This window comes from Leucopleurus acutus (assembly GCF_964270905.1).
Source record: "Leucopleurus acutus genome assembly, chromosome: 3".
In the NCBI taxonomy this organism is placed as follows: Eukaryota; Metazoa; Chordata; class Mammalia; order Artiodactyla; family Delphinidae; genus Leucopleurus; species Leucopleurus acutus.
The window spans coordinates 92388298-92532476 of NC_139145.1; the positions used below are offsets into that span (position 1 = coordinate 92388298).

Here is a 144179-nt window from a genome sequence, read left to right on the forward strand (position 1 = left end):
GGTCCCACCTCAGAATCCAAATCTATAAAGAGGCCCCAAATCAACATTTTTAGCAAGTTGCTCAGCAATTCTTAAGCACTGTTAAGTTTGAGGATTCTTGTGGTAAACTATAAACTCCTTGAAGTTTACATTATATTTACATTTTTACATTAAGTCCAGCTCAGAACCTTGAGCCCATAGCACAGAGTGCCAAATTCTTCAGTCTACCTCTGTGGGAAGTACACTAAGTTTTCCCACTTGTAATCCATCTCCTTTTGCCAGAATCATTCTGTATGGAAGTGAGAGAGGGAGGAGAGAGTTCCTGAAGCATGTCAAGAAGAGCCTCTGCATTTAACATAGTACAGCAATAAAAATCTTTCAAAAATCTCAAGTAAAAAAAGTCTTCACTTTCAGTCTTGCCCTGGTGAAAAAGAAGAGAAGCAGCATCTCAACACTATGTTTCCTTGGGCAATTCACTGCATCTCTCCATTTCCTCTAGGGAGAAACGAGGAAGTTGAGTAGATGATCTCACACCTATTTAACCTCAGTCAAAGGGCAGACACTTTTGAAAGTGTAGGGGATTTTCATTTTTAGTTCATCCTTCCCTTCCTTTACTGGCATTACTTAATGTAGCAAGCTTTATTAAATACTGAGCTCAATTTCCTTTGGTTCACTAATATAAATTTTTCTTTACCCAGTTTTTAAAACATTAATAGTAACAATAATAAATTACACACTTGACAATGAATGCTCTTTTCTATCTGCAGTTCATTTCTTCAGAGATTCTGATTTAACTTATAGAGTTAACTTATAGATTCTGATTTAACTGTATAGAGTGAGCTTCTCATTCTCCAAGGATTACCCTCATCCACTAAGTTATGTTTGATCAATTACGGGTCAAATAGGGTGATGGCATTCCAACAAACTTATGTTTGAAGATAATTATTTTAATATTGAGGTTTTTTAATACCTATTCTTCTGAGCTCAAGACCTTAACAGATTTATGCTCCAATGATCACCAAGAGTCTCTTTTGCAGATAGAGCTTCAACAACCTACTCAATGTATGGTGTTTGGGGAAAGAAAAAGTCAGTTTCATTGGATGTGAGATTTGGATGTTTCTATTTTAAAAATTTAACCTAATAGGTTCTAATATTTTATCCATGTTAATATATATAAATATAGATATAAATACATTTACTCATCAATGCTTTGGGCAGTGAGAAGGAAGTAAAGGTGTGAAGAGCAACTATTACTCAGTAATAGCACCGGGACACACCCTTAAATGATTTTAACTAAAGCTGTTTAGTTTCAGGATACCAGGAAACTTACATTATTTATTAAGAATAACTGCCCAGCAACCAAGTTTGTAAAGCTTCATTCTTACAGACCCACAGAAGTTGAGTGCAAGTCTGAATTGACATATGGACATTACTGAAACAGCTGATTTCCAGTATAACTCTTCTTATGCTCATACATAATTTTTAAAAATTTAAGGACAAAAGAATATAGTTTAAAATTCAGGCTATTCAAAATCAGAAATGACAGTAGAAGACAAGTTTGTGTACTTTCAACATACTTTCAAATGTAAATGGAAGTTTTAAAACTTTTTTTCTTTAAATATTTTAACTTGAACTTTTCATAATTTGTTTTACATATATAAATTTCCTTTAAACATTTAGTACAGAGAACATAGGCTTTGTGTTAAAATCAAGAAAATGAAGTTATAAGAAATACACTAAGATTTCTTTCAAATTCTACAGGAAACGGGAGCCAATGGGCTTTAAAAAGAGTACTTGATAATATGCTACACTGGAAGTTAAGCATTTAACCTTCTGAATTTATTTCATAGTCTCCTTCTAGAATTTTAATAGCTATCATTATATACCTTTTTATGAATCGTTCTCTTACTATTGGCAATAGAACATTCCTTTTGAATGTTACAAGGAAAACGTTTCAGCTTTAGCAACACAATAGAGAATTTTTAAGTAATTTGTCAAAAAAGTGGCACCAGTAAAATTTTCTAACAATACCTTTAAAAAAAACTTTACCATCTAGCAATATTCTGAGAATAATGGTGTTACTTTGTAATTCTGCAGTAGAAAGATATTGTTTTTATTTCCTGTTTACATTTTTCCTCATTCTTCTGTGAATTATAGGAATGAGTCAAAGCCCAGTTTAAAAAAAATCTATAAAACCCAATATAAAGGTCTCAAATATGATACGGTTTGGCTGATATATAAAAGCAATCATGGTAACTTTCCTGAGCTTTATTGCCAATTTTGCACAGAAGAAATAAACATTTATGAAAAATATAAATCCAGGAAATCTGTAGTGGAGTGGATACCTTAAAGTAAATATCAAGGTCTCGTGGTGATATATTTTACTTGTGGATAAAATTATACTTCATGCATATGTGTAAAAAACTAAAGTGCTTAGAATTTTTTCAAAGTCCAATAAGAGGCCATTAGAGTGTATTAAACAGGGGAGATGACATGATTTAATTCATATATTTTAAAATCTGGCTACTATGTAAATTCAAAGAACATAAATACAGAAGGAAGAAAATCAGTTAGAAAGCTATTGCAGTTGTCCAGATTTTTAAAATATATATTTTATATATACTCATAATATATATTATATACACTTTAAATCTGGACTATATATATATACACACACATATATATATATAATAGAATATATCAATAATAGAAACCTTATTAACTATCAACAAATTAATACAGAGTAAAAGGAAAGAATACATTTAGAAATAAAGGAGGGTACATTATTAAAAACATAATTAGGTACCGATTGGGGATTCCATCTAATTCATTTCTTCTTGCATATTTATTAGGTACCCATTATGTGTCAGGCACTGTGCTAGATAGTAGGCACATATCCAACAGTTTTTTCACTTTCCTTAAACAAAGTTGTATTATTTCGGAGCTAAAATGCAAACTGATTATAAAATGTGCTCTACATATATATACAATGGAATATTACTCAGCCATAAAAAGAAATGAAATTGAGTTATTTGTAGTGAGGTGGATGGACCTAGAGTCTGTCATACAGAGTGAAGTAATTCAGAAAGAGAAAAACAAATATTGTATGCTAACACATATATATATGGAATCTAAAAAAAAAAGGTTCTGAAGAACCTAGGGGTAGGACAGGAATAAAGATGCAGACGTAGAGAATGGACTTGAGGACACAGGGAAAGGGAAGGGTAAGCTGGGATGAAGTGAGAGTGGCATGGACTTATATGTACTACCAAATGTAAAATAGATAGCTAGTGGTAAGCAGCCGCATAGCACAGGGAGATCAGCTCGGTGCTGTGTGACCACCTAGAGGGGTGGGATAGGGAGGGTGGGAGGGAGATGCAAGAGGGAGGAGATATGGGAACATATGTATATGTATAGCTGATTCAGTTTGTTACAAAGCAGAAACTAACATACCATTGTAAAGCAATTATACTCCAATAAATATGTTTTTAAAAAATAAATAAAATATGCTCTATAGACCAGAAATAATTTCAGGGCATCTATACTGTGTGTTGCTCAAAGAGTTGCCAAATTCCTAACAGCCTGGGTTCTAGTCCTGAATTTGCCACTATTATTGCAATGCAGGAAGCAAGGACTCTCTGGGTATGTTTTCTCCTATAAAAGTAGAACTTAGTAAGATAATCTTGAAAACTTCTAGATCTTCCAGTTCTAAAAGAGTTTATGGTTTGGTCAGCTTTGTCTAAGCACTCATTTACAGCTCTGGTGTGATGGATCTTCTCCCAATGTCAGGCACTGTTCAACTCTAATTATGTGTGTATTCTAATAGTCGTGTATTTATATTCTAATAATAGATGCCATTTACTGGAAACATTTATAACATATTTTCAGTTGTGTTTCTTCAAAACAACTCTGCAAGGTGAAATTTGTTATCATTTTCAATTTAGGGGTGAAGGAAACTTGGCCTCACAGAGATTATATGACCTGCTGAGTAAGGAGCAGAGTCAGACCACAGCCCAGATCTTCCACTAAACAAAATGCAGCAGACTACATTTTGCTGTTCAAACTAATGGGGTCCTAGAGAAATAATCAATAACCTAGTCAATGCTTTTGAAGCTTTTTTTTAAATTAGAAAATCCAATATGTGTAAGACAGGGGTTAAAAAAAGATTTTAATTATGTGTTTGTAATCCTCTCCCCAACCCCACCCCATATTGGCCTTCTAAGAAGAAAGGATTATTGCTTGCTTAGTCAGCAATAGGAACTTAATTGTGTCTATTGGGGAGAGAATAGAAAGGATAATTGGAAGACACCAAATGAGTGTTCATTGCTCTATATAAGAAAGGCAGCCTAAGGAAAAAGAATTTTCATAAAGTTATGAAACTTTGAGATTTTATGGAAGAAAAAGGATTTGAAATCAACACATACTATGATGTAAGGGATTTTGAGGAGAGAAATTCGTTAAGAAGAATTTAAATAAATTTTTGCCAAAACTGGCCACAAAACAGCCCCATTTAATTTGAGTTACAGGTAAAACAAATAAAAGATAAGCTTCTCAGCTGAGATGTCCAAAGGCACAGCCCGCCCAGAAACATTCATAACAAACTGCTTCAGTGAGAAATAGCTATTTCTGTTTGCATCTTTGCAGACAATTTAATCCTCTAAAAGTAAAGCAATTGAAATGGGTTTAGCTCTAAGCACAGGCAGGTACTCACCTGGTTAGTTAGCAGGCTGCCTTCCCCTAGATATCTCCCCAATGCTTTCTATTATTTAAGACATCAGCAGGGAAAATAATCCTTTATTTCACAATAAAGATAAAGAATTAATTTGATCTTCTACAAACAGTTGATCTTTCTACAAAGAATATATAGTACATACTAAACCTTATAATATTTACATACAGTGTATATGATGATCATGTAATGAAGGCAAACCACCTCTCTACCCCACTTAATTTAGGGCTAGAAATTTGATGATACTGAATTAAGGCCAACTTCACAAAAAAAAATTAGATATTTCTATTAGGCTAAGAAAATTGGAATATAAAAATGATCAATTAAACAGAATATGACTTTATAACTTGCATCCTAAATGTCTACACATATGAAAAGAATATATGTTAGAGTGTTCACATAGTATATTAATAATGCACTAAATAGTTGGGGTGGAATTAAACAGGAAAGGAGAATATAATTATGATAATAAAATGATTCAAAGAATGATATTATGCTATCAAGTTGGCAAATGAGTTGTTAGTAATTTTACTAAACCTATATTCTGAGTGGAAAATAATTTCAAATCTGATGCTTTCAAAGGACAGTGAAAGCTGAAGACCCCCAGCTCCCCAACATGAGGAAGAAAAGAAGAAAAGCCTATAAAAAATGGAAAATCTTGAATCCCACAGTATGTAAGTCCAATTCATTGGTTTTATAAGTACATATAAAATGAACTACCTAGCTTATGTATTTTGTTCTTTGTCACAGGAATATCTATAAAAGTAGGAAGATAAATGCATATAGATATTATAAAATGATTTAGAAATCTGGTCAATTGTCATTATGTATATACTTCTGCATTAATAGTTACATGAATTACGAGTGATAAAAACTTAAATATAAATATTTACATATTCAAACAAAGGCTATTAAAACCCCTATTCTTAGAATCTGTTATCAGTGTATTATGTAACTGTCTCAAATCTATCTTCCTACTTGTAGACATTGTAGTATAGTCCATTGAAGGAGGTTATAAGCTGTAAAATTATAAAATTGAAAGTGGCTGTAAACTGAACTGTTCTTGGCAGAAAGGTGTTATCTTAAGAATAAATTGTAATCTACAATTCTGGAAGGCAGGCTGTCAGTCTATCAACCACTGTAAATGGGCTTTAGAGAGCCATGTCTCCACATCTCTTCTCCCACAACTTCCACATGACAGTTCTCAGACTGTAACCAGGCCCACTGGAAACCGTTTCAGGACTTGTTGTAAGAAAAGCCATTTCCTCAGACTAGAAGAGAGACAAATGGGAATGGTTAGACTCTCCAAGGCACTTCAGTATGCTTGAGAGCCTATAGGTCAAACCAGAGGTCTGTATATCTCTCAAGTTGGAAAGTAATAATTCCTAAACGTATGAATCTTTATTTGGTTCTGAAACAGCAGTTACTTTTCTGCACCCCTCACTTCCATGCCACCTCTAGCTAAATTTTGATAGGATGTTTTCCATTTTCTGATTGAAGAGAATTTATTTATTTACTCTTTATATAAGTATTTTTATTAAAAATATGCTATATAAAAATCATATTTAAGTTAAGGATATTTAAAATAATTGTAAGTAATACTTTTCCAATTTTTAGCTTAATCAAGTTATTAAAAGTATCCTTGTGGACCCTTGGTTGGTAGATTTCCATGACATCATTATTTATTTGTGGCTCATTCTTCTTTCTTTTCCTTTTGAAATTCTCTCTTTCAGATGTTGTTTAAAACATAATTTGAGATCTTCGTATTTTGTCTACTGTTTTTTACACAAGATCTAGTACCTCATGCTCAGGTTCACAAATTTCTCAAGCAAAATATTCTCACATTATAAAGCCGAGGAGTAAGAGTCACAAGGTGGCAGTTCTTGGGCCAAATACCTGACCATGGCAACTTCCTCTTTACGAAGAAGTCTCTTAAAATTTATTTGCATAAATTTGCTCTGAAATTTTTATTTCACCTGTCTTAGAAGTCTCTGTTTTAGAGTAAAACTTAATTAGATTCTTACTTCCTAAAACAATTAGGTGATATTCTGCATTCTAAGATTATTGATTTAAAATGAGATATTAGAAATGAATTTTTGTAGAAAATACCTTGACATACTAGAAATAAATGAAAAATGTTACTCAAAAAAAAGTACAAAGGATATGCATTGAATTTCATCCTAGAATTTGGAACATCTGCTTTCTAAATGGACACAGAAAACTTTTTTTTTTGCTTCTTCTTTAGGTGAACCTCAGCCTGCTAATCAAGCATGCCAAAAAAATATAAAAGGTCTTGAAAAGGAAGTCAAAGGAGACACCTCGGAAGCTTTGCTTCATCAGACTGGGACATTAGGGAAATCTAAGGAAAATGAAGATGTGCATATATCCGTTTCTATGAATAGAAAGCAGAAGTCCCCTTTTCTCCCTAAAGATAAGAAACAACCTCCATCTGACAGCAGAATAATTAGAGAGAAGGAAAATGATGATCCTCCTTCATCCATTTCTTATCAACTAGAGAAAGTCTTACCAGTGGTCATGTTTAATGACTGTGAAGAATCATTATCAGGAAAAATTACACTGCAGAATTTCCCAAACACATTAGTAGCCTTTAAACCAGCAAAAGGCAAAATTATTACAGAAGTGAAATGTGGGGCTATCAACGTACAAGTAGAAATCAAGAATAGATTTTTCTGTAAAACAGGAATACGGTTTCCAACAAAAAAGAGATGTTCGAAATGTCACCAGCATTATTCTGTCAGATACTTTCAGAGATGCTATACTTCTAGAAGCTGCCATTCTAAATTCAAGAATACATCAATAGAACTGAAACCTGAGGCACCATCTAAATCTGAAGGAAAAATTGCCAGAACTGAGAGCCCCTCACTGAAAGTAAGCATTGTAGGAAAAGGAATTAAAGTTAAATACATGAGTAAGAAACAGAATATATTAATAAATATAACTCATCCTAAAAGAAGTAGAAAAACAGCTAAATACAGAAACATTTCCTCCAATCACAAAACTAAAGAATGTTCCAAGTCTCCTGCACAGTCCAATATTAGGCACCCTGAAAAGTGGCAGCTTGAAAACAAGCATCAGATTTCAGACTGTTTTCATGTCTCTCCTCCTGTTGTGTTTGCTGTCCAGAAAGAGGAGAATTTTGGTACAATTGTGGTTTCTCTGTGCTCAAGCCCTGAGAAGAAGAAGAATAAGCCTGACACACCACCTTCAGTCTTAGATGACTGTGAGGTAGAATCTGCCATCTTTCAGCAGAAGAACTTTATAATTAGTAAGAATACCCCCAAAAAGAAACATTTTTCCGAGGCTGAGACGCTTCTCAAAAACTGTCTTCCTACTTCACGTGATACCCTAAAGACCACAAGTTTAAGTAATACAGGTTTAAGTAAAATGCCTTTTGAGGACCCCAAAGACGTGAATAGAGAGAGAAAAATCATCTTTGATAAACCAGAAAATATCACATCAGACTCATATATACAGCGCAGTACAGAAGGAATAAATTATTTGCCAGGTACCATTACTGACATCTTTCCAGTTCAAGATGGCAAAGACTCTGAATTTTGTTCTTCATCTTCTCTGAGTGTGCAGCTTGTAGGAGAAAAGGCATCCAACATTTATTGCAAACGCAGCAAAATTCCACCTGCAGATTGCTATGAGAACCCAAATTCTTTATCTTTCCCTTCTATTCAAAATGCTCTGAAGTCTTCCACTTCTTTCAGGCCATCACACTGGGCCACCGGATACTCAGAACCTAAAGAAACCCCTGGGGATACATTTTCCTTTAATCACTGTGCTGAATTTTTGAAAGACTATGAGGAAGGGCTTACTGATATAACTGACAGAGACTTTAACAAAACCACTTTACATAGTGACTCTCATACAAAAGTACAGCAACTACTGGAAATGAAGAGTACACAGTGTGCAACTCTCAGCCCTGCATTCTCTGGCAGCCTCTCTGCGGGCAGCCCACTCAACAGTAGTAGCCACAGCACCGCAGAATGGGGTCAGACGGAGTCCCAGGCAAGTCATCCAGACACAGAAGTCCTCAGCAAAACAAAAGCACCAGTTATGACCTTAATAACTGATGAGTTAGACCAGAGATTAATTATTCAAAGTGATAAAGAAGGCGTGGTTTATTCTAATTATCCCATGGGAATGAAAAAGCCTAAAGAGTCACCCAGCTCTCCGGAAAACGTTGAAAAAGACAAATTCCAGATAATTATGCCTGTGGTAAAGAATGCATGCTACAGAGATGTTGAAGACCTATCAAACAAGACTCGTGATGAAGTTTGTTTGCAAAAGAATTTTCCAGACAGTGCTGAGTTCAACTGTGCAGTGTGTGCTACAGATAATCTGTTTCTTACTGAGAAAAAACTGACCAGTGATGCAGACCAATATGGTAATCAAGATGAAAAAAGCCTTGGACTAACCAGTTTTAAACAGGAGCCAGCAGAGTGCCAAAGGATTGCATCGACAAAGCCAAATTCTGAAGAAAATAAAAATGACCCAAAGGAAACTTACTATCACCAAGTAGACATGTTGTTCTCCCCTCAGAAGCAGAAAGCTTTGAAAGGTACAATGGACTATACAGAATCTTTAACTTTCATTATTTTTACATGTTTGAGCTTTGGGAAGTCTTTTTTATTGCTTGGGGTTTTTTCCTTATTGCTGAAGATATATTGAGTATTTTAGAGTTAGATGAATACGGGCAAGCATATATCAGCCTGCTTCTTTCCATTATCACCTACCCCACCCATAAATAGTGCATAACAAAATCACCAAGGCTACAGTGTAATGTAAAGTAAAAAAAAAAAAAAAATCAATTTCTCTTTAAAAGGTTGATGTATTGCCAAATCAATTTTGTAGGAAACGTTAGCCTTTTGCCACTCTTAAATAATCTGCCATTTCTTTCCTTCTTGCAAACTAAGCATGTTCAGAAGAATAGGAAGAGTATGTCTGTGAAAAAGTGTGTTTTTAAACCTTGCTGTGTTGTTGCAGAAGCATGGCATACACGTTTCAGGAGGCCATGTGGAATAGTAATTAAAGCAAAGGACAAAAAACAGAAACAGCCATGGCTAATCCTGATTGATCCGTCCATGGGGACTCTGACCTCAAGCAGAACTCTGACCTCCCTTGTGGATTTGTTGGCCCTTCTCAAACCATTGATAGAACCCAGAAGCTCTCCAGACCTGGAGAGGGCTAGGATAGAAGCTCCTTCCTAAGTACATAATACTGCCTGTCTGCTTTCAATCTAGAATCCACATTATATCATTTGGGGCATTTCGTAGAAGGCCCTTCTTGTTTTTCTTCAATAAGCCCCAAATATTTTATATTTAAGGTTAGCATTATTCTACATTGTATATTAAAATACACCTTGAACAAGTAAAAACTTCCTTCCAAACTGCCAGTAACATTCCTAATGGGTGCACAGATGATATCTGGAATGATGAAATTTAGTCAAGAAGCTACCTTTTCTTTGTTGTTATTCTATCCCTAATTTTTTAATAGAATAAAATTTAGAAGTAGAAATAAAACACAGAAGCACAGAAGTATTGGCATGAAATATGAAATTTACTTTGTAGAGAATTAAATGCCCTAAAACAACACAAAACCTATGCAGTCACCTGCTTAATATGAACACCCTAAGGCAAAGATCCATCAGTCACAGTGACTTCTTCCCAGCTCCAACACACCCCTAGATACCACGATCAATGGCAGGAATCCTTACATTTGCTTCAGTCCATAATTATTTCAGTCTGCAAGAGGCAGACCTGCAATAAGAGCACTGTGTCTTCCAGAGCAGGTGTGTGCTCACCTGGATGAATATCCCTCCCAGGCTGACTCTTCCCCCGTGGACATGCTCCCCGCCGGACTGCCTCTCCCAGCAAGGCATAGTTCCTTAAGAAAATCAATAATTCAAGTCAGAATCTTCCCAAAGCTCATATTATACTTCATTAGACTCTGAAACTGTCCCATTTGGTGAACAATTCCAGTGACCGATTCCCTGTTACTGTGTTTCATCAAATGGCTCTTCCTACAACTCTCTCCCTTGCCCCTTTAGTTCTCTTCCCCCAGATCACTCTGTTCCTACCACATTGACTTCCTTGAGTTGCTGGAACCTGCCAAGCAAGAGCCCACATCAGTCCTTTGCTTGGGCTACTTCCACTACCTGGACTGCTCTTCCCACAAATGTCCACATGGTTCACACTCCGCCTTCAGATTTTTGCTCACGTGGTACCATTTCAGTGAGGCCTTCTCAGGCCACTCAATTTAAAATTGCAAACTGAGCTCTGTCCATTCCAGCCTAGGCATACTATGTTCCTTTTCCATGAATTACTTTTACACATAACGTCTTCACCTGCTAATGTGCTGTATATTTTACTAGTTTATTTATTCTGTCTTCTCCCACTAGAATGTAGTCGTCAGGGCATGTATTTTTTCTGTTTTAATCACTGCTGTATTCAGAGCACCTGAACAGTGCCTGCCTGTAGAGTAGGCACTCCATGAATATTTGTTGAATGAAAGAATGAGTTCAGGGAAGTTATATCAGGTTTCTTTGTGGAAAACTCTATGTTCACAAACAAAAACAAAAGAACAGGAAAACAGTTCAGAAATCAAAATGTTTATATTAGAAGATATTTGAATCTATAAATATTTGCATGGATTTTACTCTCCTAGAGCTATGAGTTTTTTTATACTTTATTCAATACCATTGTTATTATACTATTGATACCTGAGGCTAGGATTTTGTCATTTTTCAGGGTACAGATTGCTTTGAAGAGCTTGGGCATCTTTGTACTGTTTCTCCAGAAATTTTATATTGAATATAGGCACAAAAGTATGCCTCTATTTGCAGAGGGATCCTCCAAGTTCTCAAAGTCTCTCCACGTACCTCAGATTAAGAATCCATGACATGAGTGCTGTACTTATGTAGTTCCTTCCTTTTAGGAATTAACTAGATTAGAGGTCACAGTCTAGAGGGGCCAGGCAGGTAATATAAATGAGTAAAGCAGGCTGCATGTGAGAAATAATGGAGTGTTGGTGGACTAGAGGGAACGCTGTCCTGAGGGAATGAGAATTCAGGCCCTGCCTGTATAGACAGGCCTTCTAGTTTTTCAAGCGTGCTGGAGATGTGGCAGTTTTATCTGTATGAATGTCTAGATTATATGACATTTAAGACACAGTACAGGCTAAACAATCTACCACCTCTGAACTAGATAAACCAGAGGTGGTAGGGATTGGCATGTGACAAGAGTCAAAGAGCCAGTGGTATAAAGGAAAGCATACCAGTCTGAACCTCTTAAGACTAAATTCTGGGTTCTGGTCTGCACATTCTTAGGTAAAGAGGTTTATCAGGGCCTCAGTTCTTCCGCTGTAAATTGCCTGAAATGTATCTTTAAGATCTCTGCCAAAGGACCAGAAATTCTCTGTGGTAAAGCATTTTAATGAGGAAATCAAACCTAGGCTACTCTGAGAGAATGACAGATAATGAGAAGGATTAAATGATACTTTACATGGCAGAGAAATATTTATAATTAAACAGCCCTGTATATGTAACATGATGCAAAACTTACATGTAATGTGTGAGATATTTTATTTCCCTGTGCCCCTAAGGAAGGAGTGATTCTGAAAACCTACACCAAGGCAAAAGGTGTACAGGATTGTAGCTCTGACAAAGTTCGTAGTCCTAAGATCTACACCAAACACTAGGGATAAAAAGATACATAAAACAGTTATTCTTTCTCTTATAGAAGAATACAACTCTTGGGATAATTTCCAACAAGCTGACTTCTTACGAAATTGGAAACTTTCCACACTTACAGCCATTTCAGTGTTTCTCAGTAGATGAGCAAGTCCAGGGTCCAGGGTCCAGCTGCAATGCCCCAGCTTTCTTCCAGCAGGGCTCCACCCAGATCTGCATCTTCCTCTCCTTGGTCTATAACTCATTTCCCAGGCCTCCTTCTGGCTTTCATGGTGGTAGCTTTCTACTTTCATACTCACGTTTGATAAAACGTTAGTGTGTTTTTTGATGTATTAACAGAGTATGTTAAAGAACCCTATATACATCTATATATACATCTATATATATATATGTATGTATATACAAACATACATCTATGTTTGATGTATTTTAACAGAGTCCTTCAAGATCCTTGAGTGTCTTCATTTCAGCACCAAGCAAATTGTCACATTCCTAGAAAGGCTCAATAAACCTCTATTGGGTCGTCATGGAATGAGGGAGAGGCTTACATGTGAACAAAGGTTACCGAGACATAGGTTAAATTCACCATGTAAAAACTCTCTATCAGCTTGAAGTATTCAAGGATTATGCTGATTCAGGTAGTAAATTTGAGTCTGGGAAGTGTTCGAGCTTAGATTGAATGACTCCTTGGTAGAAATCCTGTAGAACTGTTTTAAGCATATAGAGGGTGGTTGGACAAAATTACCTTGTATATTTTTGCAAACCTGAGATTCTACAAATACCAAGCAGGACAATGGGAGTGATGCTTTGCTCTCAGTGCACATTACAGTGGTTCTCAAATCACACTTTAAAACATACTGTAGGGCACATATTCTCCTCATTTCAGTATTTAATATTCTAAAGGAAAACTTTTCTCACAATGTCACAGAATCATATTTCCATTACACACACTTTCCTAGATTCATAAGACTTCTTTTTTTCCCCAGCAATTTCAGAAAAGAATTGCTTTAAATGTAAAAATTTGACATTAGAAAATTCTCCTTCTCATGGGTGCCTTCAGAGTCAGCCTGGACTCCCAATCTCAACAAATAGTGTAACTAGAGTGAGTATTGAAGAAAATGGTTAGAGGCCAGCTCTGTAGCATTTTTAAAAGTTTCACCACTCTGTAAAATTCCAGAGGGCAAAAAAGTGATCTTGTTCATAGCTGTAGTCCTAGTAACCAGCACAGTAGAAATTAGTTTATATATACATATACATATATATATATATATATATACACACACACACACACACACACACACACACACACACACACATACCTACCTACATATTAGTATAGAAAGGAACAGTAAATATTATAGAATGAATGTCATTTTTCTGTCACCTCTTAAGCCCTAGAGAGGAGGTAGGAGTCAACATCAAAATTATGGAAAATAAGAGGAATTGAATAATGATTCCTCCCTTCCCATGTCTTTGGCCCTGCCAAGTGAAGTTTAAATTGTTAGGTAAATGGATTAGTAATAACTATCTATAAAAATAAAGAAGATAATTGATTCATGGATATATCCCATTTATTATTTAAATAGTTCTGAGAACAAATTTTGACACTGATAAATTCGTTTTTAATTTACAAAGACCAAATTTTAAAAATTCATTTGCTCTTGGGAATAGAATAAAAATAAAGGTTAAAATCTGGTTTCTTTTTAATTGATGTTGCTTCCCTTTTGTATAGTATCAAAAAGTGAAAGCAAGAAAACTCCTAACCAATTCTAGCCTATTAAATTATTTTCTAGGTATTACGTACTCTGCTATTTGAGGTTTTATTTTTTTCACTTTGACAATTATTTTCTTAAAGTTCGCTTGTATTGCAATTAGTTTATCTGAAATTTTCTTACTTCTAATATACAGCCTCATAGCTTGTGATGACAGAAACCAGCAGTTTGGAAGTATATAAAGTATTTCAAGTTGTTATTTATTCAAATATAAAATTATCAAAGCCTTCATGTAATTTGGCTTTCTTTTTTTCCTTTTCTTCATTTTGAGCCAACACATGCAGCAAGAAAAGTATCATGAAATTTGTAGTCTTGTGATGATTAGAGGTCAAACCATAAAGGACTTGAGTTCAATAGTAAACTTGTTCTCAAAGACTGTAATTTAACTAATTCAGGTAATCGTATCTTGTCTTATTGAACTTTCAGTGGACATAACTAACAATTTATCTGCACTGTGATCCTCCAGAACAACTAATAGACTAATACAATGTATCAGGCATACTTCTGGTGCCCAAGGAATATCTACTGAATTGAATCCAACTGAGGAAATGCATGGTGATTCCCCCCCTTTCCTATATGTCTATTTTCAATCTATACAGCTCTTTCTTCTTCTTCTCCCCCTCCCCCTCCCTCTCCCCCTCCTCCTCCTCCTTCTCCTTCTTCCTCTTCTTCTCCTTCTTCTTTTTCTTCTTCTTTTTGAGTAATACAAATTTAGAAAGTGAATCATGAAGGAGTTGAATGAAATCATTCTAGTTCTAGTGTTCTGTGATTCTGTTTCAAAGACTGGAATATTTGAAGTTCTATCTTGAAATGCTGTCTCACTTTCATACTTAATGTGGTTTAATCTAGATTGGAATTTGGAAATAAACAGCCACCAAAAGTTATCCCAGGAAATGGCACCAAAAGGTACAAGGGCCAGTGATGGTTCACAGGAAGAAGCAGTAGACCAGTGGGCCAGGAGGAGGGAGCAATTCAGAGATGGTAAAAGATGCAGCTCAGCTGGAAGAAGTTCGTTTGCCAGCAACATCACTGAAGGATCCAGTGAGTAGACGAATGCCTTCTTTTCCAAAACTAGAGCAAAGGCAACAACCTACTGAAGCTTAACCAGATCCCCTCCCTCTTATCTTCAGAATATAAACCCTGTTGCTTGACCATGGCAATGTGGTAATTATGTGCTTTCATATGAAAGATATTTTTAGAATAATCAACTCTTCATTACACACTAAGGAATCCAAACTTGGTAAATTACCTCCTTCAAAACACACAACTGCCTACTAAGACTACTGTTCTCTTCAGAAACTGAAATAACTAAATATAGGTTTCTTTACTGAATGAAATGTGTGTCCTATTTCAAAGAATTTGAGTTGGCTTACAAAAATACCTGTAGTGCAAAAAGATTAATATGTTTGATAAGAAACAATTTTTTTTCTTGTTTTAACATTTCTGAAATGAGAAAGTGGCTTTAAGTAGATGTGTACTTTAGTGAGATAGCGCTTTTTCTCTTGCTATTGAAAAGATGTTATTAAATCAGCATCATACTTCTGTCAAGGAGGAAAAAGACCTTCCTCAACCCTTCTATGTTCTTTTGGCTGGCGTAAGAATTAAATTGACATGAGACAAATTAACAGGAGAAAATCAAACTTAATTTCATAGGTGTGGGAACCCCACGTACATGAGAGGGTCAGAGACCACACATACTTGGGGGTCAGAGATGTCTTTGAATCTCTTTGAGAGATTCAAAGACAGAAATGTAAGGGACTTCCCTGGTGGTCCAGTGGTTAAGACTCCACCCTTCCAATGTAGGGGGTGTGGGTTTGATCCCTGGTCAGGGAACTAAGAACCGCATGCCTCTCAGTGCGGCCAAAAAACTTTAAAAAAAAAGGTGGAAATATAAAATGAGGTATATATGTCATCCTGAGCTAAGAAATGGGATAGGTGCCTGGGGCTCTCAAGGACAGGAGGGTCATTCATGGGACGATAAGAAGAGCAGAGGTTTGGTAATTAGATGTTTGCCCTGCCATAAAGAGGGGGCCACTTAGATAAAACTTATCTCTGGCAATAGCTTTTTCTCTGGGAAAAATCCCCAGTTTAATTTCTTCTAGGTAGTTAAGGGAGGGGCAGTATTCTCTTGAGCTCAGAGGGTTCCACTGCCTTTAGCTGAAAGAAATCCACATGCCGAACTGGCGCATCTTGGGGAGGCCTCTTCTGAATCCCTACATCTCAGTCCCACAATCAATGGCAAACTAAGAAAGGAAAGTAAATAAGTCATCAATGAGGAAATTTAACTGAAGGAAATATGGGTTTAAAAATTGGAGGGGGGCCACTAATGAATACCACATTAAAAAAATTTTCTTTTTAATTTATTTTGGCCACACTGCATGGCATGTGGGATCTTAGTTCCCCAACCAGGGATCCAGCCTCTAGGTAACCCAGGGTGGGGCTGGTTGCCAAGGGAACCAACCACATGATTAGAGGGTTGGAATTTTTAGCCTCACCCCCATCTTCCCAGCCCCAATCTGGAGAGGGAGAGGGCCTGGATGTTGAAACAATTGCCAACGGCTAAAGATTTAATCAATCATGCCTATGTAATGAAGCCTCTGCAAAAATCTTGAAAGGATGGGTTTCAGAGAGCTCCTGGGTTGGTAAACTTGTGGAGATTTGGGGGAGTGGCACAACCGGAGAGGGCATGGAACTCCATACCATTTCCTTTCCATACCATACTTTGCCCTATGCATGTCATCCATCTGGCTCTTCCTGAGTTGAGTATCCTTTAATAATAAACTGGTGATCTAGTAAGTAAAATGCTTCTCGGAGTTATGTGAGCTGCTCTAAAATATTAATTAACATGGAGGTCGTTGGAACCCAGCTGGTGGGTCAGAAGTACAGGTAACAAGCTGGATTTGAGACTGGCAGCTAAAGTGGGGGGTGGAGGGGTGGGGGCGGTAGTCTTTTAAGACTGAACGCTTAACCTTTGTATTTGGTAGGTAGTGTCAGAATTGAGTTGAACTGTAGTACACCCATGCGGTTTCTAAGAATTGCTTCTTGCTGATGTGGGGAAACCACCACCCCCCCCACGCACACACATATGTTGGAATTAGGTCCAGGAACCCAAAAGAGTTGTGACGCAGAGAACGGTGTCTCCATGATAGAGACAATAGTGAGCGTGTGAGTGTCCTAGGTTATGTCCTATGGACAAGCTCCCGGAATGACCCAAGTACAGTTCAGGAAGACAGTGGTATAACTTACCCAGAGTGAGTTAGACAGCTGGCACAGCTTAGAGATTGAATGTAGCTATAAATGTGTGGCAAGATTATAAGTAATTTAAATAATTAAACACTACTGTATCATCCCACCACGGTGTTCTTACATTCATGTGAACAGTGAAGAATACAATGTAAATGTTCCATTTTGTCCTGAGAGTTTTGTTCTTGTCTCTTGATCAGTGTCTAATCCCTCTAGTTGGTAGGATAGATGTTGTTTAAGTGTACAAACTTGCAAAGAGTAGTAAATAAATCTTAGAGGTAAAATGCACAGTATAGTGAATATAGATAATAATATTGCATTATAATCATCAAATTTGCTCGGAGACTAGAACTTAATTATTCCAACCACTAAAAAGAAAGGATCATTATGTTAATGTGCTAGAGGTGCTGTCACTACAATGGCAATCATAATGTATAAATGTATCAAATTAATATGTGTACACCTGAAATTTACACAGTGTTATATGTCAAATATATTTCAACAGGAAAACAAAAAAACCCACAAAAACAACACCTCTCACATATATCCTCTGCTGTGATTTCATTCCATGGCTTATAGTTTGATTCTGGATTTCAGTTTTTTCCCAGTTATTAGCTAGTACTGAGAATTCCCTTCTTTCTTCCAAACATATCTATAGATCTTAAAACAGTTACTATACTATAGGCACACACACATTCTCTATTTCCTTCCTAATCTTCCTGTGGACTTTGAAATACCTCTCTCCATTATGCAGAAAACTTCAGCTGCAACCCCTGTTTCTACATAAGTGCAATTGAATTTATCATACTGTTCATAAAATAAAAGACCTTGTGGGAATTAGGACCTATCCAAAAACATGTTTTCTAGCATTCCTATCAAAATGGGATACATACAGGGTCTGTGCTTACTCCACTATCTTGAATCCATGTCTGCGAATAGCTTCCATTTGCCCCTCTAGCTTCCTTTGGCACCCTTCTCCACCTTACTGTCGGCCCCAGGAGTCTCACCACTATGGACTATATCAAGGAGTGTATTTGCCCCCTGGCTTCCTATGGGTTTGGCCAATAGGGAAGATCAGAAGAAGCCTGGAGGGAGAGTGAGATTCTGGTATTATTGCCCCAGATCTCTCCCTGTGGTGTACCAAACGCTGCTTGTGTCCTTAAAGTCACACTCCTATAAAGCAGTCCTCTCCACACTGCCTCCTATGGCTCTGGGGTCTGGTAACTGGTACCTGCTTCCCCCCTTACTGTTTTAGTCTTAGATGGACTGGTCTATCACACCTGATTTCCTTAAGTTCTGTCCACAGTTTGTAGATAGTGTTTTTATTAAACTTTCCTCAAATTACTCATTTGAGTGTGTCACCTATTTCATGCCACAACCTTATGACATACCAGTGCTCTGTTCTCACATTATAGCAATGATCAAATATCACCTACATTACATATTGATAAGAGAGAGCTGTCCATTGCTTACAGAGATAAGGGAGGAGGTTTGGTAGTGCCTCAGAGGGGGAAAGGCAAAGTCCGATTTTACAGAGAATTAGAAGTTTGATTTAAGGCAGGTCTTTCAATGTGAGAGCTTGATTGGAAACGGGTAAGGATCGTGATTTAAAAGATTAGGACTTAGGGAAATGGCAAGGTGAGGATTTTGAGTGTTTCAAAGAGACTAAGGAAATAAACTATCTATTGGTGCATTCTGTTGAAGACTGGATGGTGCGGACAGAAGTTCCTGTAATGAACGATAAAGGTATTTGCCTGGTCAAGAGTCTTCTGGAGTGTAAAATGTGTTGATAATGTGAAATAAGGTCATGTAATTTAGACAGTAAGATGTGTGGGAGTAGGTGGTTTTGGTCCTCAGTGTCTAAGCTGTAATAAAGAATAGAGGTTTTAGGGCTTCCCTGGTGGCGCAGTGGTTGAGAGTCCGCCTGCCGATTCAGGGGACACGGGTTAGTGCCCCGGTCCGGGAAGATCCCACATGCCGCGGAGCGGCTGGGCCCGTGAGCCATGGCCGCTGAGCCTGCGTGTCCGGAGCCTGTGCTCCGCAATGGGAGAGGCCACAACAGTGAGAGGCCCACGTAACGCAAAAAAAAAAAAAAAAAAGAGGTTTGGTTCTCAGTGTACTCGAATCTCCCCTAGTCTTAAGGTAAATACACAGACAAAATTTCACTAAGGTGGATTCCCCCAAACTGGATTTCCTAGACAGCAATATTCTTGAACTGTCATTCATGTTTTCCTTGGTCTTTTGTTTGATTAACTTGCAGTCTTTGAAAATTTTCTTCCTTTTCACCTAAGAATATAAATCTTGTGTTATGCATGTAAATCAGATACAATTGCCATTGGCCCTACTCTTCCAGGTCCCCCAAAGAATATACCCACACAAAAGCAGTATAATTGGCCCTTTGAATCCACAAGGGATTGTTTCCAGGACCCCACCCCTGTGGATAACAAAGCCCTGGATGCTCAAGTCCCTTACATAAAAGGGCTTCTATTTCATACTCCACAGCAAACAACTTGAAATCCTTTGTTTTATGGACAAATTCTCTACTACAAATGCTCTTTCATGTTCATGTCTGCTCTGCAGAAAAAGGAACAACTACAGGTGTGTTGGAATCAACTCACAGTGGTTCACGATAGCCAACTGTGCACTTTTTTTTCCCTTAACACTGCAATTCAGTAACATCAGTTTGGTAGCTTGAAATTGGCCATGATGGGAGTATCTGTTCAATGGAAACTGGCAAACACTACAAATCAGGGCTTGTTTTTTATCTCTTTTGGAGAGTCACTTGTTAAACATTTACCAGTACCCACTTGAAACAACATAGGAATCAGCTGTATAACTTATACAAATTCAAATTCAAGCCAAAATAACATAGTCATTTTAATTAAAACAATGATTGTTTCCTTTGGGGTGAATTCTGTTTTGAATGAAAACTTATACTAACAATTTGTTTCAGATATAGACATGAGGGAATTGAACTGCCATTTTATTTTTCAGTTTATCCAAGGCAAAGACACTCAGAAGGCGTATTGTATTTCCTCAGAAACTTTTCAGTAGAGACTGCAATTCACTAAGAGCTGCTGGAACTAGTATTGTTTAATGTATGGTTTAAATTTTATCTCATTTATAGAGTCAGGATATGCTACTAATCCATGAATTCAAATCTGACAGCTTTATCGAGCATCATTACAGCTGGTGTTTCTCAGTCTGTTAATCTCACTCAACTCTGACTTCCTCCATAATAACTGGAAAAGACATTAGGAATGACATATTTATGTCTGTGGACACAGTTGATCAATCCATCTAGGCTGTGGGGAATGCTGACTAAGGCACACCAGGTAAATAACTTGAAGGCTGTAAACGGAAGTCAGAAGGGTCCGCAAAATGGAGCTCTGATATTTATAATCTTGAATGGTTCCTGTATTACAAACAGATGTGGCAAGAATTTGGGTCTAATTGTGTGAGGATACTTGATAGCATTTCCCTTATTTCATTCAGCAATAAGAATTTTTATGGAACTGTATTTACACAATAAAAGAACATCCATTTCTAATAATAAGAGCTAACAATTACATTGTGCTTGCTATGTCAGTCTTTACAATATAAATTAGTTAAGTGCTGTACTTTCATCCTGACTTTACCAAGTGGGGAATCTGCATCATGGAGAGAATAAGTGACTTGCCCAATGTCACTTTGCTATAAATAGTGGTGGAGCTGGGTTTCAAACCAGACCTTCTGACCAGGAATCCACCCTCTTGAACAATACAACTCACTGCCTCTGGTTGGATCATTCATATCTGACCTGGTCTCTCTCTGGAAATGTCCAAACAGGGTCTCACTTCATTAGATACCACTTTTTTCTTACCGTCAAGTAATACAGTAGAATGAAAGAGATATGAGAACGTCTAAAGACACCTGAAAGGGAGATGAGTATTTTATCTTTTTGATTCTCAAGTCCCCAAAAGGAAGTATTTAAAGTTTTCAAGAGCAAAGAAGTGCACATGCAATTTCTGTCATACTGAGCCTGTTTAAGAGCTCATTCTGTACATGTCATGAACACACTGCTATATTTAAAAGAAATAACCAACAAGGACCTACTGTAAAAATTTTTTTTTAATTTTAAAAAAGAGCTCATTCTGTTTTAAAGTTTCATTTATTAAAAGGTTCATCTAGCAAGCCAAATTTAGATGACCAAATTTCGGTGACAGAAACATTTGGGCTTGTTTTCTCTTTGGCTCCAAGTTCCAAAAGGGCAGTTGAGAAATCTAGCAGCTCAAAGCTGCAGCAGGTGTGTGGTGTGCTGCTTCACTGGATTTTAACACAAATTTTATGTTTCAGTTTATGTAAGAATATGTTGATTAGCTCTGTCCTGGTAACTGAATGAACAGAGAACTGCTCATCCATATAATCAAATCTGTTTGTAAGTAAGTGAGATGTTTTAACAGTCTCACGCAGGCTGACAAAAACAAAGATGATTATAATTTAAAGGCCCACCTCAGAACTTTACATGATAGGGGGATGATTACCTGTCCAACATGGACAGCTCCTGCTCAGAAAAAAAAAAAAAAGATAAATCCTTGCCCAGGAAACTACATATGTTATATTCATAAATATTAAAATATAACTGAATATTTAAGGCCAAGGATACAGGAAATAAATCAAATAATGGATGACACTTTAAAAGCCTTTAGGGCTTCTGTAACTGTAGCAAGTATGTAGGAAGCAGCTTTGATTTAGGCTTAAAGCTCAGAAAGATAGGTCATCGAATTATTATAATTTTTTGGTTTACTCTTCCTACCATTTAAAGTCAAATGTCACACTCAGATTTATTCAATAAATGAGTGCAAACATACTTAAGGAATTTTGAAATATGATATGAGGAAGGTGTTCTATATCCTGAGTTAAAGTATTCTATTAGAAAGTTATCACTTTTATTTCAATAAACAAGATGTCCCATAACATTCTCATATCATTTACATTTCAACTTCATCATTACATAATATTACTATATAACATCCCCTTTATTTTCACACACCAAAATTATATTTATTCAATCAACATGGTCTATCTTTCCACTACCTACTTCCCTACTGTGGGTCACCTGTCCATATCCTGTTTATCTACCAATCCATAACCCCATCATCCTGTAGAAATTTTGCCCACTCCTCCTTCCTTTAATCCTTCCCTTCCCTACAGCCACAATTACTCTCCTTACTCTGAATTCCTGAGTCCTATATCTTACTCATCTTTCTATCCCCATTATGCCTAAAATTGTACCTTGCTCATGACAGAGGAACAATTATTTTAAATTAACTCAACTCAATACGTGAGTAATAAATGAATAAATATATCTAAAACTATTTAAGTGATTAATGAACTTGTATTTGGTATATAAAATAAAAACTATAAGAAAAAGCATTGGGCTTCCCTGGTGGCGCAGTGGTTGAGAGTCCGCCTGCCAATGCAGGAGACGCGGGTTCGTGCCCCGGTCCGCGAGGATCCCACGTGCCGCGGAGCGGCTGGGCTTGTGAGCCATGGCCGCTGAGCCTGCGTGTCTGGAGCCTGTGCTCCGTTCGCAACGGGAGGGGCCACAACGGTGAGAGGCCCGCGTACCGCAAAAAAAAAAAAGAACAAGCATTAAAAACATTTGTTTTTTTTTTTATTTTATTTATTTATTTTTGGCTGTGTTGGGTCTTTGTTGCTGCACGCGGGTTTTCTCTAGTTGCGGCGAGTGGGGCTACTCTTCATTGCGGTGCGCAGGCTTCTCATTACGGTGGCTTCTCTTGTTGAGGAGCACAGGCTCTAGGAGCACAGGCTTCAGTAGTTGTGGCTCGTGGGCTTAGTAGTTGTGGCTCGTGGTCTCTAGAGCGCAGGCTCAGTAGTTGTGGCTCACAGGCTTAGCTGCTCCGCGGCATGTGGGATCTTCCCAGGCCAGGGATCGAACTCATGTCCCCTGCATTGGCAGGTGGATCCTTAACCACTGCGCTACCAGGGAAGTCCTGGGGTTTGCTCTTGACTGTCTGCAAGAGACCATGCTGTAGCATGCTTTGTCAGTATGCCACCCCTGACCATTTCCACACAAGTTAAACAAATATTTGAGCTAGAAACTTACTGTTGCATTTATCTATGTATCAGGACAACTAACATTTACACCCTTCAGTCCAGTACTAGGAGAGCAGAGGTGGAAATGTAGGGCCAAGGGCAAGAACCATTAGGAATGAGTCTCCAGAGAAAATCAGTGACAGCAAAAGAACCTTTCTTTCTGGGGTTTATATAACTGACCTTCAGCAAAAGTCCAGCTGACTACTGCTGGACATGGTGAGGGGAGTAAGTAAAAGGTTTTACCTATAATTTTTAAGATAAACACATGGGAGCAACTATAGTATGTGAGAAGACATTACAAGAGAAGTGTTTTGTTGTTGCTGAATCATTCTGTGATCTTCAAACCCTACTCCCTTCATGATCATTAAGAAATGTAAGTAAAGGACCTGTGTTTTTCTTGAAAGTATGTTTTGGTTATAAAATAGTGCTTCTCAATTTTGTATCCTTGAAAGACTGAAAGGCTTGGGGCATGACTTTATTCAGGTTTCAAACAGGACCACAAAGAAATACTTGGAAGATAAAATAGAAATGCACTCTCATTTCCTTAACTGGCATAGCCTTCTATACAATCCAAGAAACTCCCAAATACACAGAAAACTGTAAACTGCTATGACTGAAACTGTCAGATGAAACTTTACTTGCCTCCGTATATGCTTCATTCTACATGTAGGAGCACAAAGAGTTTTCTAGGAATGTATGTTTTTGCAGCACCTTCTTTGAAGCACAGAGAAGCAATAGTGATTTTTTTTTCCCCTGTGCCTGGAATTTTGAAAAGGATTCTAAAGCTAATTCTCAGTCTTATGTGGCTTCCTCTTGACCCCTAGATACTTAGTATTAAGTATCTAAGTATTAGTATCTAAGTATTAACATAAGTCTCAAAAACATACTTCTCAGCAAAAGGATTTGTAGTGCTGTCTTTAGTACACTGACTCCCAAAGAATAGGCCCTCAAGCAATGCCTACTTTATTTATGATATTTTAGGACTATACAAGTTCTTCCCAAGGAATTGTCTAAAACCCTGAGCTACTTGTTTTCCAGGATGGCACTGCCTTTAGTACAGACTTCACCCCTGCACACATTTGGGAGCTTTCTTACCTTGGCCATCAGCATGTGCACACCTTTCTTCCCAGACCATAATTCATGTTATCACCTTTTCTGCTCCTCAGTCACCTCAGAAGATGGCTGTTCTGTGGATTTTGGCTTTCGAGTTGGTATTGAAGCAAAAGGATTCTACACAGAGAATTTCCACTCAGCAGCATGGGTTTTCCAAGGGGATGATGGGAATCCTGATGACAGCCCCAGATGTCTTAGTAAAAAACCTCGACCAGTAGCTGGTAAGGACCTTACAATTATGCTAAAATGAATATGTCCTAGAGAACCTGTAACCAGGCAAGTCTCTGAAGTCGGCAAACTTGCATACTGGGTGGAGCATTTGGAGAGAAGTATGGGTATGTGTGTATGTATATGTGTATGTGTGTGTGTGTATATATATATAGAGCTTCTTAATATTGTGAAAGAATCTGAAGCTATTAAAATACAAACTGTCTTAAGCACTCACTCAAAAATAGAATAATAATTCCAAAGTTGGAGTTAAAGATTAATGTAAGAAGAGTCAAGAGTCTTTTTCATTCTATGAGTAAAAAATGCTTACTATTTTTATTATTTTTAACCATGATTTAAGATTTATTTATTTTTTTAACATCTTTATTAAAGTATAATTGCTTTACAATGGTGTGTTAGTTTCTGCTGCATAAAAGGGAATCAGCTATACATAGACATATATCCTCATATTCCCTCCCTCTTGTATCTCCCTCCGACCCTCCCTATCCCACCCCTCTAGGTGGTCACAAACCACCGAGCTGATCTCCCTGTGCTATGGGGCTGCTTCCCACTAGCTATCTATTTTACGTTTGGTAGTGTCTATATGTCCATGCCACTCTCTCACTTTGTCTCAGCTTACCCTTCCTCCTCCCCGTGTCCTCAAGTCCATTCTCTACATCTGTGTCTTTATTCCTGTCCTGTCCCTAGGTTCTTCAGAACCATTAAAAAAATGCTTACTATTTTTTAAAAAATGTACTGGAAAGTATAAACAAGTAACAAACCATTTATTGTTCCAGCACTGGAATATGACCATTTTATTGTTTCTGCATTCTTTTTATTATACATAGGTCTAGTCCTGTTTTTAAATGCATATGAAATATGCATTTCATATTATCATGTATATAGTTTGATATATAAGAAAAAACCCCTACCAGTAGCTGGTAAGGACCCTACAATTATTAAATTAAATTATATAGCCTGATTTATATTTTAATAATATAATTATATAATAATTATACCTTCATTTAATAACATATTTTCATGTGTTTTTGCAGATGTCATTATATTCTAATAGCTTCATGATGTTTTCTAAGAGATTAAAATTTAGTTTACTAAAACTATTGATATTTCCCTAATGCAATAACAGCATAATGATTTTTTTAAAAACTTATACCTGAATAACAACTTTCAGCGTGTGAAATTATTACTTCAGTCCAATCTTTGCTGCAAAATTTAAGCTGTAGAGCTTTTATAAACTTCTGTTTTATTGGTATAAATAAATGACTTTGATAAATAGTAAACAATTTAACTCAAGGAAGCAAAGATTCAGATTAAAAATAATGTTTTAAATTAATTATACAATCATTGGCATTCAACAAATACCATGCCTACTATGGTCCAGGCACTGGGGGAAGTTGCTAAAGATACACAGAAGTGACAGGTATAAGTATGATAGATTCCATTGCATAAAGAGGTACTTAAATTTTCAGTACAGGCATCTAAATGTGCTTAGTTTTATCTTAATCCCATTTATGGAGACAAGATTAATTGTTGTTACATATAAGATCATCATTTGTTTTACGTGTAGAGTAAAATAGAGCCTTTCTTAATTTTTTCTTATAAATATGAAATTCAGCATTGGAGAATTTTAATGAGGAAAAGTTGTAAATCTGAGTTCCTGTGCACATGCATAAGACAATGCAAGGTTTGTATATTGCACATTTAGAATATTTATTTATACTCATTTCATAATATGAATTAATTGAGATTAACCATTCATTGAAAAGCAAGCATGAGACTTTGATTCTAAAACTTAAGGAATTTAGAGTGGAATTTTTGAAAATTAAATTAGAAGCTGATGAACTGCATGCAAATCAATGAAGTTAGAACACTTCCTCATACCATACACAAAAATAAACTCAAAATGGCTAAAGACTTGACTATAAGACATGACACCATAAAACTCCTAGAAGAGAACATTGACAAAACATTCTCTGACATAAATTGTAGCCATGTTTTCTTAGGTCAGTCAGTCTCCAAAGGCAAAAGAAATAAAAGCAAAAACAAATAAATGGGACCTAATCAAACTTATAAGCTTTTGCACAACAAAGGAAACCATAAACTAAATGAAAAGACAACTTATAGACTTGGAGACAATATTTGCGACTGATGCAACTGGCAAGGGATTAATTTCCAAAATATACAAACAGCTTATACAGCTCAATAACAACAACAACAAAAAAAAAAGCCAATCAAAATATAGGCAGAAGACCTAAATAGACATTTCTCCAAAGAAGACATGCAGATGGCCAACAGCCACATGAAAAGATGCTCAACATCACTAATTATTAGAGATATGCAAATCAAAACTACAATGAGGCATTATATCATACCAGTCAGAATGGCCATCATCAAAAAGACTACAAATAATGAATGCTGCAGAGGGTATGGAGAAAAGGGAACCCTCCCAACTGTTGGTGGGAATGTAAATTGGTGCAGCCACTATGCAGAACAGTATAGAGGTTCCTTAAAGAACTAAAAATAGACTTGTCATATGATCCAGCAATCCCACTCCTAGGCATATACCCAGAGAAAACTCTAATTTGAAAAACTACATGCACCCCAATGTTCACTGCAGCATTGTTTACAATAGCCAAGACATGGACGCAACGTAAATGTCCATTGACAGATGAATGGATAAAGGAGATGTGGTACATGAATACAATGGACTATTACTCAGCCATAAAAAAGAATCACATAATGCCATTTGCAGCAACATGGATGGACCTAGAGATTATCATACTAAGTGAAGTTAGCCAGACAGAGAAAGACAAGTATCATGTGATATTGCTTATATGTGGAGTCTAAAAAAATAATACAAATGAACTTATTTACAAACCAGAAACAGACTCACAGACATAGAAAACAAACTTATGGTTAACAAAGGGGAAGTGGTGGGAGAGATAAATTAGGAGTTTGGGATTATCAGACACAAATTACTATATATAAAATAGATGAACAACAAAATCCTACCGGGAATTATATTCAATATCTTGTAATGAACTATAATGGAAAAGAATCTGAAAAAGAATATATATTGTATATATAGGTATGTATTTATATATATGTGTGTATATATATATCTGTGTGTGTGTGGTGTGTGTGTGTGTAACTGAATCACTTTGCTGTATGCTAGAAACTAATACAACACTGTAAATCAACTATAAAAAAAATAGATGCTGAGAATCAGCAATAAACTTTGTAAAAAAAGAAATAAAATTTTCTATAGTTAACTTTTATTTGAGTATTGGATGGCATAGGAAAAAAACACCAGGCTGAAAATAGGATTTTCAGGGTTAGGATCTCTATTTGTTCATTGATGTATTCTAAGCACCAAGGACTGTGTCTGCTTTATTATAGGAAGCCAATTTATATTTGTTGAATGAATGAATAAAAAGTAATTTACCAGCTATGTGACCTTAGAAAAGTAACTTATTTACTGTTATTATCTCTCTGCCTATCATACAGTGTTATAAAAATATAAAGTGAGTATAAAGTGAGACTATATATGTGAAAATTATAATGCACTTTTTTTTTTTTGGCGGTACGCGGGCCTCTCACCGTTGTGGCCTCTCCCATTGCGGAGCACGGGCTCCGGATGCGCAGGCTCAGCGGCCATGGCTCACGGGCCCAGCCGCTTGGCGGCATGTGGGATCTTCCCGGACCGGGGCACGAACCCGTGTCTCCTGCATCAGCAGGCGGACTCTCAACCACTGCGCCACCAGGGAAGCCCTATAATGCACTATTTTTATCTATCTTGACTATTTCTATCTGCTATCCTTATTTTTCTTAATTTTTATGAGAGTTTTAACTAAATATTAAATACATATTCACGTCTGTGTATATTTATATATATTTTATATAAATTGTAAACAACTGCTATTTCATAATATACTAACTAAATTGATCAATATGTATTGACTGTTTGTGGCAGGGAGCTGAAAAACTAAGTTGGGTAAAATACAATTCCTCCCTCACAGTATCTTGGCCAACACCTGATGTAAGAAAGTACAATTATCACCATTTCTACAACTGTTTGTGGTCATCAATGAACAAGCATTTGGTTGAGTCACCGTTATTTGCTTTAGCTAAAAAAGAAAAGAAAATTTGTTTAATTTTGCCAAAAAATTCATGTGTGTGTGTGTGTATACACACACACACACACACATATGCACACACACACATACACACAACTAAAGAAAATGTTTAAATGTGGTGAGTTTTATACTATTTATTGGACTGAACCTCAGTTCAAGAATGTGCTAGTTTTGCTTTCTTACTGTTACTAAGACATATACCAGATACATGTTTTTAACCATGTGATTTTGAGACATCAATAGAAGAAGATGGAGATTGGGAGGAAACGTGAGTTGGTGGCAAATGAATAGCTTTAAGACTGAAAGATATCTTTATTAGACTAATGGCATTTTTAAAATATTGTAATACTAATTTATATATACCAGTATGTATTTTGTGAAAATAAATTTTACACTTAAAAAAATTCAATCTTGAATCTTCTAGAAAGTGTCCTTCTATAATTTGGAGAAATAGATAAACAAAGGTTTGCATCATTACAAAAGTATATTGCTGGAGCTAAAAGAAAAGTTAGGGTATTTTCAATATATGAGTCGTATTTATGGAAATATGTACCCTTCATTTGAACTTTTACATCTAACAAGATGATTCCAAGGAAGTGTTATTTGGGGGGATAAATTACTTGACGATGTGCCCACACAGTCTCTGAAAAGACAATGACATTCATCTGTGGCTTTTCAGCAGCTGTGCACTCATAGACTATTCACCAGAGAGTAGCAAGGGAATCCAGGACTATAAATCTTAAAATATGAGAGAATTGTCTTCAGAATGGGAGGGGAACATGTTGCAAAACATCTTGATTGTATCTTCTCCCACAGGAGAGCACTACAATTGAGCTTACCATTTAAAGACTTTATTGAATTGTTTATACTGTCACACATTGTTGACATTCGATTTGCCTGACTGAACAAAACCACCACCACCACTACAGCCTTGAAAGCAATAGCTATCTTACAGTCTCATGGAATACGAAAACAAACAAGAAAACATGATTTGATTTGAATCAACACAGTAAAAATACACCATTAAACAAATATCTATTGGGTAATCAATCTGTCAAAAGCAGAAGATAGTATCAAGACGGTAACCTATAGGGAGCAAGAAGTTTTGACAAGTAGGGTAGTTAGAAATGATTTCTACCGAGGTCAGAAATAGGATTTCTGATTTTCTTTTTGCCTTGATTAGCTACCAGCTTGTTGCAGACTGCTAAAATATTCATTTCTGTGTCCTTGAATTTCCCAGTTCTGTCCCTTAAATTATGCTGAGATCCAGTAAGTGGCAGTCCAAACAGTCATGTAAAATAATTGCCAAAAGGGATTCATATTAACAAATGATAAGAGATCTTCCCAGGAGCATAGAATAAAGCAGAACACAGCATTTTAGGGCTGGAATACACTAATGCCTGCACAGCAGCTTTGGTTTCCTTTTCCAGTAGAAAAACAGTGTATTTTGTTCAGACATTTTGTAATAACAAACCTTCCTTTGGGAATCCATATGAAGAGAATTTATTCTTTCTCTCTTTGAACGTTTGCCAATTTTGGTAGCCAGTGTCTAGGATGTAAACTCCGTGAGAAAAAGTCTCTTCTCTGTATTCACCACTACAGTCCTAATACATAGGAAAACAACTGGGCACAAAGTAGATACTTAGTAAATGTTTGTGAATGAATTACTTCTGATATTAGGCTACAGTGGATTATTAGAGACAAAGATGCTTGTTTCCTTGTTTTTATCAGATCTTTTTGTTCCCTAGCTGACCAAGGAGATGATCACATCCAAGAACATTTGGGGAGATTACCTAACCTTTTACTATCTTTGTCACTTTTTAATAAGAAACTTAAATTTTTTAAAATAGATTTACCTCAGAATATCTGGAAGGAAATTTAATAAAATAATGGCAAACCTTTTTACAAACTCTGCAAAATATAAGGTACATTTATAATAATAATCTCTCTCCAAAGATCAGGGACTCACCCACCCAGACCATCTGTCCGCGATGGCAAAGAAAGAGATTCCTCATCAAAGGGGAAGTGGACTAAGGTCCTTTCCCACTCAAAATACAGTTGTTAAGAGTTCCTTTGAACGCTTGATTGTTTCTAATTTTATCCAAATTTTGCCTGCACTAGACATTTTTTTTAGTATGAACCTTTGAATATGAATCTAGAGGATGCAACCCTTCAAAGAAGAAATGTCCTTGATCTCCAAACTGGAGGAATATCTAAATATTTCTGAGCAATGAGAAGTGAAATATGGAAATATAAAAATACAAAAGAATGGTTGAAAAGAAGCTACAAAATATATTACCCATAAATTTTAATGTATTCCCTTTTTTTTTTTTTTTTTTTTTGCGGTACGCAGGCCTCTCACTGTTGTGGCCTCTCCCATTGCGGAGCACAGGCTCTGGACGTGCAGGCTCAGTGGCCATGGCTCACAGGCCCAGCCGCTCTGCGGCAGGTGGGATCCTCCTGGACCAGAGCACAAACCCGTGTCCCCTGCATCGGCAGACGGACTCTCAACCACTGCGCCACCAGGGAAGCCCTGTATTGCCATTTATTAATGGAAGGGAATTCTATTAAATTACAATTTTAAGGTGTGAATTTGCCTTACCCTTATTAATAGATGAGCATTCTTATTTTATAATTAATTACCTTTTTCCCAGAGACCTAATAATACCTTTTCCCCAGAGGCCTATTACTAATAATTCACTTCTGCAGCTCAGGAAGTTTACCATTATACTTTATTATGATTTATTCTTTATCATTTTAAGATATTCATTAACAAATAGGAAAAACTTGACTAATAAAATATGCCAATCTAATCGTTGGGGGCAGATTAATTCTCCCAGTATTGCATTAATACTTCTCTCTGATGAAGTTTTCCTTAAATACAACCAAATACTCAATATTTTGAAGACTTTTGTTGTAATTCTTCATTGGATAACATTGTCAGCATTTAAAATAGGATTCTTCTGAGATCACATAAGCCCTTCAAATGTTTTATTTCAGTTTTGTACTCTAGCATGATTCAGGTATGATTTTTTTTTTCTAAATAAAAAACAAGGTGTAAATATACTGTAAAAGACAAAACACCTACCATGGCCACATCTCCCTTTATGGAAATTGCCCTTGCACAAAAGGAACAGTCTTGCAGAGACATGTTTTCTGCCTTGGAACCCTGCTCTTTCCTCATCTCTGAAGAGCAATAGCTCAAAGAGTTATGAGTTTCATCCTGTGAGATTCTCTCTTTCAGGAATTCAGCCTGGGAAAATGCTCTTGGAAAGTCTTGAGGTGGAGAAAAGTCAAGAGGGCTCAGGAGTTCGTCGAAGTTATGAACTTGTCAGCAAGCAGAAGCTTTGAGGAAGAAATACACGTACACACACACACACACACACATATACACACACACACACACACACATACACGTACAGAAAAGACGGCATAAAGGTAGCAGAAGGAAAAGGGAGAAGACACATGGAAAAGCAGACTGAGAAACAGCTGGGCCACATTAATTAAAGATTATTAGACTAACGTAAAAATTCTTGAATTTTTACTGTGAAGTCTCTGGAACTCTCCACTTTCAATGCAGCATAACCTTACAGTTACAATTTCGGCAAGGCCCAGCTGTTCCCATTGTTTCTGAGAAGCTCAGTTGTTCAGGATTTCCTGGGATCCTGTAAGAGCTAAATGTATGGCTGAGAATTCTGTTTTCTTGTTTCCATGTGTATTATAACCTTGTAATAAATGTTCCACTGTTTATGGATCTGAGTGCCTCAGATCTGTAAGGCTCGGCTGCCTTTTGGGAGTTGTGCTGCCTCCAAGTAGTAAGCACTGCCCCTTACTCATTATGTGACTCAGATGAGCTGTTAACCATTTTGTGCCTCAGTTTCCTTCTCTCCAAAAAAGGAATATTAATTACAGGCCGATGTTAAGATTAAATTAGACGATACTTGTAAAGTACTGAGAATGTTTTTATTACCCCTGGCATGTAATAAATAAGCAATAAATACTAGCTGCATTTACAATCATATCTGTAGTATCTAAAGAATAACTCAAAAGAATGCCCTTTTTGTTTCCTCTTTAGTTCGTGAGCGAACCGTGAAACTGGTCAAAGGAACTGGCGATTATCCCTGGGGATTCCGAATTCAATTCTCCAAACCAATTGTGGTAACTGAAGTGGATGCTAGTAAGTTATCTCACTACAGCAACTTTAATTCAGACAGGAACAACTATCACAAGCCTCGCGCAATATACTATACTAAATAGCCTCCAATATTATAGCTTTGTAAAACACATATAAGCAATAGAAGCAATTTCTAACTCTCAGTCTATAAAAACTCATGATGATTGGCAAGTGCCCACATCATGATCAATTATTTTTTAAAAGACCATGTTTTCCTGACGGAACGGACACCTCTGGTATACACAAGGCCACCCCACTAAAGAAGAGTCCTACCTGTACCTACGGAAACAGGGCTCAAGCTCTGGAGATAGAAGGGTCTTATGAGTAGGCAGCTGCCTATTTACTAGTATTTAATAGTTTCCAGGAGCAGTTCAATTCCCCCTAAATTATTTCCTTTCTGGCTTCTCAGATTATTTCCTAACAAGCAAATTAGGAATTAGTAGATGCCTAATGAAAGATAGATCCTTTGCTCCCTGATCTGTTAGATATAAAGATAAGATAAATATACCCATACCCAGCACGGTGCATTAGGGGAGGCCTAATGAGGTTATCACAGAGGGATGCCCAAGGCCACTAGGGGTTTCACAGTCCCCATCTGGACTGTGAGTTTTCCAAGGTCAGAAACTGTATCCTATCCATTATTTTAATCCTCAATACTTTGTGCAGTGTCCCAAAGGCAACAAAGCAGATGCCCCCCAAAATGCTTGTGGAGTGACTATGAGAGCCCTAGGTACCTGAAGGCTGGGGCAGTGTGGATAGAGGGGAAGGGAGGCATACTGTCCAGGAAGATTACAACACTCTGGCTTGCCCTGGTACCCAGGTGCCATTATCACCCAGGGTCACATTTTGTTTTTCTTTGCTCATCAGCATTCGGATGTTTCCTCTGTGTACTCTCTGTGATTCCTTTGAGAATATGTTCTCCTATCTGTAAAGAAGTAGATGACTACTCAACTCTGGGAAAGGCCAGAGGGGTGACAGCTGCAGCAGATGAAATTGTTGCCTTCACGCCCAGCCTTTCACAGTCATAGGTGACATCCGTGGGTAGGAAGCAGTGTGCACAGACAACCACCTATTTTTCATATGAATGGAGTATCTAGATAGAATGTGAGATGTTCTTGGTGCAGCATGGAAGTCAAGTTTTACAGTTTTAGGACCCATCTTAAGGAAACAACTTCTCACAGGTTATCACTTATGCCAGGTGATCAATGGCACAGAGTCTGTATAATGTAGAGGCTTAGTCTCCTTTAAATGAAGCATGGGGGAATGCCTAAGTACTTAGCAACCTAGATATCTGTCACACTCACTGATGTTTGTAAGGAAAGAAATTTACTTACTTATTTATAATATCAAAGTAAAAATTAAATTTACTTTAAATATAAAAGCCATGTGATGTTGCAGAGAGGAAAGACACTCACGTTCACTGGACACCTAGTATGAGCAGGGCATTTTACATATGTACTTCCATATAATCTATACAACAGAACTTGAAACTTGGTATTATTACTTCCATTTAACAGATGCATATATTAAGGCTCAAACTGGTTGAACAACTCAGCTCAGGTTATATAACTTTATCATGGCCACTCCAGGATTCATACCTCAGAATTTCTACCCTCAGAACCAGAGTTTTTGCCCTATGACTTATATCAGTTAGGACTCTCTGTCTCAACTAGTAAGAAATTTGACTCAAAATAGAAGGGGACTGATTGACTCAAAAAACTTGGAGGTGCTGAGATAGCACAGGTGTTAGGTTTGTTTCATGGTTCAGTTATTTAATCAAAGGCATAACTTCTTTCAGCCCCTTGATCCAGACTTCCTTAGTGTTACAAGCCTCTCATCTGGATTCAAAACAATCTTAGCAGTTCTAGTTTTCCCATCGCACATCAGAGTCATAAAGAGAGAGGGGACTCAGCTTGGTGCTCTGTGGTGACCTAGATGGATGAGATGGAGGGGGTAAGGGAGGTCCAAGGGGAGGAGATATATGTATACATATAGCTGATTCATTTCATTGTACAACAGAAAGTAACACAACATTGTAAAGCAACTATACCCCAATTAAAAAAAAAGAGATAGAGAGAGAGGGGACTGGCTTCAATCCTCAAATATTCTCTTATTTCCATGTCCCTGGGGACCACTGTGAGCTGTTTCACTTAAGCCAAATGCAAGGGGAATGTCGTTGTCCTGGGTGAGTTTCTAGCAAACCAGGGTCCACCCTGGATCTACAGGTGGAACAATGCTTCTTCACATTCCCCAAAGTACCAATAATAATGGAAAATAGATGGAGAAGATATGAGAAGACCTCAAGGAACTCTACCGCCTCTCAGCCTCAAATCATACTGACACGGTGACTGACACTGTGCACCCAATGAGTGATAAACAAAGGAAACATCACCTAGTGTACACAAAGGTGGTGTTTTGTCTCTTCCTGATGTAATATTACTTCCATCTTATCCCGTTTTTTAAAAATCCTATTATTCTTATCAAAGAATTGCCTTTGAATTTTTCATGACTTGAGTTAACCTACTTTATTCTCAGCTGTTAAGAAAAATATTCAATACATTAAAAATCACACTAACTCTTCTTAGCTATACAGTTGAACTGACATTGCCCCAAATATCTGACCATTTATGAGCAGGATTCAGTCAGTGCACTACATAAAATAACTTTTTCTTAATACTCTCCATTAAGCCTACCTTGCAGACCTATTCTTTCCTGCTCTGGGTGAGTTCTGGGATGGATTCTAATTTTTTGTAGTCTCAGACAATAAGAACATAATTGTTTTGTAATTAAAAGTTCAGTGTAGTCTAATAATCATAGAACTACAGGTAAGTCTAATGTAATAATCAAAATTTCTGAATTCTTTTCTAATCTTGAGTTTCCTCTCCCAGCTTGAGCCTCAGGCTTGCAAGAATGGATTATCTTCTTTCCTAGTTCTCGCCTCTATTTTCTGTTCATTAGAAATCCCACCTCTATACCTTATAATGCACCTGAATTTTTACCTTTTTCTCCTTTCCTCCTTCTCCAATTGAAAGCCAATACTTCTATCTTCTCGTGACTTATAAAAATACTAGAAAATTAGGAACAGATGTAAATTTCTTTAAGGTAATAAAAGAAATTCCTTTTTCTCCATTTCTGTACTCTGAGAAATAGACACCAATGCAAAAGCAGATGTGCAAAAGATTGGAGGAAATCACTATGACAGACAAAAGAGAGCATAAGTAGGCAGAAGAGCCTGTAGACAACAATGCAGGTCTGGCCCCTGTGAAAGGAGAGGGAGAAGGAAGCAGGATTGTGTAGGAAGAACCTCAAACTGCACTGTAGCTCTGAGAAATTCTGAGACAGCCCCAGAGTAAAAAGTGCCCATTAGACAAGTCCCACATTGGCCAGAAACGCCCTTGCTCCAGTACCCCCTGCAAATTCAGTCACTGGCTGGAAGTAGTGACTTAGTGGGAGGAATGTAGCCTTCGTGTGAGGCAGGATGACCAGAAAGTATAGCAGTTGAAGGCTTTCACTCAATCATAATCCTCACAGTAGTTTCTCTTGAAGGTATATCTAGGCAGTGTAGACCTAAGAACTCTATGTAGAGTATGGGATATAAAACCTTCAGGAAGGAAAAAAAAAAAAGGCAAATTGAAAGAAATAATTCCCATAAAGGTGTGCCAAATATTACTTTGAAAAAAAATACAGAAAGAAATTTAAAAACACTTAAATTAACGGCAGGAAAAGTGTGTATGGTTTGTAAATCTTAATGTTTAAAGACGTCAGTTCTTCCTTAAATTGACCTATAGATATAATCCCAATTAAAATTCTAGTAGAGTGGCTGTTTTTGTTTCCGCTTTTGTTTTTCTTGGTAAAAAATATTCAATTAGATTCTAAAATATTTATAGAAAAGCAAAGGGCCAAGTTATTAACTCTGATGTGAATGAATTTCAATTAAAGTTTAATCAGCTAATCAAATATATATGTGACTATTAAGCAGATAATTCTCTTAATGATTGGGGAAGGGGGGTTTACCCTAATGTTGGTGGGACTTGGGGGTGGTAAGGGTGAACCCCAGACGAATGAGGAGAGAGTAGAAGAGGAACATGGCAATAGAACTCAGGCGAAAAAACATAAACATTACAAATTTTGTCCAGGGTCAACCTTACTCTGTCTCTTAGTGCCCTTCAAATTAACAAGAACAAAAACCAATTATGGCTTTAATTATTTCTATACAGACAAAAACAGTCAACTTTTTATCATCAAGTGGTTTCTGATTTCTTACAATGTTTTAAAGGACATCTGGCTTTAAGAAAATAAATGTTCATTCATGGGGAATGTGTTCACGATGTTCCTCAGCTTTCCACTCCACTTAACTCCTCTCCCCCTTCCTCCTCGTTCCATTTTCTCTCTCTTCTGTCCTCTTTCCCTTCTCCCTACTCTCCTCTTTATACCTCTGACTTTGCAAGATTAGCCTTAAACAAAGAAATAAAATAATTCATAAGAAAAATAAAAATGACTACCCTTTCCAATTCAAACATAAGTTTAGCAAATTTTTGCAAAATATCAAAAACCTTGACATACTTTTCATGCCTGCCTTCTAGACAAAATAACTAAATGCAGTTTAATAAAATGTTATGATTTCTTTAATGTCTGATACTGTCCAACTGAGACAGTTAACTGCATCTCATTCATTCAGATGTGAAACAAATCAAAATATATGCATTGTAAATGATGTTGTATTTAGGAGGCCCTGAGGTTTTGTAATAGGAAAAGCTGAAGCATCTCTACTGTAGCAAAAAAGGTACAATACACAGTTAACCTAGGATTTTATTCAACATCAGAAAGTGCTGCCTTGGCAGGGATTCATGTATGCTGAGTCTACTTCTCTTTTTTTAAAACGTATTCCTCAATGCTGAAAAGCAACCCCTGAAATCCACTGTCTAGTCAAATCTACTAAATGAAGGGTTGAGGGACTTTAAAATTACATGTATTTTAGCATTTCTTAGAATCTCATTCACACCACAAAACACTGTTCTGGATGCACCAGAGAGGCTTAATTACACACTGACGATAAAAAGATAAAGCAGGAAGACCTGTAGGTGCGATAGAATTATTATCCTTAAGTATACAGAGAAGGAGCTTGCTCATAGCTTACATAACTAATTGTCCACACCCAGCTGTCATCTGCATGAACATCTTCTATGAAAGCCTAAATGCTTGTGAGATCTGGCATAAACAAAAGAAACAGATGTTCCAACTTTGATACAAAGCAAACTTGAAAAGAAAACTATACATTTAGGGATGGGCAGACCATAGAGGAAATTATGGACAGGGCCATCTTTCTGGAAGCTCTAGAACTTAAAATGCTACTGTTATAGTAAAATTTTTTTAAATGAAAAGGACAAGCCTGCTTTTTAATTTTAAGGTTTTCAGATTCTGCACTATATGTAAATATGCATGAAAGGACGAAGTAGCTCGGCATTTAACTCTTTATAATAAATACAGAAATATGTAGTCAGGTATCCTACTGGGGAAACAAACTTAGAAAAGCATGGTTTTGTTTTCTTACCACCTTGATCATTCCTTTGCAATGTAGGATGTATACTTCCATCTGCTCCCAAGAGCAGCCTCAAGTAGGGCAACTGTCTATGTGGTATATTACAGAGTCACCTTGAAATACCTCCCTCCCCTAAGAAATCCTAATGCCACAAACTGTCACCAAAATTAGTAGATAAAGGGACAATTTGTAAGTTGCATTCAGATTAGAGGAACACAGTCAATACCCTCTATAATTAAAGCTAAAAGCAATCAAATAAACTATCAAGAAGCATTACACCACAGAAGTAATTCCTAGACAAACAAGAATAATTTTCACTCATAACTCAATAATACAAAGATAAATAACACAGTTTTTAAATGAGCAAAGGATTTGAATAGACGTTTCTCCAAAGAAGATAAACAAATAGCCAATAAGCACATAAAAAATGATTCCACATCAGTAGTCATCAAGGAAAGCAAACGAAAACCACTCCATACCCACTAGGATGGCTATAATCAAAAAGTCAAAAATAACAAATATTGGCAAGAAAGTGGAGAAATTCAGAACACTTATACAATGGTGATGAGAATGTAAAACGGTATAGCCACTTTGGAAAACAGTCTGACCATTCCTCAAAACGTTAAAGAAACATAGAGTTACCATTTGACCTGACAATTTCACTCCTAGGTATATACCTAAGACAAATGAAAACATAAGTCCACAAGAAAATTTGTACACAAATTTTCATAGCAGTATTAGTCATCAAAAAAGGAAAACAATACAAATTATCATCTACTGATGAATGGATAAACAAAATGTGCTATATCTTTACAATAAAATATTCATTCAGCAATTGAAAAGAATGCAGTGCATACTACAATATGGATGACTCAAAAATATTTTGCTGAGTGAATGACACTGAACACAAAAGACCACATATTATATTATTTCACTTATACAAAATGTCCACAATAAGCAAGTCCATAGAGACATAAAATAGATTAGTGGTTGCCTAAAGCTGAGAGGTTGGGGGAAAGAGAGAGTGACTACTCTTGGTTACTTAGTTTTTTTCTGGGGTAACAAAAATGTTCTAAAATTATATTGTGATGATGGTTGCAGAACTCTGTGAATATACTAAAAAACATTTAATTATACATTTTAAATGGGTGAAATTATATGGTATGTTAGCTTTGACGCAATAAAGGTGTTAAAAAAACAAATTATTTCCATATTGCTGGATCCTTTAAGTCATAAATTGTTGTTTAAAGCAAAGTTTACTTGGGAGAGGAGATCTGTTATCAAACACTCGTACTTTGATTATATAGTAGTTTATGACTTCTAATCATCTATTCAATCATTTAGCATATACAGATCAGCACAAATAGCTCAGAAGTTTGTCTTTCACTTCCATCGTACTCCTTAAAATTCTTTAGTTATCATTTACTTTTCTTACTCCAGATTTAATCACTTTCCCTCCATCTTTGTTCTTCTTGACTTTGTGAATAGAAAAGGATTTAGAATACCATTATTATGGTTACTTCTGTGGTATCACTGTAGAGCTGTTGACCATTTTCTCCATCTTGAAATTCTTCCTTTGCCTTCACTGATCTTATACTTTTGCTTCCATGCTCTCTAGGACCTATCTGCTCCTTTATGTTCCTCTTTGGCTACCCATTTCCTCTCTGTTCTTAAAGGAATTATGATTATTCTTCAAGCTTTTGTCCTCAGTGCTCTGTACTTCTCTCCTTATGTTTGTCCCTTTGGTTATAAATTCTGAACCCACTTCTCAGGCCAACTTCATATCCTAGGTTTCAAAGATATTTTTATACCTGGCCCAATGAACATTTTCAGTTTTTCTCTTCCATGGTTATCTCAGTATATTTAGCCAACCTTTTTAATACCCCTACCATGTGCCAGAGATTATACTAGCCACGGGAAATACCTAAATAAATAAATAAGAAATTTTACTTGCTCATGAGATGCTTATAGTCTATTAGGAGTAGAAAGGCATCTGCCCCTACTCATGCAAATGAGTGCAATGAGGTATTTTAGGTCCTATGACACCATTTTATACCTTCTATTCATTTCTAGTTCCTGTTTCCAGAGCCTGTATTGCAGGCCTGTATTGATTCTGATAATAATATCTTTTGCTGAGATGCTTAACTTAATCTCTCCCTATTCTAAATTAATCTTCTGAAAACCACTGTATATCTATTTTCTGCTCACAAACTTTTTTTTTTTTTTTTTTTGCGGTACGTGGGCCTCTCACTGTTGTGGCCTCTCCCGTTGCGGAGCACAGGCTCCGGACGCGCAGGCTCGGCGGCCATGGCTCACGGGCCCAGCCGCTCCGTGGCATGTGGGATCTTCCCGGACCGGGGCATGAACCCGTGTCCGCTGCATCGGCAGGCGGACTCTCAACCACTGCGCCACCAGGGAAGCCCTGCTCACAAACTTTTAATGGCTCTCTATTACTGAAGGATCAAGTACAAATTCATCATCTTCACGTCCAAGACCCTTTACACACTGGCTGTCTTTCAAACCTTATCCTCCAGGCTCACTGTATCCAACCACAACCTCTGCTCCAATTGATCTGAGTCACTAGCTTTTGGCATGTCTTTAGAACATTCTGCTTGTGCACCTTTGCTCAGAAGATTTTTTTTCTTGGCTTGCTTGCTGATTGCTTGAGGTTATGCTAACTTTGGTAACAAAATATACATTAATGGTTTAAGATAGTAAAAGCTCATTAGTCGCTCATGCTGATAGTCCCATGTGGATGTTCTTGGTTGGAAGATGGCTGCTTCCCACATAATTGTTTGAGATCCAGGTTTATTTTTTCTTTAGTGTGTCATGGCATAGGATCTTGAAGTCATCTGCATCTGGCAGGCAGATGGGTAAAGAATAGGAAGAGTGGTCCATGGGATGTTTTTATGTGCCAGGCCTGAATGTGGTATACATCACTTCTATCCCATTCCAACGGCTAGAACTCAATCATGTTGCCAAACTGCAAGAGAGTCGGAGAAAAGCTATCCAAATGTGAGCCCAGAGAGAGGAGGAATTTGGTTTGTGAACACCCAGCAGTCTTTCTCACCCTGCCTTCCTCATTACTCCCCACTATGGAGAATCCACTTATTCATCAAGGTCAAACCAAATTCCACTTCTCCGGAAAGCATTTCTTAGCCACTCCAAATGGGAGTGAGAATTCCCTTTTCTGAAGTTTCACAATACCTATTATCTTTGTGTTTTTACACTTGCTGCTCGGAGTATTGCACTATTTTTTTCTGACTATGCATGTCTTTTCTTCTCCAACAGAATTCTAATCTCCTTGAAGATATAATTTTTAGGTCGTTCATTCGTTCAACGTGTATTCATTGGAAGACTACTGTATAAAGATATAATATTTAGTAGCATATGGAATACAAAAATTGATAAGTTGTTTCTGGATCTATATCATCATTTTGGAATTTGATTCAGAAAGCATTGCCACAATCAAGGTCTTTAAAGCAATGGAGGAAATGTTTTCAAATGATCAGCCATACCATGAGACTTTAATTCACCACAAGGATGATATTATGCAAATGAATGGATATATCGCATATTACTCTTCACTTAACCTTCCTACATTGATTGACCATTTCCTATCCAAGCAGAGATCTTCCCTACTATTATAAACAGACTTAGACAAACTATAGTCATTACTAAAAATATTCAAAGTCATGTTGCCTCACCAAATGAGTCATGCTTTCAGATTAAAAGTATTTGAGGAGGTTTATGACATTCTAGACAATGACAGCCTAATATTGCTGCGTAATTACTCTGCAAGCCCATAAACACTCAGCCAGCACTAATATCTAAGAAAGAGGAAATGGGTTTAAACTGAAGTGAAAAAGAAAAAATAGATTTAAACTGTTGCAGAAAGAATCTTGTTCAAATAGATGGGACACCTTATTTAAAATGAATTAACCTTGAAATGATTTATTATATCCTTTTTCACCCCTAGAGAATATTAGGTATGTTACAGTAAATGCAGATGCCCCAAAACCGAGGGATAAAATAAATAGCCTCTGGAGAGGTCCTCCCCACGTTCCAGAACTTAAATCTTAAGGCCTAAGGCTATTTTGGGTTTCCTTTCTGAGATGGCTTAGAAGGGAGCCTATACAATGAAAAGTAAAAGCAGCTCTTTATTTCTTTTTTCTCTGACTACTCCGAGATCTGTTTTTGCCAAAACTTCTTAAGTTTTTCAATTACTTGTTCCCTCAACAATACTGCTGAGAAGCTCTGCCCCCCACCTCCCTTTTTATAGATGAAGATATTGAGGTTAAGTGATTTTCTCAGGGTTACAAAGAGACCTAGCAGCAATGAAGGAATGAGAACTACCAGTTCAACCTTCTGGTAGATGAATAGATTGAGTTTCTGAGCAGCCTTGCTATTATATTGCAAAGAGGCCATGCAGATGCCTGGATGAATGTGCAAAGAAACCATGTCCTGGAAATGAAAGGAGGCTGCAAGGACAGTATTTTCCTTCTTATTAATGACATCGGCAATTGTCTAAAGTTTGAAAGAAAGGCTCTTTACAGAAAGAGGCTTTTTAAAAGGGGACAAACAGCAGGGCAATCAATTTGGGACCCCTCCTCAATGAGACCCTTGTTGTCTGTCTACTTACAGACAGTGCTGCTGAGGAAGCTGGGCTCCAGATTGGAGATGTGGTGCTGGCTGTCAATGGCACTGAGGTCACCAGTGTGAAGCATGCAGAAGCTGTGCACCTTGCAAGGAAAGGTAGGTGGTCTACAGAGTCCAGGGTTGATCTGAAGAAGCAGAGAGCTGAAATACAGTAGGGAATGCGAACATGAGGAGGAGGCAACCACAGAATGGGTATAACTTCACTTCTCTCCTGAGGCTACCATTACTGCCTTGTCATCAACATGATTTCTCATAGGAATTAAATCACATTTCTGCCCCTTGTTCCTTCTGTATTGATGGCCAGCCGCAAAAGTGAAACCAGAAAGTGGCAGTAAGCAAAATGTGCTCTATTTATTACCAATATATTTCCTTAAACTCCTTGCCATGAAAGTAGCATTACAAGAATCCATTTAGTATGTCTCTTTTCCCCTTCCTCCCTTCCTTTGCCTCTCCCTCTCATTCTTGCATCCTCTTTCCTTCCTCCCTTCCTTTCTTCCTTCCTTTATTCTTTTCTATCTTCCCATCAGTTTTTAGAATTAACAGCCTCAGGGTTTTAATGTTATAAAAGAGAGAGAAGGACAAAAAGAAATCACAAACCTAAATCTTCTACAGCTTCTCCTAGGGCCACTTGAGGCCTGCCCTTCTAGCAATTGACACAGGTGGGACCACCAAGAGAACAAGGATAACACATGCCCTGTACCCTTGTATCCACTCACATTAAAATATTGGAAAGGTTAATACCACAGTCCTCTCTGCAAAACAAAGTTACTTTCTTTGGCATCATGTTACAAATCCTCATCTCCCCAGAGACCTAAAAATAAACAGCTGGTAATTGCTGTGTTCCATCATGGAATTATTTGGTGAGGTGTCCTATTCCTGGCTTCCCAAAGGCTGCATGCATACCTCTGTGGCCCTGAAATATATTATCAGGCAATGAGGGATTAAAATGTGTGCATTTGGGATAGGCCACATGTGCCATAAGTATAACCTGCTGAACAGTATGTAGCTCGCTATTTCTCAGGATGCCATCATGCTTGTGGGTTAACTTCTCGAGTGCAGACCAGCACAAGAAAATCACTAACAAATGTTGTGTCCTGATAAGCTTTCTGGAGCTTTTGAGGTAGAATTTAGCTTAGTATTTGGCTGCTTGTCATGTACTTGGTGCACCAGGAATCCAAGGACACTGTCAGCAGGTGCAGCAACTACTTATAAGTCCTACATAAATATTTATCCTTATGCAGGACAGATTAAAAATCGAGATAATATGGTAATGATTATACTAATGAATTGGTAGTATCCCATTCAATGAGGGAATACTACCCCTAGCTACTGGATCTAGCTGTTCCTAGGTTCTTTCTCGCAAATTAATTTTCCAATTTTTGAGTTAAATAAAATCTAATTTTAGTAATATTTCCACGCTTAGTACTTCTTTTATTTTTCCCCAAGAAGCTTAATGTTCTTTATAGCATTGAAGCATTCAGCCTCAGTTAATGGAAGATAGAAAACAGCTCTAAAACTTGAATGGAGGGTTTTTGGATTTCTAAAAGATGATGAACTAACACTGATACTGGGAGAGGAGCTAAATTCAGCACCCTAGCTTGTGCTGTCCCTGGCAGTTATCTGTAGGATGGTTTTATATGCTGTTATTATCTGAGTTCCGCCACTCCTTGTTTGCCAGCGTGGACTTCCTATCCCAAGACCCTGACCCTCAGGGAACCTCCCCATGTCTTTCTCAATCCTTCTCAAACCCAACAGTAGAGATGCCTCAGAAGCAGAAAGGTGAATTATAGATCTGAGATGTTAAAGTAAGGACAGTAAGAGACTTTTAGGGAAACAAGGCCATTTGGTACCTGTGTATGTTTGGAGGGGTGGGAACTACAGCCAATAGCTAAAGAGAGCTGAACATCTCATATACGGAATGGCTGAGGGGCTGTTTCTTTCTCTTTTTTTTATTTTTATAAATTATTTATTTATTTTTGGCTGTGTTGGGTCTTCGTTTCTGTGCGAGGGCTCTCTCCACTTGCAGAGAGCAGGGGCCACTCTTCATCGTGGTGCGTGGGCCTCTCACTGTCACGGCCTCTCCCATTGCGGAGCACAGGCTCCAGACACGCAGGCTCAGTAGTTGTGACTCATGGGCTTAGTCGCTCCGCGGCCTGTGGGATCTTCCCAGACCAGGGCTCGAACCCATGTCCCCTGCATTGGCAGGCGGACTCTCAACCACTGCGCCACCAGGGAAGCCCCTGAGGGACTGTTTCTTAGTGTTTTTCTCCCCCTTATAGCCCTGGGGGCCAATTCCCCACCACACGCCACTGAAAGCCGGAAAGATGGCACCACCTGTTATGGACAGTCAGCGAGAAACATCAGAGTAGCCCTTGAAACACAGCTGGATTAGGGAGTTGATCATTCCTTCCTCAGGCTTAATCTTCTGCACATTTCTAAGGCTACCAGCTTTTAACTGAGAAATAACAAAAATTTAAAAGATGCAAATAAAATGGAGAGTAAAAAAAGGAAATAATAAAAAAGGAATAACGAAGTTTTAAAAATAATAAAGCACTATTTGAACACTGCATAACAATAAATTTGAAAATTAGATAAATAAGGGGGCTTCCCTGGTGGTGCAGTGGTTGAGAGTCCGCCTGCCGATGCAGGGGACACGGGTTCGTGCCCCGGTCCGGGAGGATCCCACATGCCGCGGAGCGGCTGGGCCCATGAGCCATGGTCGCTGAGCCTGCGCGTCCGGAGTCTGTGCACCGCAACGGGAGAGGCCACAACAGTGAAAGACCCGCGTACCGCAAAAAAAAAAAAAAAAAAAATTAGATAAATAAGAACATTTTCCACAAGCATTTAAAGAGCCAAAATTAGTGCAAGAATAGTTAGAAAATTTGTATAGACTATAATAAAATATTTATAGAATAAACAAAGAGACCACCTTGCCTCTCCTCCATTTCCATCCCCCGCCATTCCTCACTCAAAAGCCCAGGATACAGTCACTTTTATAGATAAAACGTATCCAACTTTCATAGAACAAATAATCCCTATTCCATAGAGTTTTTTCAGAAAATAACAAAGAGTGAATACTTCTCAGCTCATTTTATAAATCTACTGTAACTTTGATTTCAGAACCAGGTTAGTATAGTATGAAAAACTAAATCATATGTTAATTTTACTTACGAGTGTATAGATGCACAAATTCTAAGAAAAAATAGTAAATACCTGAAGCAAACTGTTTATTAAAATTACACATAATACATCATAATCAAGTAGAGTTTATTCCTAAATAAAGACAGCTTATAAGAAAATATTGTAACACAATTCATCACATTAATGAATTAAAGAAAAAATATCACATGACTATATAAAGAAGAAAAAATCATGTATCAAGTTATATATATATATACACACATATGTATAATATATATACATATAATTCTCTAAATAGTAGGAATAGAAGTTTCTTTTCATAACTTGATAAAGTCTATCTACCAAAATTCTAACCATGAAAAGAGAAAAATAAATAAAAGTGTATACACAACAACAATAAAACATTTAATAGAGAAACTTTTGGACGCATTCTTTTGAGATTGAGAAGAATAATGCCAATTTTAACAACCTCTGTTTATATAACATCAAAGGTCCTGACTTGTCCAATACACAAGAAAGACAAATAAAGGTATATGGTCTGTAAGAAAAGAGACAAAACCATTATTATTTCTAGATTATACGATTATTACAAAATCAATAGACTGATGCTTAGAAGTAGTTAGAGAAAGATTGACCAAACTAAGATCTCCTTATAAAAATCAGGAGTGTTCTCCTACACCTGGAATAACCAAAAAGAGAATAAAAGGAAACTAATATATGATTAACAATAGAAACAAAACTACAAGGTAGAAAAGAATTAATCTAACAAAGAATGTACAAGGACTTCATGAAAAAATGTTTACAACTTGACCAAAGTACATAAAAGGATACCTAAATATAATTGGAGATACACAGAATCCTTATGGGTGGAAAAGCTTTGTAAAGATCTTAATTTTACCAAAATTAATCTAAAAATTCAATAAATTTTCAATAAAATTGTATTTTAAATGTTTGAGTAGCTTGTCAAACTTATCCTCAAATATATGTAAAGAATAAATGTCCACAAATAGCTACATCATTTATGAATAGGGCAAACAATGGCAGAGGATCTTTTCATATCAGATATTAATATATATTATGAAACCATAATAATAATAAATTAAAAATGTAGTACTGTCACAGAAATAGACCAGTGGAATGGAATGGGTTAGAAAGTTCATAAATGGACTTAAAAAATTATTAAAGCTTGACATACGATAAACGCCCCACAAAACACTGGGAAAAGGACAAACATTTTAGTACATTATTTTTATGGAGAATTATAATTTGGATGGATTCATACCTTCATGTATTATGCCTTATTCTTTATACCATATACCAAGGTTGACCTCAGATGTATTAATGACCTCAATTTTTAAGTTAACAGCATAATGTTAATAAAAGAAATTATAGTAGAATAACTTTGTTAGTGATCAGAGAAATGCAAATTAATAAGGTGACATTTTAGATCCACCAGGTTAGGGGAAAAAAGTGGAAATTAGATTATAGCCAGCTTTGGTAAGGATATGAGGAAGTGAGAATCTTCATGCAGTCTTGCTGGGCTCTAGGCATCTCAGAGAGCACTGGCAATATCTAGTGAAGTACCTATAGATCCTTTGTCCTACCAATTGCACTTCTGGGCATTTAAGCCCAAAGAAGCTGCTGAGAAGACAAATACAAGGACGTTTATTGCAGTGTTCTGTGTGGTGGGGAGTAGTTAGAGGCAGTCTGGGTGACTGTCACTAGAGGAATGGATAAGCAGACCAATAATGGATGCATACTCTGGACTTCTATGCCTTCTTTGAAATAATATACGAAATGCACATTTAGCCAGCACCATGGACAGATCCTTAAAAACATGGTTTTGAGTTAAGAAAAAGATAGAAATAGAATGAGATGTTAGCAAAATACCATTTATGTAAAATAAAAAGACATGCACAAAAGAGTGTATTCACAGTCCTATATCAAACATGTTTTGTGAGTGCCTATTGTGGGGAGCAGAATGTTTGAGGAGAATCAGGAATGGCAGGAAAAAATAAAGTAAAACAAAAAACAAAAGGGGGCTGTACTCTAAACACAATTGCGTGCAATGACCTCAGTGTTATGATGGGCTCAGTTGTCTATAGTTGAGTTCAAGAGCAACAGACAAATGCCTCCTGAATGGGGACCCACCCATACACAATTTTAGCTCCACCCAAGTTCTAAAATGTATAGGTGGTAGTCGTGAAGGAAGGCAAAACAAACAAACAAACAAAAAGCACAGCACTACTGAGAGGCAGTGGGTCTATGAGAAGAATATACATGACCGTGAAACTAAAAAAAGAAGAGGAGAAAGGGGAAGAAATAATAGGAATAATTTGATTTTTATGTAATGCTTTACATGTTCGATTTTGTTAGCAAGCCTATACATTGGTCAAGGTATTTCTGGAGTATATAGAATCTGAAACAAGATTTTGGAGGTTCTCTTTGGGAGAGGAAGTCACCAACTTGTCTGAAGAAAGTAAAAATTGTGAAACAAATGATAGAGCTTTTTGTTAAATTCATATGAAACACAGAGGTCTTGAAATATATATTTACCAGGTACCTATTAAGAGCGTGTTTAAAAATCTGAATGTTTCCACCTGACTCTTGGGTCTGTTTGCATAAACTTCTTAAAAGTCCATCTGATTGACTGCTATATATGTCTGCACAATTTCACTCCCATGCATGTGAAACTTTGGTAAAATCCTATTATATTACTGATTGCTACGCTGCTAGTTTAGATATATAAACATCAAGTGACTTTTCTCAAAACATTAAATCTTAAATCTAACTGTATGCCAGAATCACCTGAGAAACTCTTAAATACAGAATTCATGGTGGGTGGTGGCCTGCACATTTGTAATTTTAATCAAGTCTCCCTGGTGGTTCTTTCAGAGCCTGCCTAGCATCAGTACACAGACCAGCATCTCAGAGGCATGGCCAAAAGCTTACAGGCATAAGATTAAAACTCAATTTTGTTAGCTTCCAGTGCAGGTGTTATCATATCTTCCTAGACCAGCATTAGAAAGGGGAATTATTATTGAAATAATAATTCCATTCAATAATAATAGAATAACATGTTAGTATATGTTATATATTATATAATAGGAAATAATATAAAATAAAACATAATCAAATAACAATTCTGTTCAAAAATACTAACCACATACACCTAGACAAATTACCTCAATTTTGCTGATGGAAATACCAAAACAGATTTAAGAAAGCGTTCAGTATCACACTGGGAATTACAATAGCTCCATGTGAATTTTTATTTAATTAGGTCCCTCATACTTTCTGGTTTGAGCTATTATAGGGCTTGGTTACTTGCAGAGTCAAAGAGAAGATTTAATCATTAAGGAAAAGTGCTGAAAAGAAAGAGAGGAAAGGGAAACAATGAAGCTTAATCAACCTGGAAGTCCTTTGGATTCATTAGGGCTCCTTTGTTTCCCTAACAGCAGGCTACTAAAAACAAGCACAGAGGTGCCTCTGGAGCCTAGGACCTCGCAGCTGAACGCAGTGCCAGCCCACTGCGCCAGCCCTCGGGGACTGCACTCATCTTGCACGTTGCTCATCCACGCCTGCGAGGGTGGTGGAGTTTGTCTGACAGCAGAAGTGCGACTCTGACACAGTTTAAGATTGGTGGCATAATAAAAGACAGTGATCCAAGGAGAAAGTGTGAATTAGAAAAAGAAATCATTTTTCTCTCTCCTGTAGCTGTAAATAACCTCACCCACAACTCCTTACTTCCAAAACTGTAGGCCAAAGCGCTAGGGAAGAAGAGTTTGCTGGAGAGCTTTTCTTTTTAAGGACGTCGTCACCAAAGAGCTGTATTTGCTAAAGACATGGATTTTCAAACTCTTTCATCTCATGAAACAAACAGTTCTCTTAACTCTTTCACATCAGGCCATGCATCCTACCTCATCCTTCCTCCCACTCACACCCAAAAAGCAGGAAAGATTTCTGGGGTGTCCAGTAGAGGAAGGCAATGATTATGTGTCCCATTTCTCCAGGGTGGGGAGATATCTAGAGAAAGAAGTAATGGTGGCACTGGGATAGGTCGTGGAACTAATGATTTTGTTGTTGCAAAATATTGGGGATGAAAATGAAAGCATACAGGGGAGACTAAATCAGAGCCAAGGAAAGAAAGCAGCATGGTGGTTGGTGACAAAGACCGTGCTCATGAGCAGAGCCTCTCAGCAACTGACAGTTGCCTGGGGACTTGCCACTTAAATTGTGGTCCAACATTACCTGAAAGCTCCTTACAAATAAGGAATCTCAGGCCTCATCCCAGACCTACGGAGTGAGGATTTGCCTTTAACAAACCCACTAGGTGATTTGCATCTACATTTAGTTTGAGAAGCACTGAGCTAGGACATTGGCATATTTTTAGGCTCCCAGTAAATTAACAGATAAATAATAACAGAACCAGACGGTTTAATTGTTTGTACTTAACATTTAGTTCTTTTAAAACACACACACACACACACTACAATGAGTATATAAATAATCTAATGTGGAGATAACATCAAAAGTCTAAAGTCTCTGTAAATGTCAGGCCCAGGTCCTCCTGGCCCCGGATAGGACCTGCAAAGAATATAAAACCACCACCACCCAACAGCTGTTTGGAACTCAGCAACTCCTCATGCATCAGGATCATGTCCTAACTGTGACCATGAAGAACCTTCCTTTCAATATGAATGCACCAACTTTCCTTTCAATATGAATATAGGACCATCTGTATCCTTGTCCCAGAGAGAATTTTTTGGTGTACCAAGTTATGTTTACGGCCGGCTGAAACTCAAGTTTAGCTTGATCAGTATCAGAGAAACCCATATGCAGTCTTTGTAAGCGAGAGAAAAATGACCTCCAGGGGCGGCCCACTGCAGCAGTACATAAATAAGTTGGCAGATGTGTCAACTATGCATATTAGTTCAGGAGTGCAGTTCTTTGGGGACTGAAGTCCAAAGACAAAGACATTTGTGGGTTGCCGGTCAATCTGGAGCATTTCTTCTAATTATTCTGGATGTGTTTTTGACAGGAGCTCAAGGGCAGTTCAATAAATTAAAATGTATTTACATGGCAATGAAGAATCATCTCAACACGCAGAGTTATTTAATTACCAAGGTGCTTTGCGTGCTGCTAAAGTTAAGACTGTGTCAGCCTTTCTGGGACAAATCTTTATTTTCAGGGCCATGTGGCTCAGCCAGAAATGATCCCCTGGGTTGGAACTTGTCACTTATATAAGAGGAGTCTCCTCACTGACCCCCGTTTCCATGGACAGCTCTAAACAGATTGGTAATCTCAATGTCAGACATCATGATGAAGTCAGTGCTGCCAAGGCCAAATGTCCCCCTTCAGGGATGTGGCCTCCATCTCAGAGGAATTGTAAATGTAGTCGCAGCCCATTTGCAGTTTTCAACGCATGTCAGGGTTGCTGTCTGTCTGAATGACATTCAGAGAATTTTCTTGAGGCATCAAGAGGTAGGTATATGATGAAAGTCTACGTTCATGCTGGCAGCATCAAAGCACAATTGGTAAACAGTGACCTCATATTATCAGGGACAGGGACAATTTTTCTCAAGCTCTTCACCACACTGATTCTACAGGAAAGGGGGCACCACTGAAGTCCAGGCACTCCAGAAGGAGAAGATAGGCACTTGGAAGCTCAGGGTCAAATCCTCAGCAATGAGTTGGGTAGGCAAAAAAAAAAAAAAAGATAAAAAACATTTGTACCTAAAGTCTCCTAAAATTTCTGTCTACTTCAAGTTCCAAGGTTAGTAATTGATTTTGATCAGAGACAATATTGGCAACATATACTAGCAGTGGTTTAGATCCTCCCTTTAGCTAACACAGGTCAAGGAAACTAATTATCTTGAATAAAAGTGAGATAGAAAAGCCAAACATCACCTATCTTCCTTCTTTGGATGTACATCAAAATATGTTAAATGTTTAGCTTGCTGTTACTACAGACAGAATGAGCAGACCTGAGTCCTCCATAATCAGACCGAACTAGGCCATGTGGTTGAATAGAAAGAGTTCTGTCTTAGAATCAGGAAACCTGGGTCTCACATTTGATTCAACCCCTTATGAGCTATGGGTCCTCAAAGAAGTCCCTTTACCTCCCCAGTTTTCATTTTCCTCTTCGACACGAGGGGCTGAATTACTAAAGAACTCTCTGATTCATTCCAGTTGTAGAATTCTATTTCACTGATTCCATTTGTGGTAACTAAACCTCTTTTTCATCCATTCCTTCTGAAAAGCAACAATCCTTCCAGTTGATTGTAAGAGTTTCAGCCACTGAACTATCTCAAATTCATCCCTCTAGGTCCAGACATCTTGACTCTGGTGGTGGGATCTGACATCAGCTGCTGTCCCAATACGCCTTGGCCTACCTGCCGCGGCTACCTATATAAGAGGACTCAGTCCGGGTTCATGAACGGTTGGAGGAAACGGTGGTTCGTGCTGAAGCATGATGGCTGCATCCACTACTACAGACATAAGAAGGTAAACTAAGGGGAAGGGAAAGGGTTGGAGTGGGTAAGAACAAGAAACCCTGGGAAGTACAGGAAGTCCATTACCAAAGTATTGTCTTGTAATGTACCATGTATGTGGTAGGATTCTAGAAACAGTGTTCTCTCCAGTGACTTTTAAAGAACTTTTCCTTCTTCAGAAGTTCAGAGAACTGTAATTTATTTTCTCTGCTGCTGCATAAGGCTGGCATACATTTCTATCTGATTTATTCCTACTTTCAGATCCTCTGTGAAAACTTTCTTATCAAAGCCAATAAAATAGGAACCAAACTATATACCTAGTACCCTAGAGAAATCAAAGTGGGCTAAGGCAAAGCACAGCTAACATCTTACTAGACCGCTGTGCCTGGGCACTGTTCCTTAGGTTACAGAGACTGATGTCAGTAAGGCTTCTGAAGCACAGCACCTACTAAGCCACCTGAAATACTTTGTTTCATTTCCCAGATTTCCTTAGAGCAGTGATTTCTAACCATAGGTGAGGGTTGAAATCTTCTAGGGAATGTTCTCAAAATATGAGATCCAGTCCTCAACCCAGTTGTTTCTCATTCAGCAAGTCTGGGATGAGGTCTGGGCTTGTGGGTGTGGGGAAAGCACCTCAGGTGATGCTGGCCTGCCGTTCAAACAACCAACCAGCAGGTCAGGTCTTATCAGCAGAATTGTTCTCTTTGCCCTATGCAATACGATGTTTAATTTTTTTAATCAAAAGCAAGCATCATAAATTTTAGAGATTTCACACAGAAATTCCAATTTCCAATTTCTCTTGAAAAATTCTCTAGTCACAGTTGGTGGGAACTGTATAGTGACTTCCTCCTCTAGGGAGGGTGAGAGCTGCCCAGTTCAATAGAGGGCCCACTGCTTCCTATGTCCTCTGCCCGGCTGGCTTCACTCTGAACCACCTGTGTGACCCGCTGCTAATAAGCGTGAAAAACAGGAGCTTGGGTTATTTACCTTATCCGTGACACAATTTTATTTTTTCTGCCTTTATTTTATATTGCCCTAGTTTCTTGATTTTAAGCTTTTTTTGTATTTTATATATTTTTTAAATGACCTTAATTCCCTTCTGGAACAAGGAGTATCTTATCTGTCTGTCTATCTATCTGTCTATCTATCTATCTATCTATGTATCTATCTATCTATAAAGAAATCAGTACATTTGAAAAAATGAGTAGCAACTTTTCATATTGAATCATTGTGAAGACTCCTCATTCCTAGACTGTGAATCATTTATTTGTGACATAGACCAGGAGGTGTCTGCCTTTCGTGGCAATGCGAGCCGTACAGCTACTTTGCAAAAACTTTGTCTCCCTCCAGTGCAGGAAAATAGGATTCTCTGTAAGCAGGATGAGAAATGATGGTCTAGCCTTGTTTTCTGTATTCTGAGTATTAAAGTGGAACAGGCCAGAAGGTTCCAACCTGGATATGCTTCAGAAGCCCCTGAAGAGTTTTCCAGAGTACACATGCAAACTGTCTCCTTCCCCCTTCCCTCCTGAGTGGGGCCCTGGAAACTGTATATTCTTTTGTAAGCTTTCAAGGCCATTCTGAAGGAACTGATTTGTAGCCTGGATAAGTCCCACAGCAAAGTTTATTCCCATCTACAGTCAGAAGACAAAAATAAAACAATAATGCAAGCTTGCCAATTTTTCTTTCATGGAATAGATGGTTCTTTATCCTGAGATTGTGTCCTTTCTACCTCTCGGTGATGATAATTTTTGTTTCCTCTTGTGAAACGGTGACAATAGTAGATGCTAGCTTTTCTTTAATGGCTTCTTCAGCAAAACAAACACATAAAGCAACCCTATGTCGAGGATCCCATAGTTTAAGATTCCTGGTTCTTGAGATTAAGAATGATTCCTGGAGCAGTGTCTGGGCTTGCCAGGGGGCAATCATGGGGCTAGTGGTGCCTGCAGATGTTATATTTGGCTTGCACAAAGTTTTCATAAATTTTTTAATGAAATGCATTCAGGTGAAGCAGGTACTATCCAATATGCCATAATCCCTACTACTCCTCATTTCCTTACACTGAGCCCAGTCATTTAAATTACTAACTAGGCCCTGCAGAGATTTGAGTGTATGAGTCCTGAGGTAGAATTTATGTGAAAAATTAAAAGTGTGGTGGTAGAGAGGTTAGAATTAAAATAGATTTTTTTAAAAAACTGCTTCTAGTCCTCTTTGGAAAAGACATGTACATCTTATAGTAAGTTTGGACACAGCTAAGAAAAAAACATCTTGAGTAACTGCCGTTGTGAGCATCACCACCACAATAGGTCTAACATGGAGATGGTAGAATATAAAAATACAGCTTTATTTTGTTTATAAAGAGCCAAAATCAGATCTCTTGTAATGCTACAAATTCCAGAATACATTATGTCTAATCTTTAGAGTAGACAGCAATGACTGAGAAGAGTTAAGGGGGAATAATAAGAACACAAAAGATTAAATTAGCAGAAAGTGAACTCAGCTATACAGTATTCATTCATGCAACAAATATTTAAGAGCCAGGCATTATGCTAAGCACTGGGAAAAAGAAAAACAAAAACACACACACAATCAAGTGGGGTTTATTCCAGGAATGCAAGGATTCTTCAATATACGCAAATCTATCAATGTGATAAACCATATTAACAAATTGAAGGAGAAAAACCATATGATCATCTCAATAGATGCAGAGAAAGCTTTTGACAAAATTCAACACCGTTTATGATAAAAACCCTGCAGAAAGTAGGCATAGAGGGAACTTTCCTCAACATAATAAAGGCCATATATGACAAGCCCACAGCAAACATCATCCTCAATGGTGAAAAACTGAAAGCATTTCCACTAAGATCAGGAACAAGACAAGGTTGCCCACTCTCACCACTCTTATTCAACATAGTTTTGGAAGTTTTAGCCACAGCAATCAGAGAAGAAAAGGAAATAAAAGGAATCCAAATCGGAAAAGAAGAAGTAAAGCTGTCACTGTTTGCAGATGACATGATCCTATACATAGAGAATCCTAAAGATGCTACCAGAAAACTACTAGAGCTAATCAATGAATCTGGTAAAGTGGCAGGATACAAAATTAATGCACAGAAATCTCTGGCATTCCTATATACTAATGATGAAAAATCTGAAAGTGAAATCAAGAAAACACTCCCATTTACCATTGCAACAAAAAGAATAAAATATCTAGGAATAAACCTACCTAAGGAGACAAAAGACCTGTATGCAGAAAACTATAAGACACTGATGAAAGAAATTAAAGATGATACAAATAGATGGAGAGATATACCATGTTCTTGGATTGGAAGAATCAACATTGTGAAAATGACTCTACTACCCAAAGCAATCTATAGATTCAATGCAACCCCTATCAAACTACCACTGGCATTTTTCACAGAACTAGAACAAAAAATTTTGCAACTTGTATGGAAACACAAAAGACCCTGAATAGCCAAAGCAATCTTGAGAACGAAAAAAGGAACTGGAGGAATCAGGCTCCCTGACTTCAGACTATACTACAAAGCTACAGTTATCAAGACGGTATGGTATTGGCACAAAAACAGAAAGATAGATCAATAGAACAGGATAGAAAGCCCAGAGATAAACCCACGCACATATGGACACCTTATCTTTGATAAAGGTGGCAGGAATGTACAGTGGAGAAAGGACAGCCTCTTCAATAAGTGGTGCTGGGAAAACTGGACAGGTACATGTAAAAGTATGAGATTAGATCACTCCCTAACACCATACACAAAAATAAGCTCAAAATGGATTAAAGACCTAAATGTAAGGCCAGAAACTATCAAACTCTTAGAGGAAAACATAGGCAGAACACTCTATGACATAAATCACAGCAAGATCCTTTCTGACCCACCTCCTAGAGTAATGGAAATAAAAACAAAAATAAACAAACGGGACCTAACGAAACTTCAAAGCTTTTGCACAGCAAAGGAAACCATAAACAAGACCAAAAGACAACACTCAGAATGGGAGAAAATATTTGCAAATGAAGCAACCGACAAAAGATTAATCTCCAAAATTTACAAGCAGCTCATGCAGCTCAATAACAAAAAAACAAACAACCCAATCCAAAGATGGGCAGAAGACCTAAATAGACATTTATCCAGAGAAGATATACAGACTGCCAACAAATACATGAAAGAATGCTCAACATCATTAATCATTAGAGAAATGCAAATCGAAACTACAATGAGATATCATCTCACACCAGTCAGAATGGCCATCATCAAAAAATCTAGAAACAATAAATGCTGGAGAGGGTGTGGAGAAAAGGGAACACTCTTGCACTGCTGGTGGGAATGTGAATTGGTTCAGCCACTATGGAGAACAGTATGGAGGTTCCTTAAAAAACTACAAATAGAACTACCATATGATCCAGCAATCCCTCTACTAGGCATATACCCTGAGAAAACCAAAATTCAAAAAGAGTCATGTACCAAAATGTTCATTGCAGCTCTATGTACAATAGCCCGGAGATGGAAACAACCTAAGTGCCCATCATCGGATGAATGGATAAAGAAGATGTGGCACATATATACAATAGAATATTATCAGCCATAAAAAGAAACGGAATTGAGCTATTTGTAATGAGGTGGATAGACCTAGAGTCTGTCATACAGAGTGAAGTAAGTCAGAAAGAAAAAGACAAATACCGTATGCTAACACATATATATGGAATTTAAGAAAAAAAAATGTCATGAAGAACCTAGGGGTAAGGCAGGAATAAAGCCACAGACCTCCTAGAGAACGGACTTGAGGTTATGGGGAAGGGGAAGGGTGAGCTGTGACAGGGCGAGAGAGAGTCATGGACATATACACACTAACAAACGTAGTAAGGTAGATAGCTAGTGGGAAGCAGCCGCATGGCACAGGGATATCAGCTCGGTGCTTTGTGACAGCCTGGAGGCATGGGATAGGGAGGGTGGGAGGGAGGGAGACACAAGAGGGAAGACATATGGGAACATATGTTTATGTATGACTGATTCACTTTGTTATAAAGCAGAAACTAACACACCATTGTAAAGCAATTATACCCCAATAAAGATGTTAAAAAAAAAAAACCACACAAAACAAACAACAAAAAAAAACAGACATGGTGCCTGCCCTGTTTGTACTTATAGTTCCATAGAAGAGACTGATATTAAGAAATAGACTTACGAATAAATATGCAATTGTGATTGGTACAATAAGAAAAATTATGGGATGGGAGAACAGAATTGTAGCAGTCTGAATCCAAACAAGAGATACAATCACACAGTGATTTAAACAAGTTTAATATAAATAATTATTAAACTATGATAAAAGAATCACTATAGGCTATAAGAAAAATCTATATGCTACCAAGGGAAAGTACACAAGGAAGGACAAACTTAGAAAGGGTACCCCTCTCCAAGGCTGGGGATTCAGATCTCCTTGGGAAATGTAGTTGAATCCACTGGATATCAGAGCCGCTCACTAGTTCGCTGAGACAGAGGTAGTTATTCAGCAGTCAGAGGGCAAACAAGAAGCAACCCTTTGGAGCACAGATGGGGCAGGTAAACTGAAGCTGGTAGCTGGTGCATGGGAGCATAAGAGGAATTGGGGATGCCACTGTGGCAGGAAGCCTGAAGCATGAGATATCCCTGTTGCGATGAATGTCTGGAGCGAGATAGTGCAGGGAGAACTGCAGGAGACAAACCTATAGGAGAGGGGAAGTGAGCAGAGCGAATCAGGGCACCAGGGTAGGCAGGAGATGTCCATATGGAGAGGGTCACAGAAAGGTTATCATCAGGTCACACTAGGGCTGCAAGGTTTCCAGGGACAGTGTGTTCTGGGTGAATAGCTAAGATAGAGCACCCCCAGATGTCCACACACTCACACTGCATACCCACCCTAAGCCGCTGAAAGAGCCGGAGGGCCCCTTCCTCTTGCAATGTTCCTCTAGCGCCCTCTACTGAGAAGACAATGTGCTTACTATTAAAAAACAAACAAACAAACAAACAAACTATGGAAAGGAATTCCATCCATTATTGCAGAGCATAGATTGAGGAGTGAATTTGGAGCTAAGAAGCAATAAGTTTGTAACTGGCACAACAGTGAAATGGAGGGTTTAGTATAGATTAGAAGACATGGGAGTATGTAACGAATTCCTTCTTGAGGATGTAATATTTTAGCTTAGGCCTGAGGACTGCAATAAAGCTAGCCGGACAGATGGTTGGGATGAGGGTTCTCTAGGCAGGAAAAACAACATGTATGATGTCCCTGAGCTGGAAAAAAAGCTTGGCAAGTTTGAGGAATTCTGAGAAATCCCAGTGCGGCTACACCAGCGTGCAAGGAAGAGGACAGGGAAGGCAGGAGGTCCAGCTAAAGGGTTAGGCAGGAGGCTGTCAACTCAGGGTCCTGAGTCAATGACAAGGATTTCTGAATGTTCTTCTAACTACAATAGAAAGCCACCAAAATTCTCTTGGGCAAGGCAATTTCAAAAGATCATTTTGACTGTTATGTGGAGAATAAATTGGAGGGGGATAAGAGTGGAATGGAAATAACAGTTAGAATGCTAGTACCGTAGTCTAGGCAAGAGGAGAGCCTAGGTAAGTAGTCTTGACCAGAGTGGGAATAAGGAAGCTAAGTGCACAGATCTCTAGAAATATATAAAAGCCAAAATCAAAAGGATTTGGTGATAGATTAAATGTAGTAGAGAAAGGGGAAATAAAGGACAGCCAAGGATGACTCTGAAGTTTCTGATCAAAGTAACTGGTTGGATAAGATATCTTTTACTGAAAAAGGAGCAGGTTACAAGGGTATAGGGTAAGGTGAGATCAATAGTTCAATTTGAATTACATTTAGAGTATTATATATACTGTATAGTTATAGTATAGCAAATATATATATAAATATATATGTAGTATTTAAAGCCATGGAAATTGATGAGATTGCTAAGGGAGAGAATATAAAGTGAGATGAAAAGAGAACTCTCAAACCCTGAGAGTGGACAAAGTAGGAGGAAATAGGAAGGGTGATTGAGAGGGGTGGCCAGAGAGATAGAAACAAAACCCAGGAAAACATGTGTCACGGAGCCAAGATTAAAAAAAAAAACAGTTTCAAGAAGGAAGGTGATAGTGTTTCCTGGCATTGCTGAAGGGTCATACTGTGAAGAGTATTAGGAAGCATCTGCTGGGTTTGGCATTATGCAAAGTCCTTGGAAACTTTGGCAAGAAAAGTCTGGGTTATATAGAGTGAGTTGAGAAAGAAACAATTTATTATATGAATTGGAAAAGTATAAACAGCATTTGCAGAGCAGTCTTTTGAAAATCTTGCCTATGAAAGAGACTAGAGAAATAGTGTGAGAACTGAAGAGTATTTAGTCCATTTACAGTTAATTTAATTACTGATATAATTGGGTTTACATCTACTATAGTTATTTTTGCTTTCAATTTGTCTCTCTATTCTGTTTCTATTCCTCACCTTTCTTGCTTCCTTTCAATTAAGTTAATAGTTTTATGATCCCATTTAACTTGTAGTTATTAGGTCTTTTAATGTTCTTTCACTGATTACCAAAAATATTACACCATGCATTTAGATTACTAGTGTCAAACATAAATTAGTACTTATACTATTTTATGGACATCACAGCATCTAATTTAGCCATGCCTTAAGTAATATGTTTGTGTTGTCATATATTTAAATTCTATACAGATTGCAAATCCTCTGAGATATTATTATTTTATACAATCAATATTCTTTTGTATTTACCCATATCTACCTTTTGCATTGGTATTCATCTGTTCCTGCATCTTTAAACAGTTAACCTGCAACATTTTCCATCTTCCAAAAGAATGGTATTTAGTTGGAGGTCTGCTGGGGGTGAATTATTCGGCTATCTTGGGCAAATATCTTTATTCCCCCCTTAATACTTTAAGAATACTTTTACTGGATATAGAATTCTAGATTGGGTAGTTGTTTTCTTTCAGATCATTGAATATGTCTTTTCACTTTCTTTTGGCTTTCACTGTAACAATAAGACTATTAGATAACTTCTCAGTATAAGTTGTTTCTTTGTGCTTTATTCTGCATATATTCTTCTGAAATTCTTCTGTCTAGTTTAATAGCAAATAAACTCCAGTAAGTTCTTAATTTCAGCAATTATATTTTCAGTTCCAGAGTCCATTTGATTATTTGTTTATATTCTCCTGTTTATGCTGAAATGCTTGAACTTGTCTTTTATTTTTTGATCATATTAATCATAGTCATGCTAAAGTCCATTCTTTATCAGGATCCTCTATAGGTGCCTGTTTCTTTCATCTGCCATTTCTGCAATTTTGTTTGTGTTAGAAAGGTAAGGGCACTAATCCTAGGTCATCTTAATCTATTCAGTACTAAAATAATTGTAAGACAACCTTCACGCATTGTGAAGGTTGGTCTTTTTGTCATTCATTCTAATTCCCAAGGTTATTCTTCAAGATTCTAATTCAGAGCATGATTTATAAGGACCTCCTCCTTGATGGGGTCTGAACTCCATGAGTATGTTGAAATCTCTGCTCAACTTCTTAGCCCCTTCAGGTGGAAGTGACCCCAATGTTGGGCTCATCTTCTGCTGGATTTCAGCCCCATTATTCTTCACTGTCTTATAGGCTCTCTGATGTATTCAAAGAGGCATTTATATATACTTCAGCTCTTCTAGTTTTCTCAGTAATAGCGTTGATACTAATGACTAGTCTGCCATTACCAAAAGGACAATTCCAAGCTGTCAAGCTTCCTTGACAGCTGAAAAGGAAGGATATATGAGGGCAGAGTTGTTTTTGTTATTATTTTTAAGGTGTAAGATACCAGTTTAAGTGTGAATGCTGCTGAGAGTAGAGTCAGGAGAAAAAAGGAGAAAAAAGCTGAAGATACAGAAAAAGAGGAATTACTGGTGGATACACTCACCTAACAATCCACCTATCCTAAAATTGGGTATACCTAGCTTATAGGTACCAACAGAGAAACTGAACTTTATTAAGGATAAGACTGAATGTTCAACCAGGTTTTTCAGAAAAAGGAAGCATTCTCTGTACATTGTAGCAGAACAAGCCAGTTTTTTGTACTGTTCTGGGGATCTATGTATGCAAGAACCCAAACGTGGGTGTATGTGGGGGAAAAAGGACTGAGAGACACTTCACACACTGGGCTTTACAGATCTCAAAGAAGAAAGCAGGGTTATGCTTTAAATACTTGTCTCTATTTCAGGAATTGTGATTGTCACAGCGTATTTACTTTGCTATGTTGGAGGAGGAGTCCAAGGGACTGAGTAGCACACAATAGCGTGAGAGACTTCATTTTGAACAAAGAGTAAAATTTGGGGCATGAAATAAGATTAAATATTTGTGTCATGTGTCTTGAATTTCTTTTGTAAATGAGACCTGTTAATCTTTGATTTCCTTTTACGAAAGGAGAGTGAATGATATTCCCTTCCAAAATTGCCACGATGTTAACAATGCACTTTTAAAGGCGGTTAAGCTCTAAAGCCAGAGGCGGGGTGAAGAAGAATAGAGTACGGGCCTTGAAGGTCAGTCTGGCTCTACAGCCCACAATCTCAGAATAATTTTATACTATGACTTTTCGTAAAGTAAGAGTTATCGGAAAAGGGATTTGCCCTAGAATTGACCTAAGAAGCGGAGGAAAACCAGGCCCACAGAATGGGCTCGAACAGACAGTAGAAGGAAACAATACAGTTGATTCCTGATGGCACCTTATGGTCTTGCTTATTACCAAAATGGTTCTTTGCCTGCAGCTATCCAGGAGACCTTATGGAAGAGACGGAATGGTGGAGCTCTGAGGAGAGATCTGTCAAGAGATTCAGCTATGTTATAAAATCATTTGCATATGGAGTTGGCACTATATGTCATGAAGTCGCATAGGAAGAATGTAGATTACAAGAGAAGAGAGCTGAGGTCAAAGACATTGGGATGAGGACAGAGCCAGTCAGAAGTCTGGCATGGGGAGGATGATCCAGCATTAGAGGCTGAATAGGAACAGCCAATGAGGCAAAAAGAAAACCAAAAGGAGTTTTATGTTTCCAGAGCCCAGACATGAATGTGTTTCAAAAGGGTAGGCGCAGTCAGTGGAGTTAAATGCTGCTGTGAAGCAACTGCCTGCCAGATACAAGCCTCTAAGTGGGAGAGTGGACCTGCTTTGCTATGACTGGCCTTCTCTGGCCTGGCCTTGCCTCTATCTTTGAATTCACTTTTTCCCAATCTAAAGGCATATTTGTCTATTGTATCCTGAGGGAGGGGAGAGAAAACCCTCCTGAAGACACATTTATTGTGACTAACTTTGTATCTCTCATCACCTTTTCTAAGGCAAATTCTTGGGAAGAGTTGTCTAACCCTACCTTCCTTCATTTTCTTCCCTAACCCACTGCAATCAGGTGTCTGTTTCTGCTATACATGTGGACATTGAAATTATGATCATATCTAGATTATCCAGGAAGAGAGTACAGGATGAGAAAAGCAGTGGGCCACCAACATTTAATGGGACATGATAAGGTCTACCTGATAAAGCTCTTATGTGGATTAAATTAAGTATCATATATAAATCAATAATTACAGGGCCTGGCACATAGTTTCAACTACTAGATTCCATCCCCTCGACCCATTTTACCTTAATCTAAGTAATTTGCCTGTGGTCATGTAGCTCATACGTGAGTACAGATTCAAACTCGTGTCTTCTTGGCTAAAAAGCATATTTCTCTCTTTCCACTACTCCAAACTTCCTTCCCAGGGCTTCAGTCCCCAGTTTTGTGCCTAACTGCAAACTACCTGCCCCCTGGAAACCACAGTCCCTGATGCATTTTCCAGGTTCACACCTCAAACCTCATCCAGCTAATCTAAAAGAGAGGTGAACATAAGAACTATTAAGATTCGTGAGCGTCGTTTGCTGATTTCACAGGAATGGAACAAATAAATACCTCATCAGTGGAAGAATGCTTGTGGCATTCAGAAAGCAGGGAATGAGTCAATATATGTGGTCAATATAACAGAGGGTTTCCAAGTTTCCTATAAAATCTTGAGTAAGTTCAGCTCCAAATTTCAATACCTCATTGGAACCTTACTTTGTAATTTAAGTGATTCCCAGTAGGTGGCGTAGCTTGCTCACAAATGGTTTCTCAGAGCCCACCTGGGGGAGCAATTTGAATCATAAAATTCTTGTTAATGCAGGAAGAGACGAATAATTTAGACCAACTGCCTCCTTTTCCAAAATATGAAAACGAGGATTAAAGATTATATAATTTATAAGAGAAGACCCAGCATTTAAACCAGGTCGTTGATATTCACCTGGAATCCTCCTATTTATACTAGTTACCAGTCTCAAACTTTGGGTAACGTCCCCTAGGAAGGCCATGCAATGGCAGTAAGCAATATGACCACAGTCTTAGGATGATAACCTGTTGGGCCTATTTATCCAGTATTAAGAAATCTCAATACGAAAGGACATTTAAAATGGGAAGAAATCCACCCCTTCCCTTTCACCTTCCTGATCTTCTCCTACCACCTTCTGCTCTTCCTCCTACAGCAAAATCCCACTTGCCAGGTATATGTTCAGATTATAAATTAGAAGAAAGCCAGCTTCCCAAAGCGGCTTCCTTCCCAGGCTGCCCGAGTATCTGGAATTCCCAGGGACACAGACAAGGCCATCATGCCATGTCCACTTCTAAAAGATATTCCTGGGGGCAGTTCATATCCATTCTGTTATTGGCAAAATAGTTATTGAAAACTTACTGTATGTCAGAGACAGAGCTGTAAAACTAATAAACCAGGCCAACAGCTCTCACGGAGTTTTGCTTTACTGTGTGAAGAGACAGAAAGTAAACAAGATAATTTCAGGAACTAATAAGTATCTGGATTTGAGAGTGGCTGGGAGGAGGGGTAGGGTTGGGAGGCTATTTTTAAGTAATCATCAAGGATGCTTGTCTGGGAAGATGACATTTAAGATAAAACAAAGTTCTGGGGGAATGATTTCAGTAGAGGAAACAGCTAGTTACAAAGGACCTGAGGGGGGAGCATCAAGCTGTTTTCAATCATTATAATCTCAATAAGCATTAGGTAGTTTATCCCGTGGGTTCTTAAGTGCTTGCTACCTGGTATAAAGAAAAATACTGAAGGCACTGAGGTTTAAATGAGGGAAAGGAGAGGGATCATCCTGGAACATGTCAGGCGTATCTCCTTTCCCTAGTGTGGAGGTCGTGGGGACAGCTGAGTCCAGCAGTGTGGCCCTGGTCTGTGGGGAAGTGCCAGGACAGGAGGCGGGCATCACAAGGAGAAGAGACTCACTAAAGGGATAAACGGAGGGCACCAAATCCAAACTGCAAGTACTTAAAAGAGATTTTAAAATAGCCTGCTTATCTCCACCTCAGTGTTTCCCAAAATGTGGTCTGGGAACCACAAGTTAGAATCACTCACACACTTATCAGATACCCCTGGGCATCATACCTGGTCTTCCAAATCTGAATTTATGGGATAGGGCTCAGGAATATGGCTTATAATAAGTACACACACACACACACACACACACACACACACACACACACACACACACACACACACACACACACACACACACACACACACACACAGTAAATGTTACATACACTAAAGTTGAGAACTGATGCTCTAGAGAATTTGCATTTTCCCAGTGCTTCAGCTCTTCAAATAGTATGGCCTTCAACTTTCTCCTAGCACAGGCTCAGTTCTTCAAAGTAGGAAGAGACTAAAACACCTCTGAGACAAAAAGGGAAGATTAATGCATGGCCCAGAACCCTGTGAAACATTAGGGAGTTTTAAAGAGACCTTTAATATTTCCCTTTATTAACAAGACATAGGTCTTTGATAATTCATGATTTTTTAAATCTATAATATACAAAGGAGCACTTTTCTTTATGGATTTGAGTAAACAAAAGCTTTCTTCAAGGGTTTAGTATTAGTTTTCCTGTGGATGGTGTAATTTTGTGGGCAATAATGTGCTCTCTGTAAACCTCAAGAGAATTGAACTCTCACCTCATCCTGTTCTCAGGGACACAGTGGGAAGAAAGTTCCTTTAGTCAAACTGTGGGCTGGAAGGATGTGATTTCAACTCCTGCAGCACACAACAATGAGGACACAGCAAGTGCATTTGGAATGGTGAAGAAATGGATATGTTCCTCATGTCCACTGGTATCTTTGTATTCAATTTACAAAACTATGGCCAAAAAAGCAAGAGTAAATCTGGACTTCTTACCCACTCACCTCCCATCTGCCATTAGGTATTGAGGTTTTTTGTTTGTTTGTTCATTTGTTTGTTTTTACTAATCCTTCCACTGACCTAACCCCAATAAACAAGCAAAAAGCAAGATTATCTGGTTGCCTGATTCAGCCCAATACATTTAATGCTTGATTTCTTTTTTATTTTTCATCATCAAAAATTTGAAGAGAAAGCACATGACTTCTCTCTTCCACAGATTTTTCTAGCAGGCCATAATGCCTAACATTAGCAGCAGCAGCAGTAGTTGTAGCAGCGGGGCCTTTGGGAAGATCTTTCAGAAGCCCAACAACCTTTGCTTAAAGACAGTTCAACCACTATTCACACTCTTCAAATGTTTTAACCAAAATGTCAGAGGCTTCATCAGGGTGGAAATTATTTGATGGCTCCATAATACATTATTTTTCCTTGACATACACTTAATCTCCTTATTCCAGTAAAATGTGCTAAATTGGCAAAAGGAGAATCAGTCAAATTTGGTGTTTTTGTTCTTCACAAGGAATTTTGGGGGTATAAGAATAGACAATTAAGACAAATTATTCATGAAGTACATATGCCATTTGTATTTTTCCCTTTGGGGTACATTTGTCATCATCATTTACATGGAAGGTATTTGCTTACAGATCTGCCCTTTCACCTCAGAACTAAGGTAATGTTTCCATTTAAACTGCGTCATGCTTGTCCTAAATATTGCATAGTGGCACAGACCTGCCATCTCCTGTTTCCTTGGGCCAAACACGATGACAAAGCAAACTAGACTATGGTCCCCAAATCTCTTTGTACTCACTGCCATTTTGAGTGGTGATCAGAAGTATTTGTTACATTGCAAGGAATTGTAACAGTGAATCAGTTGCGTAGAATTCTACCCAAGGAATTCTAAAATAAAAAGCTTGCATGTGAATGCCTGCTCTAGCTAGAAAAATGTGTTCTGAAAGCACAGAAGGAACATTTGCAACTTGAAACTTTTCATCAGAAATTGAGAGAACTCAAGGTCAGTTTAATATTAATACTCTCCCAGCTCTTTCATCTAACAGATATCAAGTTGCATTTGAATCTGGTAAAGAGATATGAATTTAGGTCAGTTTAGCCTTCAAAGGACAAATTTCTTGAGAAATATTCTGTATCCATCTATTTAGTTTTGAGTATCATTATGTTATTTTAAGGTGAAAATGACCAAAACTTGCCTTTTTTATAGAATGGGAAATTCATTTCTGGTAAGCTGAAATTGCTTTTGAATAATTTATAGGGAACAGAGAATTCATCAGATCTGATATCAGCAGCCATGAGATTGCCTTGTTCTGTAATGGGTGCTAGGGGAGCTGGAAAGCTGGAGTTGGTTAGCATGAGAATTCCTATCCAGAATCTCATACAGGTTAAAGGCAGGCGAAATTTAAGAAATGGAAAGCTGCGGTCAAAACTATGTAAGAAGGAACCTTTAAAAAAATAGCCTGTAAAGGATACTGTCTAGACCTCCCACCCCAATGCTGATATTCATTCTACCATAGTTGCCAGTCAGTAAGCAGGACCTCATCTCATAGCACCATCCTCTCCTCTTTTTCACTGGTGGGGAGATGATGATAACAGAAACAAGATGAAGTACTAAAGCCCAATAAAATGAAAACAGATTAATCCAAATAACGTGAGATAAAACCTTCAATTGATAACTGATCAATTCCCTATTTCTTACACTCAGATATTAGAATTTTTTCTCCCACTCTTTTAGACCGGCTCCTGAATCACTCTACCTCGAATCCCATCCGAAATTTAAAAATCTATTATCTTGGACTTCCCCAATATCCCACGTTTAGTCTCCTGTCCTTTAATTTTAAATGCTCTTATTAATCATCTTTTTGTATGAAAGGGATATAGCTAATCATTAGTCTAGAAACCAAGTTGAATAAGACAAAGTTCCTACTCTTATAATGGTTGGTGATTGAACTTAAGCTTTTAGCATGGGTAATATTTCTGCACATATAATGTGGGAAAGAAAATTCGAGGTGGAAGCAACAGCCTGAGGAAAAGCTGTATAGGAATATGTTGAGATCAAACTAAGGAGCCATAGTGGATCAATTTGATGGCATCATGGGGTATATGGACAAGACTAGTGTAGACTGAGACTGTAAAGATAGACCAAAGCCATATACTAACAAACCTTAAATTCACAGTAAAGAGCTGTCCCCTATGCGGGTGGCAATGAAGAACCACTGAGTGATTCTGAACCCCAGAAGCATAACTGAAAGATAAATGAAGCTATTCCTTAGCACTGTGGGGAGGTGCTGGGAAGTTGGGTTGTAGGGTGAGCTAGGAAGCCTTGCATTAATTAAGGCAAGAGATAGGAGGCTGAATTTGGCTGACGGCACTAAGAACCAGGGAAAGAAAATGGATTTCAAAAATATCTTAGATATTCGACTGCTATTCCAAATTTTTCCTGTTACCCTACACTGTTTTCACCAGTCTTATATCCTCTATCCCACTATACACCCTCCTTTACTGTTCTTTGACCAGCCTCTCCAACCCCTAGCTATGGAAGTTCTTAACATGGAGTTCAAGGACACCCAAGAATATAATATTAAAAGGTTCTTGGACTTGGATGGGAAAAGAGTTACATCTTTATTTTCACTAACTTCTAACTGAAACTTAAAATTTTCCTCAATTATAAAATAGGAAACAAACCACCATAAAATTGACTGTTCTGTCAATGTTTTTAATGATAGAAGTTACAGGTATTTTGTGTCATATTATAGTTATTGTTCATATATTAAAATATAGTTTGTATTCATCACTATTTCAAAATTAAGGTAGCAATTAGTCCCATTACCAGATTCTATTGTTTAACATGTTATTTAAAAAGCAGGTGCTACCATATCACACATTTTTCTTTAATATTTTGATAATGGTATTTCAGTATACTTGGTTTTCTTTGTAATCCTAAGTATTTTGATTTATGCATGTAAAAATGTTATTCTAAAAAAAGATACACAAGCTTCTCTGGACTGCCAAACATCAAGAAGCTTTGTAGAGATCTGGGTCATCATTTGAGGTCGTGGCCTGACATAATTTTCTGACCATCTCCAAGGTCTAGCTCTATACCCTTGAGAGGAAATATTCCATCTCTCAGTCCTTTAAAAGGCAGCCTTGTCTCTGCTCATCACCTACAGACAAGGGAAGGAAAGATGTTCCCTCACTTGTCACCTCATTGCTGGTTTCACCTCTTCCCCCCCATTTTGTTTTCACTTTTTCTTCTATTTTATGAGCCTTCTTTGTACACCTTCAGAATGCCAGTGCTTTTGTAACCAAGCGTAATTTCAATCTCCATTTTGTCCTTTTTGTCCTGGAGAATTCTTTCTATACTAAATAAAAATGCTGTTCTCTGCTGGATCTAGTCAGTTTGTTGTTGCTGCATACCAGAAGCCAACAACTTTTAAAGGTGAATGCCAAGTCTCCATTGATTCACTTCCTTATAAGAGAGAGCAGGAGGTGAGAGACGAATTTCCTGCTGGGAAGTTAATGCTGTGTGTGAGGCACCTCAACAAGCCTGTGGACCATACAGTGATGTGGGGAGAGAGGACAGGAAGGAAACTGTTGACTAACGAATGGAGAGAGGGTATTTTTAAGGGACAGGGAGTGCACCAAACATGAATTTCATCCAGGGTTGACCCTGACTGCTCCCACTGAATGACCTTGTGTGTTGAGAGTCTTGGCACATGTGAGTAAGTTGATAACCTCTGTTATGTAACATCTCAAAGGGCACACGCTTAGGCCACACACTAAAAATGAAAGCATGATAAATATTTTCTTTGTTGACATTGTGACTAATCTAGAATAATTTTAACAGATTTTGTTTTCATGAAACTTTCAATTTACCTCATTTCCTATGACTAAGAGATGGCACTGGTGATAGAAGACACTATGCGTTTTGTAGAACTTTGTGGGTATTTTAGTACGATTTTGTTTTGTTGGGTCTCTTTTTCTTTTAACATACACATCAAATGACTAATGAAAAAATAATTAGTTGGAAAATTATACACAGAATTTTCATTTAATATTTTCTCCCAGTATTGGAAGTAAATAATGAGGTTTCAGGGGTTGTTTCTGAAAATCTGTAACTTGACATTTGCAATAAAAATCAAGAAAACAGGAATAGAAAGTTTGATCAATAAAATTGGAGCCACAGATACAAGGATGTCTAGTATCACAAAACGTAAGCTTAGAATTCAAATGACTTTTATAATTTGAAGAAGTAGTTGGTGGGTAGGGACAAATATATACTGAGGGAAGAGGAGCCAAATGTACGTTTCTGTGACACTAAAAATGTCACAGGGTTAGAGTGGGCTATAATCATCCAGAAATCAAAACTAGAATGGAAAATGCAAAAATGCTCACTCCCTGGCCACTGTGAAGTCACTGTTTTAGTAAGGACAGCCCAAGGGGTGACAGGAAGACATGAAGAAGGAGGATAACTGTCCCAGGAAAGGTCAAAATTCATAGAGTATGAAAAAAAAAAAGAATTTAGAAAAAGTACAAGGGAGATGACGTATTACATTTGGAAAAAAGAAAATTGTGAGAATTAGTGTGTTTGGGTGTGCAGACCAGTACTGCTCCATGGTGGTATTCAGAGCCCACAGGAAAAAAAAAAAAAAATTTTTTTTTTTGGTTGCATCAGGCCACTTGTGGGATCTCAGTTCCCCAGCCAGGATTGAACCCAGGCCATGGCAGTGAGAGCCTGGAATCCTAACCACTAGGCCACCAGGGAACTCCCTTAAAGGACAATGTATTAAGTTGTTCATAAGTAAATTTTTTTCCAATTTAATGGTTTATCCTTTCTTCTGCAAGTACATACCTCCTAATTTTCTAGTATCAAATTGTCTTTTTTTTTTTAATACAAATAATAGATGTTAGATTTTTCTTAAACACTCCTCTTTGGGAAAATTTTTTTAAAAAAGAGGTGAAAAGTATATCCAATCTCTCTAATTTATTTTCATTTTCTACTCTTTGAATAGTTAGTTCAGACTAGTGATCCTGAACTTGTTTATTACATAAATCTTTCAGAAAAATTTTAACACACATCCTTAGTGTATGGGATTATTTTATAAATCACATTCCTATGCTGCTCTGATAATATATTGATATTATTAAACTTACACAAAATATAAATTTAAAAGGATGAGATGAAAAATAAACATTAAAATTTATTTTACTTGTTAAAGATTCAAATGACCCATTATGTTTTCTCTCATCTTAAATATATTATTGAGACCACCTTATTTCATATACCTCATTGTTTTAAAATCTTGGTTTAACATTTTGTGAGACAGGAATTTGAAGGCCTAGCTCAGAATTCTGTTTATTTTCATTCATAGTTTTAGTGACTGTCATAACTTAAATGTACACTTTACAAAGATAGAAGAGATCTAAATGGAAGAAGTGCCTTATTGGCTATACTTCCTAAATCATGGGGCTCATTTTTCAATCCCACCCACCAATTATGCAAAAATTTTTCCTTTAAATTTGGCCAGTAAATTTCCATCTTCCCTGATATCAGTGATTCATCCATGCAAACTAACTGGGTAGTGTTGCTGTTTACTATTTTTAACAAGTGGACTCAGAAGATCTTATTTGGAAGATTTTAAAATTCCAAGTTCCTTAAATGTGGAGATATGAGTTTTTATAGGTGAAACACACTGTTTATGACAACTAAATCATTAATGAGAGAAACATTCCCGAAATGCTTTTTTCATAACATGAGTTTCTTTCCAAAGCATTTCCTTTCTCATCCATTATTAAAAAGTGACCTTTACCTTGAAGGAGCAAATCAAGTTTGCTTATTTTTTCAAATATCTGCTAGATAACACACTACTGGTAGCTACTTGTCATCACAAAAAAAGGTCAGCAAACCTGGCAAGTGAGGGGTTTTGGGGTTTTTTCTTTTAATAAAGAAAACAATGTATAATTAATCTTAAATTTGACATGTTAACTTTCTGTAACATAACCAGCAAACCTCTGTGTTATGCAAAAGATTTTCAAGTTCACTGCTCCACATCATTAGAAAGTATTGCAAGAACTTTTAAAATAGAAGGTAATATAATTTCTGAACCCCCTTACTCACATACTAACTTAACACTGCAGCATCCTGAAAGTGAACACACAGCTGCGATGTGCAGCCAGTTCCTCTGAGTGTGGAACTCACACTCTTGCCCTGGGGAGGTGGAGCCTTGGGTAGAGGTTCCTAACCTGTAACCACCTGAAATACAGTCTATATGACGATGCCAGGGACAAGCTATGTATTCAATATTCATAAAGCTTAATTTATTATATTTTTAGCTAAAAGTCTAAAAATAGAAGTTCTAGTACTTTCTTCTTGCATCTCAGTCTCTGAGCTGTACATACCATGGATACTAAGGTCTTAATTGATTTGAATAATGTGTTTTTTATTTTTCTAATTGACTGTGAAAGGCCAATAGTTTAAATGGCAAAGTTTATTACTTAACATTTCGATTGTCTTTATGAACATAGTGGGCTATTATATAGAGTGTGGTGTCCACAAATTCTTTAAATTTTCCAAGAACAATTAAAAGTAAAAGAACATAAAGCCTAGGAAATAACTAAGGATAAATTAAAATAAAAAATTTATTTTCAAGGAACTGTTAAAATAAAAACAAATTCTGAAAACAAAAAAAACTTTTCTCTACAGATCTTTTCTAAAATATTAAACTACCTGAGATGAAAGGCAATCTGTATTACAACATGGTATTGGAGCCAGACTTCCTGCTGATCTATGAACACACAGCCCTTGGACTTTCATGTCTGAGTTTTCACAAGAAGAACCTAGGCACAGCCTTTCCTGGTTCACTAAGAATGTCATTCTCCCTGCAATTAAAAGATGCATTTGATTTCTATTAATACCACAATGATCATGTTGTCTTGTGATCATTACTCAAAAAGCTCAACCAATTGAAATTAAATACAAACAAAAATGTAATTGAAGACTACTGAGACTTATAAATAGTCTGAAATGAGCATCTAAGAAATAAAATACTGAAAACACTAGTTTTTGACATTTTGTTTTAGTTGATTTTTCACAAAATTGTTATATAAAATTAGAAGACTATAACAAAGGGCTATAAAAGCAAAAGCAAATGAAATTACTACAATTGGGCCATATGAAACTACCAAGAAATAACAAGTTGCCAGAAATTTTAAACAATTTTTATATGTTTGCAAGGATACATATTCTTACAGTTTGTGCTTACTGATTAAACAACTAACACATCACCTATTATATTCATTGTTATAAGGACAAATTTCAAAAATACAGTCAATTCTTATTAGTCTCAGTAGTTATGTTCTATGAATTCACTGCAAACATTGAATTAGAGAACACTGAACCATTGCTCCTAGGGAAACACAGGGCTAGGTTCCTGCAGGCCTCTAGTCACAACATTTTCATCAGTCATTCAATACATAACCTTGTTTTATGTGGGTTTCTGTTTAAATATATCTCATTTAACATATATATAGGTGATTCATTAACATTCAATTCATGGCCTACAGCCCTATAACTTATGCTTGAAAGAAACTTAACTGACACAGATACAGGCATGCCTCACAGATACTGTGGATTCAGTTCCAAACTACTGCAATAAAGTGAATATCCCAATAAAGAGAGTCACATGAATTTTTTGGTTTCCCAGGGCCTATAAAAGTTATGTTTACACTATCCTGTAGTCTATTAAGTGCGCAATAGCATTATGTCTAAAAATATGTACATACTTTAATTAAAAAATACTTTACTGCTAAAAATTGCTAAACATCATCTGAGCCTTTAGTGAGTCATAATCTGCTGCTGAAGGGTTTTGCCTATATGTTGACGGCTGCTGACTGATCAGGGTGGTGGTTGCTGAGGTTGAGTGGCTGTGGCAGTTTCCTAAAATAAGACAACAATGAAGTTTGCTCCATCAATTGACTGCTTCTTTAATGAATGATTTCTCTAGCATGCAGTGCTGTTTGATAGCATTCTACCCACAGTAGAACTTCTTTCAAAATTGGAATCAGTCATCTCAAACTCCACCACTACTTTATCGACTAAGTTTATGTAATATTCTACATCCTTTGTTATGTTAACAATCTTCACAGCACCTTCACCAGGAGTAGATTCCACTTCAAGAAACCACTTTCTTAGCTCATTCATAAGAAGCAACTCCTCATCAGTGTAAGTTTTATTGTGATATTGCAGCAATGCAGTCACATCTTCAAGCTCCACTTCTAAGTCTAGTGTTCTTGCTGTTTCCACCACATCTGCAGTTACTTCCTCTACTAAAGTCTTGAACCCCTCAGGTCATCTGTGAGGGTTGGAATCAACTTTTTTCCAAACTCTTGTTAATGTTGATATTTTGACCTTTTCCCATGAATCGCAAAAGTTCTTAATGGTATTTAGAATGGAGAATCCTTTCCAGAAGGTTTTCAATGTACTTTGCCCAGATCCATCAGAGAAATTACTATCTATGCTAGTTATAGCCTTATGAAATGTATTTCTTAAATAATAAGACTTGAAAGTCTAAATTACTCTTTGATTCACGGGCTGCAGAATGGATGTTGTGTTAGCAGGCATGAAAACAACATCAGCCTCATTGTACACCTCCATCAGCACTCCTGGGTAACCAGGTGCATTGTCAATGAACAGTAAATATTTTGAAAGGAATCTTTCTTTCTGAGCAGTAGGTCTCAACAGTGGGCTTAAAATATTCAGTAAACCATGTTGTCAACAGATATGCTGTCATCCAGGCCTTGTTATTCTATTTATAGAGCACAGGCTGAGTAGATTTAGCATAATTCTTAAGGGCCCTAGAATTTTCACAATGGTAAATGAGCACTGACTTCAAGTCACCAGCTTTACTAGCCCCCAACAAGAGAGTCAGCTTGTCCTTTGAAGCTGGAAGCCAGACATTGAGTTCTCCTCTCTAGCTATGAAAGCCCTAGATGACATCTTCTTCCAAAAGCTGGCTGTTTCATCTATATTGAAAATCTATTGTTTAATGTAGCCACCATCATTAATGATATTAGGTAGATCTTCTGGATAACTTGTTGCACCTTCTACAACAGCACTTGCTACTTCACCTTGCACTTCTATGTTATAGAGATGGCTTCTTTCCTTCAACCTCATGAACCCAACCTCATGAACTGACCTCTGCTAGCTCCAGACTTTTCTTCTGTAGCTTCTTCACTTCTCTCAGCCTTCACAGAATAAAAGAAAGGTAGGGCCCTGCTCTGGATTAGGCTTTGGCTTAAGGGAATATTGTGTCTGGTTTGATCTTCTATTCAGACCACTAAAACTTTCTCCCTATCAGCATAAGGCTGTTTCACTTTCTCTTCATTCATGTATTCACTGCAGTAGCACTTTTGATTTCCTTCAAGAACTTTTCCTTTGCATTCACAATTTGGCTAACTTTTTGGCACAAGAGGCCTAGCTTTTGGCCTATCTTGGCTTTCAGCATGCCTTCCTCATTAAGCTTAATCATTTCTAGCTTTTGATTTAAAGCGGGAGATGTGTGACTCTTCCTTTCACTTGAACACTTAGAAGCCATTGTAGGATTGTTAATTGCCCTAATTTCAATATTATTGTGTCTCAGGGAACAGGGAGACCCAAGGAGAGGGAGAGAGATGGTGGAATGGGGAGAACAGCTGATGGTGAAGCAGTCAGAACACACACAATATTTATCCAGTAAGTTTGCCGTCTTATATGGACACAGTTCACGGAGTCCCAAAATAATGACAGTAGTAATAGCAAAGATCCCTGATCACAGATCACCACAACAAACATAGTAATAATGAAAAAGTTTGAAATATCATGAGAATTAACAAAATGTGACACAGAGACAGGAAGTGAGCAAATGCTGTTGGAAAATGGCGCTGATAGACTTAGCAACTCAATGCAGGGTTGCCACAAACCTTCAACTTGTAAGAAATGCAGTATCTGCAAGACACAATAAAGTGAAATGCAATAAAATGAGATAATGCAAATATTTTCTCCATGGGGCCCATCACCCCCATCACCTCCATGGCGCACATCTTGAATGCCTTCCTGCATTTAAGAACACTAGCCAGAAATTCAACACTGCCATTGGAGGCCATTTAAAGAACAAAATCACCAACAAAAAAAACCCATAAAAATGTAAAAACATGACACTAAATAGACCATGAAAAGGATACTTGTTTACAGAATAAGAGCTGAAACAAGAAGATAGAGCATTGCTTTGTTCAGCCTCAGCTGGGGACATGGCCTAGACAACTCAAATTTTTTGCAACTTTAAGCACATCCATGAATGATTGTGAAAGTGCTATGAGTATTGATTTGGGTCTTAATGAATCAATTTTAGCAAGTAGGTGAATTTTCACATATGGAATGTATGAACAATGAGAATCAGCTATTGCTTGTAAAACTTAAAATACTAAATTAAGAGAATAAGAAAGTGAAAGATGATTCTTTTTCTGTTGACAAGTTTTATTAAAAATGGGAAGTATTCCAGTAAAAATGGCAGATATTTATTAAGAATTTATTATGAACAAAATGGGATTTTGTTAAGCACTTAGCAGGGTTTTCATTTCAATAACCCACTGAGGTGGTTTATATTATTATGCCCATATAAAGATGAGAAAACTGAGGTTTAGAAGAGAAATCATATTTTCCAAGCTCATTCAGCTGCTAATTGGCTGAGCTAGAACTCAGTGTACACTCAAAAGATCAGAGCGCTCCTGCAACTCCATGAAATATGACCTTCCTAAATTTAATCCTAGTCACTAATTTTGAAATAGATTGATAAATTTACCATAATGTCACTTTTTCGGCCAGAACTCAGCTGCATTTTTCAAACAGTTTTTCCTTTGTTCAGGTTCTTGTAAACTTTTCATCTAAATTATTAATCTTAACCATGCACAAATATTCTGTTGACATTCTTATAAACTCTGGAATATAAAAGAACATCATGTAGCCCTTCAGATAACACAGTCCTTTGTTCTTATATTTGTGCGGGAACACACTCTTGAGTTTACAGTAATTTCTCAAAAAGAAATTAGGAAACGTGTTCTTCCAGGAACACAGATGGTATATAAACACTTGTTGCAGCTTAAACATGCAGCTAACTCTTCTTTATATTTTATTATAAGTAATGGGAGATTTTGTCACTTCTCTGTTCAAAAAGTTTCAACAATTCCTTATTATCCATAGAGCAAGGTCACACTCCTCAGCCTGGTATTAAGAGTCTCTACAATAGGAATCCAACTTCCAGACTTACCCCCCATAGACCATAGTATTCCTCAATGCTTACTCGGCACTATTCAGCCCCTTCCACTTGCTGCTACCCCAGAACACCCTTTCCCTCCAACTCCTAGACCACTTCTCACACCATTTCTTCTGCTTGCCTCTCTTACCCTCCAGTGTCTACAGATGTCAAAATATAGCTTCCTTCATAAGACCCTCTCAGTATCTCCAGGTCATAATTAATTTATTCCATCTCCATATACTCCTATATGTCCTTGTCTTTAAGAAACTGCCTACACATTGTAGGTGCCCTACAAATGTTAGTTAACTGAAATGAAAGGAAAGAGTCATAAATATCTGGGACTTAGACATATCTCTTAGGACATCTTCTAAACAGGAAAGCTGAGATATCATTGCTGACTCTTGTTGAAAAATGGAGACAGACTAGCTATTTGGTAATCAATCAGTAACTTGACACTTAAAATACAGGTTTTGAAGCTCTTTGTTTTTGCTGGCACTCTCTACACAATCCTAGCTGCCTGTAGAGATATTTACTACCCATAGATTTGGTAAATCTAAATCTTGGGCTGATGAGATCTAAACCACGTTAGGAACTATCTTCTGATCTGTAAAGTATGCAGATTTCATTTATGGTGCTCTTATGAACAAAAACATGCCTATGTCCTTGCACTTAACTCCCAGTATGAGAGTGAAGGGTGACTAACAGCACCTTCTCCATGAAGTGGAGGGTGTATTGAGGCAGTAGTAAATGGAATGGGGAATAGTGCCAAGAAATGGAGCTTTCAAAGGTAGGTTGGGATGAGATGGTACAGAGACTTATTGAACAGTGAAAGATGTTTGGGCTTCATTCCGAAAGGACTCATTGGAGGCTTTAAGCAAGGATATGACATACTCATGTTAACATTTTTTTAAAACAGATTTGTCTTTTAAACATGGCAACATGAAGCACTACCTGGAAAAGAAATTATTAGCAGGAGAGCTTAAGTTATATACTTTATTAACCCTCCTGGTGGGATAGGAGAAGTGTAGCTTTCCAAAAATATTCCACTAGGGAGGCAATCTTAGGAGGAAGGAAAGCTGCTGGGTCTCAGGACATTTTCTCTAACCCACCTGGAAGATTGTTTCATTCTTCAGCTTCCAATGTCCTAAATGAGCTATTGCCCCAAAGAACAGCATTTCACCACTGATAAATTTTTACTCTTTCCTGAAGATTTTGAGTGAGTCACAAACTATTCATTATTGATGGGGAAACCTGTTTCGGTGAATTTGCGCTTGAGGACGTTTATGAGAGGAAGAAGTGATGATGAAAATATAGCTATTGACCAGGAGCATTTCTTCCAGGTTTCTTACTCAAGCTTCTTTTAAACTAGAGGGAAACAAAGAAGAAAAACTGCTTCTAAGAAGAATTTAGAGTCGAAGATTTCTAATAATACTATTTTAGATCTCCCACGTGTTAAGCATTTACTTTCCTTATAGGTATTGGTGCTAGATACTTGGCATACCTTATTTCATTTACTCTTACAACAATGATATGAGATACTAATGCAATGCCTATACAGCTTCTGCATGGAAAATGGTTTGCAGGGGATCAAGCGTAGGACTGGGAGGCCAGTTGAGGTGCTACTACAGCAATTCAGACAAAGTAGATCTGTACAAAAGTAATGGAGGCTGCATAGACCTGAGATAAGGAAACATACTAGAGGTAAATTTTGAAGGTAGGGCTGATAGGACTTGCCAAATGCCCTTAGCTCCTAAACCATTCTTTGTTTTGGCAGGAGCTGGAACCCCTGGGTACTACTGGCACACTAGAGTCATCAGTCTTAGAAAGCAAGTGCTGCTTTCCTGGGTGACTGATTTGACAAATAAATAATTTATTTACTAACCAGAAACATCTAGCCAATGGAAGAAGAAACAACTCAGAGCCCAGACTGAACAAGTCAAAAAGCACACTCTGGTTCTATACTGTCATAAAGAATGGAAAAGCAAGGTCAAAGATAGGAGCAGGCACCAAAGTGGATGCCTTTGAGGGGATGAGTGTACCTGTGGTCTAATTTCAGGATCCGCAGAATTTCCTCCTTCCAAGAAGTAAGAAGAATGATTTTCTCCATAGTGGAAAAGAGAAGGAATGAAATAGCTTTTTCACCCCAGCACCATTTGTCAGACCTGTCTGAGTACCGTCCTCCACTCCTTCATACAGCCTGCAGGCCAGGGTCCCGCTTGGCTGGTTACAGTGAGGCATTCCTATACAGTAGACAAGACTTCAGGCTGTGGCCTCTGCCCACAGCCCTCTCACTGCAGAGTTGTCTAAAATGCCAACTTGGGGACTGAAGACCCAGAGAAGGGGAAAATCCCACAGGAGACCAACAATGCTGCCCTGTCACACAAGAGGCATTTCCTTCCCAGGGAGAAGACTAGAATAAGCCTTCGCTCCACCAAGCCCTCCAGGACCTTGCCTGCAGGATTTCCCTAAAATCACCTCCCCAACCCCAGCTCCACCACCCCACATAGTTACACCTTTCTCCCTCAGTACCAAGAGCCAATCTCAGCTTCCTCAGGAGGGATCTGACCCCAGCACACAGGTCTTGGGGCTACAGCACGATTCCCATTTATCCCACAGTTGGCATAGTTATGTTTTTCTTTGTGTGCCACACACTACCCCTCCCCTCTAAGAAACCCTCTGTGAATTCCTAATTCTCCCCAGGAATGAAACCACATGTCCTCTCATCACAGAGGCTCCGCATCACAGGGGTTCTGCACAGTTGAGGGAGGCCATCCTCACTTTACCATTAGCAGTGGGAGTGCCCATGCGGAGCTCTGAGGCTCAGCATTTACCAGCGAGAATCTCTTCTGAGGGGTAAGGGAAGAGGAAGTTGTATAAATGAGTTTTAGAACATTGCACATCTTCTCTTTCTGCCTGGCCTCCACATCCCTTGGCCTTGTGCATAATTGCTCTGTTCTCCAGTGCCTGGTGGTCTTCTGCAGCTCCAGGCTTTTCTCACAGAGCTTAAGAAGCCTCATCTCAACCTAGCTGAGCTGGTCAGCAGGACTCATGTCCTCCTTGCCCAGAACAATCAGAACAGATCACTCTTCTGCTTTTTTATGTACACCATTTTGACTTAATGGTCCCATTTCTGCCCCAAACCTGTCACTCTCTAGATTAATGCTGCATCTTACCTTCTTCACACCCCCTAGATCCCCCAAATAATTTGTGGGTGAGCACCTCCATTTTTATTGACAATGGAAAACAAAGTCCTTTGCTAAAAGAATAGCACAGAGTCCGGATGCTGGTAAAGAAGGTGCCCTCTAGCTCTGAGTCCCTCCCATCACAGCTAGACCTCACCCCTGGTCTCTATTCTGGGAAGCTTTTCATCCCAAAGGCCACAGAGGCAACCAATTGCCTGAAGAGAATGGCACTATGATGAACATAGAGGTCACTCTGGATACTGTGTGCTGTTAGTTGATTACACACTTTCCCAAGGCTGTCCTTGGTACATATGCAGTGAACGCTAAATGGCATGTACTCCTTGTTCCAGCAATTAGTTTTGATCACTCTGGCTTAATGCTGTGTCCAGTGGTTCCGTAAGAGAAAGGAAACACTCTGCCTCTGCACCATTTATTTTTATATATGCATTCAATGAAGACTTACTGAAGCCTAGGTCTCTCCTAGGCATTGTGAGGGATAAGAATGGATCATTCCCTACCCTCAAGAAGCTAACAGCATAGAAAAGGAGAGAAAACATGTAAGCAAAGTACAATGTACAGTATGTTGCAGTGCTTGGAAGAGGGAGAAGAACCCTTCCTTTATTCAACAAATATATGCTAAGCAAGGTTTAAGGCATGAAGATACAGAGTGAAAAAGGCAAAAGAGGTACCCACTCTTGTGGGGAGAGATGATCATTACACTAGTAAAAAATTAAATATACAAAGTTAAATTTAAAAGTGGTCAATGCAATTAACAGAACAGGAATAGGATGGGGCGAAGGTTAACTTAGAGCAGGTATTCAGGTAGACCCCTCTAGAGAAGTGACTTCTCTGAATGATAAGATGGCTGTAACTGTACAAGACCTAGAGAAAGAACAATATGGGCAGAGGAAACAAGTGCAAAGGCTGTGAGGTAGACACAGGATGGGAGCTTTAGGAGACAGTGTGATAGTTCAACTTCAAAGACTGAGGAAAATGACATTTCTGAAAAATAAAATGGCATAAGAAAAGGCACTGAACTGGGAAAGCATGAACTGCATTGAGTTGGAAGCAAGCATGAATTTGAGTCAAGGTCTAGTAAAACCTGAAATTCAAAAGATAAGATGAGGTAGATTATTGACGGAGAGCCCAGGACCGGGCTGTGGCTGTGGATTGTATCCTATGAGCACGGAGCACTACAGGTTTTAGAGCAGTCTCTGACTTGATAAGAATGTGCTTTAGGAAGATTTCTCTGGCATGAGCGGGAACCATTTTTGCCTTTGACAAGCAAATAGTCCTCTGTGCTTTAGTCAAAGCTTCCTATTTCCTGATACATATTCATGCCTTGGTTTTTTGTAAGAGGCTGGGCTATAAAATAGTTTTAAGTAGGGCTAGCAATATAATTTGTGGGGCCCTGTGCAAAATGAAAATGTCAGGCCCTTCGTTCAAAATGAATTTTAAAAGCTTTTTCCTTTCTCCAGCTGTCTCTGTCGTGACTTGTCATGGTGCTTTGTATTTGTTATTTAGTACAAAATAACTCCTAAAGCACAAGGATACTTGCCAGACAAGTACAGACCCTCACAGGTACCAGATGTCTTCCCCCGAGCCAACACCCCGGCACCCACGCCCAGCACCCCGCAGTGGGGAAGGCAGCAGTGGTCTCTGGGTGGGAGCAAAAGAGGAGGAGGCCAAAACCCCATCCCACAGAGACAGGGAGGTGGACTCACACATGAGCCAAGGCTCCAAGCCCCTGGTGCATGCTCCGTTGTTTCTTCAACTTCACTTAAAAAACATAAATTCAAAGATAAAATCATTAAGGATGTCAAGATGCTGATTGCATCCTTCTGCCGTGGGGCTTTGTGCAAAGGCACAGGTGGGACACCCATGAAACCTGCTCTGGCTGAGACCTGAGAAGAAGGCCTCAATATAGAGTCTTTCCTCGGAACTTAAACTCACTGAGCTACTGTCCTTCCAAACCACATGTGCTACTACTGTTTTATAAGACGTTACCATTGGGGGGAACTGAGGAAAGGGTACATAGGGCCTATCTTTATTATTTTTTTCAACTTCCTATGAATCTACAATTATTTGAGAATAAAAGGTTATATACCAAAAACCCTCACGCATATGCTACTTTTCTGAAGAAAGGAAGGGGTGGAGGGTGCCGGGAAGGAAACCAAGAGCAAGATTGGGAGGATGAAATTAAAGTCACTTAGTGGTATTCACCTGGACATCACAAGTTATCTTGCAACCTCAGCTGGAAATGGAAAAGGAGCGTGGTCAGGCTCACATTCCAAAGGTGAAGGACAGATCTGCTTGTTTCTGACCACACTCCCCTGTTCAAATCCACTACATGATCATTTTCTGATTGCTCCCTATATATAAGGAATGCACTGCATTGCCCTATGCTCTCTGAGATTATAAGTGCATTTTATGCAAGGAATGCATTCCCAAGAGTTGATGGAATCCAAGACAAATCTTGACAAAGAACTTCTAGTTGCCAGCTAAAGCAGTACTACCTCATGGCAATAGAGTGAACAGAGTTTTCTTGGCCCATGTGTGTTGAAAGTCTCTATTTTTTATATAATTTGAGAGTATTCACCTTATTTCTGACTTTGTGCCTGATGTTTACATAATACTATTCCAAATTTGCACAGTTCAGATTGGCATAAAAAGATCTACACAGATTTTAAAGGGATATTGCTGGAAGTAAATAAACGAACACATACAACCCATCTAGCATAATCCTTGGAACAAAACAGGCAGAAAATTAAAGGTAGGCACTCTTATTGCTATTATATTCAGTAATATTTCCAATAGACCACAGTCTTCGATCCCAAAGAAAAGGATCTCCAAACTACAAAGCTGGGAGAGTTCCATTTTTCTAAAAAAAAAAAAAATCAGTGTGAACAGAATAAAAGTAGAGCTCACAGAGTTTCTACGAAAATACCATTTAGCATTGAAGTTCCAATTGTTTTTCCAATGAAGGGAAAATTAATACCCAGTCAATTCTACTGCTTCTGTGCAAATGTGGAACAGAGCAACAAATTAAAACTACACACCATCCCAAAGCTTTGTTCTAGTCAGTGATTAGAATACCTCTTCTCTTATGTTATTTTTCTTTGCTCACATCATGGGGGAAGGACTAGTAATCAGTGAGGTTTCTGAATTAAAAGCAAACACTGTAGAGGCACTCTGCATGATCATTCCCTGAATGGACGTAAGTAGCCTATCATGTTCTTCCACTCCTGGGTAACAGCTCGTGGAAGAAGGACGTTTAAGCAACAGAGCAGGACCAGGGCACCAGCGTTCAGAGCACCCAGCACCATCTTCATACAGTCTAAAGACAAGCTTCCCTTTGGATCTGGCCATTGTCATCATCGTCATCTGTCCTGAATAGCATGTCCTCCAGAGCCAGGCTTATACTGTGGTGGGGCCTCAAGAGCTGAAAGAAGGCCAAAGCTGCCTGACAAGTGCACACATTCCAGGGAGAGGGAAATTTTTCTGAAAACAGAAGTAGGAAGACTTGTCTCTGGAGAGGTTATGTCATAGCGGTGAAGAAACAACAGAACACCAGAAACTTATTGCAGAAGAAACTATAGATAGTGCTGGATACCAGGACCACGGGCTCCTTAACAGTTGTCCACCGGATCATTTGGTATTTAGTTGAGAACTTCCTCTGGCTGCAGCACTGTCTTACCTACTATCTGTGAAAAACACACACTGTCTGCTCACATGGAACTGGTATCTACCTTGGTCCATAACACCCAAGTGAAACAGTTCATCTCACGACAGATGAAGAGCACCAGCTTTGGATTCAGGCCTCAATGCTGCTAACTTTCTGCCTGAGTGGAACTGGGCAATTCGGTGAGCTTTTCCAAGCCTTAGTCCTGAACTATAAAATGGGGATAATAACATCCCTGTTCTCCCAAGGTGAACGTGAACACGGCAGGTAGGAAATCTGGCCTTCACGAAATACATCTCGTTTCATGGAGACAGTCCCATGTTGTGGTTATGTAAACCATGGTTCACATCCTGGCTTTACCACCTATTAGCTGCATTTCCTTGGTCAAATTACTTAACCTCACTTGCCCCCATTTCCTTGTTTGTAGAATGCAGATAATATAGCCATCATAGTGGGATGGTTTTACAACCTTGCCCAACTCAACAAAGAGTGTTAAGACAAATCTTTCTAGATGTGAAGAGTCAGGGTCAATTTGCCACCATTTAATTTTCACTCCAGGCAAGACCTAATGGCATTCAGAAATCACATACACTATTTTTTCAGCAATATGCTCGAAATTTCTTTTCCCTTTCTCAAAGGTCTAAGCCATCCAGAAGATTTCTTGAGGTTGAACAGAAAGGGGCTTGCTAGAAACTCTCAGTCAACTCTGTGGATATAACAGAGCAACTACTGAAAAGAGCAGGTGGTATTCTGACCCTTTTTATTACCTCCCTGGGGTTTCACAGTGGATCATAGGATAGGTTATCTCACTGGAGGTAGGTTCAATGGGAAGGCTCCTGTCTATTATTTACTAGGTATACTAAACCAGCAGGCCACCATAATTTCCAGATGCATAGAGAGAATTCTCACAGGAATGTGGCACATGTTACATGTTCTCTCCCCCTGTTTATAAACTTGTTGTTTATCTTCTGAAAAGGGGGACCTTATTCTGACCTCATGACATCTTACTTAAGAACAATAGACCATAGTCCTAATTTGTTAATTTCACTTGGTTCCCCAGAGAAAGAAGAAAAATTTTAAATTATATCGTGACTCTTAGGGGAGCACATCGGCCCATACATAGAGTATCTGATGGAGAATCTTCAAGATGAGATGATCAAATGACTAAACGTGCACAGCACAGTTCCTGGTGTGTGATAAAAACTCAATCTCAATAAATATTTGCCAAAAACAAAAGAACCACAAGAGGCACTACATGACTCCTCACTCAATTATATGGCACAGGCATGCTTTGTAAGAAGAGAAAGAATGGTGATGGCTATAAGAAGAAAAACATGACTTCACAAAGGAAGAGGAATTTGAGCTAGGCCTTGAAGGACGGCTAGAATATGAATGAGAGGAAAAGAGATGGGAGGGCATGAATGGTGAGGGAAAGTTGAGTGCAGACAGAGAAAGAATGAGTGGTATGTTCCTGGGACACAGGACTACTAACAAAATTAGATAGAATTGGTGGGGCCTGTTTATAGAGGGGATTGGGAATCAGCAGGAGAACCCTGATTGGATATTTTGATATGTTCATGAGTCTATCAATCTGGGTCCACTCAGGAGATAGAAATCACAGAGTCAGGGTACTGCTCCCTGGTGTCTGCACTGGAATATCCACAGAAACAAATGTCCATACTGTTGGTGAGCGGAAGCTGGCGCTTGGGCACACAGAGGGACCTGGGTACACAGATAGTGCTGGGGTGCTACCGTGTGTGCTACTGGAACTGGGGTCTGGAGAGGCCTTCCTGTGTAAGAACCTAAGGTACTTTGGGGTACCTCAGGCCAAGGGGTCCAGAGTTCCCTACATGTCCAGCCCCATAGGGCTGAGGAGAAGGTGTGCAGGCAGAAACTTGGGCTAAAGCACAGGTTTCATTGTCTGGGGCTCCCCACTATGCCACTACTGTCCAAACTGGGTGCGGAGGACCCCTGGGGAAGTTGCATCCTGCAAGCTCTCAGCACCGGCAGAAACCTCGAGGGCTGAGTAGTGGAGAAAAAGAAAGCACTGTCTAGTTCCTTTGGAAGTATCCACAGGAACCAGGAAGAAGAACCCTTCTTCCTGTGGTATCTCTCCAGTGCTCTGTACCGGCGGAGTTGAACTTCATGCCAGCTGGCACAGGAAGATATTTAAAGGTTCAGGATCCATTTTCAGGAGTCAGGCAGTGAAGGACACGTTAGGAGCTAAGAGGCAATAAATTGGCAACTGTCACTATGGGCAGTGCAATGGAAGCAGACCTTCGGGGTGATTTCAGGCAGTTTGGATTACACTGTCAAGATTGTACTGGCGACAGAGAAGCTCAGCCAGGAGGCTGCTGTAGTGACACAGGCATGAGATACCAAGGCCGTGGACCAAAGTGATGTCAGCAGGAAGGAAATAGAGGGGTTGGGTAAGATACTTTGAAGGCAAAGGATCATGAGTAATAATGGACAAGCTGGGTTTGGAAAATTCCAGAGTCTAAGAACATGGCCAGAAAGGGGCTAAGGGATTGTCAAGAATGAGAAAGGCTGAAGACTAGGAAATCCACCTAAGGTTAAAGCCCATGTAGGTCCTTAGTGCCTAGCACAACGTCCGGCAGAAGGTACAGACACACTCAGTGAACACTGGTGGAAGGGAGGGAGGGAGCGTGGGTGGTAAAGAGAGAGAAATCCTTTAAAAGGTAGAATCTTAATCCAGGAGGAGCAGGGTTTGGCAAAGGTCCCCAGAGCAGCCTCTCAGGATGTGATCCCAGAGGGAAGAAGGGCCAGGAGGAAGGGCCTGGCTCTTGGCAGCAGTCAGCCTCTACCTGTGGGCTATGGGAGATCCCCAGTCCAAGTGTAACCAGAAGCAGGGACTGAGTCCTCCAAATCCCTGAGAACATTTAATGAACTTTGTCACCTAAATGACAAGAATCCAGGCACAGGAGCCAACCACTCAGATCATCACAACTCTCTTCCAAGATATGACAGTGAAGTCGCCCAGGCTCTCTCCCTCTCCGCTCCCTCCTCCCAGTAATACCACCAGTGGTTCTGGAGCGGGGGCTTTTCCTTTATCCCTAGGCTTTTGAGTCCTAGGGATATAACAGTGATGCTTCATTTGTAAACTGAAAGTGGATCCCAGATGTGGGAAAGAATGAACCTTCACTGAACAGCTGTTATGCACCTCACAGAGAAAGGTACTCCTACCCCCATTTTACAGACGAGGACACAGATTCTGAGAGACTAAGTCTTTCCCCTTGTTCATGCAGTATGTCATTCTTGGAGGAAAGAAAAGACATATATAGGAACTTACTTTAAATAAAGTTCCCCTGTCATCCGTTTCAAAGCTTCTTGGTTGACTAATTTTTTAGGTTCTTACTCTTCACTTTCATCAAATTCTACATAATAATGAAAGCTAACATGTACAGCTCACTTACAAAGTGCCTGGCAGTGTTCTGAACACTACATATATATTAACACAATCCTTATAACAACCCTATTTTTTACAGATGAGGAAACTGGGGCACAGAGAGATTAAGTAACTTGACCAAGGTCACATAAGTGACCTAATGAGTGGTACAGTGAGGAGTCAAACCCAGCTGGTCTGGCTCTAGAATCCATCCACAAAACAGCACAGAGTTCAGAGAGAAACCTCGTAGGACAAACAATCCATTGCAGAGCGTAAGATGCAGAAGGTCTTGATTTTACAGTTAACCTGGTAACTTTTAGACAATTTTGAACAGGGTCATGACTACTTAGATTCACTACTTCATAGTTTTTCTGTTGTAATAAAACTACGGAGCTGTAGTTGTTATATTCTAAGTTGTTATATTCTATGTTATATTTTGAACAGGGTCATGACTACTTAGATTCACTACTTCATAGTTTTTCTGTTGTAATAAAACTACGGAGCTGTAGTTGTTATATTCTAAGGGACAGTTTAGGAGCCAAGTAAAATGTTGACAAATGAGACATGTGATTGAGACCAGAAGTGTATTCAAATCTGTCAAGCCCAGGTAGCCAGGACCCCAACATCATTAGCATCCCTCCACTTGGCTAGCTTTCCAGCAGGAAGCCTGGGTGCAGCATAATGCGTTGGTGGAGATGAACTCCCTCAGCCCCCGAAGCCGCCCATGTTTCCTGGAGCCCAGTCTCCCTAGTGCCAGGAAACAACACGGTGTTGCCAGCCTGTATTTATCACTCCGAAAACATGGTTCACCACTCCAGGCAAACTGAAAAGAAAAGCACAAAATTCTGAGTTTGGAGCCAGTTACCTCTGCTGATGTCACAGATAAGCTAGGCTGCATTATAAAAGCAGGGAAAGAACAGTAACCATACTTTTATTCAGACTAGCGAGTTGCTGCGACTGTGGGGTGCAATGAAATTGTCATCATCTCAAGGTCTTGATAAAAGCAAAAAGAGAAATAGTAAATTCACAAAGCTTTGACAAGGCACCCAGTACCGCTTACAAACAAGGGCCTGACCTACATGCTTGCTTTACTTTCTGCTCTGTTCTTCATCCATCCTTCCTTGCCTGCCCAGAGGGAAAGAGGAAAGCATAAATAAATAAACAAATACACACATGCATATATGTATGTATATAATAATCTTGAGTTGTGTAGCGAGGGTCTTGAGCCTTTAAATAGAGTCAAGACTTCTATTTAATCCCAGGACAAAGATAGCAAAGATCGCTACAGTGAAAGCACTCTTACATCTTTCCTTCTTGCCTTTGCAGGGTTTGCTGCTATCAGGTAGCACGTGAACAGAGGCCATCATCTCATAGCTACCAAGGAGTGATGGTTTTCCATTACCAGTGGGCAGGGCATGCCTCCAAACTGCTGCCTAGAGATAAAGGGTTCTCAGAATCATTAATAAGACTCTGAGAGACTCTCCATCTTCAATTTTGCTTCAATCTGCTAGCTTTAAATACAGCACTTGAGATGTGTATTTCATGCACCCTTTCATGTGGTGCATTGCTTTAGGACATGCTTTCTTTCCCTCTAAATTTATCTTGGCTCTGTTTTCCCGACCAAGAATCAGCTCTTTTTCATGGCTAAAGATGCCTTTTTCCTCCTCCTTAGTTTGTGGATTTTCATGGCTGTGCCTTCAGATGAAATGAACCATGTTGGTATCATGTCCCAATCTTTTCTCTTCCCTTAGACAAAGAGGCCTAGCAACAACAATAAAAAATTTCTAACATGTTCAAACCAAAATTCTGACCAACACAAATAACCCAGAGATATCTGCAGGTAATTTTATTTCACCAGATAGCCCAAGCTGCAGACAGACACAAATGCCCTTGTCTGTATTTTTCTTTATAGAAATAATTGAATTTAGAAGTGAATTCACTCTGGGTTGGGTTTTTGTCATTATTATTATTTACTATTTCCCTCTTCTGAGCACTCTGACCTTTGGGATTATTGCTGTAGAAATCTTATTTCCATGATTGACAATGTCAACATCATCTAAGGCCATATGGCATAAACAGCCCAAGTTCTTTTATTCTCAGTCAAAAGCTTCTGGACCTCACTAAACAATTCCTTGGTAAATCCCTTCAGCATCCCTGCTATTTTAATCAATCCTGCACACATGAAGCAGCTGGATCTCTGCTTCATGATTTGTCTCAGGAATAGAAAAATGGAGCTAGAGCCTTCTTATGCCTTGGGAAGAAGAATATAAAGTTGCGGGGAAGCCAAAGTCTTAAAGGAATTTTCATTGTTTCTAGTTCTGACTTGAGTGAGACTTTTGGCAGAGCTAGAGGGAAGGAATCAGACAGAACCTATTTATGAATTATTGCCAAACTGAAGGATTGAGTTTTGCTTAAGGGATGAGTTAAAGACCCCAGGCCATGGCAATAAGATAGAAAAGAGATTTGTTTTCCTTTATCTTTAGAAAACATTTGATTGGGGAATATAGAACGACAGTCCAAGCAGCATTAGGATTAGACTGAATGGAGAACCTTTTCCAACCCTTGTACCTCCACGACGGTGGAGCTTAAAGGTGCTTGGGCTGGTGAAACCAAGAAAAAAAAGTAAGATGAGTAAGCACAGCTGCAAGAGCACCTGCACCTGCTACACAGGCTCTGTGTCCATGGTTTTATTGCAGCTGCTCCCAGGGCCACAGTGGGCTCGTAATCACGGGCAATGAGGCAGCAGCTTAGATTAGTAAAAATGGAATATGGGCCATGATGGAGACCATGTAAGAAATAGTAGCCCTCATTTTTAATCTACTCCATTCGCCATTCATTCTCCTCACACAGATGAAACTTGAGCAGAGGCAAAGAGACTCATAAGTGACTTCAGATACTATTCTTGGTTGTGTGTCATATGTCATAGGAGTGTATTCCTTTGCACTGTCCCACAGCAAAGGATGAAGGAGAATACTGGTAGTTTCAGAATTACCTAATAGTGCTGATACAGAGAGACAACCATATTATAGCATCTTATCTGCCTAATGGGTCCAAAGGATAGCAGACCCACTGAGTATTTGCTCTTAGCAAATGAGCACATCTGTCACTTAATAGAATAAAATCTCCAGGCTTTATGTTTCCCCATTTCTTTTTGCAGTTTAAGATGCTCCTGAAAGATAGCTACTCTTTATAGGCATGCAAACTCTTTATCCCTATTAAAGCAAATGAAAATATATTCTTCTGGTTTCTAATGTCATAATTATTGGCCATAGACAATTATTATAAGATGCGCTGCCTTCTTTATATTTACTAAAACAGAGCAAAATTTTAGATCTCTGTCTATATTCCAGGAAAGCTCATGGCTTCAGGAAATATTCTGTCTCCTAAAACGTAAATACTACAGCTTTCAACTGCCCAAGAAACCAGACATGTGAGAGATGTAGTGTGGAAGACAGAGCTAGAAAACCAGTGCTTAAGTTCTGTTTCTGTCTATGTAACCTTGGGGCATCTTATTGAAACTCAGTTTCTTCTTCTAGAAAACGGGGAGAACATTAGCTTCCTGCTTTATAGAGTAGTTGTGAAAAGTAAAAAAGACAGGGTCCATGAAAATGTTTTATGAACTGAAGTGTCATACAACTATGAGATCTTACTTTTAGTGGAGCATGTATTTGTATACATCCACCTGTGGGTTGCAAGAAATTTTTTGTATATGTGTATAAATTCACACATACACATTTATGTATTTTGGCGGGGGGATGTCCATAGTTTTCATCAGCATCTCAAAGGAAGTCATCACCTAAAATTGATTAAGAACCTCTGGGCTAGTTGGTGTTCCGCATCAACACTCATTAGAAATATGCAACTTAAAACCACTAGGAGATACCACTGTACACCCAGTAGGATGGCTATTACCAAAAAGGCAAGCAATACAGAGTATTGGTGAGGGTGTGGAAAATCTGGAACATTTATACACTGCTGGTGGAAATGTAACCTGTTACAGCCACTTTGGAAAACAGTTTGGCAGTTTCTTACAAAGTTACACTTACCATACGGCCCAGCAATTTCACTCTTAGTAATCTACCAAAGAGAATGAAACCATATGTCCACACAAAGACCTGTACACAAACTTTCATAGCAGCATTATTTGAAAGAGCCCAAAACTGGAAAGAAAACTCTCCATCAACTTGTGAATGGATTAACTAAATGAGGCATATGCATATAGCAGAATATAGCTCAGCAATAAAAAGGAATGACATACTAATAAGAACTACAACATGGAGGAAACTTGAGAACATTACACTAAGTGAAAGAAGACCCTATAGTGTATGATTCTACTTATACAAAATGTCTAGAAATGGCAACTTTATAGGGACAGAAAATAGATCTGTGATTGCCTGTAACTGGAGGGGCAAGGGTGGCAACTGATTGCAAACAGACTCAAAGGAAATTTGGAGGTTGATGGAAGAGTTCTAAAACTAGATTGCAGCAATGGTTTCACAGCTCCGTAAATGCACTAAAGGTCACTAAGTTGTACACGTACAATAAGTGACTTTATGATATGTAAATTTTATTCCAGTACAGCTGTTTTTAGAAAAGACATGAATAACGGACAGGATATTTTGACATATAATTGTAAAATAAATACAAATAGCAAAAATTTACCTATAAACTGATTTTAGTTTTGCATACATGTTTCAAACTACTGTCATTTATAGAAAAGTGTTCTTTATTCTCTCTATGCTGCAGTTTCCTGACTTGTAAAAAAAAAAAAAAAGATAATAAAAGTAACTACCTCATAAGCATTTGTGAAGATAAATCAATTAATAGATTTAAAGAAATTAGAAGAGGGCCTGACACACAATAAGTATGGAATCATGTTAATTATAGCCACTAACTAGAGCTCTCATGCCACTACCAAAAACATATATTTTGTAACATCAATTTCTTTTGATGTTCTTTTCTCTGATGGGAAAAATGGGCATGAATGATTAATGATACTCTCCCAAGTTGACATAAATAAATGCATATTAATAGAGGCTATTCAAAAGGGATGTAGAAAATTTGGAGTTTGATGTAATATATCACAGAGAGCATAATCTATAAAAACTCATTTTGGTTTTAGTTTCATTTCGGAACAAAACAAACAATCAATTCAGAAAAATAACTTTAGTCCTCCTTTCCTCCCTCATTTCCTTCCTTATCTGCTTAGTTGCAGTGCCCATTCTGAACCTCTTCTTATCAATTACAGGATGAAGGAAAATGTCCACCTCTAGACGTAATAAAATTAGAAGGTGCAGAAATTGGCATTGATAGCAGCTTGGGAAAACCATTTGTGTTTAACTGTGTGCCTCAGTCTGGAAATAGAACTTTCTACCTCTGCACAACCTCAAACCAAGAAATGAAAAGGTAATCGATTATTCTTTTATCTTACTAGTTTCACATTGGGTGGGGGAATGCTTCTTCAATAGCAATCTGACAGATTCTTGGGACTGGAAGTAGGCAAGGGAACAGCAAATTCACAGCATGAGTCAATAAACTTTCTTTTTCTTATGTATGAGAAGTTTGGATTTTCATGTTTCTGCCAAGTTTTTTCCTAACAGAATTTCCAAAGAACAGAAGCATCTTCTTCTAACTCATTTACCTTAGATCTCTATATTTTCTAAAAAAGCTCACTACTGCCACAGTTCACATCTAGCTTCCCCAAAAGTTGCTAGATTCATATATTTTAAACTAATTGGATGGATATTCAGAGGAATAAAACTAATGTAGTTGGGTCACAATTTAACACACTACAGTGAAATGAGCAAAATTAATAATAATAATATAGCTTTGTGGGGAATTAATGCAGTTGACAGTCTGTAAGCGTACAACCCAGTCTGAGGGTAGAAGTGTGAAGGCATTCTAAGAGGGTAGCCTACAAACTCTAAGCATTCAGCAACTTATGATCATTATTCAGTGTGTCACCCTGAGGGAATGGAGATCATTGGTCAGTCCAGTGAGTCAACTCAGAACTGCTGTGTAAGTACTGCTACTTTAGGGTGATGGGTGGGATAGAATGGGAGAGAGGGAGACAATGACAAAAAAATGGGTCAACAGCGTTTAGAAGAATGCCATATCTCTTTAAGAGAATTTGGACTCCAATTTTAAAGAGAGCCCTAGGTCTGAAACCTCTTAGGCAAACAATATACTGTCTCTATTTGTGGAACACTGTGTATTCAAATGCATGTTTCTTTATAGGACAAACAAGGAAACATGCTGATAGCAACTTAATTGTATTTCAATTCACGGACAAAATATTTATTGGATAGCTAATATGTCCAAGACACTGTTTTAAAATCTCTGAGGACTATTAGTGTGATTAGGCACCAATCCTTGCCTTCAAAACAGCTCTGAACCAAGAAGGTAGGATTTTTAATGCAAAATAGAAATCCAGCCGTGCTATAGGAAAAGACAATGTGGCGTAGGAATTGAGGGTGGGGAGAAAAGGTCTCTGGATGTATGGGTAAGGGAGGAGTTTATGAAGGGCGTGGTATAGCATCAGATATGCATACAAAAGAAGAAATGGAACACAGAAGTGCAGAGGGATTAAATCAAGCTTTGGGGAGAAAAGCTTGCAGGATCGTTTGATTGGAAGTTATGGGGTTTAAAAGAAACTTGGAAAAGATTGGCAGGATGGGGTGGGGTAGATAGGCTGGTACCTGGCTAAGGAGACAAGACTAACAAATTTCAGTCCTCAAGTAGGGACACTAACAGTGCACTAAAGGTGGCCACCTTGTCCAAGGAACACTTGGGGAGGTGGCTTAGAACAGTGGCTCTTTGCCAGTCTTTCCATATATTAATAGCCAGGGCCTTACAGTTATCAGCCCTGCTGATGTTAAATTTACATACCTCAGTAAAATAATGAATACATTTTCCCTTAGGCACTAATTAAACTATAGTAAAGGAGAAGAATAAAAATAAATTTTTTATTTTTTATTTTTTTATTTTTTTATTATTATTATTTTTTTTTTTTGCGGTACAAGGGCTTCTCCCGTTGCAGAGCACAGGCTCCGGACGCACAGGCTCAGCGGCCATGGCTCACGGGCCCAGCCGCTCCGCGGCATATGGGATCTTCCCAGACTGGGGCACGAACCCGTATCCGCTGCATCGGCAGGCGGACTCTGAACCACTGCACCACCAGGGAAGCCCATAAATTTATTTTAAATACCCCTGGTGGGTGTGGGATTTTGCCACCTAGTAACACCAATTTTATAAGAATGTGTTGCTCTTCAACCATGAATTTAGAGCCATGAAATATACCTGAGGCTCAGAACTCTTCTGTCTGAACAATGGGTTTCAGGGAGAAAAACAAGGCCCTCTGAATGACACTTATCAAGCTCCCCAAGGAAAGCGCCTCTCATCTTTCTGTCTTTCAGGTGGCTTGAAGCAATGGACAGAGCGGCCCATCCTGTCCACCAGGTAAGGTGTCCTTGATGTTTATCTGTGCCTTCGTTCTGCTTTTCTTCTCCGAGGGGGAAAGGATCAAGTTAGATGTCATGCAGTCCACCCTGGGACTTCTCATATCTGCGATAAAAGCTGGGATTTGCAGTCAACAGGATTTTCCACTCAGATTTTATGGAGGTGCTTGCATTCCTGCTGTACTTTTTGTTTTCAGCGGTTTGTATGACATTCCTCTCCGTGAGCTCAACGGGTAGTTCCAACTGGGGTGGAATTTCTCCTTGACACAGAACAGCCCAGTGGTTCCCCATGAGGTTAAACCACTGCTACTGTTTTTTTCACACTCCCTAAGAACAAGGGCTCAGGGATATCTTGGGATAGTGCTGTTGGCCAAGCAGCTTATTAGAAAATGATTCCTAGCCCTGAAGTAATATCGTTTTTAATTTAGATTTGACCTATAAACTGAGAGATAACTTTGTAAGATCAACAGGTGAGTCATCACTTCAGCCCCTAAGTCATTTGATACCCTTCTTTCTGAGCTATGACCTGGTCAAGAGGGAAGAAACTTCTTCAATATTCAATTGTTTCATGTTTATGCTGTAGATATGATTTCTAATAAGGTTATAGAGTTCCTTTAAATATGCTCATTTCCTCACAAAATGGCATACAAGAAAAAGGTATTTACTGTCAATAATCTTCTCTACATATTTTGGCTCTTGTACATTCAGGAAAATTTGGGTTGCTTGAGCTTAAATGTACTACCCCCGTGCCCTGTAACCGTACTTTCAGAATAATCACCAGCATTATCACATGATAAACAGCAGGACTTGTGTTTCACTCTACCTGGAACACAATGCTCAACACACTCATCCGTCTCTCCAGTGCATCACCGTCATGAGCCTCGATATTTTTAAGAGGGATCTATTCTGCTCATGCACTCAGGGTGTCTGCAGCAGAGTGAAAAATGAATACCCAAACTCCCAGCAGGCTCCCACTACACAGCAAAGAATTCAGCCAGCTCTGCATTCTGAAATCTTTTGCACTGCTGTGTTAAAACTAAAGAGCAAAAATGAAACCAATAAAGAAGAGAAACTGGCCAGTGCCCAGCAAGGTATTCTGATAAAGGGATGAAGCACCACGTCCCCTGCCTCAGGTCAAGTTCCCAGGAAAAGCCTGCCACTCCCTCAGGACTATGGATCGAGGGCTGACCTCCAGGGTAGAGGCTCTTGATTTATCATGGGCCTTCCACTACACGGACCATATGAGCCTAAGGCCTGATCTGGCCTGGGGCATTTAACTCGTTCCTTTGTACAAATGGGAGTGCTAGATAAAGTAAAGCATGAACCAGGGGCTGCAGTTAGTCACAGTGGACATACCAGGAACAGGGCTAGAAGGACAATCCCAATGGTGAGTAAAATAACACAGTGGGGCCAGCACTTATAGACAGGGCCTTTAAACAACAGCCTTTGCTGAGCTGCCCATTTCCATGTCCTTTCTATACATCACTGATAATTCTTTTGATTTCCTCACAATAGAAAAGAAGCCAAAGAGAAGGGAGGTCTATGGACATGAAAAGGGAGAAATTCTCTATGGCCGATGGATAAATTCAGATTGTCTGGCTTGTTGCTCAAGTATTCAGACTGCCTTAGCAATAGAATCACTTAGGACAGAAGCTTCTCTGAAGTCAGTCTTGGTGCTGATGTCATTGGCTCTGGGAGTCAATGACCATTGGCACAGGATGGCCACTCAGCTGATCCCTTTGTGTCACACCTGCAGAAGCATGTCTGGGAAGACGTTACTCTGCACAACAGGAGCCTCCCGCCCCTGGCTATCAAGAACCCAGAGTGCCTGGGCCTTCTGCACCAACTTGACAGAAGCACAGACATGTGGATCCAGCACTATTGCATTCTGAAGGATGGCTGCTTGTACTTCTACGCTAGCATTCGCTCCACCCAGGCCTCAGGTATGGACTTAACTTTCACCTGAAATAACAGTAATTGCCGTCATAATAGTAATGACATCTTAGCTTTACAGAGACTTTACCAAACTTTATGCTGTGTAAATTAGTTCAGTTATTGTCTGGAGAAGGGATACTATTACTATTCACATTTTACAGATAGGAAAACTGACTGGAAAGTCTACACAACTTGACAATATCTCGTGTAGTAAGCAATGAAGCTGAGATCTAAATGCAGCCAACCTAACTCCAGAGCCTGCACCCCTAACCCCGTGATTTTACTGCCTGGGAAAACAAAAACTAAACCCCTTCATCTTTTTATCACTGATGACATTCAGAGTCAATGCCAGTAGTTTTCTTGGCTAGTGGCTCTACCCTTTTCTGGTAGTATCCCTAATCTTGGACAAGTGAGTAATGAAAAGAACATTAATTGTCAATTTTCCTTAGGCAAGTTACTTAACTTCCCAAAACTTAGTTTCGTCATTTATAAAATGGAAACAGCTATCTATTTCACAGGACTATTGTGAAGATTGAATGAAGTGATTGCCATTTAGAGTCTCTTAAGTTCTACATACAAAGTACTCGACACAAAAAGCTTTCTCTCTATAAAATGTATATATATTTATTAAATTATATATAAATATACATAATATATATTTTAATATGCTAAAAGCTATATATAAAAAATAAGTATGTAAACAATATAATATAGTAATAAAATAATTGTGCACGATTTCTACAAGAACGATTATTTACCTTCTTGTCATTTTTGACAAAATAGATTACAGATGTTTTATTTGCAGTTGAACTTTTTCCCAAACAAATAATCCTTAAATAATTTTCAGTAATGAAGATCCTGGAATCTTAGTCATTTAATTTCCTTTTTTTTAGCATAAATGCCTTTCTTTAATTAAGCTAGATCGCCATGCCAAATGGGAAGGAGGTATCTGGTGACCATTTTGACCTTTTTGGAAGGGTATGAAAGAGGTACAGAGCATCACACTATGGTCCTTTTCTCATCACGCAGGATGAGCAATACAATAACTCTCTTTTACTTACTCACCCTTCCACTTTGAGAGTATTAAAACATGACCCAGAATATTATTCAACTATTAGGAAATAGGCAGCATCTCTAAGCACTTTCAGAACAGACTGTTCCTATGCAATCCAAATCCACAGCTTTAAGCACCTGACTCCAGGATGAGAATGAAGATAGACAAAACAAACGTCTAAAGTAGTCATTGACTGGGGCTTTTATTATAAAATATCACTGCGAAAGTCTGAACCATTATAACTAACAAATCAATGAAGTTCATTTTCAAGAGAATGTTTCCATAGGTAGAAAGTGAATGTTTAGGATTGAATGCTCAGATTACTCCAAACTTAAATATTAACCAAGTGCTTCCAAACCCCTGGGGCCCAGGGACCGCTACTGATTCCAAGAGTTTAAAATGGTAATGACAGCCACTAAGTGGCCTCCCTTATTCTGAAAGGTCCGAGGAGGCCCTATTTAGAAAAGTCTTAGTTGGAAAGCTGGGAAACAGCTACTAATAAATGGCCTAAAAATAATAACAGTAAAAGCAGATAACAGAGTTATCTTTTAGTGGGTAAAGATTTTGTACTGGTCACTCTAGTAAGTGTTTTTACTTATTATTTCGTTTAATTTCTACAACAATCCTATAAATAGGTTATTAGCCCACCTACAAGTTTGGAAACTGATGCTTAGCAAGGTTAACTCATTTGCCCAAGTTCCCTTAGCTAGTAAATGGTGAAGATAGAATTTGAACCTAGGCAGCCTAAGTTACACTAGCCAAAAGGAAAAATAGACAAGGGGGAAAATGTGAAAGCTTTCTTTATATTCATCCTTATTATTTCACACATCTTTCCAGAAACTTCCATGGTCCTTTGTTGCATCCAGAGCACTCTAGGGCCTTCTACTTTGTCCCCAAACCCTTCTTTCTGGCTTTCTCTTCCACTCCTGTGTTAAAGCACCCTGTACTCCACATGCACACATGGTCACATTCTATTTGCTTAGCACACCCCACCTCTTGGACTTTTCTCTGACCCCATGTCTTTGCTTATGTTAATTCCTTCCCCTGAAACATTCTCTACCTACTGATTCCCCAACACAAGTTGTCCAGATTCTATCTGTCCTTCAAGTGCTTATTCAAATGTTGGCCATCTCTGTTAGAAAGGAATCCCAGATGGTCCTAGGTAAACAAAGCATCTCCCTTTTCTGAACTTCCACACTCACCCATCTTGCGACACTTATCACCCTCTACTTTGTATTTTATCTCTAGTTGGCCATTTATCTCTTCTGAGGGATTATGTACTCAGAGATGACTCTATATTTTGTATGTTTAATAAATGAATGAGTAAACAACCAAATTGACTCAGTTGGCCACTATTCCCATGAAGTGTGGGTACTGTAGTTTGTCATACCCTCATTTAACAATGGAGAAAGATTAGAAGATTACAAAGCCAATTCAAAGGCAAAACCAGAACTCAGGCCACCAGATACCTGGGCTTTTGGCCATATTACACTCTTTCCAGCTGTAAGAAGTTATCTAATTTCTATCTATTTTAAATTTTTTCTCCTGAAAATATATTATTTTGTGGCTAATAAAAATAAATTCAAAGCCATTCATTCTTTCCCAGCCTTACTTCTTTTCTTTTTTTTTTTCAAATTTATTTATTTATTTATTTTTGGCTGCATTGGGTCTTTGTTGCTGTGCACGGGCTTTCTCTAGTTGCGATGAGCGGGGGCTACTCTTCGTTGCGGTACGCAGGCTTCTCATTGCAGTGGCTTCTCTTGTTGCAGAGCATGGGCTCTAGGAGCGCAGGCTTCAGTAGTTGTGGCATACAGGCTCAGTAGTTGTGGCTCACGGGCTCTAGAGCGCAGGCTCAGCAGTTGTGGTGCACGGGCTTAATTGCTCTGCGGCATGTGGGATCTTCCCAGACCAGGGCTCGAACCCATGTCCCCTGCATTGCAGATTCTTAACCACTGCACCACCAGGGAAGCCCCCAGCCTTACTTCTTGAATATCCTATCTTCATAGGTCCTTAATTTCTAGCCCAAATTATTTCAATATGAATGAAAAGAACATGTTCCTTACTGAAATTCCAACAGAATTTTTATATCTAGGCCAGGTTCTAAAATAGAGGCCTGTGATTTCTGTTTTTACATGACTCTACTCTTCCTTGAATAAAAGATGCCTGAGCATGCACCTTGTTCCAGAAGGTGTACTTTATTGCCACCGCCTCCCCACTGCCACCCTGACAGCTGTTGGGTCCAGCTGGAAGCTCTCCCAGGGTTAATCCACTGCTAATCCTTCTTCAGCATTAAGGTGGCTGTGCAGGAATTCTTCTGAAGTTCTTTACCCTTCCCTGGACTTGAATTTTAAATTGAGGTTTACATCCTTTTTCTAAGAGTCCTCTTCAATCTTCTTATACATCTTAACTCAGATCATGACCTGAGGCTCAGAGCCAGTGGTCCTGCATAATGAAACTTAAGATAGGATCGAGGCAAATCCAAATTTCCTGTGGAAAATTCCCCAAATAAATATGCCCCTCTCCACTGTCCACAAAAAGTCACTGCCCTGGTGAACCACATTTTTTTTTTTCCAGAGGACTGGATCATACTGCTCAAGTGTATTGGAATGGGAAAGTTAGCATGTGCTATTGAATGCTTCCTATGCGTCCAGGACTTGGATAGGCACTTCATGTTCTTTATCTAAAACTAATATTTGCAAAACATCCACAGTTATTGTCCTATTTCAAGTAAGAAACTAAAGCTTGGAGAAGTTAACTAGCACACTACTGGTCAACCAGCTATTAAGTGACAGACACAAACTCTGAACAAATGCTATCAAAATCCTATGCCCAAACTCTTAGCCACCATGCTCTGTGTAGCACTCCCTGACAGAAATTAGTCTTCTAAAAGCAGTACTCGGTCAGTAATGTTGTGTGTCTGGTCTCTGCGCTCTGGACATCAGCACACTGACTGCAATAGCCAGGGTCCACTCAGTCTAACAACCAAAGGAGTTGTGAGGACAGCAAAGAAACTGAGTTGAATGGCTGAAACCATGCTGCACCATGAACACTACACGCACTAATATGTTTAGTTTAACTTAATCATTTTATATGCATGGAATATGAATCATTATTATATTAATAAAGATTATACAGGGCTCTAATGCTCATTTTCTTCTAGTTGACACTAAGTAAATGACCTTTGCGCTGGTCTGATCTATAGTTCGTTCTTTACTTACATTGTTCAAGCTCTGCTTGGCTCTTGCACATCCCACCCTGGTTTGGTTCCTAGTTCTCCCCTGTGAAGGTCATAACCTTGAAGCAGGCCTTGATTACCATTTATAGCAGTATTTATCAAACTGCAGGTTTTGACCCTGTTACTGTGTCATACAATCAATGTAGTAAATTGTGACCAGTATTTAAAAAACAATAGCATAGGATTTAATTGAATAAAAAATATCATGATACATCACAACGTTTCACAAAACTTTTGGTTTAATTGTATTAAAACATGTAGAGGTCTGTATTTATTACATCTTTATATCACAGCCAAAAAAGGTGGAAAAATACTAAAGTACAAAAACCCCATCTCTGCATATATCCTGGTTCACACAGTCAGTTTTCTTTCAGAATATTAGAATATTTAAAGAAGGTTCTTTCCTTTCTATTATCTTTGTAATATGCCTGTCATATTTTCTGCTTTGTTATTAAGACTCAGCCTTCTACATTCACCACTTCAGAGACATGGTCCCCTGGCTGCAGCATCTCGGTTACTTTACTGTTTTATTTTCATTTATTTTATTTTATTATTCATTTTACTACATTGATTTATGTTCTTTATTAGAGACCTGGGACACATCATATGATATTTCTTATTTCTGAAGGTATCTGTAGTATTTGGGGCATGACTTAGCTCTTGTGACAGTCACCTGTGATGCCGAGAGAATAGTGAGGGCAGCGAAGAGGAGGCAGGGAAAGATAACAGTGAGAGGAGGGGAAAGAGCAAAAGCCATGAGAGGCAACACAGCCCTGATTTCCTGTAAAAACCCTAGGAGATGCTAGTCCCACATTTTACTTTCAGCTAAATATGCCTCAAATATATATTTTGGGAGTCGGAGAAATAGCCCCAGTCAGTTAGGTCCCTGAAGTCTTTTCTCACCGTTACGGAAGGTGCTAGTACTTTAACAATATGTATTACTGGCTGGCCTATGCCTGCTAATATTAAAAAGCCACTGTGATTATTCCAGAAGCCTGTTAGTCAAAGTGCCTCTTCATAGGCCTGAAGCCCCTTGTCATTCACAGTATACTTGATAATTTTTTTCCTTTTATCTCTCTCCAGCAAGAGCTGGAAGTAACAAATCTTGATTGTTAACTATTATTCTTAAACAAATCACATCAAGTTCTGTATGTGCTGCTCAGATACATTTTACATTATTGCAACAAATGGATAGTTCTTGTGAGAAATCTCTGTCCAAACACTGTGCCAGCTTGCTATTTATTGCTGCCACCTAATGACAGACAGAGACCAGCCCAATGAGGTCACTTGAAATGAGGTAATGGGGTTATAATTGGATGACTTTACTGCTAATCATTTCTACCCTATAATTAGTTAGGAGAGGTGTCAGAAACTTTCCTGTTTGTTGCAGACATCTTTTGGGCATAACTTTCTATCCATTCTCAAAATGGGTAGGAATGGAGGAAGGTATTCTTATCTGTTCATACATATGAGAAAAGGAAATTCACAAGCAGGAAGAAGTCAAAAACCAGTACATAATATAAATGGTGCATACTGTTGTTTGGAGCAGAGAATTAAGACAGCAAAATAACCCTCAGATAAGTTCTTAGGTATCCTATAGTCCTGAAACATCTAACACGTTGCTTATTCTACATCTAGTATATACCCCCAAAACATACACCTATGCAAAAACTTGTGCGCGAACATCGCAATGTTATTCATAATAGCCAAAAAATTGAAGAAAACTCAAATGTCCAAACTAACAAATGGATAAATCAAATATGCTATATCCATACAATGAAATTTCAGCAATAAAAATAAATGAAGTCCTAGTACATGATACAACATGAATGAACCCTGAAAACTTTATGCTAAGTGAAATAAGTCAGTCACAAAAGATCACATATCGTATAATTCCACTTATATTAAGTGTCCCAGGAAAAATCTATAGAGACAGAAAGTTCGTTAGGATTGCCTAGGCTTAGGATGGGGAAGCAGATGGGCAGTGACTGCTAATGGGTATGGAGTTTCTTTCTGAGATGATGAAATGTTCCAAAGGTAGATTATGGTGGTGGTTGCACAACTTTATAAACAAAGAATCAGTGATTGTACACTTTAAATGGATGAATATTATGCTTTGTAAATATTATCTGAAAAAAGTTGTTTTATATTTGTCTAGCTCAAAGAAAGAAGTCACTCTCTGATTTTGGTAAACACCATTTTACTGGAGCCTACTAAAAGAAAAAATTCTAACCATTTCTAAAATGAACGCTTTCCTAGAAGTTAGTTCTAAAATGGACTCTTTTTTTTTTTTTTTCGGTACGCGGGCCTCTCACTGTTGTGGCCTCTCCCGTTGCGGAGCACAGGCTCTGGACGCGCAGTCCCAGCGGCCACGGCTCACGGGCCCAGCCGCTCCGCGGCATGTGGGATCTTCCCGGACTGGGGCACGAACCCGCGTCCCCTGCATCGGCAGGCGGACTCTCAACCACTGCGCCACCAGGGAAGCCCCTAAAATGGACTCTTTTTAAATGAAAAATTTTAAAGAATTTAATAGTGCAACTAAACCCCCTCTATAGAGTAAAGAATTTTTAAAGTCCAAAAGCCACTCATTCTGTCTAAAAAGAAAAATTTATGACTTCCTGACAGTGTATATTGTTATCAAGTGTAGCCAAAGAAAAACAAAAATGAGCCAAATTTTCCTTTCACAGTCCCTTACTACCATACCAGTATAGAATACTTATCCCATAGAGTAGCAAAAATCCCAGTCGTATTTTGGCATTTTCTTTGCTAGTATAGTGCAGTAAAGTGGCTTCTGGGGTGGGGACAGTGGGAGGTTGGGGGGCGAGAATAATAAGAGTTAGCAAGCACAAGAAAGAGATCTAAAAATCTAATCATCACTATTAATGACGTTACCTAGAGTATCTGCATGAGATTCAGGTTACCTCAGAGCATCAAGACACCATAAGGAACACACAAGTGTTGATTTTTCGGCACCTTCTCCTAGACTGATGTCTTCTCCCCACACCCCAACCCCTAAACAATGTAAACAGAATTCTGGCCAAGCAATATATAACCACTAACATAGGTTCAAAGGACCATGGGGAAGAAATTATCTTTTAAAACCAGTCATTTATTTTCATTTTAATTCAAGTTGGCGCCCTCACATCACCCTGTGGGTTCATATTTTAAATGTGCTTTGCATATGCACAAAGAAGGTGAGAATCTATGTTGGTTGTAGAAACCTCTGGCCATCTTCATAACTCCTTAGGATGTCTTAATGGTTCTGCCCAAACAAATACTATTTAATTTTTCCTCTAATGTAATATTGTAGGTGTCAATATTTGATACTGAAAAATGTATTTCAAAATGTGTCCTCCAGGAACACACTAAAAGAAGTAACCTAAAGAAACTACTTTAGGCCCACAGTAACAAAAAGCTAAATATTGAACATGTCATGAGAACACTGTAGAAATGAAAAACAGGAAATCCAAACTTTGTTACCAGTCTTGCCATTAATTATTAGTGGATGACCTAAGTTATCAATATATATTCTTCTGGAGCCTCACTTCTTCATCTGTAAAACAAGACACCTGGACTAGAGGTTCCTTCAGATACAAAATTTTCTTGACACCTTTTCAGACTTTTTCTCCATCTTACTCTTTCCCTATTCTCCTCACTTGCTTTATTCCTTTCACCCTCTGTAGGTGGCCTTTATCTACAAGGATATACGGTGAATGAGCAGACCCTTAGCTTCAAGCAATCAGTAATTGAACTCAAACCTCCATCTGAAGAATTCAAGACTTTCTATTTCTGTGCAGAAAATAAGACAGAAAACCAACGGTAAGTCAAGGTCTACGTATTTCTTCTTCTTTACCAGTCCTGACAGGAGCCTTCTAAGCAAACCCTTATCCTTATTTTCCAAATTCAACTCCACATCTTCAATTAAATATCTCCCTTTCTTTGCATAGTCCCTGTAGTTAATATTCCCCAGGATTTTTTTTTCTTTCAATGCATAGAAGATGACTCTTCTAGAAGTATTTTTTTTCAAATGAAAATGGAGTCCATAGTTCTTCCCAAGGTAGTGGCTGACTCAGGTTTCAACATAAAAAATCCACTAACGCTGTAACCCGTAAATATTGTAATTTATTAATTCACAGGTTTGTTGTTTCACCACCTTTCACATAACTCTTATTGATATGTCCATCTGGTCAGTTGTTTGGTTTTGTTATAAGCCATCAAAGGGCACAGGACTCATCCATCTAAATTGTATGTTTAGTATCCAACTTGGCATGTACAAATGGGTACTGGTTTCATAAAGATTCTGAGAAAAACCCAGAAGTAAAGTTAACAGAGACAAAACCATGAAACAGAGGAAGTACCTAGAGTATCCTCCTTCATCTCTCAAGTCTCCCTGACCTAACTCCAATCCCCAGGACATCCAATGTCCTACATCTCCCATTCCTACCCTCAACTGCTTGGTGACCATCCAGACACTTTCTTCCAACTATCTGGATAAAAAGGATCTAATAAAGAAATTTACAGTGATTTCTTAAAACAAAGGACATGGTAAAGCTTCCAGGGCCATTTGCACGAATCAAATTCACTGTTTCAACCCAAAGAAATAAAACTCCAAAAGTAGAATTTCAGTAATCTCCAGCAAGTGACCATTTGGAGAAGGGAAAAGGATTTCCTAGGCCTTCCCTCGTTATGTAACCTTCCTTGCTCCACTCACTCCTAAGCATGGGCTAGAGTGGGAGGATAATGAATATAGAATTGCTAGATACTTGCCAGGATCTTCTTCCTCAGACTGTGCTGTATAATCTGGTGGCAGATAAAGATGGTCCCTTGAAGGTGAGGCTCCAGCCTTCTATTATTGTAGAAAAGGGGTCACTGAAAGAGAGTTAACTCCTATCAGATAAAATTTACTGGCTTCTCTAAGAGAGGAAGTTGAATAGTTGGATCTCACTGCCAAATCCATGAGTGGATACTATCAAGAGGAAACAATATTAAGTCATTAGAGAAATATTTAAAAGAGCAAGAGTTTCACAAATTGTGGTTTATGGAACTCTGGTTCCACAAGATAGCCCACTCCCCAAAAGTAGTGAAATAAGTTTAGGAAATGATACAAATCATATTCCCCTCTCAGAGAATCACAAAGTATATTAACTCAATGTTTCTGAGACACATTGCTGGAAGGAATCCTGGTTAACTCCCCTTAACTCCCACTACCTAAGCTTATCTGACCTAAACTACTTTAAAAAAATAACACCTACTAACCACCCTTAGAATAAACATCATATGGGCACATTTTATAAAACATCATCCAAGAAAATGAAAGGAACAGAGAGGAAGAGAGAGGAGAGTTAACTGGAGTGTTTGCTGTGGTTTCAAGAACATGACAAAGAAGTATTTGGTCCTAATGGCAATATTTGATTACTATACATTTGATCAACTAAACTTTAAATAGAAACAGAAAATACTAGTAATAATTTTTAAATCCTATCACTGCGTTAATCACTATTTACTAACATTGTACCCTCTCCTGGCCCTATTATTTACATTAACATGGATTTAAATCATAGCTACCACTGCATATGTCTCTTTTGGTGTTCTACCTTTTTGTTCAATCCAAAACCTAAGGATCATGGTTTACTATATTAATTTTGAACTAAATAACAAAGAGAAACATTTACAAGATAAATTAAAAGATTTTGTAACATTTCACCTCCCTAGAGTCCAACAATTTTTTAATGACCTGTCCTGTGCTGTTATCTCTGCAGCTGGATTACAGCTCTGAAAATGTCTATCAAAAAATGGCTTCCTTTGCATCAGGCTATTCAAGACTTCATGAATCGACCTCTAGAGGAGACCAGAATGTGACTGAAATCCTAATCTTAAGAGAAAGGATCCACAAAATCACCACCAGCTAGTTGTGGGAAGAAACAAAAACATTTATCACTATATAGCTTTTCAAATGAATGTTCCTCCAATATATTAAAATTTTGTGATGAGATTATAATTTTGATTCTGAACCAAAACACCAAAATCTCATGTGACACTCAAATAACTTATATCAACATCATTAAGACCTCTATATTTTTCCCCCATGGGCTGTACATGTTAGCATCAAAATATAGTATGCCCCATATCCCTGGCTTTTTGAAAGGATATAATACAAGAAAAGTTAATTTATTTTATTCTTTCTTTTACATTCTTTGCTAAATGTTTCACTCTGTTCTTTGGCTGTAGGTTTCCTAGAATGTCTCTGTGGGAAGCTGATATTTGGGAAATTTAAGATCATGGAAATTAAGTGGCTTAAATGATGAGTAAATAATTCAGCTAAACAAAGGTCATCTTAAAATCAACTGGCCCAAGTGCCTTCCAAAACTTCCCAGATGAAAGAAAATAATAACAATTATTGTTATAAAAATAAAATAAGGAAATAATTAGACTGAATTTAGGGGAGAAAACTCAGAGGCATGGGTCTTATTATTACCTGAATTATTGTCTGAATATCTATCACACTGAAAAGGGAAAACAAAATAAATCAAGAATGTTCTGTTCTTAATCCTGAAAGTAAAATTCAGAGAAATTCAAAAGTGAATTCCAAGCATTGACTTCACTTCTCAGTGGAACAATCCCAATGTGTATCCAAGACGTTGTGATGCACTCAGAAGTCCCATGCCGTCACTAATGGAACATGGAACACAGCTTTCAGAGCATAGATTCAAGTGCTCTGGATTAACTTATGACAATAATAAAAACTGGAAAATTTGTCAAAATATTTCGGAACTCACAAGGACCTTACAGCTTAACCTCTCTTCTTTGTGGCTGAGGCTCAGAGAGGTAATTGCCTCTTGAAGATCACAAAGGTTGAACTGGAGCTGAAGCCTGGAGCTGAATTCAGATCTTCATCCCTCTATCCAGCATTGTTTCCACTCATCCTACAGCCCTTCATTGTGCCCAAGGATGTGGTGGGGTTTAATAGCGCTAATGCAGCTACTCACTCCCCAAACTTGTTGAATACTTCTAGTCTTTCGCTGAGAACTGAAAAACATTGATTCCAGCAATAAATCATGTTTATATTTCTACAGTCTCATGGAAGGCCTTCATGTTAATTCAAATCATAGCCTTTTCCAGAGAATCTTAAATATAAAAAAGAAAAATGCATGCCATTTTTCCTACACTCTTCACCTCCGTCCCCCACCCAAAAGACTGAACTCTTTAACTAGAAGGTTACACTTTGCAGCTGTCCTTCACCACAACTCAGATAAAGGAGGCTTGTGAGTGTGTAAGCATGTGCAACTTAGTTCCCATATTAAGAGAAGCTGCCTAAATGAACTCATGCCGTAAAAGGCATGCTGTAGTACTCTGACCAACTTAATACCATAATCAAAAATATTCAATTAACAATAACAGATAGCCCTCTGTTCTGACAATGGTCCCTTTGTGCTCCAGTATTTGTCATGATAATAATGAGGACTTTCAGCAGGGGCATTACTGATAGTAATGTTCATGTCAGAAACCTGGAGCTCACACATCTGCTCCCCAGCGGAGCACTCCGCCTTTCTGGAGCCCCATCAAAGAATGTACAAACTGTGCTGTTAGACTGCCAACAAACACATGAAAGAATGCTCAACATCATTAATCATTAGAGAAATGCAAATCAAACTACAATGAGATATCATCTCACACCAGTCAGAATGGCCATCATCAAAAAATCTAGAAACAATAAATGCTGGAGAGGGTGTGGAGAAAAGGGAACACTCTTGCACCGTTGGTGGGAATGTGAATTGGTACAGCCACTATGGAGAACAGTATGGAGGTTCCTTAAAAAACTACAAATAGAACTACCATATGACCCAGTAATCCCATTACTGGGCATATACCCTGAGAAAACCATAATTCAAAAAGAGTCATGTACCAAAATGTTCATTGCAGCTCTATTTACAATAGCCCAGAGATGGAAACAACCTAAGTGCCAATCATCAGATGAATGGATAAAGAAGATGTGGCACATATATACAACGGAATATTACTCAGCCATAAAAAGAAACGAAATTGAGCTATTTGTAATGAGGTGGATAGACCTAGAGTCTGTCATACAGAGTGAAGTAAGTCAGAAAGACAAATATCATATGCTAACACATATATATGGAATTTAAGAAAAAAAAATGTCATGAAGAACCTAGGGGTAAGACAGGAATAAAGACGCAGACCTACTGGAGAACGGACTTGAGGATTTGGGGAGGGGGAAGGGTGAGCTGTGACAGGGCGAGAAAGAGTCATGGACATATACACACTAACAAACATAAGGTAGATAGCTAGTGGAAAGCAGCCGCATAGCACAGGGATATCAGCTCGGTGTTTTGAGACCGCGTGGAGGGGTGAGATAGGGAGGGTGGGAGGGAGGGAGACGCAAGAGGGAAGACATATGGGAACATATGTATATGTATAACTGATTCACTTTGTTATAAAGCAGAAACTAACACACAGTTGTAAAGCAATTATACCCCGATAAAGATGTTAAAAAAAAAAACAAAAAACTGTGCTGTTACCAGGCAGCAGGCTAGTGACCACAGTCAACTCTAACACTGGCATGGAGCTTTCCCCTGATGGAGAAAAACAAAAGTGACTACCTCAGTAAAAGGTGAATACAGTTTTTCCTGAATTAAGCACTCATGTAACTCACTTGAAAGTGAGAGGTATCAACACTCCAAGTTCAGAGCCACTCCTCAAAAACTACTGTAGTTATTCCTGGAAGGTTCTAGAGATCTAAACAATCCCAGACATAGTAAATAAAAAATTTCGTGTGAGCATTTTAATGTGGAGAGGATTCTGAGCGTTTATATGATTTTTAAGGGATATATGACCCCAAAAGAACTTTTATTTCTAAGATTAAAAACATTTCCCACAATCCACAAGATTTCCATCCCCAGTAGGAATACTAGGGAGGGAAAAGTACAGGGCCAGCCTTCTACATAAACACTATCTGACTGCACATTTTAGGGTTAGCCCACCTTTTGGCAAATCAAGGAGAGCTCCCCATGAGCCCGATAGTCAGTTACTCAATAAATATTCATTGAGCACCTACTATGGGTGAAGCGCTAGTTGTCAGCAGTGAGCTACTATTCAGGAGAGGCAGAAAACATTGTTCAAAGCATGCACTCTGTAGCCAGATGGCCTGAGGTCAAAGTCTTACCCTGTCACTTCCTGGCTGTGACCTTGGGCATGTTACTAGAACTCTCCCTGCTTTAGTTTTCTCATCTATAAATGGAGATAATTCCAGTGTGTGTCACATGTCTATGAGAATGAAATGAACAATGTATGAAAAGCACTGTAACAGTGAGCAGCCCCAGTGAACTCTCAATATGATTATCAATATCATTAGCAAGCATTGTCAGCTAGTTATATACAGACTTCCCATCTCTGTGACAGCTTCAGAAGAAACATATCTTGTCTCCTTCACCTCACTACCTGAAGGCAGAGAGAATGGACGAGAGTTCCCTCAAGGTTTCCTTCTTATGTGGCTTTAAAAGAGAGGACCAAATATAGTTTCAGGCGTTCTGGGTTATATGCAGCATAATATTGCCTATTTAGAACCCCAAAGACTGGCCTGCAGTTGTCAAAACTCTCTTAGCCCAACTTCTTAGTAAACTTGGAAGATTTCCCATCAGCATTCCTAGAAGCCCTAAGCTAGGCCCAAATTATTCTCAGAAGGTCCCTGCAGGGCCTAAGTCAGGCTGATCTAACTCCAATTCTTATTCAGCCTCATCTGTTGACTTAATGTGCAAACTATAAGGAAAACCCCTAGAACTGTTCTGTACTTGGGAATGACATTTAGTGAAGTTAATAAATATCAAAGAACACAATGATTATTCCCTTAAGAAGGGAACACTAGAAGCAATCATTCTATTTCCTTTATTTGCCTCAGCCTAAGAAAATAATCTCAGTGATCCCTTGCCTCCTAATAATCTCTCAAGCTTCTTCCTGGGTTTAGAATAATCTTCCCACACACATACACTTTTGAGAGAAAAATAATTTTTCTATAGAGGTTTTGCTAACAAAGTAGAATTCTGTTTTCCATTCTAGTCTACCCAACAATCATGCCATTTCAAAGGCATATTCACAGCAGGATATAAAAGATAATGAAATTATAAAGCATACTTTAAAAAAAATAACCATTCTATTCTAATAGTACCTTATATCTTATAATATTACCTATGTATATTTTTGGTTTAAAAAATATCCCTTCACACGTTTCCAAATCTGTCTTTTTAGAATGGAACCCATTCTTAAGCAGAGAATTTTCATATCAGTGCCTCTTCACATGCTATGAATACCTAGAATGCATAAACAGGGTTCTGAATACACTACTAGATTATTTGATCAATCATCTGAGGCAGAATGGGGAGGATCTCACATCTGTAATTATTGGTATGATGACTTCAGGGAGGTAGGAATATGTCTGTCTTACTTACCATCTTCCCTGAAGCTAGCACAATGTCCAACATACATTAAACATTCAATATTCATATAGTAAAAGCATAAATAAATGAATTCCCATTTATTGACCTGATCACAGATGAAGATTAAATCTGCTAATTTTGAGTTTAGATTCTGAGTTGCATTAGGACTTTACAGAAAGATTTTGGAGAGAACTTAAGCATAAAGATATTATAATTATGAAGAAATTGTGGCATCTTATAGAACCTAAAGGCAAAAATGCACCTCAGAGTCAGTCTCAATGGGGATTGAAGCATAAGAAGAAACCCAAGGTATCTTCTCTCTCTGCTCTACTGCTTGTTATGCCACTTCATTCTTCTTTCTCCCTGCAAGTTGACTTTAATTGATATACAGAATGAATGTGTGAATTTTAAGTCAAAATCCCAATGACAGTCCTAGCTTCTTAACAGGATCCACATATGGAGATTACCTCACCTTTGTATTCATAAAGTCTGTGGCCAGAGGATGGGGTAGAAAAGCCTTTGAAGCAATCAGAGCTAGTGTCAACATGTTAAGGTGAGGTACCCTGCGTATCACCAGTAATAGCAAGGGCCTAAACAGCAACACTTACAGAAGAACCAAACTCAAAAAGGGAACTTCCCTCTTATCTAAGATGAAATATAGGAAGGAGCCTTCCTAGTTTAAAGCCACTTGCTCCCACGCAGAGGTAAATGCTGTGCCTTCACTCTCTGAATGCTTTAAAGTTGTGTCTCTTATCTTGAATGATGGGACCCAGAATGATATCTAGGCATTTGCTGTTCAAGTTAAATGTCTATCTTTGCCATCAGAGTCTTGAGAGATTAGGGTGACCATAAAATTTAGCTTCCAAATCAGGACATTTTGAGAGAAGATGCTATCAATAATTATCCTGAGCAACGGTTGTAAGCAGGGAATGTCTCAGGGAAAGTGAGATATGTCAGCTTATGAATAATGTACAAACTGGTATTCTCTGCTTCCTCACCCACATGGAGGAATGTGATTTTAGCTGACGGCTTCAAGTCTGTATGTTCTCAGTCCAGTTCTTCTGAGAGAATAACTCCTATCTTTCAACACCAGTTCCAACAAATTGGAAGAAACCAATTACTCATGACCAAGGAGGTGGGGTCACATTATAAGAGAACAGATTCTGGTAGCTCTGCAGTCCTAACTCTGTGTTTGTATGGAATGGAGTAGAGAGAGGAAGCATTGCATTTCCAGAAAAATGGAGACTCGGGGAAGACAAATGTTGGGATTTTATCCTACTTATTAAAAGGTTTAATGGTGTGCACAAGTCCTGGAAACCAGAGAATTCCCATCAAAATGACTACACAATGAGTTTGCCTGCCACAGTGCCATGGATGCTTGCAAAAGACATGAGATTCCTGTGTCAGAGACAAAGGACTTTATTACTCATGGCAAAAGCAGCCACTGCCCACCACTGTTAAGCTGTGGCCTATGACACCGATTCCTGCATCACCAACTGGCCATATTGCCTACAATAAGTCATTTGGCTTTTCAGATATTTAGTCTCCTCACCTTTATTTTTGTGCTGTGCAGGCCCTAAAATAGGTTTTAAACTAGTTTACTTAAGCGACAGTTGAGAAATTATTGTTTTTCCTGAGCTCATAAGGGAATAGTGGAATCAATTACCCCATACTTTTAAAAGGTTACTATGTTATACAATAAATCACTATATAGCTTGAGATTATGAGGAAGGTATAGTTATCTGTAATTAAAATTATAAATATAGAACAAGAGACTCCTTTTGGAGGACACTGTTCAAATAACACTGGAATCAAACTTGACCATTTACAGAGCTCCACTACTGTGTTGATTTAGCAGAAAGCAATGGAGTGTTAGGTTGTGAATGTGAGTTTGAAACAGGAACTCTCTTGGGTGAATGCCTTTGAACCACACCAAATCTTTTATTTTGATAAAACCCCCCTCAGACTTTCCAACTGATTATACATATTTGCCCTTTATGCTTCATCAGTTACTCAACTTGTAGATAAAAATAAAATGTTTTGCTCAGTGAATCTGTTCAATTGTAATCCCTGTAATTATGACTTTATTTTTAAATGATCCATGCTGTATTTTTTATGCTGTAAAATAAATTAGAATGTTGTTTTTGGGAATTTCAGTCTATTCTTTGTGGCAACATAAGGTAATAATTTTGCTCTACTTTCAAATCAGACTTTTCATTGCAGCTTCTCTCGCTGCCCTCTGGAGTGTTAACTACATGTGAAATCTGATACTAATTAGACGAATAGTTATACATAGCCCTACTTCTTTCAATTATTATATTTACTATGAATTATTTAATTATAGATTTCCACAAAAATATACTGATGATGGTGTTTTCAGGGTTTTCCGCCCTTATTCTCATCAGAACATCTTCCTGATCTTTTGAAAGGAATTTGTGTGTGTTTATCATCGTTTTTTTAAAAATCGTTTTTAGGAATTTCTAAGCCATGAAGTGATACAGACTTTTTAATTTTGTGACAGGGTTTTTAATTGAACAAAATGTCCTTTGAAATGCAGTAGCAAAAAAGGTTCTCCTTCCACTACAGTCATGGAAAGAGAAGTATTAAAAACTGGAGGTTTTTCTTTTCTCCTACGGCATCCATTTTTCTGTTCATAACTGTGATGTTTTTACTTCAGAAACAGCTTCTAGCTGGTTCCAAATGGAGTGGTAGCTTAGAATTGTGTGCACATCAGTTTTAGCTAAAAAAATTTTAGGTGCTCATCCGTGCATTACTAGAGAGGTAAAATTTGCAGATTTTTACTAAGAATGTACAAACAAACCATGTCAAATCATTGCTCCATCATGTCCTGCTACAAAATCTAAATGCTTCAGAAACCAGGTAAATTAAATGTGGCCACCTAACAAATCTGTATGGAATCTGTTTATTTTCTCAGGCACATTTGTAAAAGCAGCAATAAGCCATGATCCAATTGATAAATACTCAATTTACCAGGTAAAAAATTATGACCATAACGTCAATATATTTAGTCAAAAGATAAAATTAATTTTTAAGTGTATTCAAATTTTTAGCCTCTGTGATGATTAATTTATCGTGAATGAATGACAATATTCATTCATTCTCAATATTTTCCAGACTCTGAAGAACATTTGCCTGGTGGACAAAGTCTCTGCCCTAATTGAAGAGCTGACCTTCTAGTGCAGGAGTCTAGCAGTAAACTAGCAATAAAATAAATCAAGTAATTAAATAAGTATAAAAGGTGATGAGTACAAGAAGGAAAATAACCAGCTTATTCTGAGAGAGAATAAAAATGATGATGTTAGACAGACAGGATGGGCAGGAAATGTCTCTCTGTTAAACTGAGACCCAGACGATGAGAAATAGTTGTAGTTCTTGTAATTCTGCTAGAGCAAGGAAAACAACTGAACAATCAGAAAAGAGGTTGTTGATTAAGAGAGTTTGCTGATCATGGAGCAGAAGATCTGGAACAAAAGTGGCCAAGGAAGAGTGAGTCAGATAGGCAAATATACAGAGCCCAGTATGGAGATGAGGTAATAATAGATAGCTGGGGGCTTGGACTTTATATCATCACTGAGGTGAACCGGGAAGAGAGGCATAATTGAATTAATTGTAATAAATTCTTAGTTAAAAGCAAGCATTATTCCAGCATTGAGGTCTCAAATATCAATATTTTGCTAGGTGGTGTGACATCCTAAACCAAATGACTAGCTATTGAAGCACCACTGCTCAAATTTGTGATGACATAAATTTTTTATCATTATTTTCAACTAATTATAATAGTTTAAAAATAAAACATGATAAATTTGCATGACGTATTTTTGACACTACCTAATCCCTATACTTCTTAGTAGGCTGACATTCAGTGAGAGTAGAACTAGGTACTAATGGATTTTGACTCCCTACCACTCCTGGAACTTTTACCTCGATAAACACACTGTCATATGATGGTTTTAGGATAACAAAGTATTGTGTGCTAAATCACTTTTTCTTTACTATGTAAAGCTGTTTATTGCAAAGTTGGCTCAGTTGATTATTGCCAATGCTTATGGTTAATAACTGAGTTAGCTTTGCTCTCTTCCAAGTCCTCATGTTGCACCACTAAAACAACCAGTTTTCACAAAAGATCGTATTTGTTGTTGTCGTTGTTAAATTACCTGTTACAAAAACGACTCAAAGCACAATTTCTAAAATCACAGGTAAATGTGTCATATTTAAAGGATGTTCAGTACATTCTTTTGTCATATGGTAAAATTCTTGCTTCATACTGAAGTAGAGATATAAAAAATGTATGTGACTTGCTGAAATCATAAAGAAAAACTATGGTGAAAAAGAGAAGTGAATGCCCAGGCTTGACAGAAAGAATAATGAGACTCCAATTACCTTAAAAGTAACCACTATCATATGATCACTAACATGACCCAGAAAGAACTGCCTAGCCATTTACAGGCAAATGTGGTAGAACAGGAGGAGAAAGTTTCAGGTTAACCAATCATTTGAAGTTTCCATCTTCCTTAAAAAAGTAAGAGTGAAAAGAATGGGTTTTTTAATCCTCATTGTCAAGAGAGAGAAACAGAAGTCTGTGAGAAGCTGAAAAATCTGGTTGTCTGGAGGTTACCTAAGAATAACGGAATTAGAAACACCAGCTCCTATAAACATAGAAGTCATAGTCTGAGAGGCAGAGATTTACTTAGAGCAGTGGTCTCCAACCTTTTTGGCACCAGGGACAGGTTTCGTGGAAGACAATTGTTCCACGGACTGGGGTGGTGGGGGAAGGTTAAGGTGGTAATGTGAGCGATGGGGATCGATGGGGAGTGGCACATGAAGCTTTGCTTGCTCACCTCCTGCTGTGCGGCCTGGGGGTTGGGGACCCCTGACTTAGAGAACCCAATGACATAGCAAGGAACTCCAGTAAAATGTAGAAAAGATTTTTAAAATGGTGACCTCCAGAGAAATACATTAGGTTATCTTTTCTTCTCTCCTAAAGAGTTGAAGTCAGTTCATTGACATAGAACCATAGGTTGAACCCTGGCAAACTGAGAGCACAGTCATAATATGGTGAGTTCTTGATGTGTCTAAATGACACGTATCCCGAAGGGCATTATGACTTGGCCACCAGAAGCAATGGCTATATTACTTCATATGACAAGGTATCCAAATGTTTTCCCCCAAATCCAAAGGCCACTGACCTTTGAGAGCTTTCCATAATGATACCAAGAAGTGAGAGCAAGAAAACACTCTGAATTTGGTTGTAGAATAGACTCTGCTGGCCCCAAAGGACAAGCTCATTTTGCTTGCATAAGACATGACTGACAGGAAATGTTACACGTTCAGGCAGCAGAGCTGAAAAATGTGATAAGTAGTAAATGTGTAGTTCTAGAGAACATTGACCTTCTGGTCCATGAAGGAAGAGCAAAAGATTGTGAATTACTATTTTGGTTAGGAAGAAAGAGCAAATCCAGGCTGACTGCATCAAGGATGCAGTCTCACCATTTTACTACAAGAGTAATAAGAAAGAAGTACTTTCCATGTTACAGTTTCCATGTCAAAATCCAATCCAACTAAGGATGTCTTCAAAAGAAATAAGGTCCCCAGGGTGGTTGGTACTAAGAAGTCTAGACTAAACCCTATCAGTCACAAAGTTATCTTTAACTAGAACTTTTCAGCCATACATGGTTAAAGAGGCTCAAGATACTTAGGTCAGAAGGCATAATGGTGCCACCAGCTTCCTGCTACATGTTCACATCACTGAAAGAAGTGATGTTAACAGATTAATTCCCCTTCATGTGTCTCTGAGTTACAGTGATCCAAAACAATGAGTACCAAAAGATATAAGTGGGGCAGAGTCAAGATGGCAGCGGGGGAAGTCACGGAGTTTGCATCTCCCCACAACCAGGGCGCCTGCTGGATGCTGGTGGGGGACCAATGACCAAGGAGACGGGAGGAACCCCCGAGCGACCGGGTAGGACGTGGGGGAATGAAGGGGGAGGAGAAGTGGAGGCCAGACAGGAACAGTGCCCCTGAGGGCTAGCTGGGAGGGGGGAGGGGTTCCCATACCTGGAGGGACCCTTGGGGGCTCAGAGGAACAGGGGGGAGTGGGCCTAGTGCTTCCCCTGCCCAGTCAGGCCTGGGAAGCCTGAGGGGCTCCCAGGCTGGGTTCTCTGCCCGCTGAGGCCTCCTCCGAGCTGCATTGGTCCTAGGGGTGTAAGAGAGAGGGGGATGGGGGAGAAGAGGAGAGGCAGGTGGGAGGGGCACTCTGGGATCAGAGGATCACGGGAGGCATGGAGGGCGTTTCTCCCAACCACTCAGCCCTGGGAGCCTATTGGGCTTCTGGGTCTGGTCTCCTGCCTTTTGGGGCCCCCTCCCACCACGTGGCTCCTAGGGGCATAGGAGGGAGGGAGGTGGCAGAAGAAGAAGAGAGGCCAACAGAGAGGGGCCCTCCAGGATCAGAGGATGAGGGGAACATGCCTAGCGTTTCTCCTGCTCACTTGGGCCCAGTGAGCCTGTTGGGGCTCTGGACCTTGTCCTCCAACCTCCAAGGCCAGAGGCACTCCTGGGGCCCTCCTCCCTTGAGCCTAAGCCCTGCTCCCCACAGCCAAGGCCTTTTCTCTTTTTTTTTTTCCCTCCTCTTTTTATACTACTGTGGTCTGTTTTACCTTCCAGTTGTTGTTTCATCAATATATATTCTAATACCTGTTACTTTTCTAATCTTATTTTATTTTTTACGCTTTGTTATTGTTCTGCTCCTTTTTTCTTTCTTCCTTTTTTTTTTTTTTTTTTTGTTGCCACCCTGTGCAGGTTGCAGGATGTTGGTTCACGAGCCAGGGGTTGAGCCAGAGCTCCTGTGGTGGGAGCTCTGAGTCCGAAACACTGGACTAACAGAGAACCTCAGTCCCCAGGGTATATTCTTTGGAGTGAGGTCTCCCAGAGGTCCTCATCTTGGCACCAAGATCCAGCTCTACCCAACAGCCTACAAACTACAGTGCTGGAAGTCTCAGGCCAAACAACCAGTATGACAGGAACACAATCCCACCCATCAAAAAACAAAAAACAAAAAACGAGATGACAAAAAATATGTCACAGATGAAGGAGCAAGGTAAAACTCTACAAGACCAAATAAATGAAGAGGAAATAGGCAACCTACCTGAAAAAGAATTCAGAGTAATGATAGTAAAGATGATTCAGAATCTTGGAAATAGAATGGAGGCACAGATTGAGAAAATACAAGAAATGTTTAACAAATATCTAGAAGAACCAAAGAAAAAACAAACAGAGGTGAACAACACAATAACTGAAGTGAAAAATACACTAGAAGGAATCAATAACAAAATAACTGAGGCAGAAGAACAAATAAGTAGCTGGAAGACAGAATGGTAGAAATAACTGACAAGGGTCAGAATAAAGATAAAAGAATGAAAAGAATTGAAGACAATCTCAGAGACCTCTGGGACAACACTAAATTTACCAACATTCAAATTATAGGGGTCCCAGAAGGAGAAGAGAAAAAGAAAGTGTTTGAGAAAATATTCAAAGAGATTATAGTGGAAAACTTCCCTAACATGGGAAAGGAAATAGTCAATCAAGTCCAGGAAATGCAGAGAGTCCCATACAGGATAAACCCTAGGAGAAACACACCAAGACACATATTAATCATATTAACAAAAAATAAACTCAAAGAAAAAATATTAAAAGCAGCAAGGGAAAAGCAAAAAATAACATACAAAGAAATCCCCATAAGGTTATCAGCTGATTTTTCAGCAGAAACTCTGCAGGCCTGGTTTTTCAGCAGAAACTCTCTGAAGGGAGTGGCAGGATATACTTAAAGTGATGAAAGAGAAAAACCTACAACCAAGATTACTCTACCAGCAAGAATCTCATTCGGATTCAGTGGAGAAATCAAAAGCTTTTCAGACAAGCCAAAGCTTAGAGAATTCAGCACCACCAAACCAGTTTTACGACAAATGCTAAAGAAACGTCTCTAGGCAGGAAACACAAGAGAAGAAAAGGACCTACAAAAACAAACCCAAATCAATTAAGAAAATGGTAATAGGAACATACATATCGATAATCACCTTGAATGTAAATAGATTAAATGCTCCCCCCAAAAACACAGACTGGCAGAATGGATACAAAAACAAGACCCATATATATGCTGTCTACAAGAGACCCACTTCAGACCTAGGGACACATAGAGACTGAAAGTGAGGGGATGGAAAAAGATATTCCATGTGCATGGAAATCAAAATAAAGCTGGAGTAGCAATACTTGTATCAGATAAAATAGACCTTAAAATAAAGACTGTTACAAGAGATAAGGAAGGACACTACATAATGAACAAGGGCTCAATCCAAGAAGAAGATATAACAATTATAAATATTTATGCACCCAACATAGGAGCACCTCAATACATAAGGCAAATGCTAACAACCATAAAAGGGGAAATTGACAGTAACACAAAAATAGTAGGTGACTTTAACACCCCACTTACACCAATGGACAGATCATCTAAACAGAAAATAAATAAGGAAACACAAGCTTTAAATACACAATAGACCAGATAGATTTAATTGATATTTATAGGACATTCTACCTGAAAGTGGCAGAATACACTTCCTTTTCAAGTGCACATGGAATATTCTCCAGTATAGATCACATCTTGGGTCACAGATAAAGCCTCAGAAAATTTAAGAAAACTGAAATCATATCAAGCACATTTTCTGACCACAACACTATGAGACTGGAAATCAATAACAGGAAAAAAACTGTAAAAAACACACATACATGGAGGCTAAACAGTGTGCTACTAAATAACCAAGAGTTCACTGAAGAAATCAAAGAAGAAATTAAAAAATACATAGAAACAAATGACAATGAAAACACGATGACCCAAAACCCATGGGATGCAGCAAAAGCAGTTCTAAGAGGGAAGTTTATAGCAATTCAATCTTCCCTCAAGAAACAAGAAAAATCTCAAATAAACAATATAAACTTACACCTAAAGCAACTAGAGAAATAAGAACAAAGAAAACCCAAAGTCAGTAGAAGGAAAGAAATCATAAAGATCAGAGCAGAAATAAATGAAATAGAAATGAAGAAAACAATAGCAAACATCAATAAAACTAAAAGCTGGTTCTTTGAGAAGACAAACGAAATTGATAAACCATTAGCCAGACTCATCAAGAAGAAAAAGGGAGAGGATGCAAAGCAATAAAATTAGAAATGAAAGAGAAGAAACCACAACTGACACCACAGAAATACAAAGGATTATAAGAGACTGCTACAAACAACTATATGCCAAAAAAATAGACAACCACAAAGAAATGGACAAATTCTGGGAAAGGTACAACTTTCCTGAACCAGGAAGAATTAGAAAATATAAACAGACCTATCACAAGTAATGAAATTGAAACTGTAATAAAAATCTTCCAACAAACAAAAGTCCAAGACCAGATGGCTTCACAGGTGAATTCTATCAAACATTTAGACAAGAGCTAAAACCTATCCTTCTCAAACTCTTCCAAAAAACTGCAGAGCGAGAAACATTCCCAACTTCATTCTATGAAGCCACCACCACCCTGATCCCAAAACCAGACAAAGATATCATAAAAAAAGAAATTACAGGCCAATATCACTGAAGAATGTAGATGCAAAAATCCTGAACAAAATACTAGCAAACTGAATCCAACAACATATTAAAAGGATCATACACCATGATCTAGTGGGATTTATCCCAGGAATGCAAGGATTCTTCAATATACACAAATCAATCAATGTGATACACCATATTAACAAATTATAGAATAAAAACCATATGATCATCTCAATAGATGCAGAAAAAGCTTTTGACAAAATCCAACACCCACTTATGATAAAAACTCTCCAGAATATGGGCATAGAGGGAACCTACCTCAACATAATAAAGGCCATATATGACAAACCCACAGCAAACATCATACTCAATGGTGAAAAACAGAAAGCATTTCCACTAAGATCAGGAACAAGACAAGGATGTCCACTCTCGCCACTCATATTCAACATAGTTTTGCAAGTCCTAGCCATGGCAATCAGAGAAGAAAAAGAAATAAAAGGAATACAAATTGGAAAAGAAGAAGAAAACTGTCACTCTTTACAGATGACATGATGCTACGCATAGAAAATCCTAAAGATGCCACGAGAAAACTACTAGAACTAATCAATGAATTTGCTAAGGTTGCAGGATACAAAATTACTGCACAGAAATCTCTGGCATTCCTATACACTAACAACAAAATATGATAAATAGAAATTAAGGAAACAATCCCATTTATCATCATAACAAAAGGAATAAAATACCTAGGAATAAACCTACCTAAGGAGGTGAAAGACTTGTACTCAGAAAACTATAAAACACTGATGAAAGAAATCAACGATGATGTAAACAGATGGAGAAATATACCATGTTCTTGGATTGGAAGAATCAATATTGTGAAAATAACTACAATCTACAGATCCAATGCAATCCCTATCAAACTACCAATGGCATTCTTCACAGAATTAGAACAAAAAATTTTACAACTTGTATGGAAATACAAAATACTCTGAACAGCCAAAGCAATCTTGAGAAAGAAAAACGGAGCTCAGGGAATCAGGCTCCCTGACTTCAAACTATACTACAAAGCTACAGTAATCAAGACAGTATGGTACTGGCACAAAAACAGAAATATAGATCAATGGTACAGGACAGAAAGCCCAGAGATAAACCCACGCACCTATGGTGAACTAATCTATGACAAAGGAGTCAAGAATATACAATGGCAACAAGACAGCATCTTCAACTGTTGCTGGGAAAACTGGACAGCTACATGGAAAAGAATGAAATTAGAACACTACATAACACCATACAAAAAAATAAACTCTAAATAGATTAAAGACCTAAATGTAAGACCGGATACTATAAAACTCTTAGAGGAAAACATAGGAAAAACACTCTTTGAGATAAACCACAGCAAGATCTTTTATGACCCACCTCCTAGAGTAATGGAAATAAAACAAAAATAAACAAATGGGACCTAATTAAACTTAAAAGCTTTTGCACAGCAACGGAAACCATAAATAAGACGAAAAGACAACCCTCAGAATGGGAGAAAATATTTGTAATTGAAGCAATGGACAAAGGATTAATCTCCAAAACATACAAACAGCTCATGGAACTCAATATAAAATAAACAACCCAACTAAAAAATTGGCAGAAGACCTAAATAGACATTTCACCAAAGAAGACATACAGATGGCCAAGAGACACATGAAAACATGCTCAACAGCACTAATTATTAGAGAAATGCAAATAAAAACTACAATGAGATATCACCTCACACCAGTCAGAATGGCCATCATTAAAAAATCTGCAAATGACAGATGCTGGACAGGGTGTGTGGAGAAAAGGGAACCCTTTTGCACTGTTGGTGGGAATGTAAACTGATACAGCCACTATGGAGAACAGTATGGAGGTTCCTTAAAAAACTAAAAATAGCGCTACCATATGACGCAGCAATCCCACTACTGGGCATATACCCTAAGAAAACCATAATTCAAAAGAACACATGTACCCCAGTGTTCATTGCGGCACTATTTACAATCGCCAGGACATGGAAACAACCTAAATGTCCAACGATAGATGAATGGATAAAGAAGATGTGGTACATATATACAATGGAATATTACTCAGCCATAAAAAGGAATGAAATTGGGTCATTTGTAGACATGTGGATGGACTTAGAGTCTGTCATACAGAGTGAAGTAAGCCAGAAAGAGAAAAACAAATATTGTATATTAACGCATATATATGAGGAATCTAGAAAAATGGTACAGATGAACCTATTTGTAGGGCAGCAATACAGATGTAGATGTAGAGAACGGACATGTGGACACGGGGGGGGAGGGGAGGGTGGGACAAATTGGGAGATTAGGTTTGAGATAAATACACTACCATGTGTAAAATAGATAGCTAGTGGAAACCTGCTGTATCACACAGGGAGCTCAGCTTAGTGCTCTGTGACAACCTAGATGGGTGGGATGGGGGGAGTTGGAGGGAGGTCCAAAAGGGAGGGGATATAGGAATACATAAAGCTGATTCACTTCATTGTACAGCAGAAACTAACACAACATTTTAAAGCAATTTTACTCCAGTCAAAAAAAAAGACATAAGACCATCACATTCTGAACCAAAGTAAGCAGTTCTCTCTCTAGTAATAGCGTTGTCCAGTAGGTAGCCTCAGCTACAAGTGGCTATTGAATACTTGAAAGGTGGCTGGTGATGTGTTGTTAATACAAAATATGAACTAGATTTAGAAGACCTAGTACCAAAAAATGTAAAATAGTTTATTAATAATCTTTACATTTACTACATGTCAAAATTATAGTCTATTAGAGATATTAGGTTAAATAAAATATATTATTAAAATAATTTTATCTGTTTCTTTTAAATTTTTAATGTAACTACTAGAAAATTTTAAATTGCCTATGTGTCTCACAATATATTTCTATTAGACGGTGCTGAGTTTCAGTTGCCATCTGGTCCTGACTAAAAAAACAAAACAAAACAAAACAAAAAACAGCAATGGACACAGGAGTTTCCTCTTCCAGGAAGTCTTGACTGGAAACTGAGCCCTACCACACAGTCTTTGTATCACTAAGAAGCTGATATGAAAGGCTATACTTTTCCAAGATGACTAAGAATCTAGGAAATCTGTGATTCTACAAAAATTAAGCCAGAGAGCTATGAAATAAACTGTTGGAAACTGTAAGGGCTTTTAAAAGAACAAGAGAAAAGGGGCTCAAAGAATCATGGGAATAGACCTCACTCAGACAGATGTACTAAAGATAATCAATGTGAGAATTGTGTGAATTCAGATGTAGAAATTAAAGTGGGACATACTCCAGAATGTATATGTAATCTTGCTGTAGGCATACTTCCAAATAAACCAATCCCAACAGTGAGGCTTTTGTTGTGACATACTGAGAATTCGCTTGTTCTACCTCTAACCTGATGCCCTTCTTGTATTCCCTCCTATACTATAGAGCTAGAAAGCTGAAGAGTACATATCCTAGACTCCATAACAGCTTGGCTTCTAGATGTGAGTTTGGTTATATGAATCAAATTCAAAACACAAGACCTGAGTTTGGAACTGAGTACATGGTAAAGTGCAGAGCAGGAGCATTGATGTTGCAAGCTTGATTCTCAAACTGATAGCTGGAAGGGTGAAGCTTCAGTTGGATAGGCAGCTCTCTGATCGTGGCCAGGAGCAGCTCCTTGGCAGCCCAGTTTTTCCATGAAGATTTGGGAGTTACTCCTAGAAGCTCAGTCTAATATCTGTCTCTTCAGCTATAAAATGTACACAAAAATTGTACCTATCTTATAGGCTTTTTGTGAGGAGTAATGAACAAATGCATAAAAAGGATTAGCACAATGACTGGCACCTAGAAAGCAATTAATAACTGTTAGCTATTATTAGAATTTTAATGTTAGCTATTAGGATTTTTTTCTGTTCAGTAGGGAATCAGAAATGTCAGTATCTATTAAAACTGCAATAGGGGTAATTAATTTTTTAATTCGGAGACCCGCTAGTTTTCACTATTACTGTTGTAGTTTACCTATGGCTATTGATCATCTATAAATATTACCACTGAAACAACAACAGCATAATATGCAATTTCAAGGTTTTAGTTTGATTTTTTTCTCCCTTAGATAAGAAGCATGGAGCCACAAATTCATTGACAGTTTCTTTCTTTTTTTTTAACTTTTTATTTTATATTGGAATATAGTTGATTAACAATGTGTTTGTTTCAGGTGTACAGCAAAGTGATTCAGTTATATATATACATGCATCTATTCTTTTCAAATTCTTTTCCCATTTAGGTTGTTACATAATATTGAGCAGAGTTCCCTGTGCTATACAGTAGGTCCTGTTGGTTATTCGTGACGAGGAGAAAGGATAGTTAGGGAGTTTGGGATTGACATGTACACACTGCTATTAGGATTTGAATTCAGGGCCAATCATGGAGGAGGTTTGCATAGCAAGTGAGATTTTGGCCAGAGGTAAAACTGATTAAGCTTTCTTCCCATGAAGAACCAAGATAAGTTCCTTAATCTGGAGATGAAGAGAAGTTGGAGAAGTAACTCTCTTAAGCAGGTAAGAATAAGAGATCTGAATGACAAGAACTTGCCACACAGCAATATTCCAGGAAGTTAATTACCTGGGACTGTTCAGGAAAACGTGTACAGACAGAGGGGCCATAAATAGAAACCTCTCATTCAAAATTATAACAAAAAATTATTAATGCTTAACTCTCATACTAATGGAGAACGTTAAATGAAGGTTGGACTTATTTTCTAAGACTCTATTGCTGACTTCATTTCCAGAGGGCACCATTAATTAATTCTTTAAATGTTTATTGGGCCTCCCAGGTGCCAGGGACTGGGAATAAAATGTCAGAAAGCAAGTTCATGGCCAGTAGTTGAAATGGTGAGGGTTGACAGGAGCCAAAATGAGAAAGGAATGGAGTTTGAATGGAAAGTAATCAATCTTGCAAGATAGTTCTCAGGCTGGGTAGGAGTCAATGGCATAACATTCCCCATAAATGTTTTTCTCCTTCACTTTGCACTCTACATCAGCCTTCTTCCATATCCCCTTTGCCCAAGATAGGATCAACAACGAATATAGAAGCAATGCTATGAGCTGCTTGGCCAAAAATAGGGGAGCAACTTTAATGTTTTTAAACAATCTCAAACATACAAAGAAATTATATGAGTATTGTGCAAAGAGATTTATTCTTTTTTTTTTTTTTTTTTTTGCTGTACGCGGGCCTCTCACTGTTGTGGCCTCTCCCGTTGCGGAGCACAGGCTCCGGACGTGCAGGCTCAGCGGCCATGGTTCACAGGCCCAGCCACTCCACAACATGTGGGATCTTCCCGGACTGGGGCACGAACCCGTGTCCCCTGCATTGGCAGGCAGACTCTCAACCACTGCGCCACCAGGGAAGCCCGAGATTTATTCTTGAATCATCTGAGAATAAGTCGCTGACATGATATACCATCACACTCATGTAGCTGATGTGCATTTCCTACAAACAGGACATTCTGCTATGCAACCACAATACAATCATGAAAAAAAGTTAACACTGATATATTACCACCAGCTAATCCTCAGACCTTACTGGAGTTTCACTGATTGTTACAATAATGTCCTTTATAGAATCCACTTCAGAGTCATGCATTGCAACTAGTTGTCACATCTCTTTAGTCTCCTCCCATCTGGAACAGTTCCCTGACTTTCATGAAGCGGGCATTTTTGAGGTTTATAGGTCATTTATTTTGTAGCATTATCCTCAATTTTGGTTACTCCGATATTTTCTCATGATCAGATTAAAAATAACACAGATGAGAAGCTATATTCTTCTCATTTCATCCTATCAAGTGGCAAGCAATCTATTCCCACCATCACTACTAATTTCACTTTGATCACTTGATTAAGGTGGTTCTGCTAGGTTTCTCCACTGAAACCATATTCTTTAACACCCTGTACTTAATAAGTAGTTGGGGAGATGCATTTTTAAACTATGTAAACATCCCTTCCCTCACCAAATTTTTAATGTATTCACTTATCTATTTATATCAGTATGGATTCACGGTGTCTGATTTTATTCAATAGGTTATAATTCATTATTCCTATTATTTTTTTTGATGTTTGAATTGCCTCAGATTTGGTCAGTGGGAGTTCCTTCAAACTGGCTCTGTGTCAGGTTGATACTGTCCGCATCATTCTTAGATCACTTTCTTACTTTCTAGCACAAAAAGATGTTCCAGATTTATACTGTACTTTCCCTGCCTCAGCCTGGAATTAGCCATTTCTCCAGGAGACCCTGATTCCTTTTGGTTGAAAGTAAGAGTACTGTCAGCTGTCACCCACTTCAGGGAGTGCCTTAGCTACAGATAGCCACCTTGCTCAAAATCACACTCTACGCTGCGAAGCCAAGTGAGGCAGGTATGAAAGTCTGGAAGACCCAACTGCAACTGCAACCCACATCTAATCACTAGCTGTATTCATTGACATTGTGATGTTGCTTTCCCCAGGCCCTCTCAGTGGGCAGAGGTACTGTGTGTGTGTGTGAACATGAACACATTTACAAGAGTATTTATTTATTCATATATCTGTGGTAGGCTTAAATATGGCCCCCCAAAAGATATCTACATCCTAATCCTGGAAGATGTGAATGCTTCCTTATACAGTTGCGGGGGCGGGGGGGGGGAATAAAAGAAGGAGAGCCTTTGTAGATATAACTAAATTAAAAATCTTGAGATGAGGAAGTTATCCTGGATAAGTGGGCTCAATGTAATCGAATGGGTCCTTATAAGAGAACAGCAGAAGCATCAGAATCAGACAAAGAGATACGATGATAGAAGCAAAGGCCAGGGTGATACAGGGCCACAAGGTCACAAGCCAAGGAATGCTGGCAGCTTGTAGAAGCTAAAAAAAGCAAGAAAATGGGTTCTCCCCTATAGCTTCCAGAAGGAATGCCCTGCCAAAACCTTGATTTCAGCCCAGTAAAACTGATTCTGCATTTCTAGCCTCCAGAACTGTGAGAAAATAAATTTCTGTTGTAAGCAACCAAGTTTTTGGCAATTTGTTATAGTAGCCATAGGAAATGAATCCAAAATCTATCACCACATGGAAGCCTTCCTCACCCAGCTCAGACCCTGATACCCCATATTAGGCCACCACCCTCCTCACCATGCTGGGCTCCATCCTGTGGCAAAAAGCCTACCGAGAGAATGACCTTCTCACCCTGCTCAAACTCGGAGACCTCATTCATGCTGGGCCACACTCTGTACAGATGCTCTCCACATCCTCCCGAGGTTCCAGCTCTGCAGCCCCCACACAAGGATGCCTTTCTGTGCATATGTCCTCTTCCCTTTCTTTCACCCTTATAAGCATTCCAATCTGCCCCTCCACGGGTACATCTTTTTCCCATTGTTTGCAACGAAGTAATAAGCATCTTCTCTCTTCCCATCATAGGAGGCCAGACATTTGTTCTCTGAGAAATTAAACCAGAGAGTCTCCAGACCAGAGAATACCAGGCACCTGGGGGATTAAAGGAGTTTCTTCTGCCTTTCTCCAAGAAGGCTGTCAATCAACCCTGCACTCAACCAGAGAGGAGATTAAGGGAATCTTCTCTGGAGAAAGTGAGTAGCCTTAAAGAGGAGACCTATAGATACTGGTATTTGGAGGCACTCTCCCAACAAACAGGCTATTCCACTGTTTATAAGTCAACAAGTTCCACTTAGGCACACAGGTTCTGATAAGGGTCTTCATATATAACACTTGATTTACTAGAAAGCAAAGTATCACCTGATTATTCAGGGAAACCCAAAATGAAAGGTCTTTTAAAAAATCAAGAAGACAAAAGAACTCAAAAAAATAGTGCAGGGAATAGCAGAACAAATTTTAAAAGACATATCCTTAGAAATATAAAAGAAAAATAGAATTATATAAAAGACAAATAGACAGCAAGAAAGACCTCTTAGAAATTAAAATAAAATTGATTAAATTTTTAAACTCAGGAAAAAATGGTAACTGTGCAAAATTATGGATGTGTTAATTGACCTGATTATGGTAATCATTTCACAAAGTAAAGATGTATCAAATCAACATGTACATTTTAAATATATATAATTTTGTCAATTATACCTCAATAAAGCTGGAGAAAACATTTTAAATAAATAAAAATTCAGTAGAAGAGTTGAACTTTAAACTTGAGGCTTTCTTCCACAAAGTAGAACAGAAAGACAAAGGAAATATAAAATTAGAAAGAAAAAGTGAGGAAAGACCCACCTCCTAGAGTAATGGAAATAAAAACAAAAATAAACAGATGGGACCTAATGAAACTTAAAACCTTTTGCACAGCAAAGGAAGCTATAAACAAGATGAAAAGATAACCCTCAGAATGGGAGAAAATATTTACAAACGAATCCAAGGACAAAGGATTAATCTCCAAAATATATAAATAGCTCATGCAGCTCAATATTAAAAAAACAAACAACCCAATCAAAAAATGGGCAGAAGACCTACATAGATATCTCTCCAAAGAAGACATACAGATGGCCAAGAGGCACATGAAAAGCTACTCAACATCATTAATTATTAGAGAAATGCAAGTCAAAACTACCATGAGGTATCACCTCACACCAGTTAGAATGGGCATCATCAGAAAATCTACTAACAACAAATGCTGGAGAGGGTGTGGAGAAAAGGGAACCCTCTTGCACTGTTAGTGGGAATGTATATTGATACAGTCACTATGGAGGACAGTATGGAGGTTCCTTAAAAAACTGAAAATAGAATTACTGTATGACCCAGCAATCCCACCACTGGGCAGATACCCACAGAAAACCATAATTCAAAAAGATACATGTACCCCAATGTTCATTGCAGCACTTTACATTGCAGCTATTTACAATAGCCAGGTCATGGAAGCAACCTAAATGCCCATTGACAGACGAATGGATAAAGAAGACATGGTACATATATACAATGGAATATTACTCAGCCATAAAAAGGAACGAAATTGGGTCATTTGTAGAGACGTGGATGGACCTAGAGACTGTCATACAGAGTGAAGTAAGCCAGAAAGAGAAAAATAAATAGCATACATTAATGCATATATATGGAATCTAGAAACATGGTACAGATGAACTGGTTTGCAAGGCAGAAATAGAGACAGATGTAGAGAACAAACATATGGACATCAAGGGGGGAAAGCAGGGGGTGGGATGAATTGGGAGATTGGGATTGACCTATATACACTAATATGTATAAAATAGATAGCTAATAAGAACCTGCTGTTTAAAAATAATAATTAATTTTTTTTTTTTTTTTTTTTTTTTTTTTTGCGGTACGCAGGCCTCTCACTGTTGCGGCCTCTCCCACTGAGCCTGTGCAGGCTCCGGACGTGCAAGCTCAGTGGCCATGGCTCACGGGCCCAGCTGCTCCATGGCATGTAGGATCTTCCCGGACCAGGGCACGAACCTGTGTCCCCTGCATCGGCAGGCGGACTCTCAACCACTGCGCCACCAGGGAAGCCCAAATTTTTTTTAAAAGTGAGGAAAAAGAATATCATTCCAGGCTATATAACATCCAACTAATAGGAATTATAGAAAGAAAAATACGGAAAACTATCAAAGATATAATGCCAAATTTATCAGAGACGAATGGCATAAACCTCAAGATTGACCCTCAATAAATAAAAGTAAAAAAAGGCTCACATCAAGACACATCATAATGAAATCTCTAAACACCAGGGATAAGTAGAAGACCCTAAAAGCTTCCAGGGAAAAGCTAGGTTGCATACAAACAGATAGGATTAGAATATAATTTTTCTACAATCTAGAATTCTATATTCAGCTACTCAATCAAATGGGAGGGTGGAATAACAATGTTTTCAGATCAGAATGTCTCAAAAATGTATTTCCCATGAACCCTTTTGTATCAGTCAGGAGAGGCCAGATTACAAGCAATGCCAAAATCTCAGTTGCTTAATTCAGCAAAGGTTTCTTTATTGGTATACCTGGAATTTATGTGAGTACAGGAGATTCTCCAGGTCAACCATCTTCCATGGCAATTTAGCAATCCAGGCTTAGTTTTGGTCTTATGACCATCTCTATACAAGGCATGGTATCTCCTCCCATGGGTAAAGAGTATGCTTTTGCACGAACTGGTACGTGTCACTTCTACTCACAGGCCACTGGCCAGAACTAGATAATGATCTATGTAGCTGCAAGGAGGCAATGAAGTGTCACCCTCCCATTTGTCCAGGAAGAGAGGAAAACTGATCATAGAGAAGTATTAAAAGTGTCTACCAAATTTATTTTAAGAGGCCACTGTTGGATGTGTTAGACTCAAGCAAAGGAGTTATCCAAGAAAAGGGAAAATACAAGATACAGAAAATAAGAATTCCACATCATCAGGCCTGGAAAACAATCAGTCCAGATTAAAGCAGGAGAATCCAGGGCTCTGGGAAAGGGGTCATGAAAGGATGGGGAAAAAATGGAATTGACGGACTGTCTTACATGTGTGAGGATTTAGAAAAAATGATTATGGTTAGCTATAATGGAAAATATTAGAAAAGTTCTTAGAAAACAATGGAAATAAAAACTTGTGGTAATTAGGGAAAATGAAAGTTGTATAAGAAAGAAAATATAATTATATTCACTACTTGGCTTAGCAATAATATAATTTAACACAATAATGCAAACATCGACTATTACCTTGAAACAAAAACTATTATATAACTATATTGGAGTGGGAATGAAAAAAGGGGTGTAAGAGAGAGTTAAATACTCATCAGCCCATATTAAGAAGTCAATACTTAATGTCTAAAATTGGTATATCAAGGAATAAACATAGTATATGTATTATACAACCACTCACATTGCTCCTACTGTCTCCTTTCTGAAGGTGCTGTATTCCAGGTGCTCAGCCTGGTCTGTATTCCAGGCTGAGCCACCACCCCCTCTCCATCACCTTTGCCAAGCTTCCCAGCTGGCTGGAGTTAAGGTGAAGTCCAGCACCTGGATGGCCCATACACCTCGCATGCTGAGACTGTCCATGCCAAGTCACCCTTCCACTCCTGGACTTCAATGGAATGCAACACCACAGGGTGTGGGAGAAGCTTCTAGGAGGCCACCAAGGGCCAGATGGCATGATCCTGAACTACAGAAGAGTTAGCTCCCCATGGAGTGAACTCTGACCAAGGGGAAAAGGGAGATCAGAGCAAGCCAAGCAGATGAATTTCCATCCACGCAGTATTTGGGGATGGGGTTACTCATCACAATCCATGGGGACAAATCCATATGCTGAGTTGACATGCCTGCTAAGTACCCATCATGTAATGTATTACATGGCACTGCTTTGTAGCTTTCCTTGCCTCACTTCCCTTTTTTCTTACCTTCATCTACCTGGGCTTATACCACCCAAACTATCAAAACATTAACCCCTTAGTTAATCTGTTTTTAGAGAATCTAGGCTAAGACAGCATATTATTTTTATTTTTTATTTTTATTTATTTTTTTAAACATCTTTATTGGAGTATAATTGCTTTACAATGGTGTGTTAGTTTCTGCTGCATAACAAAGTGAATCAGCTATACATATACACATATCCCCATATCTCCTCCCTCTTGCGTTTCCCTCTCACTCTCCCTATCCCACCCCTCTAGGTGGTCACAAAGCCCCGAGCTGTTCTCCCTGTGCTATGTGGCTGCTTCCCACTAGCTATCTATTTCACATTTGGTAGTGTATATATGTCCATGCCGCTCTCTCACTTCGTCTCAGCATACCCTTCCCCCTCCCCATATCCTCAAGTCCATTCTCTACGTCTGCATCTTTATTCCCGTCCTGCCCCTAGATTCTTCAGAAACTTTTTTTTTTTTTAGATTCCATATGTATGTGTTAGCATACGGTATTTTTTTTTTCTCTTTCTGACTTACTTGACTCTGTATGACAGACTCTAGGTCCATCCACCTCACTACACAAATAACTCAATTTTGTTTCTTCTTATGGCTTAGTAATATTATTATTATTATTTTTTTTTTTTTTTTTGCGGTACGCAGGCCTCTCACTGTTGTGGCCTATCCCGTTGCGGAGCACAGGCTCCGGACGCGCAGGCTCAGCGGCCACGGCTCACGGGCCCAGCCACTCCGCGGCATGTGGGATCTTCCCGGACCGGGGCACGAACCCGTGTCCCCTGCATCGGCAGGCAGACTCTCAACCACTGCACCACCAGGGAAGCCCAGTAATATTATTTTTAAATACAGAGATATATACTGTCTCTGGGGAGTATGATTACAGCATCGGGAGGGTGAGACGAAAGATTATTAATTTCTTTTATATATTTTCTGATATTACTGATTTTAAAAACTATTTCCATATATTACTTTCATAAATAAAAATTAATTTAGAAAGAAAAGGTATGATGATTACCATTTCATGAATTTAAAATTGCTCACATACTTTTTATAAGTTTTCCCCACAGACCAGAGAAACAAGCTAACAATTATTTTAGTAGTAGTATAATAATGTTGTGACTTAAATCTCTGTAGTCATACACATATTATAGATTTTTCTAAAAATAAACCCTTTTAGGAAAAGTGAAGGAAGATGTCACCTTAAGATCAATACTTCCTTGTATCCTGCTTAAAGTACTATATTCTTGAAATGGCGGCAAGTGCTTTATGGCAGAGTAGCAAAAAGTCAATCTATAGACTCATCCTAATGAATTACAGAGGAAAGAGAAGCAGCTAAAAAAAGAAACCGTTTTATTTTTACATTGACTGTCTTTTGAAAAATGGAACTGAGGTGGAATTAATGATTTAATTAAACCACTTAATGTATTATTAAAGTCAATATGCCCTAGTGTTTCTGTGTAACCATCAGCTTATCAATAAAACCTCATATTTGTTTTTGCCAAAGGATTCATAACTTTTATTAGATGTGCCTGTATTACAGAGCCTCTAATTGTTTTCAGGAAGTCATATATACCCTTATTTTATAAAACCTTTCCATTAGGGGATCACAAAATTCCACTGAAAAAAAAAATCAGGCCAGGTTCTGAAGGCATGATTTATTCAGCTTGGTGTACTACTCAACATGAGGAGCTCTGTTTCCGCTCTATTCAGCAAAATATCTGTTCAGCTTTTACAGCAAAGGAGGGACGGGACTCAAGGTCACCAGAGCAAAACCCACCTGAGGCTGATGTACTCAGCAAGAAGCACTGAAGCACCAAAGATAATTTTCTCACTAGAACCTGTTAGTTCTTCCCCTTTCTTTGGGGTATGTCTTTACTCATCCCAAACTCCCCCATTTCTATAGCCAACATAAATTACTGAAAGTAAATGGCCAGTTAAGGAAAGAGGAAAATGGGTAAGAGGGGCCTCCAAGATGATTTACAAATGTGAACCCATTTATTTCATTTGAAGCATGGATATTAGATGGGAACAATTCTGGCAGAGAGGAAGAGCGTGGAAATGCAAATCCAAAGAATAAAATGTGACGCAACATGCATGCATTTCCTGCCACCCTGACTTTCCACTTATGTGGCTTCACTTACACATCTTCACTTATAAGACCTAGGACACTGTGAGACTGCAGATCAATAATCAGACAGAGGCCATGTCCTCATGCCCACACCATCCTATTAGTATTTTTGCTTTGGTCTATGTATTGCTAGAGGGGAACTTTCCAGACAAAAGCTGCCTTTTAACTAGAAGGGAGTATCTGTCCCTGCAATGCTGACTTCTATGTTCACAGATCAAAGCCTCTGTGGGCGGGTCATGTTCCCACACTCTCTTAGGACAAGGGTCTTCTCAGGCCCCTCATTTAACAGAAAACACAGACATACAGAAGAACGCTTCAGGCCCACTCAATGTCACAGACTCATTTTCTCCACACTTTAGCCTAATGGATTTTTATGACACTTATGGCTCAAATTAAAAATTTTTAAATTCACATGTTTCACATTATTTGTTTCACAAGATATTGACCAACTGGCATGACTGACTCTATAATGTAATTGACTTGCTTTGTAATATATATATGTATATATTTTTGGGGCTGCGCCACAATACTCTGTTTATATTCTTGTCCACTCCATCTCCTCCACAATTCGTCCCTCATATGTTTCACTCACCTTCAATCCTCTGCCTTAAGTGTTTCCATCTTCTTATTCTTGTCCTGATTATGGAATATGAAATAGGAATTGGATTCTTTTTCTCATTCTTTTCTTCTCCTGGTTGCTGCTAAGGAATACCTGATAGGGAAAAAGAAGATCAGTGTTAATACTGGCATTTTAATACATTGAAATAATATAGATATCTTCAGTAAATGCTCTTTTTTTTTCCCTACAACACAGGAAAAAAACCCACATATTCCTACCATCCATTTACAAAATTATTAACTTTCAATATTGAATTGCTCCAATATTTTTTCTGTGTAGATAATTTTAAATAAAACTGCACAAGCAATTCACACTTGCATTCTTTTAGGGAAAGAAGGGATGGAGGAAAGGAGGGAGGGAAAGGAGGGACTAAAGTTCTCTTTGACAACCATCAAACTCCTTTCTCACTTCTCTTTATTCTCTGCCCCAGAGGCAACTCTCCCACACCAGGCAACCAGTAGCACTATATACATAATTAAAAAAAATTTTTTCTTGCTTATGTATGTATCCAGAAATAACACACTGTACATATCTGTCACTTGCTTTTTCACTCAACATTAAGTTTTTGAGCTCTATCCCTGATGATTTATATAGATCTAGGGCACTGTCATTTATAGCTTTGTTAAAAGTCCCCTCACTACTTGCTAAGGAAGTAGCATTATTTACTAAGTATATAGGGGCAAGCTCAGCCCTTACTCACATTAAGTCCTCTCATAAATGCAATATATTCACCATCACTGAAAAGTGGTGGTTATTTTGGCAAATTCATAGAAGGACAAATTTACAGTAAAGTCCAGATTTAAAACCAAAACGAAAACTTTCCTTTGGAAAGTTTAATTTTATACTTGAAAAAAGCATTTCTCCAGCTGTCTAAATTAAGGCACTACTAAAGTTCAATCCAAGAATACTCCTTGGCTTTGAATCAGTTGCCTTTTCTTGTGGTTGGAAAGCAGATACATTTTTTTCCCAAAAGCTCTTGCCAACATATTCTTTCCTCTAAAAGAGTTAAATAAATGTCAATAGGCAAGCCAGCTCCCTTATTATTTCCTTCACTCAGATGATCTATTTTGGTTGAAGTTTTGCATATAGAGATGCACTCACTCTTCTTGACACATTTCCAGAAAATATGCAAATAAGGCTCATAATCTTCTAAAGCCTTTTGCTCCCCTGATGTTCAATATGTAACATTTCTTCCCTTCACTGCCCTGAAGCCTTACTGTCTCTTTATTTTGATGCTCTCAGAAAAGGGTAGATGCTTTTAAGAAGTTCTTCGTTTTCATCCCTTGGCCTCATCCTACTAGTGACTGCTTTAGGAACTGTTTTCAGATAGTATCTACCTGGTTTTCCATTTATTTTGCTTCTCTAAACTCTCTTTCTGGACCCCACGGGTCCTTACCCTTTAGAATTTTGATGAAAGTTCCCAAGAAAGGCACATGTATACACAACGACTCCAACATTATGCACATGTGGATCAGAAGGATGGGGGCTCTCTAGATAGCCACCTAGACCCCAGCCTTTGCCAATCAACGCTTCCCTATCTGCTGCCATTTCTGAGACTTTTCCACTGGTACAGGCGTCACTGCCCCTTCTCCTTTTCCTCCTACTTTCCCAAGCTCTTGCAGTCTCAGTCTATACACACAAGGTTGCTTGGTGGTACCATTTTAGGAACCATAAAACCTGTCTTGTATGCCCAAATGGAAATTAATGCTGCCTTTAGCTATCCATAGGACTAAAATTAGCATTTGATGATGAGAAAAAGAAGCACAGTGAATGAAAACAGAGCAAATGCACCAAATATTGAAAAGTACACCATTTATATACAGTTAGACACGCTGGTTGACCCATTTCCCCCCAAATATTTCCCCCAAAATACCCCCCAAGTATTCATTCTCTACTCCAAAATATTTCTTTCTATTCTCCACTATGAACTTGAGTGACCTAAAGGTTAAGGTCTACAGGTGTGAAAAGAAGAATTGCTGGACCAGCTCACTCCAGATACTCTGGAGAATTCAATACTGAAAACAAAGAAACATGAGCTTTTGGTTTGGGGATATCTCTTCTCCTGTGTGTTTTTTCCAGTTTTGCCAGGAATTCATTGGTGAAAGCAGGTGACGACTGAGGTAATACCCAGACAGACTCACCTTAAGCCCATCAATGACTCATCTTTGTTTCTACCATCTGCACAATAGGAATAAAAATATAGTGATTTCTTAATCATCTCCCTGTATGTTATTCTTCTGCAAACCTGATATTTAAGCTGATTTCCCTTCAACATGTTTCTGAAGGAAATTCCCCACTCCCCAATTGACTCATACTGAGATAATACAAACCTATTTTAATATCAGCCTGAGTAAAACACACTGTAGAAGATACATATATCACCTAGAATTCTAGATGTATGCTTTTGTCAAAGGTACATAATTTAGAACTTAAAAATTTATTTTGGATGATCTGCACTTACATTACAACATATCTGGGTAGGTAATAACCCTATCTTATTGCTTGTCCCACAGAGTTTCTAGAATGAGCGTTTTTTTTGTTTGTTTGTTTTTTGTTTTTTTTTGCGGTACGCAGGCTTCTCACTGCTGTGGCCTCTCCCATTGCGGAGCACAGGCTCCGGACGCACAGGCTCAGCGGCCATGGCTCACAGGCCTAGCCGCTCCGCGGCATGTGGGATCTTCCCGGACTGGGGCACGAACCCGTGTCCCCTGCATCGGCAGGCGGACTCTCAACCACTGCGCCACCAGGGAAGCCCTAGAATGAGTCTTTTTAGTACCAGAAGTGAAAACAGATGTATACTCTAGAGTCCTGCTCCATGTAATCCTGCCTCTGTGTCAGAGACAGTAAGCTGTGGTAAGTCTTTGATGGCCCCAGTTATGCAGCTTCACACTAGGGTGAGAACACTAAACCCAACCTGCTCACAATGAACTCATCACCTTTCAAACACAATATCTCATGTAACCCACTACCCTCTCCTGTACCCCATAAATCTGCCAGCAAATCTGATCAGATACTCCTAAACTCTTTAATTGACGTCCACATCTTTCCTGTTCTTATTATCATTGCCCTCATCTAGAACCTTATAGTTTTATTTTCTGTTAGATTAGCATCCTCCTTCACTGTCTCCCTGGCCCTATCCATTCCCTACCTGACTGCTGAGAAATCTTCCTAAAATGCCACTTTTATCATGTCAGGACCCTTTCCTGAAACCTCTGCTCCCCAGCAGTGGTAGGCAGTACAGTGTCTCCCAAAGCTGTCCATATCAGATATCCCTGACATGTCATGTTATATGAGAAAAGAGACTTTGCATACATAATTAAGGCTACTGGTCTTAAAATAAGGAGATTATCCTGGTAAGCCCAATTTAATTACATAAGCCCTTAAAAACAGAAATTTCTTAGGCTGGAAGCAGAAGTTATGTAGCAGAAGGGAAAGTCAGAGAGATTCAAAACATGAGGACTCAACTCATCATTGCTGGTTCAAAGATGAAGGAAAGGATAACAAGGAATGTAAGTGGCCTGAAGGAGCTAAGAGAGGATTCCAGCTGACAGCCAGCAAGGATGTGTCCTCAGCACTATGACCACAAGAAACTGAATTCTGCCATCAGCCTGAATGAGCATGGGAACAGATTCTCCCCCAGGGTCTCTGGCTAACAGTCCAGCCCATCCAACACCTTAATTTCAGCTCTGGGAGACCCAGAACAGAGGAACCATATTTCTGATCTACAGAACCATGAGATAGTAAATTTGTGCTGTTTTAAGTCACAAAGTGTGTGGTCATTTATTATGACAGCAAGAGAAAACTGTTGCGTCAGATAATCAATGTAAACTCTCCTTCTACTCCAAGACCCATCAAAGTCTAGGCCTACTTGACTAAGCCCAACTAATTTCCCCCTGCTCACAAACACTGGCTTTTGATTTCCACCAGGCCAGTCTCAGTTTCGTCCACAGAGCTTTTATTTTTTGGAGTAGAAAAAAACATCAGTAGAGAAATGACTGAACAGTATGAATTCAGAGAGTGTGTGGTAGATGCAGAGCTGTGCTGTCCCAATCTCCCTCAAGGAAGGACTTTCTGTCCAGCTACAGCACTACAGTCAGCAGGCAGCCCCAGCTGTCAACTCTTTGAGGATCCACTTGAGCTGTAGAAAGCCACCTTTCTCAAAGCCATACTCCTCCCAAGGAAGTTTACATCTGCGACTAAGTGGGGAAGTGGGGATAGAGAGGTTCAGCCTTTGGGCTCAACATGGGCCACTCTGACAGGCTCTACATGAGGCTGGCTGAGGCTCTATCAGGCCACGTTGCAGTTTGACTTCTCCCTGTGCCCAATCCTGCTCCTCACTTTCTTCACAGGTTAATTCCTAATAAACAACTTGAACCCCAAACCTCATCGCAGCATCTGCTTCTGTGACAGAATAATAAGTACTAATAAGAAAATAAGGCAGGTTAAAAAGACAGTATCTGAGATAACAACCCAGAGGAATGAGCATAAAAATCATCATGCTACAAAGACTCAGAAAAGTCATACAAAAAAAAAAAACTTTAAAAATTTATGTATGAGTTTATATGAAAGTAAGAGATATCCCAAAATGCAAGAAACAAAGGCTAAACTGAAAATCAGAATAGTAAAAGTGCAAGCTGACATGGAATGCAGTACAGGAAGTAACTGGACCTGGAAATAGGACTTGATGGCCAGAAGCTTTTTTTTTTTTAATTTAAGTATAGTTGATTTACAATATTGTGTTAGTTTCAGGTGTACAAAATAGTGATTTTTTTTTCTGATTATATTCTATTATAGGTTATTATAATATACTGGGTATAATTCCCTGTGCTATACAGTAAATCCTTGTTGCTTATCTATTTTACATGGAATACAAAAAAATAATACAAATGAATCTATATACAAAGCAAAAACAGACTCACAGACATAGAAAACAAACTTATGGTTACCAAAGAGGGGGACAGGAAGGACAAATTAGGGGTATGTGATTAACAGATACAAACTACTATACAGAATCTTTGGTTGTAATTCACACAGGGGCAGGAAAATAGAATTTAGGCCCATGTGAAACATAAATTGGAGCTGAGACTCTGCATAAATATGGGACATGAAAAGAGCTGCATCCTCAGTAGAAGAAAGGGTGGAAAAACTCAACCCATCTGCCAATGAAAACTATAAAGAAGCTTGTTCTGTCATGGCTCTGCCATGAGTAGGAAAAAGAAGTATCCCATAAGAAACCAAATAGCCAAGATTGTACCACACATGTGTTTGGAGCTCTACTTGGGTGGAATAAGAATTCCCAAGTTGATAATTAAGGTAAGTATAACATGGGCCCAAAATATCTCTAAAACCAGGCAGCAGCAAATCAGTCTGCCCTATATTCCCTCAGAAAAGAACAAAACCAGCAGAAGATGAACTCATAAGTTAGGACACATATCAGGGAACTAACCAGGATGAGTGAGAGGCAGGCAGAATAGATTACAAAATAAGCATAAATAAAATAAAAGAGATAAAAAGGTATAGAAACTATAGGAAAAGAGTAAGACACCAAAAAGAAAAAAGAAAACTAGACAGATTGAGAAAAAACAAATAGAACCCTTAAAAGTGAAAATTTTTATCAGTTGAAAGTAAAAATTCAGTGGTTAGGTTAAACAGCAGATCAAATAGAACTGAAGAGAGAATTAGCAAAGTAGAAAATGAATCTGGGAACATATGTCCAAGGCTGTGGAGGCCACAGAGGTATGCCATTTAGATCTCTCTTTAACATATTCTGTTGAAGACAGCATAGTTGACCAATAGCCCCAGCTACTGAAACTTTGGATTCACCACTTTGTTCACTTTGAGGTCTAGTCTCAGGGGTCCTAGAGCCAAGCATTCCTGCTCAACATGAAATTCTTCTGATGGGTATTGTTTTGGGTTTTTTTATGTCCTTTTTTTTTTCCCAGAAACTTCCCATCACCCTGACATAAACCTCTCCAGAACTACACTGCAGTCTAAGGTTCTACTTACCAAATCCTCCTTTCCATCTCTCCTTTCACAGTTGTCAGCCATGCATGATGGTCTGCAGGCTCTCCCTGTCTATTCCTGCTCCCTCCCTCTCTATCTTTAATGTCTTTCAAAAAATTTCTTGCATATGTAATCCTGCATTGGCTTCTGTTTCTTAGAGAATCCAAACTTAAACAAAAATAGAACTAAAATAGTCAAGCAACATTAGCATTGAATATAGGAGTGTGTAATCAACATCAGGACATTAAACAGTCCATTTATTGTATGAAGGCAAAGAGTTTGCCAGAGAGTTTGATTAGATTTATATTTTTAAAGAATGAACGTTTAAAATGTGGGGACAAACTTTTAAAAATTGCAAATAGAGTGCATTATTGCAAATGCAGAAGAGAGGAGTTAAGAAAACTTTATTAATCTAATAAAAGTATAAAAGAAGAAAAATCAAAGCAAGAAAAAGGTGAGATAACTAAAAAGTACAATTCATGATGGCAGAAAAATCCAAGTAACCACAATAAATTTTTCATTTAAATTGAAAATATTATATGAGCTTATTAAAAATCAAGATGCATATAGTAACAAGAGAAACACTTAACCTCAATGATCCCCCAAAATAGAAACTAAAATTATGAAGAAAGATGTTCTAAGAAAAGAATTTCTAAAAGTGGGATTGCATTTTTAACATCAGAAAAAGGTGATTTTAAGGTTAAAAAAAATTATAGGGAAAAGAGGGAACATTTTATAATGATAAATTCACTGGAATTATAATAATCTTAAAACTGCAAGCACTTAATAACATAGCTTGAAAATACATAAACAAAAATATGAGGGAAAAGTTTTCAAGAGATATGAAAGGATACATAATCATAATAAGAGAATTTGATACACCTCTCTCAGGCACTTAGAAGTCAAGTGAATAAAAATTATTAAGAATATAGAAGATTTGAATATGACAATTAACAAGAGCAACCTAATAAATATATACATGAAATCCAATGCTGTTTGAGAATATATATTCTTTTTAACTATACCATAATGCAATAAAACTAGAAATCAGCAACAAAGTAAACCCAAAATTCCATACATTTGAAACTCTTTTAAAAAAATGTTATACAATGTGGCCAACAAGGGCTTAATTTCCAAAATATACAAATAGCTCATATGACTCAATAGCAAAAAAAAAAAAAAAAAAAAACCCAATCAAAAAATGGGCAGAAGACCTAAGTAAGCTTTTCTCTGAAGAAGACATCCAAATGGCCAACAGGCACATGAAAGGATGCTCAATGTCGCTAATTATTAGAGAAATGCAAGTTAAAACTATAATGAGGTATCACCTCACACTGGTCAGAATGGCCATGATCAAAAAGTCTACAAATAACAAATGCTGGAGAGAGTATGGAGAAAAGGGAACCCTCCTACACTGTTGGTAGGAATGTAAATTGGTACAGCTACTGTGGAGAATAGTATGGAGGTTCCTTAAAAAACTAAAAAGAGAGTTACCATATGATCCTGCAACCCTACTCCTCAGCATATATCTGGAGAAAACTCTAATTTGAAAAGATACATGCACCACAATGTTCATAGCAGCACTATTTACAATAGCCAAGTCATGGAAGCAACTCAAATATCCATTGACAGATGAATGGATAAAGAAGATGTGGTACATATATACAATGGAATATTACTCAGCCATAAAAAAGAATGAAATAATGCCACCTGTAGCGACATGGATGGACCTAGAGATTATAAGTGGAGTAAGTCAGACAGAGAAAGACAAATATCATATGATATTACTTACAAGTAGAATCTAAAATATGATACAAATGAACTTATTTACAAAACAGAGACTTACAGACATAGAAAACAAACTTATGGTTACCAAAAGGGAAAGGGGGATGGGAGGGATAAATTAGGAGTTTGAGATTAGCAGATATAAACTACTATATATAAATAGATAAACAACAAGGTCCTACTGTATAGCATAGGGAACTATATTCAATATCTTGTAATAAACTGTAATGGAAAAGAATAAAAAATGTTAAATAATCTGTAGTTCAAAAATTAAATCATCATGAAAATTTGAAAAAAAATTAGAATTGAACAGTAATTCAAAAAAAGTAAAAACTATGTATCAGAACTAATGGGATATAGCTGTTATCATACTTGAGAATAATTCACAACCTTAAATTCATGTATCAGAGGAAAACTGAAAAATAATGAGTTAAGCATCCAACTCAAAAAGTCAGTGTAAAATGTAAAGAGTAATCCTGAATAAACCAAAAGTAAATAATTGAGAAAAGATATTAAATGGGTACAATGGAATTAGGTATTTATTTTAGACAAGATGGTAAGAAATGGTCTCTCTAAAGCGATAAATTTGGGCAGAAATATGCAAAAGGAAGATTTAAAATATTAATAACATAGTTTTTGAA

At 38.3% G+C, this 144179-nt stretch overlaps 1 protein-coding gene across 1 annotated transcript; it reads left to right on the forward strand.

Moving 5' to 3' along the window:
• Positions 1 to 5324: 5324 nt before the first annotated feature.
• On the forward strand, positions 5325 to 107399 carry LOC309958931 (uncharacterized protein; the record flags this gene model as incomplete). Its single annotated transcript, XM_082835052.1, has 13 exons — positions 5325 to 5382; positions 6954 to 7669; positions 7757 to 9296; positions 15047 to 15238; positions 24706 to 24873; positions 33092 to 33193; positions 43374 to 43484; positions 52858 to 53036; positions 93108 to 93265; positions 95275 to 95317; positions 97073 to 97259; positions 105224 to 105359; positions 107300 to 107399. The coding sequence occupies 13 exons, from the start codon at positions 5325 to 5327 to the stop codon at positions 107397 to 107399; spliced, it is 3690 nt and encodes a 1229-aa protein (XP_082691178.1).
• Between the last annotated feature and the right edge of the window lie 36780 nt (positions 107400 to 144179).